We start from the raw sequence: 104284 nt of genomic DNA, 5'->3' as shown, positions 1-104284 counted from the left end.
TCCTTATAAATATTCTTGTACAGATCCTATTTTGTTTGCTAGGTAATTTTCAGTACTAGTTTGTTATAGAATAGCAAATAGGAAATAGACACATGGCAATTTGTCATGATTAGATTCCTTTACACTTGTTTATAAATTAGGATACAATGTACAGCACTATTCGCGCAAGATAATCAAAACAGAAAATTTTCTATCTCTTTTTTATTCCAGCAGTCTTAATGGTCCTGTTATCTTTTACTTCCGAAATTTACCCACTTTTCCGCGGAAGAAGACCATAAATTGCATATTACTACTAATCTACTATTATACCATCTCAAGACTAATTAAGTAGAAATCACTAATTTGAGTTAACAAATATAAGCTTCCGTGTGATTTCAGCTTCTCTTCAAATTCCAAGCATATGCATAAACACACTTATCTCCAAATTGGGGAGGATCAAATATATCTTAAAGATCTCACTAACTCTACAATATGGATGTTGACTGATTGAAGTTAAATATTCAGTTACTATAATTCTCTAGCAAATATATTACAATAGTACAGTCAGACCTCTCTAAAACGGCATTATCAAATAACAATATCTCTCTATAACAGCGAAGTCATTTTTCTCAGAGTTTTTTATGTTATATTTTACCCCTGGTTAATCATCTTTATAGAAATAGAATATCTAAAATTAGCAATAACAAATCTAGAGATTTTGATCAAATTATTTGATACTTTAATACACTATTTATGACAAATAAATTATATATGAATATATATATTTTCATCATTAAAAGATTTTCCATTATTGTACAAAGTGTGATTAAGCTCAGAATTTGAAAATTAAAAATGAAAAATTAAATTCTATGCATTTTTTTGCCTATAACAACGAAATATTATTTAAACATCAATGTTGTTATAGGTTTATAACAATCATTTGCTATAGCACCCAAAAAAAAAAATTAGACCCAACAATGTTGTAGAGAAGTTTGACTGTATTTAAACCATCAGAGGTTTTGCATCAATTAACTAGTTTAATTACCTGAGCATAAAAAACGCATAAAGTAATTGAAATAAATTTGAACATGAGGGAGAGCTAGAGGTGGTGGCATGGTTGGTTGAGTCAAATTTAAGTGGGTTCGAATGGATTAAATAAGTTAATGGGTCATAACTCAATCCGTACAAAAAAAAATTTGGGTCAATATGTGTAATATAATAGGCAAAATCCAACTTGTCTAATGTAACCCAGACATCTCTCATAAGCTGACCAAATTATAATGCATAGAGTAATGAGTTTAATTGGCCAAGTGAAATTTCTTTTTCATTTTTGGCATCTGCTGGGAAGGGGTGTCAATGGTGCGGTTCGGGTGGTTATTTTATAAAATTTATACCATATCAAATTTTTCGTTATTTATTTTGTATAACCGAAATTAGACTTTTCGAAATCGTCCATCATCTCAATTTTTCTTCGGTATCGATACGGTTTGGTTAATTTTTTGGTATTTTATAAAGAAAACGTCATATAAAAGTCACAAGTAGAAGTTGTACACAATAGCATGCATACTTGTATAAGGCATTGGCAAAAACTCTCTAGACATTTTATTGTTTAAAAAATAAAGACTCAAGAAAACATGAATCACAACAAGAATAGAGATTCATCCCACTATTTTATAGTAGTGTAAGATAATAGGAGTATTAACTAAAGACAAAAAATTTAGATCACACGAGCTGAAAGTAATCAATCAAGATGAGATTAAAAAACTAAGTCTAATAAGATTCGGTACCCAATAAAAGAATTTAAATCATATGAGAGGAAATATATCTAATACCTTGTAGCTTGCTACTAAAAATCGTTGGAATACCTTGTAATTTAGTAGTTACTATTCGAGGTGCTAGAATTAATTAGTTTCAATAGGGATAACATAACAGATTTCGGAGTTGGAACTTTAGTATTAATTATTGTTGGCTACTTGTAGTCATTTCCATCACCCCGGGCACAAGATGAAATATTTAATATTTTATTAATTTTAAAGTTAATATATAAAACATATTTTATACATACAAATGCCTTCGGTACGGTTCGGTATTTTTTCAGTTTATTTTTATAAAATAAAAACCTACCCAATTTTTCGGTACGGTTAAAAATTTATATAAAAATCGTCGATTGTATTAAAAAATCCTAATAATCGGTTCAGTACGGTACGATTCGGTTCGGTTCGATCGGTTTTTACAAAACCCTTGACCCCTAGCTATGATAAGGTAAAAATGTTGTAAGCTAAATCCCAATTTATGGAAACCAAATTCAAGTATGACGCCATTTTCAACAACACACACACACACAAAGCACCATTAATCGATGCAGAAATTGAATATTGCATCATAAAATTGATTTCTGATTACTTAAACGGATAAGTAATTTATAATTAACCAATTTACTAAAAAATTGTGTTGGAGCACATCTAAAAACCGAAACTTAATAGCAAATAAACATGTTAGAATTTTTTAAAAAGAGTAGTTAAGGGCCTTTGTAACATTGTCATCATAAAAACGGAAAAGGCTCAAATATGCTATCGAACTATCGGAAATAGTTCATTTATGCCACTTGTCAATTGTTTGACTCATTTATACCATCGACGTTACCAAAATGATTCATCCATGCCAATTTTTCATTAACACCGATTTTACAATACCAGATATGACACGTGACCTCCAACTAGATTATGGTTGTGGGTGAGTCGTGTGTATGGCTCGGATTTTTTATTAATTTAAGATTCAAAATTGAGCTGGTTTAAAATGACGTTGACCTCTAATGGGAGGTCACATGTTATATATGGTATTATAAAACAATCGTTAATGAAAAATGACATGGATGAGTCATTTTGGTAACGACAATGGCATAAATGAGCCAAACTATTGATGAATGACATAAATGAGCCATTTCTGATAGTTCAATGGCGTAAATGAGCCAAATTATTGATGGCATAAATGAGTCATTTCTAATAGTTCGATGACATATTTGAGTCTTTTCAGTTATATAAATGAGGGGACTCTCGCATGCAAAGATCTTAAAAAGGTAAATCTACTAGCAAAGAATAAAGAAACGATTACAGAACAATACGTTTTCGAGTTATAATGACATGTTTTGCAGTATAAGAAAATATTAAAATATTTATTCAAGGAAGTTGTTCAAAACGGATATGTTTTTTCCTATAGGAAACGATAAGCAAAGGAAACGCAAATATAATTGCAGATTGAAGCTAAAATATTTAAGGCTTCACAGGTTCGCAAGTGACCCGTTCAGCAGCCCAAATTGACCCGCCAAAAAGATGGCTCATTTTGGGTCCAACCCTTTAGAGTCAACTCAATAAATGGACATTATTCAATTCATAAAAACAACAGATAAATTAGATTTGGGTTGATTTTGCCACTCCTAGGCCTAGGAAGAGCTAAAAAATGGGTCATTTGCAAGGCATGTGTAACACATTTTCCATCCCAAAATTAACAACATTAGAATGGAAGCATTTACATAAATGTTGAATTTAAAGGTGTTATACGTGCAAATTAGAGAAACTAAGACAAACGATCCGAAGCGCTTACAGAGTAAAGCCTCTAAAGCATAGGCTTTCGGCCAGTAACATTCGGGGGCCCCACTTTTTAATAATAAAGGATTATATGTCTTTTTATTTTTTGCAAAAAATAATTACTTTCAAATAAAAAAGACTCATCTGGTTACGTAAAAGGAAAAGATACTTTAAATAATGGTCGAGAAAAGGCCATAAATAGTCCCTTATCTGTAGGAGTAGGTCTAAAATGGTCCCTTAACTATACACTTACCGGTTTTAGTCCTTTAACTATCCAAAAACTTATCAAATTTGGTCTCCGTCTATTTTTTTTATACAAACAGCATACAAACTCATAAACCTTCGTGAGATTAATTGTTAAACCATTTCTCAGACCTATATTTCTCTCTCCCCGCTTCTTTTTCCTCAAGTTCCTCTTGTTAAAAAAGAAAAAAAAGAGCATTCCTCGGGTACAGCACCGTGTCGCTCTCGAGTCTTTAAAATTCGAAAAGACAAACTCAGCACAAAATTTCAGTAACCATTCTTCTCAAACACTACTAAAAAACTAGTAAAAACCGATGGAAAAACCGACGTAATCAACAATTTTTTTAAATCTTTTTTTTTTTAAGAAAATCGACGATCTGCGTCGGTTATTTTTTGCACAAAAATGCGCGAAAAAATATAATTATTTTTTATATTATTTTTTAAAATAAACCGATGGAGTCCGTGGGTTTTTTATTTTTATTTTTTATTCTTTTTATAAAAAAACCGAAGAGATGGACTCCGTCGATTTTTAGAGCTAAAAAACAAAGATAAATTAAATCAATGTAAGTATATGAATAAAAAATATCAGTGGTCTAGTGGTAAAGCCCTTTAATGCCAAGGAACATACCCGGGTTCGATTCCAAATTCCTACATTTCATTCTTTAATTTAAAAAAAAAAAAATCGACGTGAGACCGTCGGTTTTTTTTTTTTTTTTTTTTTTTTTTTTAACAAAACCGACCGACTGGTTTGGTTTTCCGTCAGTTTTAACCGATGGAGTCCGTCGGTTACGAAACGCGAGAGAGAATTTGAGGAAAAAAGTTGAGGTTAAAGAATGAACTTGAGGAAAAAGAAGCAGGGAAAGAGAAATATAGGTCTGAGGAATGGTTTAACGATTAATCTCATGAAAGTTTATGAGTTTGTATGATGTTTGCATAAAAAAATAGACGGAGACCAAATTTGATAAGTTTTTGGATAGTTAAAGGACTAAAACCGATAAGTATATAGTTAAGGGACCATTTTAAACCTACACCCATAGATAAGGGACTATTTATGACCTTTTCTCCATCTTGTCACATAAAAGGAAAAGACACTTTAAATAATCGTTGATCCCAAAAATGGGACCCCAAACATGTACATGCTTTTATTGTGGCATAATTTGACAATTAGCACATTATTCTTTCCTTTTTATAATCTTTTCACTATTTTCTTGATTTTTACAACACTCATTCTCCTTCTTTTAAATATACCCGAGTCATTTTTTTTTGCGCGGATTGCCCTTCAAAGGCATTGGTCTTTAATTTTTGTCCCTCAAATTGTTGATCTTTAATTTTTGCCCTTAGCCTAAAATTCATGAGTTCCGGATTCAAATCCCTACTCACTCAAAAATTAAAAATAAATCGCAAGGCAAAGTTTGAATCTCCAGTGTACTATTCTGAAAAAGAAGAACTACAACCCACCGTGTACGTATTTGTCATTATTGATTTCTCTCGGGTACTAAGCGTTCAAGCAAATAGTTCTTCGAAAAATTAAATATCAATTTTTCGATCAAGTTCTATCATTCTAACTTTACAGTATTATTTTTCTTTTATAATTTGTCCTTTTTGATATTTTATGTTGCTACGTATTGTCTTTTTAAATATTTATAGAATAAAAATATGTCAAGTAACAAAAGAATTACTGGAAGAAATCGATTATAAAATATTTATATTCATAATTTTGCATCTCAAACGGCTAGAAGAATAGGCTTCAAATGAAAAATGTATGTGAAAGTTTCTTCTTTTTTTTTTTCAATTTTTTTGGAAAATTGTTAAGGCCCCTCCTTAAGCTTTGGTTTTAGTCCTTCATCAACATTGAGCCGCCCCTGCAAACAACTCACGACCCATAAGAATTACTATGTAGCAAATTGAAACGTAATTTTGTCTTTTAATTTAATTTATAAAACAAGAAGTGCTCGCATTATATGTTCCAACAAGAAATTATTCTCACAAAAAATCATTTGCAAATTCAATTAAATTCTGCAATAAAAATTGTTTAACTACGTCAAAGTGATTTGAAGTATACTTTCAACAGTGTTTAAATCAGCCGAGTTAGTTTAGTTATAAATAGATTAATCCTTTAAAATACGTCCAATTTATAAAGAATTAATTGTTGTCTGCCCTTCCATGGCACTGGGAAGAAGATGCTCGGGTGTTACATAACTTGTTAATTGCAACGAAATACATTTGCTTGTAGCTCAAGCTTACCATCACTTTCACATACAGCTTATTTGCTTTTTCTCTTTTTAGTCTTTTGTTTTCTTTTCTAGTCACAGTCAGCCACGTTTAAGATACTGATTGATCATTATTGGCCCTCTTTTTCTTTCTATTTTCTCAAAATAGACATACAAATAATCTGCTCAGCTTTTTAAGCATGCTTAATTTTCTTAAAATTAGCTTTTGATCTTAATAAGTGTCGAACAGATATTTAATTAAATTTGTTTGTCCCACAGATATTTAATTAAATTTGTTGATGTAAATTTGGTTATTATCTATAATAATTTGGATAATAATGAGATTTGAGTTATTAATTCAATAAATATACCGATGAATTAGATACAATTATCCAACCAAACAATTCTATATTTTGGGTGTTATTAATTATGAAAATTCTCTTTTTTTTTCTCTTTTTGTTGTTGTTTTAATAATAATAACAAATAAATAAAAGGTTTGATATAAGAATCCTGATTTCTGACAATGATCATAAAAGCTTGAATTCTATTTAGCCATTTTTTTGCCATTTCTGTGGTTTATTTTCAAAGATGATTATTTCTATATGAATTAGTTCTTTCGAGGAAATGAGATCTTTTGGCTCTTACAATTTGAATAGAAAAAAAATGACTTTTTCAGATCTCTTATGTGCTTTTTTTAGATATTTTATGTGTCAAAAAAAAAATCTATAGTAAAAGGGTCATAAAACTAAACAAAATTTGTAAAGGGCTAAATAACTATTTCTCCCAGTTTTTTCTAGTTCTCTTATCATCTTAATTAGGTCCATGGCATTGTTTTATAGTATTATACTCTTCTTTTATCGAGCTTTTTATAAAAAAAATTATCAATAGCCAATTTGTCCTTACTTTAAACTGGGAAGGAAACACGATGAGTATATACTCTCCAAAAAGACTATATGCAACCTCTTCTCTATTTCTTGATACAAAATTTTGTATTAAGAAAAAGTACCAATTCCAATTATTGAAGGTGCTTATTGTTTAGCAAATAAAAGTAACAGGAGAAACACAAGCACTGAACCAAATTCATCCTTAATTAAGCCCTTATAAGAGACTTCCCTAAAATGCTTGACCATCTTTAGCCAGTTTCCTTTTTATACGGTCGATGACTAAAAGAGCTAAATGTATGGAATACAGTCATGATTGGTTCTTTTCTCTTTTAAGCATTTTCTTTTCTTTCCTATGACAGTTAGCCACGTTTAGGATATTGATTTGACCTGTCCCTTTTTCGTCCTTCTTAGATCAATAGATATACAAATAATCTGACTCAACTTTCCACTTCATTTTCTTTTCTTTCCTATGACAGTTAGCCACGTTTAGGAAATTGATTTGACCTGTCCTTTTTTCGTCCTTCTTAGATCAATAGACAAACAAATAATCTGACTCAACTTTCCACTTCATTTTCAAACGTGCTCGCATTCATTAACATGTACAAGTCATTTATTTCGCCTTTCTTATGCCAGCGAGAAATTGCCACGTCTCCGCCAACTTGATCTTATATTAAATGAGGCGAGGTTTCATGCTCCATATTACTGACTTTAATTTATGACCCATAATTGCATAATTACGACATTTATCCGGAAATAATAATTGGATGGGAATCCATTTAATTGATACTTAAATTAATAAAAACCAATGAGAGACGTCAAATTAACGTCATCCAAATAAAATATAAAAAAAATTACGGTCTTTATTGTTTCGATTACGCGTTAATAAGTTCAACCGATGATTTTTCGTTCTTTTACTTTTTACTCCTGCTATTCATGAGCACAGAGCACACATCACTTCATAATTAGTTTTGAAAATGACATCCAAATAACATATTCACTTACTTTGATTGATGCTTCTTTTTAATCATATCTCCGAATGATGACCACCCAAAAAAGAGGATTCTTTGATATCATAAGTTCATTATAACGTCTTATATATTCCACTTCTGTTTTTCCCAATTTCATCATCATCATTAACAACAATATACCCGAAATCCAATAAAGTAGGGTAGGAGAGGATAGAATATGCAGACTTTACCTCTACATGGGAGGTAGAGAGATTGTTTCCGATGTATTCTCGGCATAAGGACAAAAAATTCGAAGCAGGATAGAAATAATGAATAAACCATGGAAACATACTATAAAAGCATGACAGAGCAATAACAACAAAATTTTATATAGTTTGTAATATTGGAATAATAATATTTTAAATTATTTGGGTACAAATAACTCGTTCGGATATCATAGATGAAATAGGTATCATCCTTGAAAACTTATTTTGGGTACCACGGTTGAAATGGGTACCACTGGTGAAATATTCCAACCAACATGTTGTGACACAACCTCTCGGAACAAGTGTCTATTTCAACTACTTCATATCTGTCACTTTTAATTCAAATCATAATAGGCTTGTTGTATCTCAAAGGAGCGTTGTCTGCTAATCCCATAGATGGGGAATCACTCTTTTGAGACAGTGATAATATCACGCCTCAAGCCTTTCCGTTCTAGTCTCTTCATCTAATTTCTAACAATTCAAAAGAGTGATTTCTGACTATTATGGAAATCAATCAAAACTTTGGAATCTCTTTGATGAATAAGGATTTCATCAAACTTGATAGGTTTGATGGAACCAACTTCACTCGCGGGAAGGATAAGATGGTGTTTCTTCTCACTGCTTTGCAAATTTATTTTGCTTGGGATCCTGAAATTACTGCTATTCTAGAACCAACTAAGGGAGAATTTGAAACTCTGTGAAAGTATTAAGGAAGTAACGTGAAGAAGATGAACTAATTTGTCATGGGCATATTCGCAATACGCTCACTAATCAATTATATGATCTCTATTCAAATTTGAAGACTCCAAAATAAATATGTGATGCGCTAGAGGAAACATATCAAAAAAAAAAAAGAGTACAGATAAGTTTCTTTCTTTGCAATATTTTGAGTTTCAAATTAAAGAGAATTGATCAATCATGGATCAAATTTATAAACTGCAAGTGTTAGTTTCTAAACTGTGAGATCTTGATGTGAAAATTCCTGATGCTATGCAAATTGGTGCAATTCTGTCCAATATGCCTAATTCATGGAAGAATTATAGAAAGAAAATTTTGTATTCTCGTGAAACTCTAAATTTTGAGCAATTCAAACCTCATCTGCAAATCGAAAGTGAAACTCGAGCACACAACTCAGAGTTTCAACCTGTTTCAAAGATTAATAATCTGAGTCACTATGTTGAAAGCAAGTCAAAGTATGAAAAAGTTTCTAGCCCTGGTCTTAAAGCCAATAAAAAGGTTTTTAAGGAAAAGGCTATAAAACCAGTTACTTACTTTAATTGTGGCAAGAAAGGCCATTTTGCTTGTGAGTGCAGGTTTAAAAAGAAAGGAAAGAATTTGGGAATCTTAGAAAATTCCGACAAGGGAAACATGATTGAGGAAGCTGTTACAGATTTGGTTGCTACGGTATCAAATTTAAAAAGGTCAAACCCATCGACAGACACCTGTGGTCGCCCACTTTTTTCACTTGAGCACCTAAAATGACCCTTGTTCCAGTTAGACACTTCAGGTGGGTCATTCCTATTCCACTTAGACACTTTTTCCACCGTTATCAGAACAAAACCAACACCAACGGGGGCACCACCTCATTGCACATCCAACCGGCCCAAAAGCGCCAATTTTTAATGGTCAAAACTCCATGAATTTACAAATTAGTGAATTTACAATTAAAATCAATTGACACAATTTAATTGAGTTGACACAATTTAAATGAGCTGGCACAATTTAATTGGCCACTTAATCCACGTAGGAGACGACTGGTGTTGGTCTTGCTCTGATAATAGTGTAAAAAGTGTCTAAGTGGAATAGGAATGGCCCACCTGAAGTGTCTAAATGGAACAAGGGTCACTTTAGATGCTCAAGTGAAAGAAGTGAACGACCACAGGTGTTTGTCGATGGGTTTGGCCGTTTAAAAATTGAAACGGTAACATAAGTAAACATGGTTGATCCCTCAAAGTCAGAAGAATGGTGGCTATATTCTGGCGCTACCATTCATGTTTGCAACAACAAAAATTTATACAAGACAAATGAAGAATGCAAGACGCCTGAAGGTGTTTTTATTGGCAATGATGCTCTGGAAAAAACTAACTTTGTTGAATGTTTATCATGTGCCTAAAATTAGGAAGAATTTAGATTCTTGCAAGTTTGTTATCCAAGAAAGGATCTAAGATTGTCATAGAATCTTATAGCGTTATTATTTCTAAGAATTCTATGTTTTGGGGAGGTATTAATAATATTAAGAGTTCTGTTTATATTGTTGACACCCAATTTTGTCCCTCCGTTATTCCAATTTATTTCCTCGGGCTTCTAAATTTATTGACGAGCTAAACACTTTATTTTCATTATTATTAATTTTCACTATTTCACTATCAACATTACTAGCATTATCTTATCAAAAATTTCAAAGAGGTTCGTCGTCATTTTATTTTCGGATTTTGTGTCCGTTAAACTGATTATACGTTATCAAGTCTTTATTTTCTACATATTAATTTCACTAATTATCATAGTGTATGTTTGTACTAGTTATTAAATTAGAAGCCTAAGAAATAATTAAATTAAAGGAAAGGAAGAACCCATTTTCGGACCAATAAAACAGGCCCAAGTCCAGCCCATACCCGCTCCAGCCCACTACCGATACTTACCTGACCCGGCCCACTTTTTTTTTATCAGTTGAAACCCTTCATTCGCTTCTCTCATCTCTCTCTTCTCCCTTTCAGCCGCGCCTCCTCCTTCCTCTCCCTCGTCTCTCTTTCTCGTCTCTCTCCCTCTCTCCTCCATTTTCGGCTAAAATACAAACCCCTTTCACCCTCACAGCTGTGCCTACCCATTTCCACACAAAAATCGTCCAAACGTCTGAACTCTGTCGTTGACAGAGAAAAGATCCCCTTTTCTAGCTTCAAACATAAGTCAATCCTCACAAATCACAAATGGTCGAACCATTTTTGGTAACATCGAATCAAATCACACCCAACGTTCTGTTTTTGAACGAGTTTGATTTCAACTCCCGCCCAAAATTCAAACCAAAGGAAACCCTAGACTTAGCCTATAAATACATCGCTAAGGGGCTCAGCCGAAAAAGGGAGAGAAGATTTTTGGGGGGAACGGAACATTTTCTATTTTTGTTATTTACTCTAAATCTAAACTGGTTAGGACTCTACTCTGTTAGAGTTCGATCAGTCGCCTCAAACCCATTTGAAATATATTTATTCTCACTATATCTTGAAACCCTCATTTTTTGAGTGCCAAATTATCTGCGTTTATCAATTCGACTGTCACTTTGGAGTCGAGAATAGATTCGCGACCACTGTACCCTGTTCATTGCACCTACAACAGGTAAAATCCTTATCCCTATTTCAATGTTATTGTTCGTTGCTGTTAAAACAAATTCCCCTGTAGTACATAATGTATTGTTTGCAGTCTTTGTTGCTTTCTGTTGATTAATATGATTCTGTGAACGTGAATGTGCATGTTAAGTACAAGGCACATTTGTTGAAGTTTATTTCATTTTCGAATTGGAAGTGTTTGGCCGAAGCTTGAATTTAAGGTTTAGCTTTATCTCTCGAATTCTATCCGAAACGATAGTCGATGAGCATGAGTAGTTCCTTGGTTTAGATTAGTTTGTTGGATGGTATGCTAAAATTTCCTGCGAGTTTATCGGTTAAAGTTTGCTAGGAATTCATTTGTTTAGATATTATATATATGATATGCCCCAAACATGATTTAGAAATTAGAGACCACATCCGAGATGTTCAAGCAATCTCTTATGCAATTAGCGCATGAATATATTATTTTGATGCTTGAGTACTGTCAAAATCATGATTCAAGTTTGGTATTCATTCTGTTGGGTTATACTTTGGGATGTTCTGTTTGGTTTTAGTATGGGTAAGGGTACAAATCACATGTTGGAACATGGCTTTAGATATCATGAATATAGTTTTCCATTTCCTATTCCTTACCAGATTTTAGACGTGATTTCTACCTAAAATGCTATTTGTTTCTTTGTCCAAAATATTGAGTTAGACTTTCTTTCCAACTTTAAAGCTTATATTTGAAGTTCTAGCTACGGTTTCCTTGATTTAAACAAGTGTCCAAGTAGTAGAACTGTCTGTCATGCCATCTGCAGAACACTAAATATATGTTCCATTTTTGTTCCTTTCAGTGACTTTTAAAAAAGGTGTCTTTTGGATCTTATAATTTGAGAAAACTAAACTCCCAGACATATTTAAGTATAACGAGAGTTTTAAATAACGTATATGATTCCTGGACAACAAATGTACTAATTACACCCTATATGGCTGTTTCCTTTGGTAAACTCGAACCTGTTTATGCACTTGAGGATATTGCACGAGTTAGAATAGTAGGACTCAAGTTGAACTTTGGGGAATTAGGCACATCTCGATGTAACTTTGAGATCATAATCGTTGTGTTTTAAGACTATTACTCTGCTGCATTTCTGGTCACTTTGTTGTTGTATTTCGAGGCTAAAGCATGTTGTTTTTACGGCCATTTGGTGTTGTATTCTAAGGACTAAAAATTGCTACATTCCTGGCTATTTGTTGTTGTATTTTCAAGTCATGGCTGCTGTTGAGTTGCACCACCTGCTATTACATTTGAAACCAATTTCCTACCATAGTTAGTCGATGGTTCAAAATGTTATATTCTTGGCTGCCATTTTTGTTATTCGCGGCTGCCTCGTTGTAAATGAACAACATTAGCACTAAACGATTGAAATGGAAGGTCCGTTAGGCTGAATGTGTGGAACTTTATTCGTTTTGTATGTGATAAATGTATCTGGAGTGCAGATGGTATAAGGTTGTTATGCGTTGAAGATGTTGGCTGTGTTGTGTTAATTACACGAATGAATATACTCTAATATATACATTATGTATATTTAACTTGCTGATTTTGGGGTCTATATTTATGTGTTAGCCTCGTTTATCGATTCCATACTAATCCTTTTCCTTTGTTATTTATGCATGAACATCGCGTATGAGTCCGAGGACTCGTCTCCTCTCGCATTCGATGTTGGGCCAAAGCCCAACGAAACACTTCTCTCGAGTCAGCCCCACCAGCCATCCGCAGCAATATATTAAGGTTGTTGGGCCAAAGCCCAACAGCAGTGAACAGCGGCAGCAGTCCTAAAAAATGGGTTGAGCCCATTTAGCTTATTTGCCCTTCTATCTTACTTTTGTGCATTTAATTTGTATTGCATGATTCACTCTTTATCATATTTTATTTTCTCAATTTAGATGAACCCTAGATGAATTAGTATTTTTAGTCTTTAGTAAATGAGTAGGAAGAACTATCAATTAATTCCATAAGTTTCATTTTCTTCCTTTTATATTAGAGTTATTTATAGTAGCTTAATATTTATTTTCAAAATAATTGATAGTATAAATTCATATTTTAGAGTTAAAGGAGTCATACTTTCTTCTTATCATCTTGAAAATTTTAAAACGCCACTAACACGCAAATAGGAACTAAGGAATATTTTGTAAAACATTCCTAAGGATTACTCAAATTATGCATATTTTTAGCCAAACATAGTTAAATAAAGAGAAAGAAATTCACATCCTTATAAACGCAAAGCTAGATTTAGTTTGCATCTATCTTATTAATACTATTTTAGTCAAAGTTCAAATTTGTTAAAATCTATTGCCTATATGCAAATCATTACATTTTCAAACACGCTTCCAATGATACTTAAAAGTCTTTTCCATACAAAATTATTATATGGTGCAAGTCTTATTTTTAATAATATTATTACATTTTACTTTAAAACCTTTGCAACATTTATAAGTTTATCTAAAGTTTCCTTTTACGTAAGATTATTACATTTGCCACAAGCTTTACTCAAAACTGCATTTTTTAAAACCTTAGTAATGTTTATGAGTATTATTTAAACAGCATCATTATACTCTTTCTTCAAAACTCTAACAATTTTTATAAATCTTATTTTTTGAATAATCTTACTATATTTTTATTTAAGACTTTAGCAGTATTTATAAACTATTTTCTGAATATTAAAAAAGTTATATTTACACTTAGCCTATTTACTTATAAGTCCGGTCGGATTAACCATTATTAATGGAACTTAGAGGATGCCTAATACCTTCCCTCTAGGTTAGTTGAACCCTTACCCAGAATTTTGGTTTCGTAGACTTTAAAAATAAAATCAACTTTAGATAATTATTTTAATTAACTTTAGGTGCCCTAATTCACCATAATTAATTAGGTGGCGACTCCTGTACTTTAAATAACCCCAGAATTACCGGGATGTTGTAAACTATTTTGACCCCGGTTAAAATAGGGTATGACATATATCTCTGAGTCAAATTCTATGTTATGACGTGTTAGATTAGGACATTTAAATTTTGGTTTTATGAAATTTATGTCCAGGAACTTAGATTGCAATCATAAAAAATTAGATAGTGTGAGGTTTGCATTCAAGCAAAAATGACAAAGAAATCTTTTCCTAGTGTTAAAAGAAATTCACAACTGCTTGAAATTATACATTCTGATATATGTGAATTAAATGAAATTTTAAAACGAGGAGGAAAGAGATATTTTATTACTTTCATTGATGATTATTCTAGATATAGTCATGTCTATTTAATCAAAACAATAGATGAAGCCTTTGAGAAATTCAAGAAATTTAAATCTGTTGTGGAAATCAAAAGGATCAAAAGATCAAAATGTTAAGAAGTGCTAGGGGAGGAGAGTATTTCTCCAATGAATTTGTTGAATTTTGTGAAGTTCATGGAATTATACATCAGAAAACTTCACCTTACACTCCACAACAGAATTAAACGCTCAATTACCTCAAGATTTGTGGGGAGAGGTTGTACTAATAGCTTGTCATATTCCTAATAGAGTTCCTTTTAAGAAAATTTAGACCTCTCCATATGAGTTATGGAAAGGTGGAAAACCTAACTTAAATTATTTGAATGTGTGGGGGTGCATAGCCTTTTATAAGGTTCCTGACCCTCAAAGATCAAAGTTAGGTCCAACAGGTATTAAGAGCATATTTGTTGGTTATGCACAAAACTAAAAAGCATATAGACTTTTGAATTTGCAGAAAAATGTTATTGTAGAATCGGCACATATGAAATTTTTAGAAAATAAATTTGTATATAATTCTAGTGAGAATTCTACAAAAGAACAAAACACAAGTTCTTCTACTCAAATTAATTTTGAAATGATAAATAAGAAAAGAGGAGATGACTCTCAACAAAAAGTTGAAACCTCGGAGTAGTGAAGAGTGCGAAAATAAAAGTATTTATACTCCAATTTTATTTCTTCACAAGACATTGTATTTCTTGTAGAAGGAAAAGGAGCAAGGTCAATCAATGTATACCCATTTTACTAAAGACTGAAATTTTTTAAAGAAGTAATATCTTCTAGAGATGCAGTTTTTTGGAAAGAAGCTAGAAATGAATAAGAGGGATTCTAGAAGAAAATATGATACCAATGGTTGTGTACATACCTTTAAGGCAAGGTTGGTTGCTAAAGGTTTTACAGAAAAGGAAGGTATTGATTATTTTGATACATATGTTCCTGTTGCACGAATAACACCCATAAGAGTGCTTTTGGCTTTAGCCTTTATATATAATTTATGTGTGCATCAAATGGATGTGAAAACTGCATTCTTGAACGGTGATTTATGTGAAGAAATATATATGGAGCAACCAGACCAGAGGGATTTGTTCTTCCTGGAAATGAGAATAAAGTTTGCAAACTAGTAAAATCCCTTTATGGTTTAAAGCAAGCTCCAAAATAGTGTCATGAGAAATTTGATGATGCCATTTTATCATATGGATTTATACATAATAATGTTGATAAATGCATTTATTCTAAGTTTACAAAAGATTATGGTGTCATAATAAATCTTTATGTGGATGACTTATTAATTTTTGGTAAAACATGCTTGGGGTTAATGATACTAAAAAGTATCTCAATTCAGTCTTTAAATGAAAGATCTTAATGAAGTTGGCACCATTCTTGAAATTAAGATCAAGAAAAGTGAGAAAGGTATCTCCTTAAATCAATCACATTACATAGAAAATGTGATTCGAAAAATTAGTCACTTGGATATAAAAGAGTTTAAAACTCCTTTAGATTCAAATATAAAGTTGACTGAAAATTTTGGAAGGGTCGTAGCACAATTGGAATACGCTAGTGCTATTGGAAGTATTATATATGCAGCACATAGCACACAATCAAATCTAGCACATTCAGTCTGCAAACTTTCAAGATATACAAGTAAACCAAGTGTTGAACATTGAAAAGCTATTTCAAGAGTGCTTGGTTATTTAAAGAAAACAAAGAATGTTGGATTATGTTATAATGGTTTTCCTAGCAGGTTAGAAGGGTTCTCTGATGCTATTTGGATAACCAATGATTATGATAAAAAATCCACATCGGGATGGATTTTTACGTTGGGAGGAGGTGCTATAAGTTGGGCATCAAAGAAGCAGAGCTATAAGTTGGGCATCAAAGAAGCAGACTTGTATTACACATTCTACAATGGAATCAGAATTTTTGGCATTAGCAGCTGCTGGAAAAGAAATGAAATGGCTGAGAAACATGTTATTAGATATAAAGTTGTAGCCACAATCGATGCCAGCCATTCTTATATATTGTGATAATGAGGCAATGTTGAGTGTTGCTCATAATAAGATATACAATGGAAAGTCTAGACATATTAATTTGCGACATGCCTATTTGAAAGAATTGCTTCTAAGTGGTGTCATGACAATTATATATGTTAAGTCTTGCAAGAATTTAGCAGATCCGCTTACAAAAGCACTTCCTAAAGATGCTACTACAAAAACATCTAGTGACATAGGGTTAAAAATCATAACTATAAGTACATATTAGAGGGAACCAACCTTGAGTTAACAAAACTAACAATAAAGGTTCGATGTGTCGTTTTGAGTACTGAAAAGAAAAGCATCAAATCTTTAAGCCTTGTCCCAGGATGATCAGTGCATATTGTTATAGGGAGAGGATGAGCAAGAGCACTTAATGAAAATGTAAATGTCTAGAGTAACAGGGACATAAAACATTTTTACCTACATGAATACTTATACAGGAGTGGTGCCGCTTTAGCAAGAGTTAATAAGGTTTGCTCTTGTAAGTATTCATGAATTGAAATTAGTGCATGGCCTTTAAGTGCTTGAGCGAATCGGTGACTCAAAGTGGCTGGATAATATCATGCGTGTGATGTTTTCAATTTAGGCACAAGGAGCTATGGGTAATACCAATAACTTCGTCTAAACTTTAAAATATTTACACTATTAGAAAGTTCAAATCTATGAGATACTTTCTATTATGTATGATACTAAGAGTAATAGTACAAACTATAGCGGGATTGTTATATAGTTTTTAATATTGGAGTAATAATATTTTAAATTACTTGGGTACTACAATTGAAATACCATAGATGAATTCCAACACGTACCATTGGCAAAAAATAACAAAATCTAAATATAAAAAAGTAATGTTGTCCCTAGGGATCGAACCTTGGACTTAGGAGAGCATTTTGACAACCTTGGACCGCTTTGTCACCTTTTGGATATCTTTAGGGTGTTCAAAACGTATATATGTACAGAAACACAGAAAATCTACCTTATATTTACAGTATAATTTTTCGGTGAGGTTATTCGGGTAAACACCCTCTCACCCCACTAAATACGCCCCTGAACCCCATAAACAGGTAATCACTCACGCTTCAAACCTTTCCTTTCTATTATCTTCATGTAATTTCTAACACAAAGTAATACAGTCACGTTTCTAATTTTGCGGAACAACAACCATACTTTAGTTTTCTTCTTTTACTCCTTACTTAATTAGATTGAAGCCATGTAAATTCTTTTTTCAATTCTCCCACATTAGCCATGAAAAATATTTCCGAAAAGCATAAACTCAAATTGGGTTGTCGTCCAAGAAATGAGATTACGAGCCCGTTTGGATTGGCTTATAAGTTGCTTATAAAACATTTTTGATTTTTGAGTGTTTGGTTGGCTAAAAAAAGTCATTTTGTGCATAAAATAAGCCTAAAAAAATAATTGGGCCCGTTTGGCTTAGCTTATCTAAAGCAGCTTATAAGTTGAAAACAGCTTATAAGTCAAAAAAAATAAGTTAGCCTACCCCAACTTTTTTTTTTTGGCTTATAGAGCCCGTTTGGATTGGCTTATAACTTAAAGTTCGTTTTGCGCTTATAAGTAAAAAAAAAATAAGTTGGGTAGTCCAACTTATTTTTTTTGGCTTATAAGTCGTTTTCACTTATGTTCGCTTTAGATAAACTAAGTTAAATGGGTCAATTATTTTTTTGAGCTTATTTTAAGACAAAATGATTTTTAAGCCAAATGAAACACTCAAAAAAGCTGAAAACAGCTTATAAGCCAATCCAAACGGGCTCATAAGCTGTTTCCAGCTTATAAGCTGCTTATTTTAAGCCCATCCAAACAGGCTCTACATTAGAAAGATTCCATCCTGCAAAGTAAAAAGCTTTTCAAGTCAAGCCGCAAATCGAGACCACTTTCGAACTCCTAATTCCTCAGACTTGATTTTCCCTTTCTTTTCTTGGTCCTCAAAGTTTTTCTTTCTTTTCTCTATACAATTTTATCATCTATCCTATTTTTCTGCAACCCAAATAGTGGCATATGGCTCCACAATATCTTTCAATGTTACAACTCATAAGTCAATAAGAATTCCAATTTCCACAAACCCGTTAAATTAATAAGCCAGCACCCATAAACCCCTAATACTACAAATTAAGTACTCACTTATGCATTTATTGGTTTGATGTTTCGTGTTTTACTTAACATATTATTCATATGTTAGAATGCAAACAACAAATATGAGTAAATTTCTAAGCCATTGTATTGTTGAAGCGTCGAAATTCTCTCTCGTATTGTGATGAATTTTGAGCAATTCGAAATGGGAAGTTGACACGAGTGACTTGACATAATTGACCTCTAGAGAAAATAATTGGCGTGGTTAGAGAGAAGGAGAAAGCAGAATTCGCTTCCTATAATAATGTAAAAATTGTCCATTGTGCTATTTCTAAACTTGACCTATTGAGGTTATCTAAAGATGAAAGTTCCCGGAATTTTGAATGAAATACACTGTTCATCTGGATTTGATTTTGTGCTATCTTCATGTTTACACAGAAAATCGGTTCAGTTGAATTTGTATACGTGATCAAGGACACGTGGATCAATATGATCAAAATAATGATATAAATAATTGTAGAACGTAATATGAACAAAGTGTAATAAAAAAATAAGGAGTAGCGAACACAAGCAGAACTTTGCTTAATTGAACAAGAGAAATTAGGAACTAAGAGCAAAATAAGAGCAAGGTATTTCTTGTATATATTTTCACATGCCTTTTTCAATGAAATGAGAAGCTATATTTATACTTGAGCTATGGGGTACAAGTTTCATGAATCATGCCTCCTTAATTACCAATATTAATGCTGCAATAAAAGGTAATTAAGAGGTGATAAAGGCTAATAAAGGTTAATAAAGGCCGGAATAATCTTGGGGGTCTTTTGTAACGATTGTGCATTGAATGTCGTTTGACCAGTGAGTTGACACGCTCCTCCAGTCAATAAGAATTCCACAAACCCGTTAAATTAATAAGCCAGTACCCATAAACCCCTAATACTACAAATTAAGTACTCACTTATGCATTTATTGATTTGATGTTTCGTGTTTTACTTAACATATTATTCATATATTAGAATGCAAACAACAAATTTGAGTAAATTTCTCAGCCATTGTATTGTTGAAGCGTCGTAATTCTCTCAGCCATTGTATTGTGCTATTTCTAAACTTGACCTATTGAAGTTATATAAAGATGAAAGTTTCAGGAATTTTGAATGAAATACACTGTTCATCCGTATTTGATTTAGTGCTATGTTCATCTGTTGATGTTACGGGAATGATAAATTAGTTCTGATTGTATTGCCATTTGTAACAGAGCATTTTGGAAATGATTAACATCGAGTGGAAGTGGTGTCATACTCTCGTAGTTTTTATTTTATTTGGCTAAAATTACGAATTTCCGTCAGCGACTTAAAACATTAATGTCCAATACGGTCAGCTCCGTGGCCAGAAATTGGGTTGATATTGTTTCTATTACTCCCTCCGGATAAAAAAAAAAGTTCATTTAGCCATTTGCACATCTCGTAAGAAAATACTAAATCCTAGACAAAAATAGGTAATTTGACTAAACTATCCCTAATTAAATAAGCGTTGGGATTTGATCATAACACTTAATAGGGACAAATATGGAAAAACAAGATTAATTCTTTCTTGATTTGCTAAGTGAACTCTTTTTTTTAATCCAAAAAAAAAAAAAGGGCAAGTGAACTCTTTTTCTTATCCGGAGGAAGTATTATATAGGTTTATCTCGATTGCGACAATCTTGTCAAGTAGTAAAAAGGGACAAAATAATCAAGATGAAAAGAGTAAAAATATATACTCCCTCCGTCAATTTTTACTTATTCAGTATACTAAAAATAGATATCACTTTTATTTGTCCAGCTTGAGAACCAACGGGTAATTTAACATTTCATACCTATTTTACCCTTATCATTAATTACTGGGTTGGAACTTTAAGAAATTGTTAGGGGTTGCATACCTTTTAAAATATGTTTGATTAATTTTAATTATTTGAATGGCTTGTGATATTAGGGTGATATAGTAAAATTTTCATTTTATTTGTTACTCCTTAAGAAGTGTGCCAAGTCAATAAAGAGAAGTAAAAATGGATAGAGAGGGAGTACTTTTAGTAGTAACTCTTTATCTTTTGGGATAATAGTAGTATTGCCCTCTCTCAGTTGATAAATTCTGATTTTGGTCCTTGTGATATATGAGTCATCATATTTAATCTCCAACTAATTAAAAAATATATTTTTCTCCCCTATATGAATTCTGACTATTTTTACAAAATATATTACCCTAAAAAATAAAGTAACAATATAAGTTTAATATAACACATGAATAATTTAATGATAAACAAATTAAAAACTCTGGTACACTTTTAGAAATCGACAATCAAAAGAAATAAAAAATGACACATTTCACTAATTGAAAGTTAGATATATTTAGTAAAATATTATAAGAACTGAAATAAAAAATTACGAATAAATGAGGGACCAAAATGTTATTAAGGGGGAGGTGGAGAGGTTGGAGGCAAGAATGTTCTTAAAAGAAATCGCCTAAAATATATCGCTGGAAGAAATTGCCTGAAGATATTGTTCCCATTGCAAGAGATGGAACAATTTAATTTGTCCTTCCAAGTATACTCACAGTAACTCTACCCTTTCTTCAGCTTCCAACCTGTCATGTCATTTGAAAAATAAAATAAAAAATAAGGTGATGGTTAATTGGTGCTTGATTCTTCAAGCCCAAAGTTAATTACTGAAATTTATGTACTTGTATAGCATGTATGTAGAGTGTAGAGAGAGGGTGAGTGTAAAAGCGACAACTGACCAGTGTTGCCTTCTGTAAATGCTCAAAGGTTTTAAGCGATAGATTCCTTTGACAGACAAGCAAACAACTTAAAATAATATACGTAGAAAAATAGACCAATTAACCATCAGAACCGCAACCAGGAAAAAAAAAAAAAAAAACATCGGAACTGAAGCAAGAATAAAAGAACCTTAATTTTTTTTTTTGTTTTACCTCTTTCTAAGTAATTACCTCTTTCCTAAAAAAATTACTTAATGAGTCTTTATTTTAAACAAATAAGCATAATTTTAAAAGAATAAGATGAATTTCTTCTTGAAATTTTAAAACACCATTTATTTTAAAATAAAATGAAAAGTCTGAAATACCACTTATTAAGAAACTGTGGGAGTACTGTTCACACCGTTTAAAATGTCATGGGCATTAACAGCGCGTATCTAAAATTTGGGTTGGCCTTGTCTAGCAAATTTAAATGCGGTTGCACCGCTAAACTACTAAAAGTACTCCCCAAAAGTTGTCATATAATTTGCACCAAAAATGTCAACTTCGCTTGGTGGTCAAGCTTGCTCCCTTTAACTGCTTTTATGGCTATCTGAATTTTTACCTTGTTAGTGAGTGTTCGAATTCCATATTGTAATCCCCTTTCTCATTTCCCTTTCCACTACCCCTATGTAATGAAAATAATTTAATATATATATATATATATTTGCACCTAAAAGGGGATAGTGTTAACAAGCCTCTTATGATATGATTATTCCGCGGTAAGCATTTTTGCCATTCGAAAATGTGTCATCATCGGCCTCCCTACTATAATGGAGGTTATTTTAGTCATCATAACACGCGTTTTTCTAAGCAACACATAGGAAAAGGAGAGGCACATGCACAACCCATTTAATATTTTAATTTGTTGTCACCCCTCTAAAACCCTAATTTGTATATACATGTAAGAGAAGTATATTTCAGGTGCCCTACAAGCAGTGTCTCTCATAGATCATAGCATTCATTTTTTTGTTTCTTTTTAAGTGAAAGAGTACTTGATGGCACAAACCTTAATGTTCGAAGATGGTAATAATGCAGGAGAACTAGGAAAAGAGACCTCACATACTGAAACAACAAACTCTACTCCTCCTTTTACCAGGTAAATTAACCATTTCAAAATCATGCATATTTCAGATTAAAAATTTCAAAATCATGCATATTTCAGATTAAAATTATTGCTGGATTAAAATTACATAAAAATCATTATCAAATACAAAGGAACAATTAATGAAGTGGGTTGTTGCTTAATTTGGTTAGCTGTGTCAACGCATGCTTGAACTATAATTCGAAATTCTCATTAATTAGTGTTGATTCTTCGTATAAATGTTACATCGTGACCTTTACCAATATTATTTTTGTCTCGTGCTAAAAAAAAAGAAAAAAAAAGGAAGCTTTGGCGCATCCGCAATTATGTGTTACAAGTTGACATGTGATTCTTCTGCTTTGATAGTATATATTCAATATATACGGCGATCACCGTCTCGACCTGTTGACTTAGTCATTGCTGTTCTTTTATTTGTTTCTACCTTTAATTTCTAGGGCTGTTGACCTGTTGACTTAGTCATTGCTGTTCTTTTATTTGTTTCTCTCTTTAATTTCTAGGGCTATAAGGGATGTCTTGTCTCTCTGCAAACTCCGGCGGATTGTGGTGTCCTTTCTACTGGCTTTGTTTCCTTTTCCTGTGAGTTCAATTTTCTATAGATTCAATTCCCAACAACGCTACTTTAATTTGTAACTACGGATTTGCTTTCTGTTTTGGTTGTACTTGTTACATTGGCTAGCTTTCACATGCATAACTTTGGTATTTTTGTTTCTTTAACCACTCAAATTTTGTGTAGTTATGTCGGTATTCTGGCTGCACGTTTGCTTAGAATTAACATGGATAATCCCCATTTCGGACTTCAGCTTGATGGCTTTATTCGCTGTAAAAATTATATGCTCGCACTTTTATAACCTAACGTTTATTTCTTTAAATCCTTGGCCTGTTATAAGTTTTTGAGTCACTACTTTGTAACCTAAGATCAGATATTTTTATCACCCAAAGTTGTGGATCTATTCCAGTTAAGATGCGAAAACTAGTTATTGAAATCTTTCTTCTTCTTCTTTCGGCGGCGGAGGGTGAATGGGTGGGGTTTACACCATTTGAGGCCTGATTTGCTTGAAAACTTTGATAGTCTTGAGTAGACAAAAACTAATAAACTCTTAGGTCTTGATGCGAGCGATTGTGAGGCAGATCTATCTATGGATTTGCTTACTTAATTTAGGGTATTATTATGGCATTTTTTTGTTGGTGGAACGTCAATTAATTGACAAAGGTCTTTTGGCATGCGATTGGAAAAAAAATCTTCAACCAATTTTTAGCAGATCTGGAATGAAAGGAATAGAACAGGAGTTGGACTTTTCAATTTTGAAGAAAAGGATATGATATACTTCATCCCTCCCAAAATAACAACCGTATGTTTTAGCTGGAAAAAAAAAAGAGAGAGAGATTGTCCCAAAATAACAATCACTTTAGGAATTCAAGACAAAATTAAAAAAAAAGTTCAACTATATCCTTAATTTGAACGACTACTTCTTTAACAGTTCTCAATTCTCAAGAAATATTTAATAGACAAAATATTTGAATTACAACAATTATTGAAATCCAACACTATTCACACTATATGAAATTCTTGTTCAATATAAAACATTTTGGTGGGAAATGCTAAATTTTTTGTATAAGATGAAAACAAAATCAAATGAAATTTTAAAGATTTAATGGAACTTTGACTCCAATAATATTTTAAGTTGAAAATTAAAAAAATTTGGCTGTCAAAATTCTTGTATCATCTGGAATTCCTTGTATTTATAAAACGATGATTGGAAAACCAACTCGTAATTTGGTATTGTTAGAATTTGTGAAGAATGTTTTTCAATATCAAAATGATCAAAAAGATGCATAGTATTTCAGAGGGAAAAATTAATTTAGTATGCATTGTATTTATTGATTTAAAAAAAAATTAAAATTTTCTTTGATCATCGATGTATAAAAAGTTACAATTTGAGTTTGGCATCCCAAACTTTGTATATCATCATTGAGGTGAGACTCCTAGACTAGTCCTAATGGCAAGGCATACTCCTAAACTAGTATTTATTGATTTCTTAACAAACATGAAATGAGCTAAAGTGACACTTATTTTGGGATGCAGAGAGTATACATTTAAGGTGTGTTTCCTAAAAAATATTTTCTTGGAAAATTGGCGAGTTTCTTATTTTTTTTCTAATGTTTGGTACTTAAGCAAAATTGACCCAAGAGCATGTATAACTAATCTAGGAAAACACTATTGGGGAGTGAGGATCATTGGAGGGTGGGGGAGGAGACAACAAGCTAATTGGTAGGCTACTCATGAAACTTGTGTTATAACAATAAATTATGAAACTTGTTTTTCCTACTTTGAAGTTCCATCATGTTATTTTTTTCTCATTTTTAAGAAACCTATTTTCCTATAAAAGATGTTTCCAAAAGAAAAAAGAAAAAAGGAAAAAAAAAGGGACACTTTCCGCAAAAAGGATGTTTGGTCACTGACTGATATTGGAAAAGAAAAAAGGATCAAACACTGAATGCAAAATCTCTGGCCACAGAATCTGAGTTACCAGCTTAATACCTGAAATAGACTGACACCGTCGTTGTCCATCCCTTTCCAAAAGTTCCGAACTAAAATGATAGGAGTATTTTATTTCCACTATGTAAATGATGTGTTGATGACAATGAGGTTAGAAGTACAAAATTTTACTTTTATGAAATGTTTCCTGTGAGCTTTTTGTGGATTTTCTTATATGAAATTACCATAATCTTGCATTGTCCTTATAATTTTTACTAAGACTAAAATGTTTGAATTTGAGTACATTTTTTAAAATTAATATGTGTATTAAGATTTAGATGTTTGGATCAGAATATTAAGCTATTATATTGAGATTTAAAATAATAAAGACGGTTTGTTTTTTTGAAACTTGAATTTCCAAAAAATTGTCTTTATTTAAAACTTAATAAATATAAGATTTAAATATAATGTTATATTTAAATATCAACAAAATATTTTAAAAAGTTATATGACGATTAGCAGTGGTGATATCTAGTTGGTGGTTGTGGTTAGTAGCCAGTGGTGATGGTGGTTGTTAATAGTGGTCAATGGTTCGGTGGGGCAGTTGATGACACATATAATTGTGGTTGATGATAGTGTTAGCTAGTGGTGATGGTGGTTGGCAATGTATAGTGATGATTGATGATAGTGATTATCAATAGTGATTGGTGGTTGTTGTGGTAATAATGGTTGATGGTGATGAGTGTAAGTGGTGGTGACGTCTGATCGCTGATCGTGGTAATTGATAGCGATGTTTGTTGTGGCGAAGGATGCCTGTTGTGGTGGATGGTGCTAGTTGATAATGATGGGCGGGGGCGACAACAATTAGCAATGAAAGTGAATGGAGTAATGGTGAACTTTCATCTTAGTAGAAAGACTTGAATAGAAATCTGAACGAACTTTGTTATAGACTCATAAAGTGGTTAAAATTTTCTTATAAATACACATACTATAATAATTAATATAAAAGAGGCTAGACTTCACTCTTTCAAAATCAAATTTCTAGTATATAGTATGATGTACTGCCACAGAATCCACTGAGGACAACACGTATTATTTTCATGGATCAATTCTTAATTAGTAAGTACTAGTTTTTTTGTTTTTGTTTTTTTGGGTGAATATAGTAGTAGCTATTTGTGAACTTTATAAAAAAAATAAAAATAAAAAGTAATTGAAGAGAAGATCGAAAATTGGAACATATAAGAAATATATGAGTAGTATTATTGAAATGGGTGATCATCACATTTAAAAGTTTAAGATGGTTAAAGAAAACAAGTTTTAATTACTTAATAATTTCATATAGCAACACGTTCTCAAGTGTCGGCCTTATCTTTTTCGCAGACTAAACACATAAAATTAATTTCTTGTTCTTCTTTTTGCGGCAGCATGATTTGAATTTAGAATTTGTGCTTGTTCTGATATCATGTTAAATGTGAGAATTATATTTAAAAGCCCTTAAGTTGTTAGAAATATCACATTTTTGGTTACTTAATTATATTAAAATCAACAAATAGAAGCTTTAGTTAGTTCAGAAGATGAAATAGAAGATACCTCTTTAGACCGAGTTGAATTTTGTAATCTCAGGGCTCGTTTGCTACGAGGGATAAAGATAAATAATCGTTGGATTATATTTAAGATAAGTTTATCCCATGTTTGGTTGGGAAAAATCGTAGTATAACTAATCCCGGGATTAGTTATATCGGGATTGTAATGTTATTTTATCTCTGTGAAAGATTCGAATAATTAATCTCGGAATAACTAATCATAGGATAAGTTATCCTGCGATAACTTGTTTCCAACCAAACTGCCCCTTGTAGTCTTTGGACTTACCTGTCATATCAATATCTGACTATTTAATCAACTTTTTAATATATCCAGGTGGAGCGTGAATTTCACTTGGACTTGGAAATATTTTTGACTGCTCGTAACAGGTCAGGAAACAGAGAACTACTAGGAAATTTTGCAGATGGTCATCACTGCTTTTTATTTATGTTGATATTATTAGTAGGATTTAAGTTAAACAAACTTGCAGTGGAATGACTTTTATACTACTAATGTGATTTAACATGTTATAGCAAATTACTTACCATATATTCTAGAAACTAATAAAAACTTATTGAATTGATTTACTTATAATTATTTTTAAGTGATCTAATTATGTAGATTGTTTTTACACCGTCGGTGCATAGAACTGAATCTCAATATGATCACAGAAAACACACCGCTTGTACGATAATTATTAATAAGCATTAATTGGTATAACCTATAGTTAAAATGGTACAACTTGTTACACAAACTTAAATCGTTTGAACTTACATAAACCTTTGTAATTTCAAGTTATATCTAAGATTAAACTATATTCCACGCTGTACACATAAAACAGGAATTGCCGGAAGAAAATCCATCCTTGTGAATCGAGATGTTTACTTTTAAAGTTCTCACGCGAGATTGCCCAAGTGGTATTTACTGGAGAGTGTATGTTTCCCGAAGGAACCAAACTGGAATTGGTTAATGCTGTTAGGGGACAACATGTGAGACAGGGACCTCTAGCCTCAGCACTAGTTGAAATATTTCTACTTAATGGCGAGGAAAATTGGACAATTGAAGAACTAAACAGTCATATCATGATGCAAAAAAGAGGTGGAAAATCAGAGTGCGGCAAAAATCCATATTTGAGGTTGGAAGGAGGCGTTGTTTCTGTTGACGAAATTAAATTCAAGCACAGACAAAAGCATATGAAGAAGTTGGAAATGGTAAGGCTAGGAGCACGAGTTGTCAATCAATCACACCGAGTTATAGTGAAAGAGGCTGTTACAGGACCCCTCACTATCAAGGATAAACGTTTAAGTGAGTATTTCAACTTAATTCCTATACATGTACTTAATCAATAACCTCTAATTAGAAAACTAAGAAATCCTATACTTTGGAAATTGCATTGCTATACGTGAAATAAGAATTACTCATCATGTTTCTGAAAAAGCTGTCTTGTTTGTTAAAAGGGCTAAGTAGATAATACTCTGTTACCCTTTCATCCTGGTTATGGTTGAAGGAATTACTACATCTTAAAAGCTCTAGATTAATGAATTACTCTATAATTGCTTCTTATATGTAGCATCTCGATCGCATGCATAACAGAACAAAGAAGTCATTTTTTCTTGGTTACTCAATTAATGATATTTCTCTCTCACACGAAAAAAAATAAAAAAATAACGAGTACGTTTGAGTTGTGGTGTTCACAGAACCAAAGAAGCGGTACCCTCCATCACCAACTGATGACGTATGGAGGCTAGAGCAGATTTACAGAAATGGTGCTTTCCATAACCGGTTGACTGAAAATGGTATCAAAACCGTGGAGGATTTCCTAATCGAACTCTACAACAATCCTCGGAGGCTACGCTGTGTAAGAAGTTACTAATGTTATCTAAGAACGACCTTCTTCACAAAAATTATACTTGCAACTTTAACTTGTGTGAGATTTTGTGGTTCATGAAAGGGCTGTTACTGCACCTACATGTACATTTCCTGCATGCATCTGGGATCTGTTTAAGCTAATTTACTGATTGTATTTGTCCAGGTTCTGCCTCATGACAGTAAATTAAGATACAGTAGATTAGACTCCTTTCCTGATATGGCTATTTTCTAATTTTGTTGCTAAATGCCAATTGTTTAAATATTGTAATTTAAAGTCGGGAAGCAAAACTCTATCTCTACAGATTTAAAGAGTGAGTGTCTGAAACATTTGTTTACAATAATTAGTGCCATAATGGTTTAAGTTAGCCCCTAAACACTTGGGACCATGCACCTTAACAGTATTAGATGAAGAAGTAATGAACTATTAATGTTTTTCCGTTTCATTAAGAAGCAATACAAATGAGCGTTTACTTTTTGTGCCTGTAGATCCTTGGCAAAAGCATGTCTGATGATTATTGGAAAAAGGCTACAACGCATGCTAAGACATGTAATATTGATGGAAGAACATACTTGTATTATCATATGGAGACAGAACAAAAATTTGCAGTGGTGTTTAATGTTGCTGGCCAGGTGATGTTGTTGGACTCAGGGTGCGGTTTACATCAATTCAACAAACTCTCTGAATCTCAAAAGGTATGTATCTATTGATTGATTGTCATGTATCTATCATTAGTTGGCCCATTTCTAGTTCCCTGCTTCAATTTTGGATTGATAAACAGGTGTATGCACACAAGTTAGTGGAAACTGCATTTGCAAACTGGGAAAGTGTCCTAAAATTTGATAACGATATTTCTATCACGGATCACTTATCATCGTCCATATTATCCCCATTATCCTGTCCCATGCTTGATGATTTCCAGCATTCAGAACTTCAACTTACTTCAGTAAGTACTCTTTCACCAAATTGTTTTTTCTTACACTACTACCCTGTGCTTAAATGTCAATGTGATGAAAAAATGATACTATATACTTGGCAGGCTGGATCAAACTTTGAAAATCACTCTTGTTTTTGCAAATTAAGAAGAATTTTTCTGCTTCTTTGCCTTGATGATTTTCTGTAACTGCGCCACAGACGTCAAATTTTTTTCAGAGAACTGCTGAAAGTAGCCAGTGGGTGGTCAGTGCAGAATGTTCCACTTCTTATGCAATTGTCGACCAGCAAGCAGAGCCAGATGGCATGTCTTTTGATATCCCTGCTTCTGGCTATACAACAACTCCCAACCAGACTCTGAATTCAGGAGATTATTGGGAGAAAATCATGCAGCTTCTTAATTCTGATGAACTTCAATTTGAGGATTTCCCATACCGAGAGCCTGGCCAAGCCACCTACTCTGCTGCTGAAACAAGTTCCACGCAGTTTTATGGATTGCAACATGATGAGTGTATGGATCTTTCCCAAAACCAATTCACGGACTTGATGATATCTGAAGATCTGCACACGGTCATCCATGAAGATGGCACAAATGCTAATCAATGGCATGAAATGAATGATATCTCAATGGCTCCTGTGGCCTCTATGTGCAAAGGCAAGTCGAAGAAGAGCTGGGCCAAGATATCTAGCATACTCCGATGGTTCTCATTGAAAAGGTTTGTTAAACTTAAAAAGGTCCAAATTACCAAGAAGCGGAAATTATCCAGATAAGCATATGGTAAACAGGAACCACTGGCTCTGTCACATTTAGGTGGAGATCGATCAGCAGTCATCAATGTTTATACCGTGTGATGCTTTTAGTTCATCGTTGAAACTAGTGTGGGTGATTTTTATGAATAACTTGAGTTCATGCTTTAATATGAACTAGTTGACGAGTTTGAATTGTTGGAACTTATGAAAAATGTAATGATTTTAATTATTAGTATTATGTCTGAAAGAACGAATGTCAATTCGAATTGGTGGAGGAACATGCCTACAATAATATTTGTGTACAGTTAAACATGCTTTGGAATTAAGTGGTCCGCTACATTTATTTGTCTCTGTTCTATTGCCAAAGTATAAAGTACAACGGCGCCCATAATTAGTCATCTTTTGAGATTATTTTCAGGCATTTTTTTCCTGCTTCTACAACTAAGGATGTGCCAATAATTTACTTTCTTGCTCTGTCACTTCACTCCGCGGCTAGGAACTCAAACCCATTGCGCTCATAAGAAAGCACATCCAGATCAAGATTTTACATGTTACTCAGTACTGTTTTTAATCTCAATTAAGTGGTGAAAATTTTCTGGCAGGGAGCGTTTTCCCCTTTAGGATTTACGTGGCCCAAATTAGAATTAGTTAGTGGTTTCAGATATGGAATAGTTACCAAAAAAAAAAAAAAGTACAGTAATATTTTTTTCATGAGTAATGGCTGACTTGCTTTTATTCCCTTTCTACTTATTGTGATGATAGGCTTATGCTATGGAACTGGTAAAAAACGCATTTCAAGATGGCCAGAATTTCAAGGTCTTGGATGATGATACTAGTAAGCAGCTTTGTTCTTCCACTTCATCAAATGCCGATTGTCCAATGCTCTTGATGGCTCGAATGGATTCTCGTCCGAGGCAGCTTATTATCCAATTGATACACACCAGCAACAAGGGACTAATGCTAATTATATGCTGGGCACAAGTATAATCAATAATTATGCAAACCAAATCATCAACAGCTTAGCTACTCTTACTGGTGATGAAGTAAAAGATCCTCTTTTGTATGACAATTCCATCTACTATCACTCTCCTTGAAAGCATCTGGGATTTTTAGATCATTGTTTCATTGGTTAATCTCTTCTAAATTATTGCACTAGAGTAATATAGAAGTGAAATTTATAAGGAGGGTTCAAGAGTCTCATATTTAAAGTGAGACTGTAAAATTAGCTCTTGTTATGTTTTATTCTATTATATTTTTCTTAATATTCTCTATATGAAAACGTTGTAACAGTTTTCACAACTGATAGTAACATATTCGTTACTTTCCAAAAGAACATTGTCTGCCTCAAGCCTTCTCTATTTCATTGGATTAATGTCTGGACGTTCATCAGAATTTTGCTGAATGCGAACTTAGCCGCCAGTGTTGAACAATTATATAGTCACAGGAATTTGGAACAATACACTTATATGGTCATGTAAACATCGGTTACTTTGATGTGAAACAAACATACCCGTATTTTAGCTTGTAGAGTCCATTATAATGGTTATCACCATTTTCTCTTATCCTTTAATTAACGGATAGATATATTGGTTAATTAATTGTTGTAGTTGTTTCATGCATGGCACGTCAATCCGATCCGTTTTGCCTTATTGATCATGGCAACTTTTATTTCCGAAATTTATTGATCACTTTAACTTATTCCGAAATTCTTAGTACGCTGAGGCAAAAGAATCTGTAGGAAATTGCTGCCTGATGCAAAATTGTGTGCAGTAGTGGTCAGTAGAATTTTGATATGTGTAAAATTGGTCAGTAGCGCTAATCATGCTCCAGTTTTCATATACAAAATTCACTCACCCTTTTCTTTTTAATTTTTTTGAATCAAAATTTGAGTCTTGTGAATAAGAAACTGCCCTTGATGCCAATCTGATGGAAAGTTTGTACTTGTTAGGTCGATGTGTGTAGTGACAGCAGCAAGCTTTGATGGATTATTTATTTGGCGCAAGTGCATATTTACAATCATATCTTGCATTAAGTTTCGAAGGGTCAGCATTACAACACAGTATTACTAATGAACGGTTGTGGGGTTTAGAAGAAATTTCAGAGTTTCTTTATCGTATTCTACCATCTCATCTAACCTCTTGGTTCAATCCTGCCTCCAGATGCAGTAGCGGCAATCACTTGCTAGGAGGGAAAACAAAATTTACCTTGTTCTAGTTCTTAGAAGTAGCTAGCTAGTAACTAATAATGGGGCTGGAAAAGGAAACAATCCTCTGATACATATATAAACGGAGTACTTCAAGACAGACCAAAACTAATTTATTAAATCCTCTCCCAATTAATGCAAGGCAACAGAGACTAAACGTGAACATACAATAGTTCGTTGTATATATATCTTTCACTCCCAACAGACAATAAGACAACGTGAATGTAAAAAAATATGAACGTAAACTAATCTGCTAAATAATTGAAGACTAGTAAGCGAAGTAGACTAATCAATCTACCAGCAAATATGTTCAAGTCAAGGGTGTGAATTAACAGCAAATTATACCACCAAAATCATCAATATTTATGAGCAGAACCTCAGCCCAATCGATCTCCTCGAAGCAGTCATTGAAATCGCTTTTCTGTTCTTTTCCTTTGGTCTTCTGAGTCTCTTCCATAACTTGATATTCAGCAGATCCGTGCAACATAGCTTTGATAATTCCCGCAACATCTTGTTCCTCCATATTGATATCCTTTACCTTTTTCTCTTTTATATACTTCTTGCTTCGACAAATAACAAAATCTTGCTTAGGAATGTTGTTTTCCATGAAGAAATCATCCCCCATGAAATATTCTCTCATCAGCCAATTAATGCTAGTACTTTTCGCTTTTCTTCTTTACTGCTACTGTGATATTTTAAATTTCTTCTAAACCCCACAACAGTACCCTTGCGATTGTCGATAGGTTTACAACTAGTTTGGCCTGTCCAAGTCCCAGTGGCAAGTTCGACGATACCTTTCATCTGAATTCTTCCACTTCTTTAACCATGAAATAAAGTAGCCTACTTCTCTTCTCCAAAAATGGCCAATGGAGGTTGATCTCCATAGATTTCCGCAAGCCAAATTGGGCATTGACTCGGGAAAGATTCACCCTTCAAGAACCTTTTTCAGATAGTTTATCAACTCTGCATCAGTAGGATGAAATCGAACACTCTTGGTTAGCCGTGATCCCATTGACATGGTCTCTGCTTTTTGATCACACACATAAAAAAAAAAAAAAAAAAAAAAAAAAAGCACAAAAAGAAGACAAAAGAGAAAACAATGATGGTCTGGTAGTGCTCTCTGTCAATGAATCAGAAATTGCTTTGGGAAATTACAGAAAGAAGAATAAAGAATTGTAGTATGAAAGAAAGAAAAAATCACAGTGAAAGAAAGAATTACTTCACCATGAAATCAAGAATAAGTTGAACAATTACAACGGCAGTGTTCAGGTTCTTAATAAAGATGTTAGGTTTCCAAAAAAACAATTCACGCGGAGTAGCAGTAATAAATTTTTTTGGAAAGAACAGGTGGTCCTTTTGGCGCGAAGTTTTTTTCTTTTTCTTTTTGTGGTTACACTTGGTGCTCAAGTTATCTACTTTCCCTTTTTTATGTCAGTTACTTAAATAGTACCAATAACTTTGTTCAATCAAATAAGAAAATCTAAATTAACAATTTTTTTACAGAAGAAAATGCAATATTGGTTTTTTCTTTCATTTGGAAGATTCCTTTTATAATTCAACAGTTTTTTAGCAGAACAAAAGGAAAATTAATTTGTTTTTTTTTTCCTCAATTGAACTTAATTACATTAACTAGAGAGTAAAAATTTTCCAGTGGGAAAATATAAAGTAACAGGTTTTTTAGCAAATAAGAAAGGAAATAGAGAATTACCAATTAAAATGGGTGAAGGTGCAAATCAAATTTATGTCAAGCAACGTCCTTTTCTTGGAAGTAACTTCACTCCACAACTATCAAATCGCTGATTTAGATATATTTATGAAACCTGTGATTTGTTCTCTCTTTTACCTTTTCTAAACTTATAATTTCTTAATTTTACCTTCTTTTTTGTCTAATTCTCAATCATTTGCTCATTCTTTAATATATTTATTTTATTTTGGAGGTGGATTCATTTTCCTTCTTTTTTTTTTTTTTTTTTTGTGTGTGTGTTTGTGTTCGAATTTCACTTGTGTTATTTAAAATTTTCGTTTCCCAATAAGCTTTCATGCTACTGTTGATTGGTTAGAAAAAGCTTAATTTAGCACATTTCAATAGCATTGGAACTATTGTGCAACATTTAAATAATTTAGGGTTGATATATTTCAAATCGAAAAAGAACTTTTTTATAAACAATGATATTTTCACCTAAAGACTATAGTATAAGATCAAATGAAATAAAGAATAAAATGATCAAGACAGACGGTCCTCCCGAAAAGGAGAACAAATTGGCAAAGTCGAGACCTTATCAAAGCCCAATGTGGTAACATACCTTCCTTTTTCGGATAATTTGCACGGTTGTTCTTCGTTGGGGTGGTCTTTAATTTTTGGCCCTCAAATTGCTGGTCTTTAATTTTTATCCTTCGCCTAAAATATTTCAAGATTCTGGGTTTGAATTAAAGATTTTATTCTCGATTCTGGTGAAGAAGTTATTTTTTAGCGAGGTCAAAACTTAAACAATAACACTGAAAAATCCTAGTTGTGCTAAAATCACCCTGAAGTGAAGAGATTAAGGTTGACTCGGGACCTTCTCGAGGCACATTGTGGTGATATACCTTTGATTTTCTGGATTTTTTTGCCTGAGTGGAGCTTTGGATTATAGGTATTAGGCTGTAATGGATTGGCCCAACTTCTATTATTCCTTTTACTTCTATTGTTCACACACAAAGCATCTGTTTATAGCTTTATAACGATACCACTGTTAATCGGTGTTTCGTGAATCATACTGCAAAGAAACTGAAGGCCAATTGACTTACTAATTAAGATGACAAACTCTTAGAGACTACATTAAAAAGAATAATATGCTAAAGAAGTAAGAAGGTGCCTAGAGTCTTCAAATAAAGCCTGAAGAGATTTATGTCTCTCTATCTAAATGAATGATAATTCGTGGCAACTACGCTTTATGTAGGATAATGTGGTTTAATTTTTCTTGTGGTTTAATTTTTCTTACTTCCTCAACAATTTAATAGAACTCGTTATTCTTTCACTCTAGTGTGACAAATATTTAAAGCTCCCCTCGAAATTTAATAGTATTTGATTACATTGAAAAAAGTGAATAATTTTTATGGCCAAACGACACCTAAGTCTTGTGCACTGTCAGTGTACAAAATTTTTTACACTTTTAGGTAATTTTGAAGGTAAATATAGTAACTTTCTTAAGTAAATATATTTACCTTTTTTAAAATGAAATCAGAAGACTAATTAACATTAAGGAAAATTAGAATCCCACTCTAACCAAAATTAATTTCTAGTTTTACAGGTAACCAATTCATTTTCTTCTCAAAGTTGTTTACAATTTTGACCTTTTTTTCCTTTCTCTCAAGACCATTCCTGAAGTAATTCTTTATTCTTTAACCCTTCAAATATTGTGAACTTTGTAATAAGTAGTAATTCTTTAAATATCTCATATATTATGAACTTTGGAGAAACTTCTTATTGTTTAACAGTAAGTCCTAATAAATTCCGATTTTTCCGTCTACAAGAATCTGAAGGATTATTGTATCTTAGGGTTGCTGCAATGGAACTTTAAGCATTGAAGTTTTATCAAAGTTGAATAATTTAATAATAGAAAGCTTGGAATAAATATATCACTTTTTAGTAAGTGTATGTAAAGATTTTTACTATAGTTGTGAATCAACATATAGACAAACAGAGAAGGGTTTGAAGGATCGAGTAATTGGGAGGATGAAGATAGAGAGAAAGGGAAGATAAAGAAAAAACCAGATGGAGGATTCAAAAGGAGGGTTAAAGAGAGAATAAAGAAAAAATTAGTGTGTACATTTTAGAAAAAGAAAAACAAATTAGAATAAAGTTGGTAACTTGCTATAGCAGGTTAATATTACCTGATAGTGTAAAAAGTTGATGCACTGACGGTGCACCAAACTTAAACTCTTACATAAATTGAGAGACCTAGAAATGAAGAGCCATTCTTTTTCTTTTCTTTTCTTTTCTTTTTTGTTGGGGGAGGGGGGGGGTAGGGGTGGTTGGTGAGGGGGTGATGATTTGGTAATTGAATATTGGAGTTGCGCCTAAAATTTAAGAACTACAGGGTTGGCAATTAGAATTGTTACATTAGTGGTGAACCCCCTCTAATATCCTTTTGATCCCTTTTCTATTTTATGATGCTCGCCCTCTATAGACTTAACATCTGGCTTTTGTAAATAGAGTTCGGTTTGAGTGTTCATTGATCGGGTGGATCTATATGTTTTGGGTGGTGAGACGAGGTGTATCGTAGTCTGGTTAGCACATCTATTTTGATACTCACTGGCCGGAGTGTTTGGCATATAATTTTAAAAAGGCGGAATTATTCAAATTTTAATTTATTGCGTTCGACAAATGCAAATTAATTAACGTGTCAATTAATCGGCCTTAAATAGTTTTTCTTTTTCAAACACTAAATTATCTCTTCTGGCGTGATGGATCTCTGACTAATTGGATATTTCTTTTTCAAACACTAAATTATCTCTTCTGGCGTGATGGTTAAAACCAAAACCAAACCGAAAATTTAACCAAACCGAATAAAAAACCGACATTTGGTTTGGTTTGGTTTGGTTTGGTTTTAAATTTGAAAACCGATAATATTTGGTTTTGGTTATGGTTATAGTAAAAAATAACCGAATAAATAACCGAACCAAACCGATAATTATATACATAAAATTTATAATTATTTATATGTATAATATTAACTTTTCATAAATAATTAAAGATATTTTATACCTTTTAATTATTAATTTAATTTTGGTCTACTTATTTTTAAGGCCCACGTCTTAAAAGAATATGTCCAAATCCAACAATCCAGTTCAACTCTAATAAGTCGTAAGCATAAGGGTAAAAAGTAAAAATCACTCTTATCTCTTTTCATTTTACATTGCCATCGGATGTCTTTCCCTCAATATGCGTGAAAGTTCGCCCTTGTGGCCATGAGGAAAAAGAGCCATAAGAAATTTGAAGAATGTAGAGAGAGAATATTTGAATTGTCACGGCTAGTCATAAATTGAAAAACCGAACCAAACCAAACCAAACCGACAATAACCAAACCGGTGGTTATTATTTCACTTGTTTTGGTTATGGTTTTAGACATTTAAAAACCGACTAAATTGGTTTGGTTATGATTTTAACCAATAACCGACCCAAACCGAACCATGAACACCCCTACTTTTAACACAAGAAAGAATAGAAAATTGGGCAGGGAGCTGAAGACACACTCACATCGTTTTCTTATAAAAGACAAATTGTTTTACTTTTCAACTGTCTAGCTACTTATATAGCACGGCAAGATTGTACAATGATTTTGTTGAAAGAACTTTTCTAATATATATAAGTGCGGTGGGAGTACGAACAAAGCTATCTCCATTTGTACCAAAAGCTTTAAAAAATATACCCCGCAATAAATGCTTGTATCATAAGCTATATAAATTGTACAGTTTAATTAACTACTTTTTTATCTAACATGGACATATGTCATTGTACTGAATATTTATTCTATCCTCATGTATACACGTCTGCACCTCAAATTTAATTTTTCGACACATTTATTTCTTCCGTGCACTTTTATTTATTCGTAAATGAAGTACTCAACATTACTTTTTGAATATTTATTCTCTCCTTATGTATACACATATGCACTTCAATTTTAATTCTCTGACACATATTTATTTCCTCCGTGCACTTTTATTTGTTCATAAATGAAGTACTTAACATTAAAATTGTACACGCAATGAATGCTTGTACCCAGAGGCGGATCCAGGATTTGAAGGTTCGGGGTGCCACACCATTCAAATAGGGTAAACGGGTCGGTTTCTTCAAAATTGAGTTGCGGTTCGGGTCATTTATCTATTTCGATTAATATAGACAAATCGAACGAATATGCGGATATCGGTTAACGATGCTTAAGCGGCCCTTTTTTTTTCTTTTTTTTTTTTCGTTGGAGTAAGAGGCCTTGTCCTCTAAAACTTTGAGAAAGATAAAGATTTTGTACTTTAAAAATCTGAACCTCTATAAACCATCTAATACCGTTATCTCAATAGATTCATACTATATTTTCCTGGTGTATTCTTGCAGATATATAGTGTAGAAAGAGTCAAAATTGTAGCTTCAACCCACTCATCTTCCATAAGCGCGAACGTTGCGGAAAGATCAAAGCAACCTTTATATTTGAAAACTCTTAACATAATAATATTCATCATTTTAAAACTTGAATTTGTTTTAAAATTTTGAAATTTAGGATTTACATATATATTTTTTAATATTTATGTGAAACACATAAACAAGCCCTTTAACTTGGCGTGAGCTGGCAACTATGACCTTAAACTTTGCTAGTGCGCAGTACACTTAAACTTGCCAAAAGTCAAACATGTAAACACAAATGCTGACGTGGCGCTGACGTGGCGCATAGTTTTGTTCAGTGCTATGTTACTACCACATCAGCGTCATGTCAGCATATGTGTTTATATGTTCAACCTTTGGCAAGTTTAAGTGCCTACTTGTGCACTAGCAAAGTTTAAGGTCATAGTTGCCAGCTCGCGCCAAGTTAAAGGGCTTGTTTATGTACTTATTGATATAGGATACGCACTAACGCACTTAAAGAGATTAATACTTAAAGAAAGAGGATGTAAAAAGAGCCAAGAATTAATTAAAGCATAAAAGAGTTAATTTGGATTAACAAAGAATAGCAAGCAAAAAGAATTAAAGATACAAAAACTGAAAAAGTATAGAGCTGAAGCGTGCACGGAAAAAAAAAAACATGCAAAATGGTACGCACGCGAGGTTCGATCTTCGATCTCAAGAGTGGCGAGTTATGCCACTTTGCCCCGGGCACTTTTCACTCTTTTGTTCTTGGGGGTGGCAAGACTTATATATATTTCATTTCTTATACATATCCGCATATATATACCAAGTTTCAGCCAAGCGGTCCGGGTGCCGTGGCATCCCCATCCATCCACATAAATCCGCCTCTGCTTGTACCAAAAGCTATATAAATTGTACACTTTAACCAACTACTTCTTTATTCACGTGGACATAGGTACTGAATATTTATTCTATCCTCATACATACACATATGCACTTCAAATTTAATTCGCCGACACATATTTATTTCATGAATGAAGTACTCAACATTACTTTTCGAATATTTATTATCTCCTCATGTATACACATATGCACTCCAATTTTAATTCTCTAACACATATTTATTTCCTTTGTGCACTTTTACTTATTCATAAATGAAGTACTTAACATTCGTTTGTACCAAAAGCTTTAAAAATTGTACCTGCAATGAATGCTTGTACCATAAACTATATAAATTGTACTTTTATCCCACGTGGATATATGTCATTGTACTGAGTATTTATTTTATCCTCATGTACAGACGTATGCACCCCAAATTTAATTCTCCGACACATATTTATTTCCTCCGTGCACTTTTATTTGTTCTTAACCCACTACTTTTTTATCCACGTGGACATATGTCATAGTACTGAATATTTATTCTCTCCTCATGTATACACATATGCACTTTGATTTTAATTCTCTGACACATATTTAATTTCTTCGTACATTTTTACTTGTTCATAAATGAAGTACTTAACATTACTAATACATATATATATATATATATATATATATATATATATATATATATATATATGTCCAAATTGCTTGTCATTTACAAAACCAAGATAAAATTAATTAAATCTTTCCCATCTTACCCTTAATAAATGTTCTTGAAAATAGTCAATTTGATTAGAACGTATTTATTGGAGAGGGATAGGGGTAAGATAGTAAAATACATCTTTTATTTATGATTTCTTAAGAGGCATGCAAAAGGAAAAGTGACAAGTAATATGAGACGGAGAGAGTATATATTTTACCATAATATTAATATTTATTGGTGTAAGTCTCAATAGCCTTCGAAAATGATTTGAAAATGAGTAATTAATGTGAAGGGTAAAATTAATAATAAGAACAAAAATTTCTTTTCTCATATTACTTGGCCACATTACTAAAAATATATGTCCAAATTACTTATTCATTTACAAAATCAAGATAAAATTAATCACATCTTTCCCATCTTACCCGTAGTAATAAATGTTCTTGAAAATAGTCAATTTTGATTAGAATTTATTTATTGGAGAGAGGATGAACAATAGCAACGAAAATTTGTACCAAAAGTTATATAAATTGTACAGTTTAACCAACTACTTTTTTATCTCACTTGGACATATGTCATAGTACTGAGTATTTATTCTCTTCTCATGTATACATGTATGTACTTTAATTTTAATTCTCCTACACATATTTATTCCCTCCATGCACTGTCACTTGTCCACTTTTGACTTTTCACGTTCTTTAAGAATTATAAATGAACTATATATTTTATCATAATATCCATATTTATTGGTGTATAATCTCAATAGCCTCGGAAAATGATTTGAAAAAAAAAAAGTAATTAATGTGAAGGATAAAATAAGAAGAACAAAAATTTCTTTTTTTTAATGTCGACAAGTAAATGTGAAGGGAGGGAGTGATTTTTATCCTCGTTTTCATTCTCTGTTGATACTTTACTTATTTACTCTCCTTTGCATTCCCTGATTATTATATCTTTCTAATTTGGATTTCTTTGTAACAATTCCTTTTATCTATAATTGTTAATATACAAAATTATAATATATTTCTTAATTAATTTAACAAAAATATTTTATTAGTTTTGCTTTTAAAAAATCCAATATATACAACAATGGTTCTTATTTTTGGATATGAACAGTTAATTAATTGAAATGAATATCAATCTGTCGGTATACATATAAGATATTAACGAATTTAAAAGAAAAAATCTAGAATCAAAATATTAATTTTCCCTCATATTCTTACTAATTTTCTTCTTCACATCAATGAACAACTTTTATTGTCATGACAATGAGACAAAAGTCTGACTCTTTCCATCTCAAAGACTTAATTTCATCATATGTGTTTAAATTTTAAACTCCATTTTTTAAATTATTAATTTTTCCACATATTCTTACTAATTTTCTTTTTCACATCGATGAACAACTTTCATTGTCATGACAATGAGAAAAAAGTTCGACTCTTTACATCTCAAAGACTTAATTCCATCATATGTTTTTAAATTTTAAACTCCATTTTTTAATTATAACGTACTAAGGTGATGGTACATAAAATACATTTTGTATATCTTGCTATATATAATAACAATTAGAATGTTTTCAAAAAATTATTTTCAAAATACAAACCTTAAAGACTGGCTAATTAAAGTAAATAGACATGTTCGGCCCGTGCGATTGCTAGTATTAGTCTAATCTAGATATTTAATAATTCTAAATCAATTCAAGCATCTTTACGACGGATATAGCATGCACTGAGAGAAGTGGGAAATTATAACTTTCAATCAAAGTTTGATAGTATATCTAAAATTATTAATTAATAAAAAGGCCATCATGGCTAAATTTAATTTTTTTAAAAATAGTATATCTAAAAATGAATAAGAACTAAACCAATTGCAGACATTAATTTATTCGCGGAGTTGGTGCCATTAAACAAAATACTAAATATTACTCCATACAAATTTAAAATCTAACTGCACAAGTATGCATAAACTCTAAACACATTAACATATAATTAAACAAATTTAACCGTATGCGAAATTTCAGTTTCTAGGCAATTCATTTTTCAAGTACTGTTTCCATCGGTTCGAATTAAGTTTTCAATCCTTAATCTTGTTTTTTTTCCTGGTCCAGTCAATTCTTATTTCTTAAAGCGGCGTAACACAAAATGCAAGAAAAGAAATTATTTAAAGACTTCAAGTAATTAGAATATGGAAAGAATACAGAAAAGAACTCATCAAAACACAAAAGCCATATGTTTTGCAAAACAACGGGAGCGCGACGAACTACAATTTTAGTACAAAAATAATCAAAAGTAGATACAAAAGTATAATTATCTAAATGATAACTTATTCCAATGACATCGAGAGAAACAGCTTGCGTACGATTAGTAATTGGAAGGTGAACTTCAATTGCCTAAAATATATATTGATCAACTTCCAAACAAAAGGAAAAGGACAAATGTGAAGGATAAGGAAAAGAAAAAAAGAGAAAATAAGAAAGAACATGAGTAAAGCCCTAGATAACTTGGTGAACTCCTCCCCTTCCATAATTGAGGTGGAGGGTTCAAATTTAACAGGCATTCTCTTCTCCTATTCATCTCTCATTTCCCTTATGTAGTAAAACAAAAAAAATCAAAACGAGGAAAAGAACAAATATCAATTAAGGTGCAAGAGTCCATAGGGTTCAAAAGATTTAAGTGGAGATCATATAAACAGATTTTGAAAACTTAATCAAACATTCTGTACGACCATTCTTACATGCTAACCTAAGTTGGTTGCTGTTTTTCTCTTTTTTGAATTTGTCTATTTGTCTTACTATATCTTTTTCATTTCCCCTTTCATGTTTTTTTTTCCTATGCCATTGGAGTTACAATGACTTTTCAAAAGAGTAGTCATACGCGGTTTCGGTTTGCATTTCGGTTTCACTGATATTTCTCGGTAGCGTTGGGCCGCTGACTTATCTACATACGCGGTTTCATGGGCCGCTAACTTATCTACATACGCGGTTTTATTGTGTATCGCGATTTGCTGTAAATTATGTGCGCTGTCTCTCGCTTTAGTACTAAAATACATTTTCAAAAACTAGTCTTCTACTTTAACAATATAGTCACTAGCTTTTAGAAAGAAAAAAAACACTTGCAAACTAAAGGTGCATGGGCCTCTCTCCTAGTTATTCAGGCCCTACCTGGTCCTCATTTCATAAGACGAGAAAACTCCCCAAACTAAAGTCTGTGCCCTCTCTCCCTCGCTCTCTTTCCCCTTTATCTTGGCTTTTTTGTTATTATCTTCGCTTTTCATCTTGCTTGGTGTTATTTAGTATTTCTGAATATCTGATACCGTTAATGATTTGCATGTTCCAGCTGGGGATTAACAGTATTGATTAAAAACTGAAATTTTCATTTAATTTTGCTCTCTTCTACTAGTTTTACTTCATTTTGGGCTGTTGATGATCAGGTCCGTTATGGTTGTGTTCCAAGTCTTGCGTTTACTCAAGTCAATAAGGCGGCTATGCATTGATCCAGCTGTGAGTAGCATCTGCATTAAATCTATATCTTACACCTGTCTTTATACCTTCATATGTTGGTACTATAGTAGTTGTTTACATGCTTCTTGTGCCTAATTAGCGTGATACTCCTTATTAAAATAGGGCTCATGAACCTTTTAGGGTTGCCTTTTTCTTTTTTATTTAGCAATCCATTTTAATTTATTTATTTGTAATTCAGAAAAAGCTTCTAAGAAGAAGCTAATATGACTCACCAAATATTAGTAGCAAAATATTTGGTGTTATTCAAAAGTCTTAACATCACTTTCTCGCCCTGTGCAGGTTGTCGGAGAAGTAACTAGCACATCATGTGACTGTTTAGCACAAAAATCTCAGAAAATGACAACTGTAGTTTTTTTCGAAATATATATATATATATACTCCTTTGATAATATATATACTCCAGCTTATTAGTATTGATATATTGAGATAGAAACTTGGTTAACTAATAGCTAGTCTAATAAGGTTTGTCGTATAGTTTCTGAATCGTTACATTTAATTTATTGCCAATGAACATTAATCTGTGTATCACCTCCTTAGCTCTAACAATTAGCAATTGAAGATTGGAAGCCAAAAATGGAGACAGTTAAGTTGATGAGATGGACCGGAGGTAGTAGAATTTGGAGCAAATACCACACGAAGTCAACGTAATTATGTTATTTGTGTCAAAATAATTTTAATGCAACTTCTTGTTGTGCCAAAATAATTTTGACAAGGGATCGTTCTTTTTCGGCAGGGAAAAGGGTTAATTTGTTAGTGACTTATTATTGCAACTTGGCCACTTAGGTGTTTTATTTCAACCTCAATCGATCTATTTCTAGGATATATGCTATCGCATTATGTCCCTAAAATCCTAGTGGTCTATTTGTACTTACAATTGTGTGCTAATAGCTAAGCGTGACATTTAATTTCTCTTTACCTCTTCCAAGAATTTGTTCACTTCATCGTTCATTAGCTTCTGAATATGTTGGTCAATTTCTTGTGCTGATAGTCATCTAATTTATTGGTCTTTGATGTTTATGTCTTCTATTCATGACAAGATGATTTAAAAAAACAGTACCATTACTTTTTATTTTGGGCCCTGTTGATTTGATTTTCAGTCTTAGCTTCTGTCATCTAATTAGTGAAACTATACAGGCTGCAGGGAGTTGAACCGAAAGTTGACGAGATTTCAACCGGCCCAAGGCAACGATAAGCGTCCTTTTCTTAATACTTATAATTATTAATCATCATTGTCGTCGTCCTTGCTACTTTTATTTTCATTAATCCTGTTCCTGCTGGTGTTTGATACACAAATTTGTGTTCTTATCTTTTTCCATTGCTTTTTATATGATAGTGGGACTTGTACATATTGCACAGGAAAGAGCAGGAAAATTCGAACCCTTGTGATCAGTGTGGATCACGGCATTTAAAATTAAAGTTTTCAAGCAACATAAATGGTACAGTTTATACTGGGCTACCCGTAGGTGGAGATCGGGGCAACACCTTAAATCTAGACTTAGTTGATTGCCGTACTGAGAATATTGTTAAATCTGAGCCAGAAGCATCAGCAGAGGTGGAAATAGTTGTCCTTGAGAAAGACTTTGCAAGTTGTACTGGTGACAAATCGCTGATTCGAGGAGATCCTCATGTCAGATTGAAAGATGGCACAGTTTCTGTAAGTCATATTTCATTCAAACATACTAAAAACCCTATGAGAAAACGTGAGTTGAGACTAGGTGCAAGAGCTGTGCATCCCTACGATATTGGAACTAGAATTAAGGAAGCAGCCACTGAACCATTCTTCGTGATGGATCGTCGTTCCAGTAAGACTTTCTAATTAATCATATATTCTTGTTCCTAAATTTGATCCCAATGCTGCATATATAAATATTGTTTGAATTTTGCAGTGCCCAAGAGCAAGAGGCCTCTAAATCTTGATGATCAAGTATGGAAACTGCAGACGATTGGCAATGACGGTACTTATCATGATCGTTTAATGAAGGAAAACATTAAAACTGTCAGGGACTTGTTAATTCAATATTTTCTGAACCGTGATAACCTACTAAAAGTAAGACTTTTCGCCCCTCTTAATAGAAATCGCTTCAACAGCATATATAGTTGAGGATATAAAAACTTTTAGTGCTTAATTAAAATTTTACTTTAACCTCTTTCGGATGAAGGTTACTATTCCTGTCCATCATATCTAATATGGATGGTAAAAATAGTTGGACCAGTAGTTGCAGAGATAAGCAAAATTAATTAGTAAGGGTAGGGAGCCAACTTATATCTCAGCTCCATAGATATTTTCCCCCACTTCCCGTCTATTGGCAAGCGGTTCAAGCTGTAGCTTGCATCTCAGCTCCATGATTTCACCTGCCGGCCGGTAGTTTATTATTTTTTTTGGTCGTCATAGCTGGTTACATGTTTTAACTAGTTAAAGAGTTATGAATTGAAACTTCTAGCTAGCTGTTTTAATTTGATATTTTGTCTTCACTATGATGTTAATTTGTTTTACTAAGGCCAATCTAGTGCACTTTCTCTTTTTGTTCATGTTGCATAATGAACTACTGAAACATTTGCATATTGCATATGTAAAGATCATCGGCAGGCATATGTGCGTTAAGAAATTGGATGCAGCAGTTAACCAGGCAAAGAGTAAACTTGACTTGAAAAGATACGTGTATCCTTCTGCCCATTCCCAGGAAAGCGTACCAGTGGTATTTAGTGATGTGGGAGAATTGCTCGGAATATACCAAGAGGGGCAGTTCCTGTCGGTCGAAAAGCTGACTGGACCTCATAAGGTTCTAATTTTACCTTTTTTCACTTCCTTTTTAACATTTTTATTCAACAAGCAAGCAGTATACTAATATTTTGTCACTGGCAAGGATGGAAGAGTCATTCTTAACTACAGGTCTCGAATTTTAAGTCCCGAGAAAAAGATTCTGGCCGGGAGTGTTGTCCTCTTTAGTAGGCTTTACGTGGCCTAAATTAGAATTAGTTTGTGGTTCCAGATCGATACCGAATATATAGTTAGCAAAAAGAATTAGGTACAGTAATATTTTGTCATGAGGATTAATGACTGACTTGCTTTTATTCCCTTTCTACTTCATGTGATAATAGGCTTATGCTATGGAACTGGTAAAAACAGCCTTTCAAGATGGCCAGAATTCCAAGGTTTTGGATGATGATACTATTAAACTGTTTTGTTCTTCCTATTCATCAAATGTCGTTGGTCCAATGGAAGCGGTTGCTCTTGATGGCTCTAATGGATTCTCTTCTGAGGCTTATTATCCAGCTGAGACATTGCAGCAACAAGTGTCTAATGCTAATTATATGCCGGGCACAATTATAATTAATAATTATGACTCTACAAGCCAAATCAATAGCTTAGAAACTCTTGTTGGTGAAGTACCAGGTCCTCTTCTGTATGACAATTCCATCTACTATCCTCTCCCTGAAAGCATCTGGAATTTTTAGAATATTGTTTCATAGGTTAATCTCTTTTAGTTTATTGTACTAGAGTAATAGAGAAGTGAAATTTACAAAGGAGACTTCAAGAAGACTTCAAGAGTCTCATATTTAAAGTGTGACTGTAAAATTAGCACTTGTTATTTTTTAAGTATATTTTTTTTTAATCTTTTCTTAATATTCTATATAAGAGGATGCTGTAACAATTTTCACAACTAATATCATTTTGTTATAATATTCCAAAAGAACATTAATGTCTGCCTCAAGCCTTCGCTATTTCTTTGGATAAAGTCCTGATGTTCATAGAATTTGCTAAATATGAACTTAAGAGGGGTATTTTTGACCCCAATTTATTATGGAGGGCAAAAATAGCCAATTTATGAAAGTAGAGGGGTATTTTTGACCCTTTTCCCCTCCTTAAATAACAATTGTTTAACTACTTAAGAGTTGATTCACAGTGATTGAAAGTATATTTTCCACAGCTTTTAAATCAGCCGACTTAGTTTGGTGATAATTAGAGTGATTCTTAAATGATATGTCCAATTTATAAATAACTAATTGTTCTCTGCCCTTCCATGGCAAAAAGCAGAAGATGTTCGGGTATTACACAGCCAATTAATTGCAACGAAAACACATTTGCTTGTAGCTCAAGCTTATCACTTCCACATACAGCTATCGTTCCTTATTTGCTTTCTCTCTTTTTAGTCTTTTGTTTTCTTTTCAAGTCACCGTCAGCCACGTTTAGGATAATGATTTGACCATTGGTCCTCTTTTAAAAAAATAGACATACGCATAATCTGCGTCAACATTTTAGGCATGCTTAATTTTCTTAAAATTAGCTTTTGATCTTACTAAGTGTCCCACAGATATTTAATTAAATTGTTGATGTAAATTTGGTTATAATCAATAATAATTTGGATAATAATGAGATTTAAGTTATTAATTCAATTAATATACCGATGAATTAGATACAATTATCCAACCAAAAAATTCTATATTTTGGGTGTTATATTATGAAAAGTCTTCTTCTTTTGTCTTGTCTGTTGTTTTAATAATAATAACAAATAAATAAATAAAAGGTTTGATATAAGACTCCTGATTTTCTGACAATGATCATAAAAGCTTGAATTCTATTTAGCCATTTTTTGTCATTTCTGTGGTTTATTTTCAAAGATGATTATTTCGATATGAATTATTCTTTGAAGGAAATGAGATCTTTTAGCTCTTATGATCTGAATATAAGAAAGTGACTTTTTCAAATTTCTTATGTATTATTTTTATCTATTATGTGTAAAAAACAAAAATCTATTGTAAAAGGATCATAAAACTAAACAAAATTTGTAAAGAGTCAAATAACTATTTCTCCTAATTTTTTCTAGTTGTCTTATCATCTTAATTTGGTCCATGACATCGTTTTATAGTATTATACTCTTCTTTTATCATCTTTTTATATTATTTTTTTTAATCAATAGCAATTTGTTCTTACTTTAATCTGGGAAGGAAACATGATAAGTATATCTCTGCAAAAGACTATCTGCAGCCTCTTCTCTACTTCTTCATAGTACAAAATTTTGTACTAGGATAAAATACCAATTCCAATTATTGAACGTACTTATTGTTTAACTAATAAACGTAACAAGTGAAAGGAAAGTACTGAACCAAATTCAACCTTAATTAAGCCCTTATAAGAGACTTTCCTAAGATGTTTCACCATCTTTAGCCAGTTTCCTTTTTATATGATTGATGACTAAAAGAGCTAAATGTATAGAATACAGTCATTATTGACGTCGTAAAAATAGAGTACTAGTCATTTATTTTGCCTTTTTGAATCCCATCAAGGAGGCAGTGTAAAGATGCCACGTCTACCGCCAACTTGATCTTATGTTAAATGCGACGAAGTTTCATATTGCCGACTAAGGGTGTCAACCGGTTCGGGCTAACCGGTTTAACGGTAACGGGACGATTAAACGGAAATCGGAACCGGAACCGGTAGGCAGGTTAACGATTGGTTCCGGTAATTGTATTATCTCGGTCCGGTTCCAATATTTTAGGAACCGGGAACGGTTAAACTTGATAGCCCAAGAAACCGGACCGGACTTAACCGGTTTAAAATTAAAAAAAAAAAAAAAAAAAAAAATAGCCGTTGGGCCAGCCGTTAATGGACCGTTGGCAACGGTCCATTTGCAAAAATGGCCGTTGCCAAACGGCCATTTTGTTAATTTTTGGCCCCCAATTTTTTTTTTTTAACACTTTAACCCATCCCCCACCCCTATATAAACCCTTCTTCATTTTCATTTTAATTACACCAATTCACTCTTCTTCATCTTTCTCTCAAATCTCAATCTCTCAATTATAATTATTTTGCAATAACTAGCCACAAAGTCTTATTATAGTTTCAACTTTCAATTATTAATTTTGCAATTATAATATTGTTGGTGGAGTTGGTGATTTTGCAACAATCCGAAGTAGCTTTGGTGGATTTGCAATTCTAGCCGCCTTGACTTTCTTTGAAATTAATCAAGCAATTTGGTACCTTCGTTCCAACTCTATCTTTATTTTTAGCAATTTAATTCTAGCAATTTAATTTACGCAATTTAATTTACGCAATTTAATTTGTTGTAATTTATTTTCTTGTGATTTATTTGATTGTGATTTAAATTAATTCTATTTAATAATGTCAAAGAGATTAAGACGTGGTGCGGTAGTAGTAGTCGTATTGTTAGAGGTGCGCTTAATGAGGAAACATTTGTGGAAGAAACACCTAATGTAGGTATTGATGTTGGTGGAAATAATCCACTTTTAGGTCATGAGGCAATGCAACAACATTTTACCGACACTTTTAATGAAGACTTAAATGATGATGATGAAACACAACCCCACGAAAATCCCATAGGAGATACATGTATCTGCACAATCACATACACAAGACAAACCGCCTAGAACTCGTAAGCCAACAGCTAAAATTTGGAAATTTATGACTAAGAATAGGAAAGCCAATCGGCTACATGTAACATATGTGGACAAGTATTTAGTTTTAAGCAAGGAGCGGTAAGGATGGTGGAACGGGTACACTAAATTCTCATATGAGAACCAAACATATGGATACTTGGGGAGAGCAAACGGGTTCAAATATGGGGGGATTCAAATGACGATAGACCCACGAACCGGTAGAAATTTTAAGTATGACAAGAAAAAAGAACGCGTAGAAATAGCTAAAATGGTAGCTTATGATTGTTTACCATTTTCCTTTCCCTCGGGTTTGGGGTTTGTTACTTACATTCAACGTTGTTATAATCCGTTATTTGAGGGTATTCCTAGAAGTACTTGTAGAGCCGATGTTATAGATTTGTTTAAAAATATAGATTTTATTTGCGCCACGTATTTAATTCTTTAAATTGTAATGTTTGTCTTACCATTGATTTGGGTCTTAGTATTAACCATTTAGATTTTTTGCTATTACATGTCATTGGGTTGATGACAATGGGTTATGCAAAAAAGAATTATAACTTTTTATATGACGAAGGAAAAGGTCGTCACGATGGAAAATTTTTAGCCGATTCAATGTCTACTATTATGAGATTTTTTAACATTTATAGAAAAACACTTTGTATTGCTTTAGATAATGCTTCTAATAATACAAAGGCGAGTTGGTCTTTTAAAAAAAGAAATAAACCCTCCTCTAAAAATATTTTTCATGTAAGATGTAGTTGTCACATTTTAAATTTAATTGTTAAAGATGGTCTTGAGCATTTTGATGATTACTGTTCAAAAAGTTAGAAATGCTGTTGCGTTTCTTTTTTGTAATGCTAATAGGGGAAGAATTAGAGATTTTAAGAATGCTTGTGTGGAAAATAACCTTAGACCTAGGAAAATTCAAATAGAAATTGAGACTAGGTGGAACTACACTTACATTATGCTACAACAAGCATATGAGTATAGGATTCCCATACAACAAGTTCACAACAAATATAATACCGATAGTCAGGATTGGTTAAATTTTATGCATTGGGAAGATGTTAAAGAATGTATTGAACTCTTAGAAAATTTTAATAATGCAACTCTTGCTTTTTTAGACAATTTTATCCCACGGTAGCAAATTTTAGCCTACTTAGCGGAAATAGCTAGAGTTTTACAAAGTATAAACATAAACCCGATTATCAAGTGGCTATTTTTGAAATGATAATCAAATTTAAGAAGTATTTTTTTCCATCCCAACTTTATTTATATTGGGTTCCCTTTTAAATCCTTGTTTAAAGCTATCTTATACTAAAAATTTGGTTAGTCAAATTTATACATTTTTTAGAAATTGAAGCGGGAACTCAACCATCTTTCGTTGAAGCCGAACTCGCTATTGATGATGAGTTTAGAAAAGTTTTTACTCATTATTCTAGTTTGGAAGAACGTGCGGCACCGTTGCTCCGCCCTACTTCTCAAAGTAGCAAAAAGGGCTTGTCGGGTTTAAAAGTTTTACATTCACGGCCAACTTCTTCTTCTCTTTAAACTTTGATGAATATAACTTTTATTTGATGCACCCAAATGTAGATATCAACCAAGCTGGATGAGGTGGACGTCTTAGCATGGTGGAAGAAGTACAAGGCAAGCTATCCGGTACTTTCAAGAATGGCTCGAGATATCCTTACGGTTCAAGTATCAACCGTGGCTTCGGAGAGCGCATTTGCCAAGGAAGACAGACAAATTGGAGACCATAGACATTCATTATCCGGCTTTAGCTTGCAAGTACTATTGTGCATTCGAGATTGGATTAGATCGGAGCGACGCAACCAAAACTCAAAAGCGGAGGAAGGCGAAGAGGAAGAAATTGAAGATTTGATAGCTAGTGGACCGGACCAAATGGAAGACTTTGAAGATATTTCCATGACCGAATATGATGTGTGGAAATTAACGAAATGGTTCAAAATTGGTGATTTTATTATTCTACTATTTTTGTACAACTCATGTATTATTTGCAAGTTAAAAAAAAATACAACTTGCAAATAAATGTTATCCAAGAATGAATAAAAATATGGCTCATTGAGCTTACTTCTATTTACTTGTGTTCATATTTTTACTTTTATTAAGTTAGGAATATACCTAAAATATACTAAGAATATACTTATAAGTATATTAAGTTATATAGTATACTTAAACATATATAAGTATATATAGTATATACTATATATAAGTATATATAGTATATATAAGTATATATAGTATATGTAAGTTATACATATATATGTATAACTTAATATATATATAGTATATATATTAAGTTATACATATATTTAGTATATATATTAAGTATATATAGTATATATAGTATATATAGTATATATAGTATATATATATATATATAAGTTATACCTATATATAATATATATATATATAGTATATATATTAAGTTATCCACATATTTAGTATATATATTAAGTTATACATATATTTAGTATATATATTAAGTATATATAGTATATATATATATGTATATATAGTATATATATTAAGTTATACCTATATATAAGTATATATAGTATATATAGTATATATATTAAGTTATCCACATATTTAGTATATATATTAAGTTATACATATATTTAGTATATATATTAAGTATATATAGTTATACACATATTTAGTATATATATTAAGTATATATAGTATATATAGTATATATGTATATATATTAAGTTATACATATATTTAGTATATATATTAAGTTATACATATATATAGTATATATATTAAGTTATACATATATATAAGTATATATAGTATATAAGTATATATATATTAAGTTATACATATATATAAGTATATGTAAGTTATATATATATGTATAACTTAATATATATATATATATATATATAAGTTATACATATATTTAGTATATATATTATATAGTATATATAGTATATATGTATATATAGTATATATATTAAGTTATACCTATATATAAGTATATATAGTATATAGTACATATATATACATATATATAGTATATATATATAAGTTATCCACATATTTAGTATATATATTAAGTATATATAGTATATATGTATATATATTAAGTTATACATATATTTAGTATATATATTAAGTTATACATATATATAGTATATATATTAAGTTATACATATATATAAGTATATGTAGTATATAAGTATATATACATATATATATAAGTATACATATATATAACATATGTAAGTTATACATATATATGTATACGAAAAACACTAATACGTTAACATTTTTCTTTGTTAAGTTGTTAGTCGATAAATATTTAAACTTTAATTATAAAGTTGTATAACATATGTAAATATACCTACAATATACAAATAAATACTATAATATATATATATAATACAAAAAACAAAAAAAAAACATATTTTAAACACTCCAAACCGGACCGGTTCCGGTTTGGAGTTTAAAATCGAAAAGCGAACTTAGGTTAAGCGGAACGGTTAAGCGGTTCCGGTTTTTTAACCGGAACCGGTTCCTTAACGGTTCCATAACAGTTCGGTTGGAACCGGTTGACACCCTTATTGCCGACCTTAGTATACTAACCATAATTGCATAATGACGACGCTCAGAAAGAATTACTTTACTCCCACCTTCCCATTCTATTTGACACTTTTTATTTTTTGAGAATAAAACGAGTTATTCTTTAATCCTAAAATTTTTACACGTCTTTCAAATATTTTAAATTATTAATAATAATGACTTTTAGTACTTTTTACATAATTTTTAAATATGTAAATTTTATTTCAAAAAATTTAAAATTTTTATATTTTAACACACGATTAAAATTAAAAAGTTTAACTCTTGAAAAGCTAAAAGTATTAAACAAATTGGAATAGATGGAGGAGTGCATGAGAGTTCATTTTAATATCAAAAACAAAAGGGGAGACCAAATGTTAATGAGGAAATAAGATTTTTTGACCTCTTACAATATGAATAGATGAAAATATTTTTTTCAAATCTCTTATATATTTTTTTCAAATTTTTTATGAAAAAAATAAAAATCTCTTATAAAAGAATTATAAAACTAAAAAAGTTTGTATAGGATCAAAAATATATTTCTCCCGATGTTAACGCCAATCAAATAAGACAGTAAAAAGCTACGGTCCTGCATTATTTACGCTCTGATTACTTTTACCGATGTTTATTCATTCTTTAACCTTTTGCTCCTGCTATTCATGAGCACACCTCACTTCATGATTAGATTTTAAAATGTCATCCAAATAATGGCCTCTTTAAGACAATCACACCAAATTATGTGTATTTACGTACTTGATGGATGGTTTTATAAACTTACAGGTGGCAAAGCGGATTAAAACGAGTCAAGCTAATAAACGGGTCATAACTCAACTCATTTAAAATTTAATTAGGTAAAAATATATTTCTTCCATCTCAAATTATTTATCGTAGTTATTAAAAATAATTATCTCAAATTATTTGTTATTTTGGAAGTTCAAGACACAATTAGTTTTTTTTCTTTTATTTTTGCCTTTAGTAGAATATTGTTATTAATAGAGCTGACACAGAAATAAGGTAAACATTTAATGGAGAAAGATTATAACTTAAACATAAAATAGGAGTAATGTTAGTCAAATAGTCCTCCTAATTAATATTCCTTAAGAGACGTGTAAAATTAAAAAACAATAGATAATTTGAGACAGGAGAAGTGTTATAAAACACCGGATCGTAACTCAATCTTGGCGATATAACTCAGAGTCTGAGCAAATCATAAAAAGAAGCACCTTTTTTATGAGCCCATTTGGATTGGTTTATAAGTTGGTCAAACTAGTTTATAAGCCATTTTTAACTTATTTTGGTGTTTGAAAAAAATAGCAAAAAACTTAAATTAAGTTAAAAAGTGCTTAAAATAAGCCAAAACCAAAAATTTGCTCAACCCAACTTACTTTTTTTGGGCTTAAAAATCATTTTGATTTGACCAACAATTTTATCCTTTTATTCCTTATATTTTCTATTAATTTCAATACTACCTTTACTTCTAAAATCCCTTCAAGCACTTTTATCCAAACACATAACTACTTATTTATAAAATAACTTTCAGCACTTAAAAAGTACTTTAAGCTTATGCTTAAAAATCATTTTTTTCGGCTAATCCAAAAGGGCTCTATATTCTTTTCTCATAACCCAAGCACCAAGTTCTAAAAGGTGTTTTTTTTTTTTTTCAAGTAGAACTTTTAATATATTTCTTACTTCAATCCTTTACCTTTCTCGTATCTGGAAAATATTTTTCAATAATGGCTACTGTTTTTGGCTTTCAAATAACATTAAACTCGTGTTTTGCTTTTTAATTTTAATCATATCTCCCAATAATGAAGCTTTGTCGACCCAAAAAAGAGGATTATATGATAATTCATTAAGGGCAAACCACTTATCCAATTCTTTTTCTCCCACTCTCATAGTACTTCTAATATTGAGGAATAACAATTCCAACCTACTTTAGTTTTTCTTAATTTTTTCCTTAACGATGGCTCAGTGGCGGAGCCAGAATTTCCGTTGAGGGGATTCAAAATATAAAAAAGTAAACATACGAAGAAGCTTAAGGAGGTTCATCATCTGCTGTATATATATAAAAAATAATTTTAATCTTGTAAAAATAATATTTTTTTTAAAGGAATTCGGATGAACACCCTCGACTCTATGTGGCTCCACCAGTGATGGCTATGCCTCACCATCTTATTTTAATTGAAGCTTATTGATTTCTTTTTAAATTCTTTCAAAATTAGTCCTCCAAAAAGTGAGATCACCACGTTAACTCATGTTGAATGACAACATTTTAATCCTTTCTACCTGTACTTGGAAATTCGTTACATCTATTTTTACATTGATAAATGAGGATAATTTAATAAATTTACATGAATATCTAAATTAAATTTAATAATTTATTATATTATTTTTATTTTTTTTCCTTTCAAAGTTCATTAATTCAAAATTTGCATGAAATTCTCTCTCATCAATTCAACTTTGGGATTTGTCACACCCCAGTCCTGATGGGGCATGATGGGCACCCGACCCTTACTTAGAGTCGAGCGAACCCACTGGCTCTCGTTATACTCATAGTCTCATTGGACTTGCAGGTCATGAATTGAAATGCATAACGGAAGCTTTTCAGAAAAAAAAAAATTCTTTTCGTCTTTCTTAAACCAAGTAAACTGTAATCATATGAAATACGTAAAGTAATGTATAAGGATACATCGGCTTAAATAGCCGCCTACAAGACGGCATCCGTATACGTGACTACGTACGCAAAGTCTCTAACATAAATCATTATATCATGACATGGATACTCGACTCGGCAACACTCGAAAGAAATGGAGCTCGCAATCCAATTTGGAACATCTTCTAGCCATATCCTCTACTGCCTCGTCGTATACACACACGTGGCATGAAACGCGGCGTCCACGAAGGGACGTCGGTACAAATAATGTGCGAGTATGTAAGGCATGAATAATAACATAATATAGATATGAAAAGTAACAATGAGTAAGAGAGATAACCTAAACATCTGGATGCCTCATAAGGCGGATGTCATGCATGCTTAGCCTTTTTAAAAAAAACATTTCATACATATACATAGTAACATGCCCGGCCATAAAGGCTCGGTGTGAAAGTAACATGCCGACCATGAAGGCTCGGTGTGATATATAAGTAGTATCATGCCCGACCATTTAAGGCTCGGTGTTATCATCATTAACTTTGCGTCCGGGCCTCTGCGTCGGGGCAATATCATAACATGCCCACCGCTGCGGTGGTGTGCACATCTACGTGCACGCCCGTCGACTATAGCGCGGCGCGGTGTGAGAAAATACATACATATATATATATAAAGCATGCATAAGAGCCCAATCAAAACCCACAAGCGTATCGGAGTGACGTAAGGTCGGTAACCTCCGATTATATTATGGAATAATTATCGTCGCTTTGTCTCGCATGAAGGAACAATTAATTTAAGGTGAGACTATCAATGGAGAATAGAATTAAGAGAAAACGTAGAATATGACCATAAATCTCATAGGGCATCAAGTCATGTACTTTTGGAATCTTAAAAGAAATAGTCATCTTCCATGAACAAAATTGAGACATCAAGAAATGGTTCAACGTTCTCATATCGTCATCATAATAATATATAGCTCGGAGTACATGGAAATCTCTTGTGAATAAAATTATCTCATAATAACATGAAATCCGTATGCCTTGGAGCTTAGACAAATAAATCCCTTATGATCATCATCATGGTTATCATACAAGAAATTATTCAACTCTACCATCATAGAAACTTTAAAAGTCATGAATCTCTAACATTCTTGGAAATGAGAGTTTTCATGGAATTCAAGCATAGTTTGGTAAGAAAAGAATCATGCCTTTGGGAGCTCAATAACATCATAAGGATCGCGAGATTCGTGGATTTCTAGCATTTGCGGAAACAATGATATTATGGTACGACATAAAGGTTTATAATGAAAGGATCATGCCTTTAGAAAGAAGGGGACTAGCCTTAACATACCTGGAAGACAAATTCTCGACTTCCAACTTATTTCCTGTCTTGCAACTCGCTTAAGAATTATTCGTAGCCTCGTAATCTCCATATAGAACCATTCATAATATCATTAGGATCATCGTCATACGCTCGTCTTAAACACTTAATGAAAGCCCTTTTTAAATTCTGTCGAAATTCGGACATTTCCCCGTTTATGTGCCTAGCCCGAAATTCCAATTCAACAACCAACAACATCAACAACAAAACCAATAGTAATAACATCATTTCCAACACCAACATATGCCATAAAACAGCCCAGCATGCCTTGTTTCCTAAATTTCCCAACCAACTAACTTGGGATACGGCTAATTAATAACTTTATTTCCGTAAAGAAGTTGAAATTAATACTAACAACATCAATAACAACATCCTCAACATCCTACAAGGTAATTATATGTATTTTCATCCAAATTTCTCTTCAACCTCGATCCATAATCCAACAACATCAACACAACAACTATAATCTTTATTCTTTCAAATATCCCTTAATCAAACTTGATAAAGAGAGGGATTTGATGATTCATACCTTGTTTTTATGAAGGTAGCAAAATCTTCATCATTTCCTTGTCCCCAAGATAACTCCAACACCAAACGAAATTATAATCGCGTCTACGCGTTGCCCGGACCTCGATTGATATTCCGTAGCTTGACATTTCACTCAAAATCCTCAATTTTTGTGATGAATAAGAGCCCTTTTGTTGCTGAATTTTCTGGAAATTTTTGAAAGTTTTTGGGATGAAAAAGTGAGATTTTAACCCTTTATATAGGGGCCGAGGCGAGCGTCTTGTGTAGCGATCTTTAAGCGGATCTTAGCGGTTGTTGCGATTTTGTTTACTGCTTCATCAGGCTCGCTCAGTTTGTAACGTCTATAATTCTCTACTCCGATGTCCTATCAACGAGCGGTTTGTTGCATTACAAACTAGACTCGACGAACTTCATTTTAGGCTCTTAAAAGACCTTAAAACTCCATATATACTAGGAGATATGCGCCTCCAAAGTTGACTAAAAATCCGCCCAGCATTTCTCAAATTTTCGTCGAACTTATTTCTCTTCAATTTGCTCGATCTCAAAATATTTCGAAACTCTCCATATATGATATTTATCAACTATTATACTAATAATGTTCATGTTCTCGTGTTCCAAAATACTCTTTCCGATTACGACTTACGAGATCGTAACTCACCCTTTTTCTTCGTTGTTACGTACTTTCCATGCTTGTGCCTTTCAAAACATCATGGGACGTCTCGACACTCCATTACTACGGTGAGGTACATGTCATACTCATGCTTTACGAAAATGCGGGGTATAACATCATCCCCCTTTAAAACATTCGTCCCTCGAATGTTGAGGGCAGAGCTCGCTCCGAAGTAGATATCAATGTTTTTTGTGTTTGTCGATGTTTATCTTACTTACTTGCAGTCTTACTTGCCCGTTAAAACTGAACTTATCCGAACTATGCAATCTATTCTTCTTCTTTTGTAGTCAAGATTTACGCTTGTACTCAAGGTCATCTCTTTTTCTTATTATTTGTCTGTCCACTAACTCTCCATGCTTTATCGCCTTCATTGTCTCTTCAGCTTTCGTTGTTCGCATTCTTGTATGCCCTTTCGTGTCGTGATTACTACATACTTTTATCCAATTTTTTTAGAAATTCTTGTTCTTACTTCCTTAAACATAACCTCAAAGCTGATCACATTTAGCACTCTTTGCTTTCTATAGCAGTTGAATTAATTCTTGCGATACTTTATCCTTCCACTAATTTAACACCGCAATGCCTCGCTTAATTTCTCTTTCCTTGATTGGACTTCGGTAGTTGGCTAACTAATGATAATTCTTGTACTTATATCAAAACATCTCAAACTCTTGTCTTAATAATCCATTTCCTTCAATTTACTCTTAAAGTTTCGATCCTTGGTTCAATTTAATAAATTAGGGGTGAATCCAAAGTTTGTCGAAAAATAACCAAGATTCTTAATCACGCGTCGAATTCGGATCTTTTCGTTCTTGCTTTTGTGCGTAACCTTCATTTGTCCCTCTTCCAATAGGAGCCATCATACTGCTTGCTCCACGAGGTTTCATTGTCTCCCGATGGATCTAATCAAACGTGATATCCTTTGATCATTTCCTTTGGATTTCTCCTTTTACTTTTAACCTTTGTCGACTATCGCTTAATAAGTCTTTCCCATAGTTTGAGGCTATTGTCTATCATTTCGATTTGTCAATCAAGCGAACCTCTTAATTCCTTAAATTTCCCTCTTTTAGTTATATCCTTGGATCCTTTTCTTGTGATCTTGTCGTCACCTACTTCTACGACTTCACCTTCCGTTGGCTTAGTTCCTTTATTTCACAGCCCTTTACTTCTCTGCTAATTGGCAACTTTCCTATTCAGCTGCGGCACTTTTCCTTGCTTGCTTCTCTAGTGATACTTTATATTCATACCATTCCATCTTTTTTTTCGAATGCTTTTGTCGTACTTCTTAATTCCTAACCATGTCATCATAGTTCCACCTATGGTATCGCCCAGATGGCTTGCAATAGCATTTTCCTTGTTAATGGCTTATTAGTCTCATTAATTACTTTACTTCAGATTACTCATCCAATGCGTCGAAAATACCATAGCTAAGGGATTTGTATTCAAATGAGACTCAATTCAACCACATACAACAATCCTCGGCACCATTCCTTATATGCTTACATATAATATTTTCTTGTCATCGTTGTTATCCCCTATCGCAAGATTATACGTGCAACATACTAGTCCACTATTCAAATTGTTTTCAAATCCTTGTTTGAATCTTTCCTCCCATTTACTTCTCCTCTAATACAACATCATTACCAAATAACTCATAATCCGGAGACTAAAATAAAATCTTGCTTAATCATCACTTCCTTTCAATACAAGTGTGCTTGAGTCTACGGAGTCCTTGGCTCTCCTATACCAAAATGGCTAATTGAGACTTAGCTAGCTTCCGTTACTCTTCAAATATTTATTGTCGTCTCCGCACCATTTTACTAGCCATTATATCGGGACGATCATTCATATGGTCACCGTAACACATACTCGCGATTCGATATAAACGGTGACTTGCGATTTCACGGCGCGGGAGATATTTTCAAACCTCGAGTAATGCTTGCTTTCGTGCTATCCATAAGCATCTTGTCTTTCTTTCTTTTGACAATCATTGCGATTCTTATAAGTATTTCTCTTTTACAACTCTCCCCCTTCCAACGCCGCGATTTTCTTTAGTAATCCCGTCCGTCGATACTTATCCTTGATCACTTATTGGCATTCTCACTTCCTTCATTACCTTTTCGGTGCTTCTGTTGCATATTTACTTGTAACAAAAATTTCTCTGGTATGAGCGATTCGAACCATAGCCCGGGACACAACGTATTATATTTGACAAAAACTTATTTCTTTCGATTTACTCAACCTCTCCCAATACATTGAGAATCTCAAAAATTTTGATGCACACATACTTTTCTTTCTTAATTACTCCATCCATTCCAAAATAAGTGTCCTTTTAGGCTTTTTATTTTGTTTTCAAAATAAGTGACGCTTTAGGATTTCAAGAAGAAATTAATCCTATTCTTTCAAACTTACCCTTATTTATTACCAAGAATCATTAAATAACTTTTATTTTTCTAAGCATTAATTAGGGGTAAGTTGGTAAAAATACTCTTAATTTTCTAGAAGTGAGCAATTTCTTAAGGGTTGTGCATGAGCTAAAAGAGACACTTATTTTGGAATGGAGGGAGTAATAATAATAAAAATCTATTCCTTATTTAAAAAAAAAAAAAAACTTTTAGAAAATTTTCATACATGGATTACTTAGTTACTTGTAACTTAAAAGTAATTCTTAAAGTTATAACTTTAAAATAGTGACTATGTTAGTTATTTTTCCTCTAAAAAAATTTAAAAAGAGAAATTTCAAGAGTTTAAGCTATAAGTTGAAATTTTTCAAATGTAACTTTATTATTTTGTGCATATTAATTAGACGAGTTGATGAAAAATCTATAGCTTTATTTTGATATTTTTTATTAGATTTAATTGATTGCTTTATAATTTTTCATATTTTATGGTATTAATTTCTTTTTTTAACTATTATATTTTAAAAATATTAAGATTACTAAAAAGAACTCAAATGCATTTTTGACATAAAGTTTATTTTATACAATTATATTTTTCATATTTTGATTTCTTCTTATTTCTTTTATACAATTATATAAAATTTTGTACCTATTCATATTTTCACATTACCTCCAATTGTTTTAAGTGCTAGGAGACAATAATATTTATAAAATGAGCTAATTATTTTAATAATGATGATTTTTTTTTTAATTAAAGTTGGCATAAAGGATCAAGCAAGAAGAACATTCTATACATGATATTATTTGAAAATTTCTATTTATTTCTCCTTGGAATTTTCAAGTTGAAATCTACAAAATATTTTGACTTGAATAAGCATAAGTTAGTGTATTTAATAATGTGTCGTGGAGGGAAAATTATTGGTGAGAAGTTGCTAGTAGTAAAAATTCTAGAAATAAAGGTTATGGTGGTCTTTTTATAGATATGGGCAAATTTGAGCCAAATTAATGTGATAGTTTAACAGCTTTCTTTTTTACAATAATATTACAAATAATTCGAGGAGAAAATTATTCTTCTCGATACATTTAATTTTATCCTCTATTCCATTTTTCTGCAACCCAAGAAGTAGCAATATGGTTCCACACTATCCTCCAACGCGACAACTCATAGGTCAACAAGAATTCCACAAACCCGTTTTAAATTACAAAGCAATACCCATTATACTACAAATTAAGTCACATAAGTATTTATTGCTTTGATATTGCGTGTTTTACTTTAATGAATAATATTTGGTGTTCACAGTTTGATAAAAAATCGATTTAAATTGAAAATCGAACCAAATCGATTAAATAATCTGATATTTATTTGCGTTGGGTTTGGTTTGATTTTAATTTTTTTTAAACCGATAACATTTAGTTTGATTTTGGTTTTACGAAAAGCAAACCAAATAAAAAATCGAACCAAACCGACAAATTTTATACACATTTTTTATAATTATATAAATGTGATATATTAAATACTTTTAAATAATATGTATACTTTTTAAGCAAAATTTCATTTATCTCTAATAGGCTAATGAACTTGATACCTTGAGTCCATTTCTAAAAAGAAATCCATGAATTCAAATTCATTTATTCAAAGAAATAAACATGAAGTTTACCTAGACTTATTTTTTGTATTTCTTATAAACTTTATTCGCTTAATTAAAATTTATAAATCGTAAGACATTTTCTCCATAATCGAAAACTATAATTACTATAATAAAAGAGTAATAACGAATTATAAGTTGGAAAATGATAGAAAATTCTCCCCTAATTGCTGGAAGATAGCATGAAAGAGGAAAATATACCATTAATTTTCTTAAAAATCGAAAAATTGATCCAAACCGACTACAACCAAACCAATGGATATGTATTATATTTGATTTAATTTGATTTTAATAATTTTAAAAACCGACTAGATTGATTTGATTTTGATTTTATCTCAAAACTGACCTATGAACACCCCTTATTATGCATATTTTAGCATGCAAACAACAGATGGCATCAAGAGTTTCAATCACGACTGACTTGACATACTTAACCCTTAAGAGGATATTGGCGTGTTTTACTTAGATTTTGCGTAATTTGTCATCATACATTGGGAACAATTATTAAGTTATCAAAATCAAGAATTACAGACAGTTCTTGATAATCTAAATATCACAAAAAGTGTAACTCTTCTTCAGATTCTTTAAACACAAACTTAAGAACAGATTTACAAAATCTTTGTTTTCGCTCGGTTGGGCCTCGGGGGTACGAAAAAGGCGACTATTTTAGGAGAATCTCACCATCTTACGTGTCCGTCTAGAGTGCTTACGTGTCCGTCTTTCGTGACTAAATGATTGAACTTTTTGCTAACGACTTCATAAATTTGGTCTATTTTCAATGAAACCCAAATTGGAAAAGATATTTTTGCCACACTATTTTGATCATAATGGTCCAAATAGAATAAATTTATATTACTATTTGGGTCAAATTTAATAATTTATGCTTACTTAATGTCATTTCTATTCTTTTTTCTCAAAATTTATCTTAATTTAAAATTGTACAATAGAGGTTATGATGATTTTTACATAAATGTGGCCAAATTTGAATCAAATTGATGTGGTAATTTAGCAACTCTCAAAAAAATTATAGTATAAGAGAATATTGTTGTGTGGCTCGAAGAGTAGAGTATAACGCGCAGCTGCAAAATAAACTGACTCATCGGTATCCGTCAGTACCTGCCCCATTTCCTTGCTGAGAAATATAGAATGTCTCACATTGATTGGATTTCATATAGTAAAACTTACACGTATTCAAACAATGCAAAAAATTGAGATTAATGATAAACGAAAATAAATATGACTCAAGAACTAAAGAATGTTTTAAAAATAGCCTAAAGAATAATGTTGGAAGAAATTGCTTGAAGATGATGTTCCAATTGGAAGAAGTGGAACAATTTAACCTTCCGATTATATTCAGCAATGCTACTCCCACCCCAGCTTCTAAACCTGTCTTAGCTTGTGTGTACACGTGTTCATAAAAAAAATATTACTCTATCTATTTCAATTTGTTTGTCTTACTTTTTTTTTTTAAGTTCGTTTAAAAAAGGATATCTTTTTTCGTTTTTGACAACTCTTTAATTTCAACTTTTCACATAACATGTTTAAAATCACAAGATTCAAATGTTTTCCTTATTCTCTTAAATCTTTTACCAAGTCAAAATCAAACAAACAAATTAAAATGTAGGAATAGTAATTATCGAAATATATCAGTATGTGATAGATTCATTGCTGTTTGATTTTTCGAGCCCAATGTTAATGACTGAAATTTATGTATTTGTATTCTATTGTACTCCCTTTGTCTCAAAAAGATTTTTTTTTTTTTTAATCTGTCTCAAAAAGATTGTCGTCTTTTTATATTAAAAGCAACTTCACTTTATGAGATGATTTACAATGGCATACAAATATCTAAAACTTATTTTGGATCACACATTTTAAAAGTTTTTCTTTATTTTTTAAATTTCATATCAAATCAATAAAAGATAATCTTTTTAAGACGGGGGAGTATTTATGTAAATCGTGGAGAGAGAAAGGAGGGCGGGGTCGTGGGGAGAATAGCGTAAAAGCGACATCAATTGACAAGTGTTGGCTCGTGTAAGTGCCCACAGGTTAGAGGAGTGATTGATTCCTTTGACAGACACACACACAATTCAAAATAATACTACCACACAATGTATCACCACTTAAAATGTCATGGGGATTAACACCGCGTATTTAGAATTTGGCCTTGTCTAGTTAATTTAAATCCGGTTGCACCGTTAAACTACTTAAAATACTCCCCAAATTTAAAGTTGTCCAATTGCATCTAAAAGGGGAGTACTTTTACTTATTCACTATTCCCTCTATAAATTTTTATTTTTACTTGTCAACTTTCACATATTAAGTTAATACAAGAAAAATCTTGTTTTACCCTTAGTATTTATTACTCATTTCAAATTACTTTTCCAACTCCAACACAATTATACACCATTTACTAGGGGTATTGTGATAAAATATTTATCTTAATTATTATTTCTTAAACAGCGTAAAAAATCAAAACGTGACAAGTAAAAATAAACGGGGGAGTATTAATAAGCACCTTATGACATGATAATTCGACAGTAAGCATTTTTGCCATTGGAAAATGTGAAATTGGCCTCCCTACTATAAGCACGACTTAACGAGGTTATCTTAACCGTCGTTACCCGCGTCTTTCTAAGGAACGTATAGGAAAAGGAGAGGAACGTGCACAACCCATTTAATTTTTTTTCCAGCACCCCTCTATAACCCTATGTCCATATATAAGAGAACTATATTTCAGGTGCCCTACACGCATGATCTCTCATAGATCATAGCATTCATTTTGTTGTTTCTATTGTTAGTGAAAGAATACTTGATGGCACAAAACACAGTTTTCGAAGATGTTAATAATGCTGGAGAAGGATACAAGAGCTCACACACTGGACCAACAAACTCTACTTCTCCTTTTACCAGGTAAACCCACTTCAGATCATGCATCTTTAGGTTTTTTTCACATTATAAAAATGCTGGATTAAATTTATGTAAATATCATTATCAGATCCAAAGACACAAGTGGTTTGTTGCTTTATTTGATTAGCTGTGTTGACGCATGCTTGTACTATAATTTTAAACTCAATTAGCCTTATCCATGATTTGCCGTATAAATATTCGTTAGTGACTTTACCATTATTTTTGTCCCGTGCTGAAAAACGAAAACTTTATAAGTGGGGCTTCCCGCTATCATGTGTGACAAGTTGGCATGTGGTGTTTCTGCTATGATAGTATATTGAATGTGACAATCACCGTTGACGTTTACTTAGTCATTTCTGGTCTTTTATTGGTTTCTCTCTCTTTTTTAGGGCCATAAGGGATGTCGCGTCTCTCTGCAAACTCCGGCGGATTGTGGTAGCCTTTCTACTGGCTTTGTTTCCTAATTTTCCGGTGAGTTCAATTTGCTATGAATTCCTACTTTAATTTGTAACTATGTATTTGCATACTATTATTTGCTTAACTTTGGCATGTTCTTTTTTCCCTTTCACCACTTAAATTTGTTGGTACAAGTTCATTTGTTTCAGATAAATTGGTAATTCTCGTTTTGGATTTCAACTTTGTGGTTTTATTAGCTGGCAGCAAATAATTATATGCTTGTGCTTGTATAACCTAACGTTTCTGTAAATCCTTGGACTGTTATAAGTTTTAAGTTACAACTTCTTAACCTAAATCAGATGGTTTTCGTCCAAAGTTGTGGATCACCAATTTTCACCGGATTTCTTCTTCTTCTTCTTTTTTTTCTTTTTTCTTTTTCTTTTTTTGTGAAGGAGGGTGAATTACGTGTTGGGGGGGGGGGGGGGGGTTTACACCAATCGAGGCCTGACTCACTTGAAAAAATTGATAGTTTTGAGTTGCCAAAAATTAATAAATCTTAGCTCATGAGGCAAATGATTGAGCCGAGAGTTTGCCGAGTTTAGGGTAACTATGGCATTTTTGTTGTTGGTGGGCATGTCAACTAACAAAGTTCTTTTGGCATTCGGTTGGACAAAAAATAATGAATCCATTTTTGGCAGATCTGGAATGAAAGAGTACGATAGGAGATAGATCTTTGGTGTTTTGTGTAGAAAAGGACATCGATCATATGTAAACTTAAAAAAGATACTCCCTGTATTCAAAACGTTTGTCCTCCCTTTTTTTTTTTTTTAATCTATCCTAAAAAGATTATCACCTTTCTATATTTAGAAACAATTTAATTTTAGAGAAAAGGATCAAATATACCCCTCTACTTTATTTTATTAGTTAAATATACCCTTCATTAATGAAAGTTAATAAAAATATCTCTGACATCTTCAAACTTCATACTTATGTCCATATTTGGATGGAAATCCCAAATCCTCTCAAATTACCCAATTTCAAAAAATTATCCACTTTTTTTTTTACCCGCTCCGCCCGACCAGCCTATCATCATCATCAAGCTCTAGCTTCATCTTCTTCCAAGGAGAAAAAAAGAAAAAAGTAAGAACGCACCCAAATAATAAAATCCCAAGCTCTAGTTATATATCCATAATCCTCAGTAATACAACCTAGCTTTACAAGCCCGCGGTATGCAAATAATACGCTTACCTGCTGGCCATACTCTTGCCAGTAGCACTATCTACAACACTTGACTTTTGCATATGAGGCTTGGCAAGCCTAATCAGATACTCGCATTCCTCCTTGGACTGCCAAAGAGACAACAATGAAATTAGAGTCTTTACTCTTTAGGTCAATGAATCCGATGGATAGCAGCAAATATATCGATCAATAGATCAAGCTCTAGATATGCGACATGACAACACCAGTATCAATATTCAGAATTGGAAAAGAAATTTCGACAAGGTCAGACTTTTAATTAAAATGAAAACTTCCATATGAGCACAATTTTTATTGAAAGAAAATCAAATCAAATCAATTCTCCTCCAATTTCCTACAGGTTTTTTTTTTCCTTTTTCCGCCATATGCTAAGCAATAGAATCTGATATCAAATTCAGCTTGATGTGTTCACAAACTAATAATCCCTCCGTCCCAATTTATTTGACATTTTTCGCTTATCAAGATTCAAACTGTATGAACTTTGACCAATATTTTAAAATGTATTTTCATTATATTCACATAAGAAGAATTGCATCTATCAGTACTTTTCCAGTAGTTTTTGAATATTTAAATTTTGGGATTTTATCATTTGGGTGTGTGTTCTTGCTTTTTTCTTTTTTTCTCTATGAAAGAAGATGAAGTTAGAGCTTCATGATGATGATAGGCGGGTCGGGCGGGGCAGGTAAAAAAAAGTGGGTAATTTTTTTGAAATTGGGTAATTTGAGAGAATTTGGGGATTTTCATCCAAATAGGGGCATAAGTGTGAAGTTTGAAAACGCAAGGGGTATTTTTATTAACTTTCGCTAACGGAGGGTATATTTAACTAATAAAACAAAGTAGAGGGGTATATTTGACCCTTTTCCCTTAATTTTATGATATAATTTATAGCCATACAAATATTTAAGGTTTATTTTGGATCACACATTTCAAAAAAAAACTTTCTTTATTTCTTAAACATTGGGCCAACTCAAAAAAATATAATCTTTTCGGAACTGGAGGAGTATTATCTTTTAATATTCCAATGTAGAGGTCCCCAAAGAAAAAAAGAAAAAAGAAAAAAAGGGACACTTACACAAAAAGGATATTTGGTCACGGACTGAACTGAAAAATAAAAGATACTCTTTTTGTTCCAAAAAGATTATACTTCTTTTTTTTTAGTCTATTTTAAAAAGATTTTTTTTTTTTATATTTAGAAATAATTTAACTTTATGAGAAGATTTACAGCCATACAAATATCTAAGGCTTATTTTGAACTATACATTTCAAAAGTCTTCTTTTATTTTTTAAATTTCATACTAAATCAAAAGTTAAACAATCTTTTTGGGACTGAGGGAGTAGAAAAAAGGGTCACACACTGAATGCAAAACTGGCTACAGAATCTGACCTATCAGATAAAAACTGAAATAGACTGACACCCTTGTCTATCCTTTTCCAAAAGTTCCGAATTAAAAGGATGGTTTGTTTCCACAGTTTAAATTATGTGTTGATGACAAGAAGGTTAATTAGAAGTAGAAAAATTCACTTCTATGAAATTTTTCCTGTGAGCTTGCACTGGATTTTCTGCTACTAGTTGTCGGATTCCATATTAATTAGCAAACTCATTTTAAAATAGAATACATAATATTAGAATATGAGTGTCATGAGTTACACCAAATTATATTTATAGAGTAAAAAATTCAAGAAAAATGTATTTCTTAGAGATGCACTTTTTTTTTAAATATATATATATATATATATATATTAAACCATCACCATTAGGTTGTGAGCCTATGATGTGGGGGGTCTGGCTTGACCCTACCATGTCTATTATAAGCAAAAAACTTACAAATTAGAGGAGGACATGGACCTTGCCTCTTAGGAATCCGAGGGGGAAGGATCAACTGCCAAAACAAAGATCTTCCCCAATAAAAAACTTAGCTCACAAAAAATTACATTTTTCAAATCGTCTTCTGACGGTAGGAAGGTGCCGTTTGTGAAGTTGAAATAGACCCTTTGCCTCTCTAGGAAGTTGTTGAAGGAAGAACACAAGGTCTTATTTCCACTTGTTGAGGCAAGTGTAGCAAAAAAATCCGCTACTTAATTTGCTTCTCTAGAGATGCACTTGTTCACCGACAAAACGCATAACATGCATGACTATTTACTATTGTCTATATGACATCCATAGTTTCCATCATCTAATCTGGATGGTTGATATGTACAACTCAAACATCAATCTGATGTTAATATCCTCTAATCTATAAAAGAAAATGCAAAAGCACAAAACTGAAAAAGAGGAGAACATTTTACTTCCCAATCAGACGGAAGAACATTAGCTTTTGTAAATTAAACTAGATGATGGCAAGCCCGGGCCCAAAGCAAAAAATGAGTCGATTTAGTAACCAAATTATGAAGTTCTGATTACATAAAACAATTAATCTCAATAATATAGTATATTATAGTCTTATATTTTCAAGTACAAATTAACGGTTTGAGTTTCTTTTGCTTTTGTTATCTTGCTATTTTTGTTGTTAATATTTTCTTTTCCTAGTATTTCCATTAGAGCTTCTTTTACTCTTGTATATTTCAAACCTTTTTTGAAAGCGCTTTCCTTCGGCCGAGGCATTACAAAAACGACCTCTCTACCTCATGTGGGGTAGGGGTAAAGTCTGCGTATACGTTATCCTCCCTAAACCTTATTTGTGGATCACATCAGATATGTTGTTGTTACTATTGCTACTATTGTAATTAATGGATTGAGCGCTAGCTTAATTGATGAGCTTCCTACCTCCCATCGTTAAAGTGAAGGGTTGTGTTACGATATCATTCCTTTCACTTATCCCTTCCTTCCCTCAGGATGTAATGAAAAGAAGGGAAAGGATCTTTAGTGATTAGTGTTGCAAAACCAAGCTCAGAGTAACAATATAAAATATTAGAACAAGAGAAACAATATAGAATAAAACAATGTAAAGATAACTTTCTTCTTTTCTTTCAAGTGTGTAGTACATCACATATCTTACCTCTATTTATACTACTACATTGAGGGGGGTTACAAGATTGTCTTGAATATGGCATTAACCCCTTTGAAAAGGTGGGTAAGAATATGTGGTTGTGGGAGATGAATGAGGGAGTAGTGAAGGTGTGGTATAACTACACATAATGGTGCACATAATTCCTAAAAGTTATGAACATCTACATTGTTATCATATTTACAACAATTAGTTATTACATTAGATCATTTTTTTACGCAAAACAATAAGAACATTGACGAAGCCACAATTAAATAAGAAATTACAGTAAAAAGAAAGTTTCCAAAGCAATCATACTATTTAACTAAAACAAAGCAAATCTTACAATTATCCATAATACCTATTAAATATTTGTGATGGGTAAAAAGTTCGATGCAAACTACAGAACAAACTATTGTAGATTGGGAATGCTACTTATCGTTGCTTTTTAAAAAAAAAATTACTATGCAAAAACAGTTCATATTGACCAAAAAATAATACTCAAATATTATGTTAGTTCTCTAGACTCATTTGAAAACATTAAGAAGCTAAAAGCTTGATATATTCGCGAAAACTATCAAGAGAGATATTATGATTTAATTTTCTAGAGGATACACAATTTTTCTACTATTTGGAAATGTCAATACTATGATCTGCCAGAGAAGCCAAATTTCTACATTTTAGAGAATGTATTAAATTCATAGATCGACATGTGTGCTTGTGGACTTGTGGTAGTTATTAATGGTAAAAAAGGAGATCTACGTTGGGAATTGGTTGTGAGACACGTATTGATGACTAATTTATATAAGGAAAGGGCCAAATTGGTCAAGGTGCTTGAGATTTTGTATTTAAGCTACGTGTATAGTGGTTTGGCAACCAATAGAAGTGCTTCATCATTAACAGAGAATAACAAAATTTGAGTCCAAATGACTAAAGTATCCTTAAAATAAGTCTTATTGGCCAGAAGCTATCATGACATCGATCCCAAACTTTCACTCATGCTTCTATATTAGTAGAAAAATGAACAAAAATGTTTTGTTATAGTTGGAGTAACTACACTAAACGAGTATTTTGTAGTAGCTTTGAACTTCTTGCAAGGCACACCTTTCAGCACTTTGTAGATTTCTCCTTTAACAGTGTTACATTTCTTTCACTTTAAAATTAATTCAACATCATATATATTCATTCAAAATCAAAATATTATTACTCCTCCCACCATACATTCATAGAAGGAAGAAAACAAAATATCAAGCAATTATATCAAATGTTTACCAAAAGTGGCTAATAAGAAATTACGAACAGAATCAAGGAAAGAGATTGTGAAAATCATATATATAAGTCGCATCACAAACAGAGTCTTGTTGTAGTAACCTGTTGGAGATAGTAGGGGCGGGGACACATTGGCTTAAGCGGTGTCATCCGACACAGCCTCGCAGGATTTTTTTAGGAAATATATGCAAGTAATTAAGGTGAATAACAAAAATAACTACAAATAAAATAAAACACAGCTTAACATAGAGGCTCCAGCATACCCAATATTTTTATCTATCTCTCCAAAAAAAAAAAAAAAAAAAACCCTAAAATCCATAAGACATTATAGGCTCAGTTGGTTGGCTACCTTAACTCTCACCTTGTTGGTGAGGGTTCGAATCCCCACGTTGTAATCTCCTCCCCATTTTCCCTTCCCCCTATGTAAAAACAATTTAAAAACCAAAAAAAAAAAGACATTGTAGGCAAAGAAATTAACCAACAAATATTATGAAAGAAAAATGACCATGTGATAAATATTTGATATTTTACACTTTGATTTACAGATCTACTGACAGCATAAAAACAGATAAAAAAAGACATAGTAATTACAAACTGCAGTAAATGATAAGGAGAAAAGATAGAGAAAACTTGCAGAAATCTAAGAGACATTCGCTGAGATGCCATGTAGACTAATATCATCGCCATCTCGACTTCTCTTTCCTAAGGAAATCACAAAAACCTCTCTTTTGAAACTGAAGAGTTATGTAAATGTTTTTTGGTGAAGATTAATCTTAAATAGGAGAAAGACAATTAATTAAGTTGGAAAATAGGTCTCTCAAGACGTTTTTTTTGTGTCCAGATTTTCACGACCCATAGGCATTTTTTTTTTCTATAAGATTTCCCAGGTGCACTGGGGTGTTATATATCAAGGGGCAAATACGAGAAGGTGGACTTTGCCTTACCTCCGATTACAACACTAGGATAAAATTATTATCCTTGGCAAAAAGAGGGAAGGTGAAGCTAACATTCACATTCCAACCCTCGCGAAAATCTATCTATATAGCTAACTAACAAAAAAGTTTGCCTTGTCATATTTGAGTCGTATACAAGGCAATTGCTCTTGTCCAGAAAGAAAGGACTTTTAGCCCCCACACAGGAAGTTGCTGATAGGAGTCATAGAAGGACTCATTCTGACTGCTTAAAGCTAGTTTGGCTAGATGATCTGCGACCTTATTAGCCTCTCTGAAACAGTGTTCAACCTTGACATTAGCTTGGTTTTTCATCTGTTGAATCTCCTCAATGATCACTCTCAACTTGGAGTGGAAACACTTGTTGTCATTACCATCTGAACAATAGAGAGGGAATCCACTTCCAACGTGAAGTTCCTGTAGTTTAACTATAAACGCTTCCTCAATTCAAAACTTGCTGCCAAGGCTTCAGCCTCTAAGTTACTGTCACAATGTATAGAAGAGAAGACTATGATAAATTCACCTTTGTCATCTCTCAAAACTCCTCCTATGCCAGCTTTGACACTAGATGAGGTAAAACTCTCGTCTGTGTTAAGTTTCAAAAAACCCGAAGGAGGAAAGTTCCAGCAAACCAAAGTAATCTTGGGATAAGGTTTCAGTCTGAGTAGGATATCACCAGGGGCGGCTAGTAAATATTGTGGCCTAAAGCAAAATTTCAATCAGAGACCGTAAGATTTAAAAAAAAAAAATTCATATATATAAATTTCTTTTAAAATAAATTAATGAGTTTAAGTTGTATAACTGTAGGTGTGAGGAGTTTTTACACCATTAGATTATATTTATATGTTGTAGTAGGTAACATATCCTATTTTTAAAATTTCAAATCTCATTTTTTTAAGGATGCTTATCTATAGATATCCATTAAATGATCTAAAAAATTATTTATACTAACAGTATATAAAAATTAATTCTAATATATACACATATTTGGAAAAATTGGGGCCCCAAAAATTATGGGGCCTAAAGCAGCAGCTTTAGCTGCTTCACCATTTAGCCGGCCCCGGATATCACAGCAACATATCCAAGGTAAAGTTAAGCTGACAGTAGGGTAAGCTTGAATGATAGCATTTAGTAGATGAATATGATCCATCTACTAAATTTTTGGTTAATTGAATTTAGTGCATTAATTATTCAAAAAAAAAACTCATAGAATTCTTTAGATTTTCTATAACAACAAAGAGTATGCTGATTAATGTACCGGTTTATGAATAAGGTTTTATATATATATTTTTAATTCAAAGGGTATTACAGTTATTCTTGAACTTTATAGGGTTATCTTCGTAATCCAACTTTTAACTTTGTTGTTTCCCACTTTTAGTATAATATAATATGATGAAAGTACCACAATTTCGCGGTTCAGGTAAATTAAAGTTACTATGTCAATGTTCGCTGTAAACATGCATAAAAGTATATAACATGCTTTATCAGCGGCGGATTTAGGTTAGGCTGAGGGGTGTCACGGGACACTGCTTCGCCGCAAAATTTTAATAAATATGCATAGATAATTGGAAGGCAGAAGCAATATAACGAGGATAACTAGAATAAGTGACGCTCCTTGACGTAAACAATGAAACAGCGCAGTGGTTGGCCGCCTCATTTTCTGGTTAGATAGATGTCGTGAGTTCGAGACTAACCAGCCTCATTCGTCTTTTTTCAAAATTTTCTCACCCTCGTGTTTACAAATACAGAAGGATCTTCTTGTCCAGGTTCGTTGAATGCTTTAAGGAAGGATGCTACTTCCGTAGTTAGTTGTGTGCTATATTTTTTTTCTTCTATCTTTTTTCTCATCAACAAAATTGATTAAGACGATTTGCGGAATCAAATGAATTAAGAATTTTTAGTGATCATTTGGCTCCTTATATAGAAAAATGACGCGTTCAGTATTATTTCTAGTGAGTTTATTTTAAGTACATTTCAAAAAATGAAAATTCATCGGGGAGAGTTATATATAGTTGTGCTTTATTTATAATATGCTTTTTAAAAAAAAAAAAAAATATGATGTTATAGAGTTTTATTTATTTGTTTTCATTTTAAAATGTGACACCGCTTACGAAAAATTCTGCATACGCCACTGTGCTTTATCAGGACAATAGTTCAAAGGTATTAGGAGAGTCTTTATGAGCCCAATCGTAGAGATCTTCATTTGGCTTCATGTTGTTCAACAATTTGCTTGAGCGCTAATTTCACTCTTTCAAAATTGGATTTCTAGTCAATAGTTTCGCGTCATGGAATGGAATCCACATGCAAATTGATCATCAACTATTTCTGATTAGTTCCATAGGTCAATTTTTAAATAGCAAGTATTGGCTTTCAGTGCACTTATTAAAAAAATAATAATAATAATAATAATAACAACAACAACAGCAACAATTGAAGAGGAGGATAGAAAATTAGAACCTATAAAAATGCATCAATATTGTTGAAGTGGGTGCTTATTGCGTGGACCTGATTTTCTCGCGGGCCAAACAAGCGTAAAGAATTTTTTAAACTTTTTTCGTCGCATATTGATTTGAATATAGGGCCTAAGTTTGTTTTTATCTAATGTTGAAGTGTTCTCATCTAAAAACGTTAAGCTATTATAAATAATATATTTTTAATTATTTAATTATAGTATGTCTCAATAAATACAAGCTTTCATTAGTTCAGGATATGAAATAGATCCCTCTTTAGACCGAACTGTTTTTGTAATCTTCTTGTCTTTGAACAAATACCTGTCATATTAAATCCCGACTATTTAATTAACATTTTATATTCCCAGGTGGTGGCTGAGTTTCACTTTGACTTGGAAATAATTTTGACTGCTCGGAACAGGTAAGGAAACAGAGAGCTGTTAGGAATTTTTTCAGAATCATGGTGACCACTGCTTATATTTATGCTACTTACCATATATTCTAAGTCACTAATCAATGCTTACGGAAAAGAGTTACTAGTAATTATCTTTTTAAATGACTTGATTATGTAAATTGTTTTTACACTGTCAGTGCATAGATTTTAATATCAAAATGATTTAAGTATCCCACTGATGGTGGAGAAAAAAAATTACCAAACACATCATTTGTACGATAAGTACAAGTAAAACTTTAGGATAAGCATTAATTGGTATAACCTAGTTAAAATGGTAATAAACTTAAATCCTTAGAACTTGCATTATAATTTCATGTTGTCTCGGAGATTAAACTATATTCTACATTTACATTTAAAACAGGAATTCCCAGAAGAAAATCCATCCTTCTAAACGAAAACGTTTACTTTTAAATTTCTCACACAAGATAGCTCCAGTGGTATTTACTGGAGAGTGTATCTTTCCCCAAGGAACCAAGTTGGAATTGGTTGATGCTGTTACGGGACAACAATTGAGACATGGACCCCTTGCCTCTGCACAAGTTGAAATATTTCTACTTAATGGTGACGAAAATCGGACAATTCAGGAACTAAACAATCATATTATGATGCAAAAAAGGGGTGGAAAATTAGGGCACCGCAAAAATCCATATCTGAGGTTGCAAGGAGGCGTTGTTTCTGTTGGTGAAGTTAGATTCAAACACACTCCAAAGCATATGAAGAAGTTGAAGGTGGTAAAGCTAGGAGCAAGGGTTGTCGATCAACCTGAAGAAATTGAAGTGACACAGGCCGTGACAGGACCGTTCACTGTCAAGGATAAACGTTTAATGAGTATTTCCACTTAATTCCTACACACATACTTAATTTAATAAACATCATTTCTTTCTAATTTTCACTGAAAAAGAAAAAATGACTCTGCTTGAGTTATGGGTTTCACAGGAAGCAAGAAGCGCTACCCTCCATCGCTAACTGATGATGTATGGAGACTAGACAAGATTTACAGAAATGGTGCTTTCCACAGGCGGTTGACTGAAAATGGTATCAAAACCGTGGAGGATTTCCTAATTGGACTCAACAACCGTCAGAGGCTACGCCAGGTAAGAAGTTACTAATTCTATCTAAGAATCTTACTTCACGAAATTTATAGGAGTATCATATGTTAAGATAATTAATTAGTCCATAATGGTTTAAGGTATCCCCTAAACACTTGGACCATGCACCTTAACAGTATTAGATGAACTGTTAATATTTTCCCGTTTCAGTAAGAAGCAATACAAATGAGTGTTTACTTTTTATGCCTGTAGATCCTTGGCAAAAGCATGTCTGATGATTATTGGAAAAAGGTTACAACGCATGCTAAGACATGTGATATTGATGGAAGAACATACTTGTATTATCATACGGAAACAGAACAAAAATTTGCAGTGGTGTTTGATATTGCTGGTCATGTGATAAGGTTGGACTCAGGGTGCGGTTTACATCAATTCAACAAACTCTCTGAATCTCAAAAGGTATGTATCTATTGATTGATTATCATGAATCTATCATTAGTTGGCCCATTTCTAGTTCCCTGCTTCAATTTTGGATTGATAAACAGGCGTATGCACGCAAGTTAGTGGAAACTGCATTTGCAAACTGGGAAAGTGTCCTAAAATTTGATAACAATACTTCTATCATGGATCACTTATCATCGTCCATATTATCCCCACCACCCTGTCCCACACTTGATGATTTCCAGCATTCAGAACTTCAAATCACCTCAGTAAGTACTCTTTCACCAAATTGTTTTTTCTTAGACTACTACCCTGTGCATAAATGTCAATGTGATGAAAAATGATAGGACTATATACTTGGCGGGTTGATTCTGAAAATCACTCTTGTTTTTCAAAAATTAAGAACAATTTCTACTTCTTATGCAATTGTTGACCAGCATGCAGAATCAGATGAGATGTCTCTTGATATCCCCGCTCCTGCCCATACAACCACCCCCAACCAGATCACCTCTATGAATGCAGATCCAGAAGATTTTTGGGAGAATATTATGCAGTTTCTCAATTCTGATGAACTTCAGTTTGAGGATTTCTCATACGGAGAGCCTGGACAAGCCAACTACTTTGCTGCTGAAACAAGCGATGCGCAGTTCCATGAATTGCAACATGGTGAGACGATGGATCTTTCCCAAAACCAATTCACAGATTTCATGGTTTCTGAAAATGTTCATTCCGCCATCCATATTGGAGGTAGCACAAATGTCAATCAACAGCGCCAAATGAACAATGTCTCGGTAGTTCCAGAGGCGTCTATGGGCAAAGGCAAGTCAAAGAAGAGCTGGGCCAAGATATCTAGCATATTGCAATGGTTCTTATTGAAAAGGTTTGTTAAAAAGGTCCGAATTAGCAAGAAGCGGAAATGATCCAAATAAGCATATGGTAAACAAGAACCACCGGCTTTATCCCATTTAGCTCCGGTGGAGATCGATCAGCAGTCATTACAGTTTTATACCGTGTGACGTTTTTAGTTCATCGTTGAAATTAGTGTGGGTATATTTTATGAATAACTTGAGTTCATGCTTTAACATGAACTAGTTGACGAGTTTGAGTTGTTGGAACTTACGAAACATGTAATGATTTTAATTATTAGTATTATGTCTGAAAGAACGAATGTTAATTCGAATTGGAGGAACATGCCGTACAATAATATTTGTGTACAACTAAACATGCTTTGCAATTAAGTGGCCCGCTACATTTATTTGTCTCTGTTCTACTGCCAAAGAATAAAGTACAATGGCGCCCATAATTAGTCATCTTTTGAGATAAGGGGGTATTTTCTTCTTGCTTGTAGAACTAAGGATGTGCCAATAATTTACTTTCTTGCTATCTTATAGTCACTGTTTTGAGCGAAATACCTGTTCAAAACAGGTATGATGTCTGTTCGGAAAAGGCTATTCCTTTTCAGAAAACAGAAATATCCATTGGGAAAATGAAAAAATGAATAAAATAAATTTGATCTAAAAACATTATCAATCAATCAGAAATTGAAAACATATTTGTTATATTTCAGAGAACGTTGTAACAGTTTTGTTATATTTCAGAAGAACATTGTCTGCCACAAGCCTTCTCTATTTCTTTGGATTAACGTCTTGACATTATTTAGAATTTTGCTGAATACGAACTTAGACGCCAGAGTTGAACAATTATATAGTCACATGTATTTGGAACAATATACTTATATGATCGTGTAAAAATTGATGAGAAACAGACATGCTCGTATTTTAGCGTGTAGAGTCCCATTATAATGATTATCACCATTTTCTTTTATCCTTTAATTAACGAATTGATATATTGGTTAATTAATTATTGTAATATTTTCATGCGTGTCACGTCAATCCGATCCGTTTTGCCTTATTGGATCAGGTTAACATTTATTTCCGAAATTTACGGTCTTTTCGGCGAAAGAGGACCATAAATTGCATATTAAAAAATATTATACCATCTCTAGACTAAGTAGAAATCACTAATTTGAGTTAACAAATATAAGGCTTCCTGTGATTTCTTGTTTTCAAATTCCAATTATGCACATAAACACATCTGCCCCAAATGCGTGAGATGTTTATTACATTACAACTATGTATAAGTGTCAATATAGGGCTTTTATCGTCCTCACATTAGGCTTTGTAACAATAAGGCTCCTACACGTGACTGTTTTACCCTACACATTTTACTTTTTGCTCTCTTTCATTTTCTTGAAGCAATGCCCACTTGGGCCTATGTAATTGGACTATATTAAGTACTCACACTACATATCTTATTTTTTTTGTGGACATATCCTTTATTAAATCATTCATTCCGTTTGTTTAACCTCATAGGCTCAAATTAAAAGTTTTTTTACTTGCCTATTTTAGCAAAGCACGAAAGATTTATTAATTTTTCTTATACTTCCCTTATCATTAAATGTCGACATAGAGTATTAGTAGTCAAACTTAAATTTTTAAAGCATAATTAATAAGGGTAATTAGTATGTTTTACCCCTAAAAAATAATTTATGCAACTTTGGAGTCACAGTTTCATTTCCAATCAGAGCATATATTAGATCGTCCTAATTAGTACCTCATATTATTTTCTTTAGATGTGTCCGGTATAAAGGAAAATATTATTTTAAAAATGATTTTCAGAGAAATAAGTGTGTAAAATAATATTTTCAGAGAAATAAGCGTGTTCTTACTTATTTTCTTGTGTTCCATAAGTAAACAAAACATATTATTCTATAATTATTTGTATATAATCTAGAAAAGTAATATGGGAGGTGGGGCTAGGATGGGTGGCGGAGATGGCAAAGAACGGGCGATGGGGGTACTGAAGATGAGGTGTATTGGAGGGTCGGGAAGGGCCGGGAATTGACACGCTATACCCACTTCCACAAACAATTGGCATTTCTTTGACCCATTTTTATTTAGCAAAAGCAAGCCTGATAATATTGGCATTAGGTAGCCAAATATGTATTAACCCAGCGCAAGAACAGGCATTCAAATTATTATTTTTCCTTTTTCTTGTTTCGTACAATAATGTATTTTCCTTGTTTACCTCCGTTTCTGTTGGAATTGGGAGTTACATGCAAACTTTGATTTTGTCTTCCATTTAATAAGCAAAGTTTCATGATAGAGTTTTATATTACTTTACCTTTTTCTTAGTAAGTAATACTTATAACTTCTAGGCAACCGTAAATGAGTTTTTTATTAAAGAGTATTCAAATAAAAATAATTTGAAAACATTTATTCACAAAATATTTTTCTCCCACGTTGAATTTTGGAATATATACTTGATGGTTATAGTTTTGCAAATTTAATGCATAGTTGATATTTTTATGCTTTTTTATACATAATAAATATACACATTGTCTAATAGTATAATAATTAGAATGTATACATGGTATTTCACATTATATATCAGAATGTCTTCACAATAAATATCTGAATGTATACGTGGTATTTTACACTATATATAAGAATGTATACATGATACTTCACAATGTATACCAGAATGTATACATGTTACTCTTCTTCTCTATTGCATTCACAAAATGTACACATGATACTCTTCTTCTCTATTGAATTACTATCGAATTCCTAAAATGTATACATGGTACTCTTCTTCTCGATCTATCGAAGTCCCGTAATGTATACATTACCATGTATACATGGTACTTGATCTTCTTCTATATCGAATTTCCAAAATATATACATGGTAATGAATACATGGTACTTTACAATATATATCAAAATGTATACATGTTACTTCACAATATATACCAAAATGTATATGCGATACTCTTCTTCTATATTGAAATCCTAGAATTTATATATGGTAATGTATACATGGTACTCGATCTTCTTCTATACTAATAAAACAAATGTATATACCATTTATTAGATGAATAGAGACCAATGTATACAGATACATTAGATGAGTACAAACCAATGTATACAATTTATTATTCTAGTTTTAAATCAGAGCAGTATGTATACTAGTAATATGTATACATATTATCCCAGCCATACATACTAGTATTATCTCATATTTTTTAGAAACTATGTATACTAATTATTGCAAAATAGAAGTATATGAAATGTATTTTGATAGAATATCGGTTTTAATTAGAAATACCGATCGATGAAGAACTCAAAAAACATTTATGAAAAGAAAAAAAAGCAAATAGAAAATAAGAAATCCTAGTGGAGGCATCACGAAAATGTCTATTCTAATAACTATTGAAGAAAAAAAATTTGAAGAAAATAGAAAAGAAGACGTGTTCTTTTTTTTTTTCCATAAAAAGTTGAGTTAAAAAATTAAATATATAGAGTAGACAGGGAAGAACAAGGAGAGAGAATAAATGTATTGAAAAGTATGGTGAAGATTACTAAACAATTTTAAGACAATATATAATGAAGGAGGGGGAAAATGGTAGGAGAGAGAATTGTATATTCAGCTATTTTAATGGGCTGATTTATGGATAATGGGATATAAATTTTAATGACCCAAAACGTGTGAAAATGGCTATTCATTACCAACTTCTTAAACCACGGCTATTTTATGCCACATATTTGTGAAAGTGGGTATGCCGTGTCAATTCCCCGTGGGGAAGACACAAACTTGATTTTCCTGCTTCCACTTTTTCTTCATTTTTAAGGATCTTATTTTTCTAGAAAAAATATTTTTCAAAAATTTTGACCAACCCAAAATTAAAAAATTAAAAATTATTTTTCTCCAAACTAAACACACGCATTATTTGATTTAAACCTCCAAAGTTTTGATTCTTTAGTGAATATCGAATATTGTGTCCCCTTGTATTTGTTAAAACTCCTTCAAAACTTCCTTCCTCATAAATAATTTGTTCTTTAAAAATTATTCAATTATGACTAAGAGAATTTTAATAGTTATGAAGACTCCAACAAGACATGATTATCGTGTCACTAAATTAAATTAATTATACCATAGAAAAACGTGATATAAATTATATTTTTATAATTAAATTTATTATTTTTATATCTTGAGCTTGAGCCCGGACTTAACGCGGACCTCATGCAACTAGTATATGTATATCTCTTTTTAGCACGGATTGACCTTCATTTGGGGTGGTCATTAATTTTTGCCCTTCAAATTGGTGGTCTTTAAGTTTTATCCTTCGCTTAATACCCAAGCGCATTTGCAGCGAAGTTTTGCCTGAAGGGCAAAAGTTAAAGACCACCATTTTGAAAGGCAAAAATTAAAGACCACTCCCCAGCAAGGGTAATCCTGCAAATTGCCCTATATATATATATCTCACTAACTCTACATGGACATTGATGATTATATAGGAAGTTAAATATTATCGCTTAATGACATTTTGCAGCGACACTTAAAGACCACAAAACCAACACCCAAACTTGGATTAAATGGCACTCACCATTTTGAAAGGCAAAATTAAAGACCAACTCATTTTATTATAAATTCATTAATTTGGGTAATCCTTTTGCAAATTGCCCTATATATATATATCTCACTAACTCTACATGGACATTGATGATTATATATGAAGTTAAATATTTAGTTATTATAATTCTCTAGCAAATATATAAGTATTTAACATATCAGAGGTTTTGCATCAATTTATGAGTTTAATTACCTGAGCATAATAAACGGATAAATAGAAAACATGATTTGGACACTATATTGAACTAGGAAGAACTAACAATTAAAATGGGTCCTCTGCAGGGCATATGTAAGACATCTCCATCCAAAAACTAACATTAGAATAGAGGTCGCATTTACATAAATGTTGAATTTAAAGGCGTTACATGTGCCACTGTTAGAGAACCTAAGACAAACGACTCACAAGTCACAACCCATAAGAATTATGTTTAAAGTGGAAAGGCAATTTTGTCTTTTAATTTTCATTGTCGTATTATATGTTCTACCGAGTAATTATTCTCACAAAATATCATCTCTAAATTCTAATGAATCCTTAAATATCAATTGTTTAAGTACTTAAGAGTTCATCCATAGTGATTGAAAGTATATTTTCCACAACTTTTAAATCAGCCCACTTATTGATAATTAGTTTGATTTTTAAATGATACGTTCAATTTATAGATAATTACTCCCTCAATCTCAATTTACGTGTCATTTTTTGCTTTTAAAGACTCAATTTGACTAAACTTTGAAATTAAATTGAATTAGATTAATTCAATATTTTAAGATTAAAATTTATATATTTGAAAACTACATAAAAAGTACTATATGTTGCGATTTTCGCATATCAATTTGGTAAAAAAATATATCATAAAATGTTGGTCAAAGGTCATGCAATTTGAATTTCAAAAAGTGATAAGTGCCACATAAATTGGGACAGTATTTCTTTTCTACCATTCCATGACAAAAGGAAGATGCTCGGATATTACATAGCTGATTAATTTCAACGAAAATGCATTTACTTGTAGCTCAAGCGTACCGATTACCATCACTTTCACTTACAACTATTATTCGTTATTTGCTTTTTTGTTATAAAATAAAGATAATTAAAGTAAATACAACAGTGACAAATATATATAGAGACTGATATATTATTCAACTTTGAACTTAAGAGAGATTTTATTGTTTATATATTATTCTACAAATGAACTCCTATTTATAGGAGGGGAAAACTTGATGGCCAAGTTAGTCAACTTGGTGGCCAAGTTAGATTGGTCACCAAGCTAACTTTCTCCAAGTAAACTTAATGGATATACAAAAAACTAATATTTACAACACTCCCCTTTCGATGTCCATTAATAAATTTGTGGCTCGTTAAAACCTTACTAGAAAAAACCCAATGGGAAAAAGTCTTAGTGAAGGAAAAAGAGTACATATATCTAGTAATGCATTTTGAGAACTGCCTCATTAAAAACCGTACCAGGAAAATCCAAATGGAACAAAACCTTGGTTAAGGGAAAAAAAAAATACAATGCATATTTAACTCCCCCTGATTAAAGCATCGAATAATTCTTGAAGAAGATGTACTCCGATCTTGTATGCCAACTTATCATATCTTGAGGTTGGCAGAATCTTTTTGATCAGATCTGTCAAATGATCCTCTGACGAACCAGTTGATCATCTGTATTTTCATTTCTTTAGATAGAGTTGCATCTTCTTCATATCGTATTGTTGCAGTCACGCCAAGTACATTCTTGACTTGTTTTGTAAACTATTGTTATCTTTCTATGATTTGACTGTCAATAAACTAACGTGATATGACACTAATCCTTCGTGAAAATAGATGACATATGAATGCCCTGTATATCCAAAACACTTGACAATATTTGTTAGGATAAACACATTCATGTTAGGGCTTTCATCTGCAATATGCAATTGATATCAATATCTCCATGTAGGATTAAAACTATATCATGCTCGTAGTTATAGTACGATATATAAATGCATCAATTGCACAAATATATGGTACTTCAGGATCAATTCAATTTTCTAATTTCAACCTCTTTTAGCAGATAATCTACTACTTTTGAAAACTCTTCAAGAGCTCCAATAATATTCAAGTCATCAACTTGCACAACAATATGAAAGATTCTGATTATCATATAGAAACAAGGGTAAACAGGGTCATATTCGTACCCTTCATCAATAAATATTCATTAACACGCTTTCAGTACATCATCCTTGATTAATTTTATCCATTTAAGGATTATAAACAAGTTTCCCTAGAATTTGTATATGCTTTAGGCATTTTAAATCTTCAGAAGTTTTCATATAAATTTTTGTCAAGTAAACCATATAGGCAGTAACAACTTCCATCTGTATAAATTGTGACATCTTCTAATGTCTGGACTACAGGTCCAATTGCTTACCATAATGCATCATTTCACTTCATAATTATTTTTACGTCAAACATGCTTTAAGAGACGTAAAATTTAGATCCTCACAACCTTATACAATATGTTATACCCCATTTGAACCGGGTTAAATTAGAGTACAACATATTGATAATTCCTAAATTAATTAACTAATTTAAGGAGTCACCAGCTAATTAATTTAGAGGTGAATTAGGACACCAATCAATTACTTAATATTAACTCCGTTTAAGTATACTAACCTAAGATTCTAGGTAAAGGTTTAATTGATCTAGAGGGAAGGTGTTAAGAACCCTTTAAAATACGTATTAAAATAGTTGTATTAAAATGGTTAACCGACCGGACTTAAAGATTAATTTAAAAGGCCAGATTAATTTAAAAGGCCACTTGTATGTGAAAATTTACTTAACACATGAGTTAACTACCTTAAGCGATTGAAAAGAACGTGATTGTTAATTAAAGCCACAAAGCCGTATGGCAAAATGATTTTGAAACTTTCGAGATTGACAGAAAAATAATAAGTTTAATACTTAGCATTAAAACATAGTTTACAACATTTGAAATGTAAATCATTTGGTTCGGTCAGCACAACCAAATAGTCCAAAAAATGCTTTTTAGCCAATTCAAAAAACATTTGTTTTGCTTTTGCTAAAAGGTTTTGCTATTTAAAACTCTCAACTCGATGCAAAGTACGACGTAACCAAATGAAGATTTCCCAATACCCCTATGTTAGTCCTAGGCTTGGTTCAAACACATAATCACAGTTAGGAAATTTAAAACTAATGCTAGTCACAAACAAGCAATCAGTTTATAAGAACAGTAATTTAACCCCCATCCCAACACTTTTAGTATACTCCAATGTCCCTATACAAAAAAGGACGGGAACTCAAAACGGTATGGTCTGACAAAGAACGATGCATCCGTCTACTGAGGTTTGTAGTGGCGAGTCTAAATTAAGACTCCATTTTAGCTCCCATGTGTACATGTAATAGACAGAGAAAAAGAAAGGAAGAAGGATTAGAAAAATAATTAAATTATTAACCATCAAGAAAACTGTAAATTTAAGGCAAATTTGAACTCAAAAAATTTTCAATTACCAAGTGCATACCTTTAACAGTAGCTACAAATGTGAGCTAAAGCAAATCTTAAAGCATTTGAACATTTAACTAATACATACTACTTTTAAAGAGTCATGATATTTAGTATTCGACAGTGTATATATAAATATACAAGAAAGAAATGCATACAATTAATAGAGAAGTTCACCATCATAATATATTAGCATGTACAGCCAAATAAAATAGCAAAGGGGCATAACAGGATTCATTTTATAATCTCAGGTAACATATCTCTTTGGCACATATATGTATTAATTAGAAATCTGGAAGTTTATATGATTTCCTATCCAGGAATATTTCATTAAGTACCAAAATATGTTTTTCTCTAAAAATATGGTTTAGTTTAAGGAAAGAAAAAAAAATGAAAACAAGTACTACTCCATTAAAAGAGTCACCTGACAACAGATTCCAACCATTAAAAACAACACCATCAGATTTCAAGAATGCCTAAAACTCATAATTTTACATGTCTTGATACAAAAAGTAAAAGCAAAAATAAGAAGGAAAAGAAAGGGTGAAGATTTTACCTTCCACGGGAGCAGTGAACTAAAGCTTTTGGAGGCCTCAGATCTACTTCCGTCAAGCAAACTAAACAGAGATTAAAAGATTCCAAGAGTAAGTCTTGAAGTAGTATTTGTTTATGGTTTAGAAATTATACGATATAACATTCAAATGTTGAGATATGAGCGATTTTTCGGTGGTTAAAAGTCTGATTTCGGCTGGAGCAATAAGAGACTATTTATAGAAAAAATATAGGGTTCTTGAGGCTTTGAAATTCAAAATTTGTATAGGAAGAGTCACGGGTGAGGCTCTCTAAATGGACAGAATAGTGGCCGCATATGGGTGGTGATTTTGCGTCTGGTAGTAGTCGTTAATTTCACCAAAATGGTGAAGCCAATCTGCAGCCTGGGAAAGAAAAGGAAAGTGATAAGAAAATGGAATTTTTTTGAAGTTTTTTGTCAAAATCACGTGAGAGAGAGAGAGAGAGATAGTTTGGTCAAGGGTTGATTTTGAAAATAATAATGAGGGCAATTAAATCATTCTGTTGACTTGGAGGGTTCTAGAATTGGGCTAGAGAGTTGAATTTCGGATCTGGGCCTATCTTAAAGGAGGGGAGTAAGAGTAGGCTTTGGATGGCAGAGCCTTTTCTTCCTCTCAATTAACTTCTTTTGTGGTTTCTCTTTCAATAGCTTGGACTCAATATTATGTATAATATTATATAGAAAATATGTATTTAATTATAATAAATTTAACCTCTAGAATGTATGAAATATTAATCACATACCATTTTGAGTAAAACTAGATAACATAATATGTCCAAAATATTAATGACGTAGAGGGGCAAGGAAATTACTCGAAGGAAAAGTAGGACAAAATTGGATGTCAACACAATATTGCATGCTATATTATATCAAAGATATCGTCGAGGATATATCATTTGTATCGGTTCACAATTCGACGTAACTTACTGAGATCTTATCACTTCATTATTTTTAGGTACCTAAACCTCCTATGAGTTTCCATGAAGTATTATGTTAGGGCTTTTCAGGAGCATATTGCCTCCTTATTATGATCTTTTGTATCATTTCCTCCTTACCCTTTTCAAGGACTATTGCAACATTCATTTATGGAACCGATCCGCCCACACAATATTCTACCATGCTTCGTACATATCGTAGACTTGATCTTGAGGGACATCAATAGGAGCATTTGCGAAATATTCTTTCCAACTTAAATATAAAATAGTCCATCCACAAATGCTTCCCGACAACATAATAATGTTCGGAATTATCTTTTGAATGAGGATCATCATTTCATGTCTTCTTTTCATATAATTTCAGATAATGCATAACATATTCTTACGCAACTACCTATATTTTCTCCACAACTTATTTTTAGGGGGGGGGGACCATTAAACTAACATATATCCCAAGTAAAAACACCTTACTTTGGGACATCCCATGCTTCAACATCACTGCATCATGATAGATCCATAATTATATTCCGCACATCATAAGCTATTAGATGAAAAACATTAGGCACCTGACCCTAAACCAATTGATAGGAGAATTTATCATAATTTATTGGTCTAACGCATGCAAGTGTTTCATGTACAACTTATATTCACACATATACGTCACCATCAACTCCTAAAAACTCTATTCTAGAAATGGTTCTTGTTGCTCCAAAGCAATGGTTTTGGCTAAAGGGTTGGATGGAGGCAAGACTCAAGGGCTCAAAATCGGCCCTTGGCCCAGCCTCTCTCAGCTTAGGTTTTCTTTCTTTGTGTTGTGTATTGAAATGGACATTATCAAGATGAATCATCTTGATTACATAAACATGAGAATTGTGCTTCCAACTCAATTATTTTTGAGCAAGCAACTTCATAAATGTCAATATTTAATGTGAAATGATCCTCGCATCAATATGACAATAAACATATATGTGTGACCGTCACTTGGCTGAATTCCATACTCCTTTCTTTCAATTTGGTTGTCCAGATGCATCTTTAAATGTATATTTAAGACATCACTTTACATCATCTTTTGGACATGTCAAATGTTCCATATTGGCTCATTGTTGCACAATTTTTAACTTACCTTTAGTTCCTAGTATATTTTTCAGATTTTAGGGATTCGGTCTCTCAATAGTCTTAATATAGCCGAATCATCCATAATCAACTTATCATGAGAACAAGCTTTTGAACACCTTAAACAAATTCTTGAACAATCCTTTTTCTCCGATTCTTTCGTTAACTTTCCTCTTCCAACCTTCATACATATACACAGTCATTTAATCCATAACAATTCATATGCGTCTCGAAGAGATTAAATCACAATAACCATAAGTACGAACCAAAAGGTCGTCGTCAAAAGATAATCTTTTGTCCATCTTATTATCTATACTTTAAAAGGTCACTCACATTACCTCAAGTTTACCATGGCGAGTGCTATTTATTTTAGTAAACTCTTGATTTACTATTACGTGAAATTTTTATATTAATAAACTTCTAGTTTATTGCGGTGTGTGATCTCATCATGCTAAAAAACGACCAAATGTACACGTTTGCCATATATATTAATATGTCTATTAATGACCCGTAGAAGGAAAAGTAGGACAAAATTGGAAAACATATTCAATCTTCGTCGATAATCATTTGTAGTCTTCACAATTGATAACTTGCGTTTTTATTATTTTTTAATAAACTTGATTTTCATGTATTTCGATTGTGATGATTATGATCTAGAATGAATGGTGATATCATATATAACCTCATCGAGAGACTTTAATTTATTTATCATAATTAGATGTTATTTCTTAGACACACTTTATTTTCTCCACCTTATTTTTGGGTAAACTAACATATATCCCCACCTTATTTGATACTTGTAAGTAAATAATTAACTCTTTTGGAGCCCTTGATCATTAGTTTTTACCACCAACTATAGCTTAGATACTTCTGTTATCATGAAAATAGATTTGTAGGCTTCCCGACTCAATTACTAGTGTCATGACAATAAATATATGTGACCGTCTCAGATGCATCTAAACCGCATCCAGGATGATTTTAGACATCTCTTTCGGGGGAGATTCATCATTAACATATGAAAATTTTGAACAACCTTCTATACGTTTCGAGCACATCGCAACCACATAGTTATTAATTCCTTCGGGGGAAAATATATTACGTGAAATTGTTATTTAATAAACTTCTAGTTATTGCGGTGTGTGAGAAATCATATATATTTCAACTAAAATATTCAATCTTGATAATGTATTGATGTGGTTATAAACTTGATTTTGTATTTCGATTGTGATGATTATGATCTAGAATGAATGGTGATATCATATATAACCCTTTTTAATTTATTAGAAGATACTTTAATAAAATTATTTAAGATCATTTCTATAGCTTAGATACTGATAAGTAGATTTAGACACTACTAGTGTCATATAAATAATGTCTTAATTTCATCTCTTCAGCTGCACAAAAATAACATGTATATTCCTTGTATTTTATCGCGAGAGGAAATCCATAACCATAATGTATTGATGTGGTTATAGGTTGTGGCATTTTTTCATTCATATATTAGGCGTTGCTATGAAATGTATATTCCTTGATTTTATCGCTCCATGAATATGCTTGCAATACGACAAATATGCTTGCAATACGACGTTCATCAATAGCTCGTTATTTTCCTCAAGCACAAGAAGACATTGCTTCAGAATATTTCTCACATATTTGACCAGTTCTTTCTGCTTCAGGAGTGAAGTTTAAAATTTTACTAACCGAGAGTAAAGTTTAAAGGTTTACTACTCCTTTACATAAATGCAAATGTGGGGACTGGGGAATAAGAAAGAAAAAGAAGCAAATTTAGACAGAAAGTTGGAGAAAAAAGAGGACAAGAGGGGTAAGTAAAAGCATTCGCTACACGGAGAAAGGAAAGAGGCGTAACTTTTGTTTTTAGGATGAAGAGTCGTAACTGTAAGGTTTAAATTAGAATAGTAACTGAACTAAAAGAGAATTTAATAGTTGTATTTTTGGGATTTTTTAATGTTATTTATTTTAGAGCACTTAAATAAGAGATAAAAGCCAAAATTCTAAGAAAATATATAAATGCAAATGTTGGGTTTTTAGAGCGCTACGTCACCAAACCTATTTCCTTCAATTATATATATATATATGCGCGCGCGCACACACACTAGTGTCATTACATTAAAATATATATTTACAACCTTTTTGTGTGTTTGTTTCCTACTCTTACTTTTTATTTTATTTTTGTAACACTATATTATTTTTTAAAGGTAGTTCGATAATTTCTCAATGTTTCTAAAATATTGAATCATATAAAACTTTTTGTAAGTTAGAAAACAACATTTTTCGAGTATATTTAGACTTCCCTTTTATTTTCAAACAAACGCACGCACCAAAGTCCTTCTCCTTTATATTATATAGAAATTTTTGGGGTTAAAGTCTTTAATGATTTAAATCGAGTTTTACCTTATGTTGGATTAACTTATTTATTGGCTAACCCATTTTTGAAAAAAAAATATTTACTATATTCAAGTAATATAAAAACAATTGGTGCTACAAATTGTTGTTTGATGATGTCAACGAAGTTAACTTAGAAATAAAAATACCATTTAAAATTAAATAAATAAAAGCCTTGATACGACAAAATACTTTTGTAGATGCTCCATCAAATTAAATCATCCAAAAGGAACCAAAAAGTTAACAAAATTAATTGTTTTTCTTATTTTAATCTTTCCTTTTCCTTTAAAAAAGTATGTTAAGAAATGATAGAGTATTTTTTATTTTTCTTCACTTAATTTATTTTTTAAAGAAATTTATATTGTAATTTCTTATACTTGTATACATTACCTTTTTCAAATATTTTTAACTATATAACTTTTAATGTAATAATTAAGCATGCACTAAGATAGAAAGAGAAATGTCATGATAATTTTTTACTTGTCTATAAGAAATTTTAGATAAAAAATTGAAACAAGTTTAATAATCATTTCCACATAAAAGAAAGACAACAAATTTTTTGATAAATTTTAAATTTGGTTGAATAAATAGATTTTTTTTTTTTTTTATATAGTTTCACTATCACCTTTTTGACATCATCACTCCTTGTAGCATTAAAAAGCCCATATAGTTACTCAAATTTACCAAAATAAGTGAGAACTTGATTGAATAAATAGATTTTTTTTGTAGTTTCACCATCACCTTTTCGACATCATCACTTCTTGTAGCATTAAAAAGCCCATATAATTACTCAAAGTTACCAAAATAAGTGAGAACTTGCAAGGTAATTAAAAATTCAATTAGGGGTAAAGTGGATAAAAAAATATTTAAATTTGGTTGAAAAGTAGATTTTTGTGGTGTTACTATCACCTTTTATACATCATCACTCTTTATAGTATTAAAAAGTCCATACAGTTATTCAAATTTACCAAAATAGGTAATAACTTTTAAGGTAATTAAAGCTTCTGGTGAGGGTAAAATTGACCAAAAAAATCATGTGAGAACTATAAAATTTGGGAATTCTCCCTTATCTATAATAGTCATATATATATATAAAATTTTGCTAACCTACTACATGAAGATAGTAGGTTAGCATTGTACCCATATTTTGATTTACTAAAATATCCCTCCCGCCTCATTAAAATGGAAATTTTCAGGCATATTTTGGTCTTTTCCACCTCATCCAATTTTTCTTAACCTTTTCATTTCATACCCGTTGCTCTCTCTGGAGTAGCCAATTTTTGCTTCCTTTTACTGCAAACATTTTCTTTACAAATTTCAACCCATTTGATACCTCCAATGTTTCCGTCTTGATGAACTGTAAATGACCTTCTTAAATTGAACTTACTTCAACTATTTAATCAATACTGTTTCAGTTCAAAGGTACTTAGTTCTTGAGATTGGCCGATTGAAATTGGATACAGTGAACAAAAGGCACCGGTGAAATTCAAAAACAGTACATTAAAACCAATACTGAAACTAATTAATAATGGAGTTAGAAGCATTCCTCAATGTTGTAACTTGTAAAGAGTTTGATTATTTGATGGTGGTAGTTTGTTGTTACTGCTAATACAAGTATACAACAACCAATTTTAGAAGCAAAGAAGTAAAATCCTCGAATCCGCGACTTTTGTAGCAAAAAAAAAAAAAAAAAAACATTAGTAGGATTCACGCACTAAATTTGTGCGTGAAGGACCAAATTGCCAAATGGTGGAATTTCTCTACGCACAAATTTAGTGCGTGAAGGGGTAAACCCCAATCATCGCATTCCTTCCATTTCGATTCAATGGTCCTCAATTGTCATAAGAGGAACAGTTGCTTATGTACCAGCAGTTTCATGGATTTTTAATGAACGAAGTAACCCTTAAATGATTCAAATCAAAATGACTCAATAAAAATTAAGTGAATCAAAATACCCAACAAAAAAAAAGTTACAAAATTACCTTTATCGCAGTGTAAAAAATCTTTTGCGCTAAAGATTTTTTTTTTAATAGTCAAGATTTTTTCTTTTGCTATAGTTATAGCTTCAAAAAAAAAAAAAAATTGAATTTTTTTTTTTGTAACACTTAGTGTTTTTTTCATACTTTGACCAACGATTAGTCGTGTGTCAAGACTCCGAAACGTCAATGTTTTATATAGAACCTGATATTTTTTCTGCGTACAATAATGTAGGCTCAATACATCAAGGATACGTAAATGTTCAGATAGTCATTTTAGGGGTTGAAAAAGGTATCTACAAGTGTTTTGTTTGGAAACTTTAGGTGTTTATTTTTTAAGATTTTAATTTAAGCGTGTTATTTTTTAATCAAGAGATAACTTTATTTTGAATATAAATATAATTCTAAAAAATATAGGGAGAAAAACTAGTTGTAAAGTGTCAAAACTTTGATGGTCATAACTTTGCGCTCCGTTTTACGCCTTTTTTTTTTTTTTTTTTAAACTTGCGTATTTTTGAGATCTATGCGGACAAACGGCCAAGGCGGTTTGGCCGATTTAAAAAAAAAAAAAAAATACCTTTATCCTATTCAATTTCAATTTTCCCAAATTATCAAATTTCGTTTATTTACTTATAAGATTTATGATACTGTTAGATTTCAACGTAAAATCGGGTAATGTAGCTTCGTGAATGTCAATTTCACTTCTAATACGCAATAGATTTCAATGTCAATTTTTTTTTAGTGCTAGCTATAGCGCGAGAAAATATTTGCAAGGCTAAAAAAAAAAAAATTCTTTAGCGCAGTATTTTACTGCGATAAAGGTAATTTTGTAACTTTTTTTTTTTTTTTGTTGGGTATTTTGATTCACTTAATTTTTTATTGAGTCATTTTGATTCCGAACTCCGTTTAAACGGGGGGGTTACTTGCTGTTGCATTAAAAATCCATAAACTTGTGGTACATACAACTGTTCCTCTTATGACAATTGAGGACCATTGAATCAGAAATGGAAGGAATGCAATGGTTAGGGGCTTTACCCCTTCACGCACTAAATTTGTGCGTGAAAGGCCCAATTTGCACTTTTGCATTTTGGTCCTTTCACGCACAAATTTAGTGCGTGAATCCTACTAATGTCCTTTTTTTTTTTTGTACTAGTTTGGTTCAACTTTTTTTTTTTTGTGCTACAAAAGTCGTGGATTCTAAAATCCTCTAATGGGTAAATTGTTAAAGACTTGTTTGCTGCATTACAACTGTGACGGCGATGTGTGGTGGAAGACGATGGAACAATGAGAAGAGGACTGGTGTTGACGGAGGAAAATGTCAGATTCTGTAATGGGATAAAAATTGGAAATAAAGTTGAAAGATAAAAATGTCCTTATTTTAATGTATTGGTTGAAAATAGTATGAGCATTTAAGGAAAATCAAATTATGAATACAATGCTAATTTACTACCCTCATGTAATACGCTAGAGTGTACCGATGAATCGGGCACAATTATCCAACCAACAATTCTATATGTGTTACTATTAATTATGAAATGTCTTCTTCTTTTATCTTGACTGTTTTAATAATAATAATAAAAAAAAAATTGCTATAAGATTCCTGATTCACTGACAATGATCATGAAAGCTTGAATTCTATTTAGCCATTTTTTGCCATTGCTGTGGTTTATTTTCAAAGATGATTATTTTGACATAAATTGACATTGTTTTATAGTAGTATATTCTTCTTTTATCAACTTTTTTATAGTACTTGTTTTTATCAATTGCCAATTTGTTCCTACTTTCAACCGGGAAGGAAACATGGATATACTTGCAAAAGACTATATGCAACTTATTCTCTATTTATTGATACAAAATTTTGTGTTACAAAAAAAAAAAGGTACTAATTCCAATTTTATATTGAACGTACTTACTGTTTGACTAATTGACGTAACAAGAGAAGGACAAGTACCGAACCAAATTCAACCTTAATTAAGCCCTTATGAGAGACTTCCCTAAAATGTTTCACCATCTTTAGCCAGTTTCTTCGTTATATGATTGATGACTAAAAGAGCTAAATGTATTGAATACAGTCATTATTGAACCTTCATTATCAAACATGCTCGTTGCTTGAATTCATTAACGTCGTAAAAATAGAGTACTGTCTAGTCATTTATTTTGCCTTTCTGAATCCCAGCAAGGAGGCAGTCAAAAGATGCCACGTCTCGGCCAACTTGATCTTATATTAAATGATGAGACAAAGTTTCATATATTGCCGACTTTAATATACTACCCATAATTGCATAATACCCATAATTGCATAATACTTCCTCCGTCCATAATAAGTTGTGTTGTAGGCTTTTTATTTTGTTTTAAAATAAGTGATATTTTAGGATTTTAAGAAAAAATTGATCTTATTCTTCCAAACTTATCCTTATTTATAATCAAGAATCATTAAGTAATTTTTTTTTTCTAGGCATTAATTAAGGGTAAAAACACTCAAAATTTTTTAGAAGTGAGTAATTTCTTAAGGAGTGTGCATAAATTAAAAGCATCACTTATTATGGAACGGAGGAAGTGACGACTTTTATCCAGAAAGATTTATTACAACTACAAGGGAGTTCATTTTAATAGTAAAAACAAAAATGAAGACCTGACGTTAACGTCAGTCAAATAAGACATAAAAGTTACGGTCCTGCATTATTTTTTAATGATGTTTTTTTCATTCTATTATACTCCCTTTTACTACTGCTATTCATGAGCACACCTCACTTAATGATAAGATTTAAAAATGCCATCCAAATAATGGCTTCATTAAGACAATCACACCAAATTATGTGTATTTACGTACTTTGATAGATGGTAATATAAACTTAGAGGTGGCAAACGGCCACTAGGTTGAATTAAAGGGAATTCTACGTGCCGTAGAAAACACTAGGAGTTATTTATATTTAATAGCTACACTTTATTTTAATTACATCTAATAGCTAAATGTTGTATTTCAATTACACAAGGTAACTAATTCAAAACTTGTCTTTCTTCTCTCCTCTTTTACCATCACCACCATTATCCTTCTTTCTCCATCTCCCTTTCTCATCTCTCTCGATCTCGCCGCATCTCCGATCCCCCCCCCCACCTAGGGCTGCGTATCGGGTGGTTCGGTTCGGGTTTGAAAGTTATCGGTTATCGGTTTGTAGACATGTTAAACCGTTAAGATATCGGTTACTGGGTTATTGGTTAATTGGTTTTTGATTGTTATCGGTTTAACCGTTAAGATATCACACGAAATTTTTTCAAGAACAAAGAACCCATCTTCAAAAACGAGAATCGAAACGCAATTAACGAGATGCAAAATGAATAAAGTAGCTACAAAAGAAAGTGCTGCCGGCTACAGTTAGCTATAAAAATGTGCCATTCAAAGAAATCAATTGCAGCTTTGCTCCATCACAACTCACAAGGCACTATTAGCCTATTGGTAAACAAGTGTTAACTTGGTGGCAAGGCTGTGGATCGATTTCGATCAATTGGAGCCATGCCAAAAAGATTACTTCTATTCCTTAGTCTCGGTGTTCATGACTAGAACTTTATCATACTATTAAGGCATCTTAGTCCTTAGACTCATTGTGCAAGCACTCCTTGCACCTACATTCACACTTACAAGCGATGGTGATTATACAATATACCAAGTTCCTCTTTAGGTAACAGAAATCATCCACAAAGTTAAATCGAAAAGCATATCTAGCTATAATAGGCATAGTAATTATATATGGAAGGGTTATATGGAACGCTGGACAGTGGACTCCACAAATTATATATGAAAGGTTATATATGGAAGGGTATAATTGTAATTAAATAAATGGTTATCGATTCACCTGTTAACAAAAGTGGTTAACCCGAGACCCGAGCCGATACTCCAATAACTAGAGAACACCACCCGCTACCCGAACCAATAACCCATTAACCCGAGCCATTAATCCAATAATCTAATAATTGGTTCGAATTATTGGTTTAACCGTTAACATGCCCCCACGCCCTACCGCCCCCCCCCCCCCCCCGCCGTCCGGCAAAACCATCACACCTCTCCGATCCCCACCCCCACACTGCCATCTCTCCATTCTCAACAACAACAACACCCATCTCCGATCCCCCCGCCATCTCCGATGAAACCAACACACCCAATGCTCCAGTGAAACCAACAACCCACTGCTACCTCTTCTCCCTCTCATCAAATCTCGGTGTATCCTCAAAACTGAGTGTATTTTATTTCTTGTATCTCAGCTATGAGTGTATTTTATTTTTGTATCTCATATCTGAGGGTATTCGTTACTTTTTTAGTGTAAAATAGAGTGTTTTCTTTATGTATTTTTCGTACGTATTTCAAATGAGATTTTTTTTTTATACAAATGAATATAACTGGATAATTGTATTATTTTTGCATTTATGTTTATTTGAATACATCCAAATTTTAAATACAATAAGTTGAATACAGTGTAAAAGTAGTTACAAATGAATACAACCGAATTGAATACATCCGAATTAAATACAGCAAAATACAGCCGAATTTGAATACATGTTACTGTAGCTACGAAATGTAATTAACAAAAGTGTTGTGTCACGCCCCGAACCATGGCCTGGGCGAAACACGGCACTCGGTGCCTTACTGCATGTGACCGAGCGAACCACATGGCTTGCTGAATCATCATGAGGCATCACATGAGCGGAATATAACGTGAATGCATGATGAGCCTTTATAAAACGTAGTAAGTCATAATACTTAATAAAAATACTTGTTTAAACATGAGTGCGGAAATAACATGAATGAGCCAAAATGGCTATACGACTCCGAATGTCTGACATAACATAACTGACTTGTCTAGTCTATGAAACCTCTATCATGAGTCTGACTGGAAAATATACTTACTGGGACAAGGCCCCCAGCATACCTTAGATGCATAACTAATCATAAAACAAAAGTTGACTAAACCCCGAATGAGATGGGGCTCACCAATAAGCTGATACGAATGCTGTCCTACTGAGTAGATGTGTCGTCCTGTATATCAGTACCTGCATCGTGAAATGCAGGCCCCCGGGCAATAAAAAGGGGACGTTAGTACATGGTGAATAGTACTAGTATGTAAAGCCTGCTGAAACGAAGAACATGGCATACATAGGTATAGAACATGAACGGAAACTGAATGTAACTTGAACATGAGCATGAAACGTGAGTAAAGTCTGAAAACAGTAATTCAATGAAAATACATGTATATAAAACTTCTTGTAACGTGGGGAATGCTATAGTGTAACCGACAACATGATCTGGTACTTGCGCCTACCAGGAGAACACTCACACCTTGCCAGGGGATATGAGATTTAAGTAATAATAGCATGTAAGGATCCAAACTGCATAATGAAGGTGTTGCCTACTTGCTGACAACCCTTATCCTACGGTGGCAACGTAGTTTCAGGCTATCTGAGCCTTCTCGGTTAACTAAGCAATCCCAAAAACATGAACATGATATAGTTGGCTAAGAAGCCCATGAGTTTCGTGAAATAACTTGTAAATAACTTGTAATCATGATTTCACGAAATAACTTGTAATATGATTTCATGAGATAACTTGTCATAATCTTGCAAACATGTTCTTGATTCGTGAGTAGAAACAATAGTTCATAAATATATAGATATATAATTTGACTTGAAAACATGCTTGTAACTTGCTACATAAAATCATAAAACATGATAAGAACACATGAGGAATAATTCATGATTCATGGATTAAGCTGGGGTTCCTAATAACCGTAATGGAAGATTAGGAATACAATAACGAATATGGATACAAAATTCATATACATAGATATATAATTACGGGCTACCAATATGTTGGGTTTAATGCCCTAGGGTTTGAATTTCATGAATCTCAAGAAACGAAGCATGGGGAAGAACGTAGAGATTCCCACATGTGGATGGAAGTTCTACATACCTTAATTGCTTCAACACTTGAACTAGAGACTTGCGTTTTGAAAAGATTTCCCAATTCTTGATTCTTGAATCTTGAACAGGTTTAGTTAGGGTTTACCAAAAGTGTTGGGTAGAGGAGATACCAAAAGCAAGGAATCCCTAGGAGATGTTTAACCAACACTGAATGAGCTCCACAAGGAATACCAATGACTTAGCTGCTGAATAATGAGTCCCAGACCCTAGAAAACCTATTTATAGGATCCCCAAAATCGAGAAAAACTTCCAGACGAGAATACCCTGACACCATATGCGATTCGCACATGGTGTCGCATGTGCAACATGCGAATCGCATGTTGCACCAAATTGTCGCAGGTGCTGTATTTTGGATCGTCATTCGGTGCAGTATCTGCGACATCATATGCGACTCGCATGTACCACATGCGAATCGCATCTTGTATCGCAGGTGGTGCACACCCGATGGTCTTCTTTGGCCCTTCTCTGTCAGCAGATGCGACACATTATGCGACTCGCATGTGTCACATGCGAATCGCACATGGTGTCGCAGGTGGTGCACCCAATGTCTTCTTTGGCACATCTTTGTCGCCAGATGCGACACCACCTGCGACTCGCATGCATAACATGCGATTCGCAGGATGCATTCAGTGATGCCTTAGTCTAGGCTCATGTTTTCTTTTGGTTTCTTTTGGTCTAGGATCATGCTCAAGGTCCGCGTTAATGGTACGGGGTGTTACAAAAGATACGGGGTGTTACATGTTGCTATGTCTAAAAAAAAAACCCAAAGTGTAGTCATTTTTGTAAGTTGACCTGAATTAAATTTGGCCGGGTTAAGTTGGGTCAAGCTAATAAACAAGTTATAATTCAACTCATCTAAAATTTGATTGGGCCAATATGAGTTAGGTAAAAATAAATAAAGGGCAAAAAACATATATGTACATACTAAGAGGATATATTTACAAAAGATAACGACGCTTTCTAGTTTACAAAATATATCAATAGATTTATTATAAAATTTATACGAATCAGGTAAATTAAAAAGAATCAAATAAAACACATTAAATAAGGTAAGGAACTTTCCTTGTTTTGTCCACTCTTTACTTGTTGTATCCACTTTTCTCTCTCCATTCAAAACTAAAAGATATTGTTTCCTGATTTTCTCCAACTTTTGCTCCCTTATTTCATCCACTTTTCTCTCCCCATTCAAAATTAAGAGATATTGTTCCCTACTTTTCTCCAACTTTTACTCAGAAAGTCAATTATAATCGATAATTATTATGCACAAAGTTCATACACCAGAAAACATATATGTATAATTTTTTTTTGCAATAAAATAACTGTATAAATTCGTTATAATTTTTATATATGAAATATGTATAAATTGTATGTGTATTTTGATTATGATAAAGCACATATAAATTGTATAAAATTTAATCAAAGTATGTATAAATTTTGAAAAAATATGTATAATAAATTTGTAATTGCATACAAACCAGATTCCATACAAAGTTCATACACCAGAAAATAAATATGTATAAATTTTTGTATGAAATATGTATAACTGTATAAATTCGTTATGATTTTTATGTATGAAATATGTATAAAAGTTGTATGTATATTTTGATTATAATAAAATAGATATAAATTGTATAAAACCTGATCAAAGTATGTATAGATTATGAGAAAGTATATATGTATAATAAGTTTTCTGATTGATACAAGCCAGATTCCATACACATTTCATACACTTCAATTTTCAACATTTTTAAGATTAATTCATATCAAATAATTCGCATTTCATACACACTGTGCCGCATATATCTAAAAAAATGATATATAGCAGATTTCATACACATTTCATACATATACTAGTTTTCAACATTTTTGAAAAATATAGTTTATATAATTTATACAGATTTAAAACATATAATGACCGAAAATATCTCAAAACGATACAAACTAATTTTTAGATACAATTAATACACAGGTCAGTAATAAAAAAAATACTTTGTAATATTGGTTTAAAAATTTATATTAGGAGAGAAGATGAATTTTAGGTCTGCAATTGGTGTTTATTATAGAGGGAGGGAGAGAGAGAGAGAGAGAGAGAAATCTTTTTAAAAAGAAGAAGAAGTTGATTGGTAACTATTCTAAAATTAAGCACACATTTAAAATCAGATTCCCTTCCTTAAAAAAAGCCCAAAATCGTGGGTATCCATTAAGCTCAAATCCAGTATACTTTGTAAATTTGTTGGTATGTTTTGTAAATAAGAAAAAATATCCTTATGTTTTGTAATATAGAGTCTTAAGTAGTATTATTAGGTCATTTTTCCATAAATAAAACACTGGATTATAACCCAAACCATCATAACCCAAAGTTTGACCAAATTATAAAAACAAGCACCTTTTGATATTCTTTACTCGTAACCGAAACACCAAATTCTAAAAGCTTTTTTATGCAAGAACTTTTTATATATTTCTTATTTCAATTCTTTACCTTTCTTGGTCATAAAAGTATCTGGAAAATATTTTTCAACAATGGCTAATGTTTTTGGCTTCAAATAACATTAAACTCATGTTTTGCTTTTTAATCATATCTCCCAATAATGAAGCTTTGAAGACCCAAAAAAGAGGATTCTGTGATATTTCATTATGGGCAAACGTCTTCTTACACTTCTTGTTCTTCCACTTTCATAGTACTTCTAATTTCCCGGAATAACAATTCCAACCAACTTTAGTTTTTCTTCTTTTATTCCTTCCCATGGCTATTCCTTACCATCTTAATTAAATGGAAACACATTAATTTGTTTTTAAATTCTCTCATAATTAGTCATGAAAAAGTTGTTTGAAAAGCATAATTGGGTTGCCCGCCAAGAAATGAGATCACCACGTTAAATCATGTTGATGTCACCACGTCAAATTATGTTGATGTCATTTTGCACTATAAAAAACTTTTTAAAGTATAGCCGCAAAGCAAGACCACTATAATTTATTATTTTTCTCCTTTCTAAGTGTACTTGGAAATGCGTTTGCATGTATTTTTCGCCTCATTACTTTCGTTGGGGTTAATACTTAGGGGTCGTTTGGTAGAAGGTATAAGCTGGGATATTCTAACACTAATTTTTATACTATATTTGGTAGAAGATATAAATTTATACCTTGTACCAAATATGGTATAAAAATTAGTGTTGGGATATCCCAGCTTATACCTTCTTATCCCACTTATGCTGGGATTATTTTATACCATCTTTTTAGATGGTATAAAATAATCCCAATAGATGGGATAAATTAGTCCCCGGATTATAATCCCGGGATAATTTCGACTAACTACCAAACGACCCCTTAATACTTAATACTTCGTCCCTTTGTCCTTCTTAGTTCTTTCTTTTTCCTATTCGTCTGAAAGTACAAACGAAGTCACTTATTATGTATCTAACAGATTAAACGATACGTGTTGTACTTGATGAATACTAGTATGCACGCTTTAATATGCAAACAACAGATAAGATCAGGTTCTTGAATCATTATGTTGTTGCAGAGTCATATTAATCTATAGGTGAATTTTGGTAAATTGGAAACAGGAAGTAGACACCAGTGACTTGACATAATTAACCCTTCTAGAAATTAATTTGCGTGTTTTACTTAGTTTCCCATAATTTTCTTCCCAATTCCCATAGTCGTCATATATTGATTCTAATTAAGTCATACTTTCATTATTAGATAACAGAAACTCTATTTTCGTTCGGGTCGGCCTCGTGGGTACAAAAAAGGCGAGCTATTTTCTGAGAAAGCTCAGCATTTTACATGTCCGTTCGGAAAATTTGTAGAATACAGCTGGACGAATATTGTGATGACACGTATCAGTAGTGTTAGAGTCAGATTCAAGTCAGCGTTCTAGGCCTTCGGGGTATATATCTATGTGGCTGTAAATCTTTTCACTACAGGTAAAAAAATTTTTTTTTTAAGTTAAATTGTTTCTAATAATAGAAAGGTAACATTTTTTGGGACATACCCAAAAAAAAATGATGCCATGTAAATTGAGAGTATCTCGCTAGACCCAGAAAACTACGTATACCTATAGGCATAGAAATGCTACTCAGCAATTTAACCTTCCGATTACACTCTGCAATGCTACTCTTTCCCCAGCTTCCAAACCTGTGTTGTGTGTCTACGTGGTATTTAAAAATTAATTATTATAGAAATATATCTCAGTATGTGATCGTTAATTAATGGCCAAATATGTACACGGTTTCTTAAACTTGTCAAGATTTTCCATATAAATAAGTTTAATTGTTCCTATTCGGCACTTCAACTCAAGCCAAATTATGCCAATTAGACACACCCCTCTGACATGACATAGTGTGTATATATTATACTTATTTTGAGCGCGTGACAAGACTCAAAGTTTTTTCCATATAAATAAGTCTATCTCCTTTTTCTTATCTCTGCTCCCACCACCTTCGCCGCCATAACCACTGCCCTCACCACTATGAGTCCTCCATCACAACACAAAGGCAAATCACCCAAAATGAAAAAATCCTTTCACCCCAACTCCACCACCATCATATAGACCAATTGAAACAAACATCATCAATTTCACCATCACTGTCCCTCATTCACCAGTGCAGTTGCCAATTTTTCTACTATAATAGCCAATATTCTGTAGAAATCAGTGACAAAAAAGAAAGTATCAGACACAGAGAGAAAGAAAAAGCTAACAAGGAAGGAAAATTTGGTCTGTGGTCTCATCAGCCCTCTTTACCTTCTCTTCTCTTTCTCTTTTCTTTTTCATCACGAAGACAAAATACAAGCAATAGTAAAATAGAGACTATTTTGAAAAATAATAGATTCAGCCATAAATCATTGCAATACACCAATTTTTTTAATTAGCTCTACCACCAAATTCGATTAAGCTATGCGCCGATGCCATGGACAAAAATTAGACTAATCTTCTTTTGGTACTTCTTATTTTGACTTGAAGGACAATTTTTCATAGTTTAATAAGTTTGTCTACAATAATTTTAGTATTGAATAAGTAATTTATCAAAATAACACCTTCTAACTTAAGTGCGGCAACACTTGTGAACTTGTGATGGCGGTAAATGAAGAAGATGGTAAAGGGTTGTCGTAATTATAGTGGTAGTAGCATCCACTAAGTGAAGAAGATGGGGGTGGGTGTATTGGTGGTGTATGGGGGAGGGGACAAA

At 32.3% G+C, this 104284-nt stretch overlaps 2 protein-coding genes and 1 pseudogene across 4 annotated transcripts; 2 read left to right on the top strand and 1 right to left on the bottom strand.

The window, feature by feature from the left end:
* Positions 1-22566: 22566 nt before the first annotated feature.
* LOC132044447 (calmodulin-binding protein 60 A-like) lies at positions 22567-78418 on the top strand. Of its 3 annotated transcripts, none has more exons than XM_059434921.1 (8): positions 22567-22732; positions 23236-23314; positions 27132-27184; positions 27637-28100; positions 28493-28653; positions 29151-29357; positions 29444-29608; positions 29797-30682. In XM_059434921.1, exons 1-8 carry the CDS (start codon positions 22632-22634, stop codon positions 30364-30366), a joined length of 1800 nt encoding a protein of 599 aa, XP_059290904.1. In that variant the 5' UTR covers positions 22567-22631; the 3' UTR covers positions 30367-30682. The 3 variants fall into 3 exon arrangements, with proteins under 3 accessions (XP_059290904.1, XP_059290907.1, XP_059290905.1); XM_059434922.1 differs by lacking the exons at positions 23236-23314; positions 27132-27184; positions 27637-28100; ... (2 more) ...; positions 29444-29608; positions 29797-30682 and adding exons at positions 66295-66376; positions 75580-75632; positions 76027-76493; ... (2 more) ...; positions 77260-77424; positions 77593-78418 and having other exon boundaries at positions 22599-22732; XM_059434924.1 differs by lacking the exon at positions 27132-27184 and having other exon boundaries at positions 22585-22732.
* Positions 32772-33776, bottom strand: LOC132044449 (NAC domain-containing protein 53-like; annotated as a pseudogene).
* Positions 43328-47439, top strand: LOC132044433 (calmodulin-binding protein 60 A-like). The gene is made up of 7 exons (XM_059434910.1): positions 43328-43426; positions 43654-43723; positions 44886-44926; positions 45101-45546; positions 45631-45791; positions 46321-46524; positions 46844-47439. Exons 1-7 carry the CDS (start codon positions 43353-43355, stop codon positions 47198-47200), a joined length of 1353 nt encoding a protein of 450 aa, XP_059290893.1. The 5' UTR covers positions 43328-43352; the 3' UTR covers positions 47201-47439.
* Positions 78419-104284: the final 25866 nt, after the last annotated feature.

Source organism: Lycium ferocissimum, unplaced genomic scaffold, assembly GCF_029784015.1.
Source record: "Lycium ferocissimum isolate CSIRO_LF1 unplaced genomic scaffold, AGI_CSIRO_Lferr_CH_V1 ctg45, whole genome shotgun sequence".
NCBI classification, from domain to species: domain Eukaryota; kingdom Viridiplantae; phylum Streptophyta; class Magnoliopsida; order Solanales; family Solanaceae; genus Lycium; species Lycium ferocissimum.
Note: the sequence above shows the minus strand (reverse complement) of the source record. Positions and strands in the feature narration are given on the sequence as shown.

Bases quoted from the DNA above. Each gene is read 5' to 3' on its own strand.
- LOC132044447 (XM_059434921.1), top strand. From the start codon at position 22,632: ATGGCACAAACCTTAATGTTCGAAGATGGTAATAATGCAGGAGAACTA. The intron at 27,185-27,636 runs GTCAGGAAACAG...CACATAAAACAG, and splicing joins TTTTTGACTGCTCGTAACAG to GAATTGCCGGAAGAAAATCC. The intron at 29,609-29,796 runs GTAAGTACTCTT...ACTGCGCCACAG, and splicing joins CAGAACTTCAACTTACTTCA to ACGTCAAATTTTTTTCAGAG.
- LOC132044433 (XM_059434910.1), top strand. From the start codon at position 43,353: ATGGGCCTCTCTCCTAGTTATTCAGGCCCTACCTGGTCCTCATTTCAT. The intron at 43,427-43,653 runs GTCTGTGCCCTC...GTTGATGATCAG, and splicing joins AGAAAACTCCCCAAACTAAA to GTCCGTTATGGTTGTGTTCC. The intron at 44,927-45,100 runs GCAACGATAAGC...CATATTGCACAG, and splicing joins GAGATTTCAACCGGCCCAAG to GAAAGAGCAGGAAAATTCGA.